Below are 134,885 nucleotides of genomic sequence, written 5' to 3' on the forward strand. Positions count from 1 at the left end.
ATCAAAGTATACTGTTTTGAATTTTTGTACAGTTAGTGTTCAGGCACTGAACTTTGACAGATCTCTTCATCATTCACTTTATCCTATAGAAGAAGCAGACCCCATCTCTCTTCTGGATATATTCTCCATGTTCTACTCTAAGCTTAATGCCACCACTAGTCACAGCTCCACCACAGTGTGCAGACACCTTCCACAAACCAAGCAACAGAAAAGCCTAGGCTCACAGATTTGTGTATCTGCTCCAGCCTTTTTTCTCTAAGAGGAAATTGGTCTGAGCATCTTCCTAAGTTCAAGAAGCAGGTCTTGTCCTTCACAAGGGACAAAGCCTCTGGCTGTCATCAAGCCCGACTTTCTTCTCACATCACTTTGCAGTCTTCTGCTATTCTTGTCTTCAAACCCTAACACTAGGACCAAACAGAACCTCAATGACAGCCTGAGCATAACTTGCAGCATTATTCACCTTTTTTTTTTCTTTTTTTTTTTTTTTTTTTTTTGCTTTTAGGGGTATTGTTTTGTGTAGGCTCCATGGGATATCAGATTATGGTTATCCCCTCTGCAGAATGCTAAAGGTGCTTGGCTGTGCTTTGTGCCAGGGCTGTCCCTCACCCACTCAGCTCTGGAGGAGGCAGCCCTCACCATGGTTTCAGGATCCAGTGGGTGAGAAGCATCTGGTTATCTTCAGGAGCAAGGATTTTTAATTTCTTTCTCAGAAGATTTTGTGGCAAATTTTGGTTTCTGTGAGGGTTATAAAATAAATCTCGCAAAGACCAGAAGTTTTTCATGCATTTGGTAGGATTTGGCACCACTAGGACTGTGGCTAATGGTGATAACTGAGGAGTTTTGTTGCCTGCAACTTTGACTGGGCTTGTGGTCTGTCATTCAGATGAGAGCTTGGGCTTTATTTGGTGTTTGAATCAAGAAAACCAAAGCTTTCAACCCCCCCCCCACTGTAGACCTCAGTCTGCAGGAGGCTGAGCGAGGAAGGAGGCTGGGATGACTTGTGACAAAAGCCTTTTCTCACCTTTCAGTCTGAGTGCTGTGATGTAGCTCAGGGTACATCTAATGTACCTTCTGTAAGCTGATCACAAATTTAGGGTTGAACCCCATGGGGAAAGAGGACCACACCTGCAATCCCCATAGCTGCTGATGTACTCGAAAATCCAATAACAAACTCAGCCTGTTTGCTCTGGTCTGTAGCAACTGAGAGGTTATGAAAGAGGCTTCCTTCAATTACAGCCCATCTTTTCTCTCTTTTCTCACATGTAATTCTTTGCCTGGATGGATTTAAGGGCAGGGTGCTGGAAAATCAATAGCCTCAGGAACTAAAGTCATTGTTGGCATTTATATAAACTCCAGTCTAGAGAAGGAAAGGAGCTGAAAGTATTAGTCAAGGTTTTTGTTCTTTTCCTTTCTTGCTCTTCCTCAGTGTGTTACTCAGGCCAGGTTAGGATTTCTTCTAACTGGAAGTTCAGAAGCCTGCATCTCTGGGAAGGCAGGTTGCTCCTGAGTGGGGCTGGCCAGGGGAAGATTCCCCATTCTACTTGTGGGAATCAGAATCCTTTGTCTGCTGGAGTAACAACTGGTTCCCTCCTTATTTATTCCAGGTAAATGTTGGAGTTATTTACATCTTTTCCTGGAGTTAGGTATACCTGGAAACATTGCACAACACCTAAGCCCTCTCTATGACCTCTTTAAAGCAACTTCTGTACCAAGGCAAAGCTAATTGGCTGTGCTGCTCAGCCTGTTAGAAAATAACAAAGCAAAGCTGCTCCTGTTGATGCTAAGATTCAGAAAGTATGCCTTGAAACTGTTTTCCAGGAAAGGTTTCATTTTTCCTTCTTAAGAAGTATTTATGACAGGAGTTAAATTTGTAAAAAGAAAAATGCTTTTCTTGGGCAGAGCTATATTCATTCAGTGTCTTAGAAAAGTAGTTTCAGTGGAAGACACTTAGGTAACACTCCAGTTTGGCTGGCTAGTTTCCTAAACAGTCAGCTTAATTTCTTGATCATAATGGTAAAATTATAAACTTTGCCATAACTACATAAGGAACAGGCAAGATTCAGTCTCTTTGGATTTTAAAACAGCTGTAAGAGAGTAACATTCCTTATGTTTAACAGCTTTTAGGGATACCCCTGTTTTAATGGCTGCATCATTAAAGAGCGTATATTTTAGGTGAAAATGCCAAACTCTGAAATTCTCTCAGAATGTCCTATTTGTCCTCTGTTTATAGCATTTTTATGGCATATGTTAATAATTCATGGAAAAAAAAAATAATTATGGTTAAAATTCTACTACTTCCTGCATAAAAGCAGTTTATTGACCTACCTAAAGCCTTTTCTTTCTATTTTTTTTATTAGCTTACCCATGTGTTCTGTTGGAAGTTGAGGTTCAGAAATTCCTGATGCAAAGCATAACTTCTTTTTTGTACAACCTGAAGTGCTCTGAGTCCACTGAAAATTTAGGAAGGAGAAAACAGAAATAACAAACTAACAGTGTATTGTTTCTCAGGAGCACAAAATATGCCTGGACCAGCAAGTCAGGTAGTACACAGTAGAGTAAGTTTTGCTATCAGTTATGTTTTGGGACTATTTCCACTATGCAGAGGCTTGCCAGGAGGAAAAAAAAAAAGGATGAATAGTGACTGAATTCTGTCAGGAGATGTGTTCTCAATGACACTTTACATCCAGAAATGCACAAATACTTCATATGCTTCAGTTCTTGCAGTACTACCTGCACCTAAAGATGGAGAAATGGAGGAATCAGAGGCATTGCCTCAAGTGCCCTGCTCTGAATTCCAGTTTCTGTTCACCCCTCCAAAAGTCAAAAAGGCAAATGGAGAAGACAGCTTGTAGGCACACAAACAATGTCCTGGTTTTGACAACTGCCACGTGCTGCCAGACACTCAGCCTGGTGCATTTTCAACCATCTGACGTGCGTGACACAATGCCAGTTCTGCAGTCCTGCCCCTCTAGTTATAGCACCACTCCCTGGAGCTTTAGAAGTAATTTGTTTTGTTTTTGTGACAACACATGCAGACAAAAGTACCAGAAATGTCAGTGATTTTTCTGATCACTTTTTGGGGTTTCTTTTCTCTTCTTTGCTCTTGTCTGCTCTTTAAAAAAGAACAGTTTAAGGGCTCACTGTATGATATTGGAGCCTAAGTAAAATATGTTGGTTTTTTTCCCTTGAAAACTTCTAATTCTACTTCCACATTATCATGCAGCTCTGTGTTTGAATCTAGCTGCAATAAACAAGAACTTACTGTAAAGCCATCAATATTCTACTCAAACTGGGCCTGGAGGAAGAAAAGGGCCTGATGAGTCATTAACATCCACATTGCCAGCAGAATTTATACTGTCTGATGATCCATCTTCTGCAGTCTGTGCTCAGCATTGTTGTATTTCTTATCCTGCCTTCCATTTCCCATGTTATTGAAGCCTTTCTTGGAAGAGGCCCAGCTTTCCCCCAGGAAGTCAGCTTTGTGGTACCAGATACACCAACACAGCCTTCAGAGTATTGTGGACTCATTCCAAATGTAATGAAGCTTCTTTCACTGTTGCATTTATAACAGATACTGAGGGATTTTGGTTAACAAGGACCCTGCTGGCCATGCTGGCTGTAAACTGCTCACACCTGGAGAATAAATAAAAACATTGTGGCCTCCTCAGCCTATAGGTACAGCTGGTTGTTTTCATCAATTCAGCATCTCCCATTAAAAAAAAAAAATCACACACAGTGCCCCAGGGAATTCAGTTTCATTTGTAAATCTGGGGATTAGCCCACTGTAAATACACCAGACACAGCAGTCAAGCTAAATGTTGAAAGGCGATGCTGTACCATTACTGCATTAATTCACCAAGCTCATCAGGATTTTAATCACCAGATCCAGGTGGCTTTTCAGAACCATGGGATTATTGAAGCACAGTGGGATTCCTTATATCTATTTCCACTTTGTTCAGGAAACAAATATTTTGCAGCAACAATAGATTTGTTTCCTACAGCTGTCAAATGTTGACAGCAATACATACTAATGTCTCTGAGGAGGAGCTATTCCTCCTATCTGGAGTGCAAAGGGCATCTCAACTGAAGCCTGCAGTTCAGCAAGGCTGAGAAGCAGATTCTGACATTAAGAAATTAAAAAATAACTCCTGTTTCTCACAGCCTGGATAAAACCACCTTAGCTCACTTTCTACCTCCCTTTACTTTGAATGTGCCAGCTGAAGTGGCTCAGGTTAGCACAGGGACATGAGGAGAGGCACAGGGACAACAGGAACACGTCCGTGTGCTCAGCTGCTCCTGGGTGCTGCCCAGTGCCTCAGCTCTGCTGCATCTGATGGCAAGTAGGCACCATCAGGCTGAGGAGGAGGACTGAGAGCATGGAATATGCTCTGGGATGTCAGCACCATACAGTGGCTTGTCCAAGCCCTGGACTACAGGACCAAGGGGGGAAAGAAAGGTAAGGCACACTAATTTAAGGCCATGGAAGTAGGCAGGGTGCAGCTGTGGTCAAATGATAAATGACAACACAAAATTTTGCCTAGTCCTCTTTAGATTCAAATAATCAATTAACTTGCCTTAACTAATTTAGCATTATGGATTCCTCATCCTTGAAGTTGTTCACAAATAGACTACAGAAGGCTCCGGACAACATCACCTAAGTCATGCTGCCCCAGAGACTCCTTCCATCTTAAATTATTTCATAAGCCAGTAGCTCAGGAAAATAAGTAGCTAGCAAGCAAAACTACTCAAAACATTTGTAAGGAGACATTGTTTTGGTCTCTATGGTAATAAATACTGATGTGAACCCTGAAAGGTGAGAGTCCTCCTAGTGCCAGAAAGGAGATGTCAATTAGCAGCACCATAAAAAGGACAGCTTCTCAGTGCAGCATTTTAACAAGATGTACCCTGTACATTATTTTTGACTGAGAGAATAAGCTTTTCTTCACATTGTTCTGTGTATATATTTTATGACGCTTCATTGCGATGCAATACTGGATACTATTACATTAGATTAATTAAATGTAAATTAGTTTTTAGCAATACAATAGCAAATGAGTGGTCTTAGCATTTGAATTTGCTGGAAAACTCTTTTCTTAGAGAGAAAGCAAAAGCTTTACTGAGTCAAATTAATCAATAGATGTAAACTGACTAAACTTTTTCACTTGCTTTGACAAAAAAGGTCATATTATCTTGCTGTGCTGCTGAGGACAGTTCACAGCTCTGCTACAGTCTAGTAGGATCAACCTCCAGGGGATTCCTGAAGTGCTTTACTGTTAAGTGTCAAAGGCTGTATTATAAACCTTCAACCTTCCATCTGCTCCCACTTCTTTTAGTGTATGTGTGTACCTTTAGTCTTGGGGTGCTTGTAGAGTTGAAATTCTTTATTGGCTAAGCAGAGGGGAAAATCACTGCAAGTTGATTGCACAGCCATGGGCTAAGCTGGCAAGCTGCACTGCTGGACACACTGACTTCGGGCACTGACAGGAAGGAACAGGACCTGGGTACAGGGCCTATTGCTGCTTCTGAAACTCAGACAAGCCAAGTATCTTTGTACATAAGAAAAGTATTTTTTCCACCTAAGACATTTGCACTTCTGCTTTAGTATAGTACATCTCTTTGGCAGTTTCTCATGTCAACAAGAGAAACTCATGCCTGACGTGCCTTAAAACAACAAAAAACTTCCCACACTTCCTCCCCTGCTTGGTTCCTGGTATTAAAGTATTCAGTTTGAAAAAAATTTAATATCCAGAAATCTCATCTCTTTCTTTATTGCTTTTTTTTTTCTCTGCCCTGGAATACATCAAATGTTTGGAGTTTCTTTAGAAGTAGAGAAGCTGAAAATTTTTTATTTTATTTCTCTCTTCTGTCACCAAGAATGTCTTCCCCACCCATTAATTATAACCTCAGAATTGCCATCATAGGCTTTAAAATGCAAAGCAAAATCAGTTCGAGCTGTGCTCAAAATCTTCCTCTGATCCTCAGCATCTCAGAGTTTCCAAGCAGAGATGGCTGTAGTGTGAGAGGACACAGGTGAGCAGTGACAGTGTGGCCCTTGCATATTAGGGGAATGAGAAGCCAAAAGGCAGCAATGACAGCTCAGCTTCCAGAAACACTGATGGGAAGCTGTGGCAGCCAGGAAGCATCCTGGCTCAGACATCCAAGCACTGTAGAATGCTTTTGAGTTATAGTATAGAACTATTCATATTGTTCCAGCTGTAGCTTTAAATGCCATGCTTGTTCCTTCCTGCTTTCCTATGCCATGTGGAAGGCCCTCAGACTCACTTTGCATCTTTTTCATTGAAAGATCTGTGGGGCAGCAGCAGCTTCTCAAACTCCCAAAAACCAAGGCAGAGAAAGACAGAGGGCTAGGAGAGGAATAAGTGGTGCATAATCATCGCAGTAAAAATATCTAAAAGAAAACAAAAGTTGCTTTAAAAATATTTGGCCAGTTGTTTGTTTGTTTGTTTGTTTGTTTGTTTTTAATTAATGGGAATTGAGATCCTGCTCTTATTTCTGTCTCACTCTAGGCCCTCCAAGCATTGAAGAAACCACCACGGTGCTCGTGCCAGTGCTGCACACACCTGTTTCTAGAGCAAGGTGAGATAGAGAAAGGTAACACTCTGTTTATGCTCTGACACCTGCCAGCACTCTCATTTTATGTCACTTTATACCACTTTAGAAAATCCTTCACTGCAAATTAATTTCTGTAGAAGAGAAATCCATTCTGTCTGTTTCACAGCTAGGCACAACCTGCCACAAAAACACAGGAGTTTAGAAATATGTGAGACCAGCTCCAAGTCACTCCTTGTATAGAATGGGTTGAAATGAAAAAGAAATACTTCACTCATCGTATTCCACTGGTCTTTTTACTGGTATGAGAAGATGAATTAAAATATCAAGCTTATTTTAGATTTGTGTTTATGCTAAAAAAAAATTGCCAGTCTATTAACAATGAAGAGTTTGCTGTTTTCAGTCAAAATACTGATATAAAAAAAGGAAGGAAGAACACACAGAGGGAAAACTTCACAGAAAATTGGACACTCAATCAGGAACATTTCAAAGAGTCATATTACTCTTAGGCATGTTGATAAGACAAGGTTTGTAGGCAGACTTGACCTTCTTACTGAATGAAGTGGCTTAGCTGGAAAATAAATGAGGTTTTTGACATCTAGACCTTCTTCTCTGAAGAGCCTGGAGATTTGAGCGTTATTTAATTTGTTGATATCTGTTATTTTAAGAGATTTCTGTTGGACAGGCCTTCAAACTGCCTCCTCTACTTAAGAGGCCTCAGCTTGAACATTCAGAAACTCAGTTGAAAAACTGAGTTGTGGAAGATGTAAAATAGGCACAGTCAAATGGATTAGACATCCAAATGGTTAAGCTAAATTGTATCTTCTTTGATTTCACGGTCCTTATTAACTTCTGATGGAGCTCGGCAAATATATCCGAGGGCACGGTGTGGGTTTTGAAGTGTAAATTGGCCCCTCCCTATCCTAGTTTAAACCTCTAGTGTATCAATTTGCAAAACCTTAGAGTAATTTTTTGACACTGCTGTTGTAATGTATTCCACAAATTGAATCCATAGTGGCTGTGTTACTACCACTCCTACTAACCAGCTAAACACTCAGCCTCCCCAACACTTGCCTGGAGAATTCAACCCTGCCATCGTCCCGCTGGAGATGGCTCTGATTCCTTTGAAGTTCAGCAAAAAAAACTTCAGAAATTCAACCTGAATTTCAGTGGAATCTGTGAAAGGTGAGATCAAAAACATCTAGAAAAATCCCTTGTGCCAAAGGGACTAAAAAAGCAACGGAGTGTTGCTTTTGTAATTGCCACTTAATTAGACATGTAATGATTTAATGCCTGGAGAGTTTGAAGGAATGATGTAGCAAATACATAGGCAAGCATACACCTTCTTTGCTCTCTTCTGCTAGAACTGCTTGCTCTGACAGTATTTCTGAGCAGCTGAAGGATTAATGATCATTAGTCTAGATCACTGAAAGATGGCCACATACCTTTCAGTGTGATAATAGTGTAGGCACACATCCAGCAAAGCACGAATCCAGCAGCCAGCTCCACATGTCCTTGGAGCAGCAGGACTTGCAGTGCAGGGGGACATTTGGGGCATTTGGGGGACTGAAGGGAATACAAAGTATTGTGTGGAGCACAGGAGCATTTTGATGTCCTTCAATAAAAGCATAAAATACTTTCTGACACGTACAGGATGGGTCAAGGTGGGGTTAGTCTTGTTTCTCAAAAAGATGTCCTGTTACATTTTGTTCTCATAAAAACAACTTTCAAAACCCACAGGTTTTTCAGAATGCAAACTGTCGCTCATGCTTTCCTTGCTTGTGTTTTTCAGACTGAAACGGTGTCTGGTCTTACTTTTTCTTTCCTGAATGAAATCCAGAATAATCTGGTATGAGTATGTCCATAATATCTGAGGGGGGAAAAAAAAATCACAAAAACATGCTCAGTGACCTCCTGATCAACTTTTAGTGAAAACTAGCAGAAAAAAAGGTGAGAGACACAGGGACATGGATGCCTTCCTTGCTCCAGGACTTGGGAAGCAAGGTTGGGTTATAAAATGCTGAAAGCCTCACGGGCAGCATCTCTGCTGAGGCTGGTGTCAGCACACAGCAAGCCCCTGAGGCTGGAGCAGAGTAAGGAAGAAGCCAGTCTGCCTGGCTGCTTTTGTCTCCTTGCAACCTAATTGCATGGAAATTGTTTTGGGAACACACAGCTGCCGTTACACATGGCGCTGGCCCATATTTGAAAGCAGACAGAAATGCCTGTTTAACCAACCCCAGGATTTCTGCGTGGCTGCAGGAAGATGTTCTTTTTCTAACACAAGCCCCTGGCAGTTTATCAATCCACAGCAGCCATCTGTTTCAATAAGGACCATTTGCACCCAACCCAAGGACAGGTGGGACCCTAAATCTGCATGGCAAAGATAATATTTCCTCTCTGTCTCCCAAGACAAAGACCTGTCAAGTGACACCTCTGCTGTCAGCAGCTTTTTAATGAGCAGCAGTGATTGCTGGAGGTGTTTGGGAGCCCAGTTAACATCTGGCCTCTTCTGTCCCCAAACCAGCAGTTTTGCTCACCAGCAGCATTTTGCTCTTTGGCATTACCTGCTTCCTTCTCCATTTGTCTGTGCTGGCCCCACCCCAAAAACACTCTCACTGCATCAGCAGTGTGCTGCCTGAGGTGCCTGGCACTCAACAGCCCCATGACATCCTGCAGCCCGTCCGTGGGCATGCTGCGCCCATCCACCCCTCTGCCCCTGTCTGGGAGGCACACCTGGCCCTTGGCATGCCTTGCTCTGGTTCATCCTTTCAGGAAGAGCTTACTGAGCTCACACCACTTTCTTTGTGTCTGTTTGTACTTTGCTTGTTTTGAATTATCCCCATCATCTTCCCACCAAGGCACTTTGGTGACAGTGCCTTTTTCCCATAGCTCATCTGGGTAAAAGTGGGGAAGAAAACCAACTGGGATCGCGCTGGTGAAAAAGTGGCCCTGATTTTCTCCAGCCTGCTAAGCCCACTGTGACTCAAGAGAGACAGAGCTGGCTGCATGCAAATTTAATTGTGAGGCTTTTAAATGGATTTAAATGGGTTTAGCTGTTCCAAAGCAGCTTTCATATGTGTCTCTCAGCTGCAGAGTGTTTAGACCTCCATGGAGAATTTGACTTCTCACAAACTAGCTTTGTAGGTTAGTTTATGCAAGGATCTAGGCATTTTGGGAGTTAAAGAAGATTTAAAACATTATTGGCTGCAAAGCAAAAGGACCTGGTTGTTAGCCCAGGGCAGAGGCAATAGCTGATCCATATGATAAGAATGGTTTATTCAAAATTAGATCTGTCACACTTAAGGCTTACCAGAAAAAGTGCTTTCCCTGATCGCATCATAAATTCAAAGTCATCCTTTGCTCTGGGAAAAAGACTGTGCATAGAAATTTAGTACCTTTTACATGGAGGCAGAGAACAATTAGATCACAGCCTGTCTCAAGATATTAAACCAGTTCAGTGCCTGAAAATTTTCAGTAATGCCAAGACCCGCAGGGAAAATGCCCTTCTTGAATTGCAGCCACCACTTAAGATGTGCACTTGCTGTTCAGCCCTTATAAATTGAAGTTTCACACTGGCTGCTCCATTTTCTCCCCAGGATAGCATCTCACTGGATTTACCTGAGAGGATCAGGTTATCTGTGTATAACTGCAACAGCTTTTTTCATACCAAGCTTGCTACTTACAGCCACACGGAGCCTGGTGGCTGGGCTGACCTTTGGTACATTCGTTATTGTTCACGACTGAGGCAGACCTATAATTGTGCCTGATGCCTTGCAAACATAAACACATCGTTACTGTAACAAGGAAGGACCGTATCAGTTTAAAAAGTGCTGTGCCAGGATAATAGTTGGAACAAGGCTAATGAGCTATTCAGCCGTGATCAGGGAGAAGTGTAAGGATGTGGGGGAGTTTATTGATCTCAGCCTGGCAGAGCTCAAACTAATGCCTCTCTCACCTGGTATCGTGAACAATAAGAGCTCATTCAACACTTGAAACAGCAATCATGGAGTTGAAATAACAGAGCGCTAAACACCAGGCATTTTCCGCCTCTGTTATTCTTCCTACAATAAAACCTGGTTTTGCATGAAGGAGGCTGCATGAGAAGTGAAAACATTGTGGACAGAAACAGTGATGCCAAGAGATGCACTTTGCACTGCTTTTACAGCTGAGCAAATTGGTCAGAGATGGGCAAGAGGAAGAGGCTCAGTAGAAAACCTCTCCAAAAGGAGGTGCTGAATCCAGGTGATTTAGCCTACCACAGCCCACAGTAGTTGAAGAGTTGAATCTATTTTGAACTTTTTTATATTTGGAATAATCTTGATGTAAAGAACTGCTTGGTGCAACTGGTACTCCTTTGTTCTTCCTTGTTCTTCTTTATCTGGAGCAGAACAATGTTTCCTGTTATGAGGCCTTTTCATCTTCTATCGAGAGCTCTAAGTATTTGTGGAGCTTACCTCAGGTTTCAGAAACATGCAGTTTTTCTCTGAATGTTGAACAAACTGTAGTGTACAATTGCCTACAAATTGCCATCAGATGGATGTTGATTACAGTAAATAAGAACTGAAAAGATTATACAGAAGGAACTTGAAAGCAACTAAAATGAAAAGCTCATTTATGTTTTCTCAGCCTGCCTTCAGTTGCTTTGTTGAGTATACACTACATTTTATACCCTGATTGAAATTCAAATTACTTTCTGCGTGGGAAGGTCTATTGAGAACTAAGGATACCCTTGATCTGCAGATTTGGGGACCTTGTATTTAAAATGTGGTATTTAGCCAAAAGGCAGGTTGTCCAGCCAAGCAGCCTGACCTGAGCAAACAAAGGGAAAGTACTTCACTGAAGGGAAACCTTCACCACAGGGTTTGGGCAGAGCGAGACCCTTGCCCCCACCCCATCTGTCCCTTCACAAAAATCTCTGCTAGAGCTGCTGGAATGGACTAGGCAGGCACTGCAGCAAGAGGGTCTGAGGGAAAGGCACAAGAAATTAGCCCCGTGTGTAACTCAGCAGGTCACCCACCTGCAATTAACCCTTTTAGAGCACTGCCACCCCAGCACAGCAGGGCCTGCCTATGAACCAAGAGCTGTTCATACTTTTTTTTTTCCCCAGTAGCTTACTGTGAAATTGCAGTGACATGGTATGAGGGAAAAAAAAGGGCTGGTGTCACTGGTGAAAGAAATGAGATGCATCTTCAAATGAGAATGAAATTTTATGTTTCCAAAGGAGAGCAAGCAAGACATAAAAAAAATCAATGGCTCCCACCACTTGATCCCACTTCAGCAGTGAGGGATGTCTGGAGTAAATGGATGCTCTTTAATATTTTCAGTGCCATATATGAAAGAAGAGAAAGCCCAGTAGCTCTTTGCTCCATGTCCAAATTAATAGCAAGGAAAAAGTCAAGTTCTTCCTGGCTTCTGAAGAAGGGTCTGGAGCACATGTCTGTTGAAGAGCTTCTGAGGGAATTGGGGTTGTTTGGACTGGAGAAAAGGAAGCTGAGGGGAGACCTTATCACTATCTACAACTACCTGAAAGGAGGTTGTATCCAGGTATTCCCAAACAACAGGTGATAGGAGGAGAAGAAACAGCCTCAAACTGTGCCAGGGAGTGGGGGATGTAGATTGGATATTGCAAAAATATCACCTCTGAAAGGGTTGTCAAGCACTGGGACATGCTGCCCAGGGAGGGGTTAAGTCACCAGTCTTGGAGGTATTTAAAAGATGTGTAGTTGTGGGACCTGGGGACATGGCTTAGTGTTGGACTTGGCAGTGCTGGGTTAACAGCTGGACTTGATAAACTTAAAGGTCTTTTCCAACCTAAAAAATTCAATAATTCGTTATTTTTGTTTCCATAACATGTTGGCAGTGTTCTCCTTCTGATACAGACTGAATTATAAAAACCAACCAACACCAACATTTTTCACAGGTGCTTGTCTAATTGTCTTCCTGTCTCTAGAAAACACTTCCAGCTAAACCTACACTGCAGATGCAGAAGCAACACTATGATTAGTACGTTGGTGAGAGACCCAATCTGCTTAATTCAATACTTTTCATTTGCTGAAAAAAAAGTATTTTTTTCCACTTTCACTCTTTGATTTTAAATGGTTGATGCAATAAATTAGCAGTAATTAGACTCTGTAGGTTTGCATTCTTCAGCAGTCCCTAATTAGCCATGCAGCACACACTGCACCACCAGCCTGGTCCCTGAGTGCTGTGGGAGATCTCTCTTCTGGGGCATGCTGCACCCTTACTCCATGGGCTGCTGTGCTTCCCTTCAGGAAGAGAACACACCACAGACACTGCCTGTCCAGAGCTCCAACAGGATTTACATTTGTGTCCTTTGTCCCTGACGAGGAGCTGGAGCTTTCCAGCTATGGCAGCACCTCCTGGGGCCCTGCTCTTCTTCTACCTCCTCCTCCTCCTCATTCACAGCTGTCTCCAGACACCTTGGTGGTGAACAAAAATACCAAAAATGTGAGCAAATGTAAAACTGTAGCAGACATCCTTGAGCAAAAAGGCCTCTGAAAGCTGTAGATGTGACTTGACAATTGTTAATTCTCTGTACTGAAAACTCCAATTTAAAGTGAAGGGTTTAAAAACAGCTTTTGGTTACAATTTTCAGGTTGGTCTGAGCCATCTTTTTCCTTTTAGGTCATGAAAAGGCAAGAGTAATCTGATGAATATGAGTAACCCTGATCCAGACTCCAGTAGCAGTGAACCAGTTAACAAAGCTGGAGACGTCCAAGGTGCTTGATTATAGATGTTCCTGTCCTTTTTCTGAAAGTGAATAGAAGATCTTCATGTATATGAATTATGGACTTTTTTTTTTGTATGATCACCTTCCTATGGTGCCCTGGAAACCTGCAGCTTGTGAAGAAGTGACTTTTGTCCCATAGGTAAGAAGATAATTTTTCTGTCTCAGTTGTGGTTATGATTCCTTCCCTGCTACTCCTGCTGTCAGTGTCCTCTTCCAGCATACCTGGGTGTTCCAAACTCCTGCTCAGTACTTGCCCTTCTCTCTTGGGCACTTCTGCTGTTAAAGGGCAGTAGAGGTTGTACAACCCAGCATTAATGCTACTGCAAGTACTGGGCAGCTGCTGCTGGTCCTCACCAGAGCCAAGGCTAGAGAAAAAGCAGTGCTGTAGCTTGGGCCTCCGTTGTGCCATCACGTGCCATGCAGAGGATGAAGGGATGCAGTGACACAAGGGGCTCGGGCAGCTGAAAGCCCCAGGCCTGCAGTGTGCAGAGGAACAGGGATAACACAACCAGACAGCTCTGTCCTGGGAAATGCAACCTCAGGTTCATGTTCCAGCAATGCCTTGGCATAGTGCACTGAAGAAAGGTGGCAGAAATATCTGATATAAAAGCAGGCTGATTCTGAGCACAGGGAGAACGAGCAAACACAGGGGAAGCTTTGCAAAGAAGGACAATAGGACGGATAGGAGCACTCCTTGAGTCATAGATGTGACCACCCATGTAGCAAGATGTACAAGTAGAGATGATTTCAACCCAGATGGACAGAGCTGTGCAGCAGTGCTTTCTTGTGCTGCATCAGTGAGCTGGCAAGGCATCAGCTGGAGTCAGTCTGTGATAGCAAGGCCAACCAGACCACCCCTGGCTGCAGCAGCCATCACAGTCTCATAAAAGGGCTCTTTCCACAATTTTTGCTGAAGGCGATCAGCCTGTAATGACAATAATTATGTCATCTGAGTATTGCTTTGTGAATTTAACAGTTTTCAGGCATGAGGAAGAAAGATCCACCTATTCTGCAGGGTCTGTGAGAAAGCTAGTGTGCTTCGGAAGAGGTATGTATTTTATGCAAATAAATGACATATTCAAAACTTAAGAGTCCCATAAAATATTCCTGATGTGGGATGACTGATGGGAAAGCTTTAAGATCTCATAATCCCCAGGTTAGAGCACAGATCTGCATTTTAACGACAAGTCTTCAGAAAGTAGTATCTGGAAATGTCCTCCAAGTTTTGAAAACCTTAATTGGTAACAAGTGACAGAAGAAGAAGAAATGGCCTCAGGTTGTGCAAGGAAGGTTTAGATTGGACATTAGGAAAAATTTCTTCACTGAAGGGGTGGTCAGGCATTGGAAAGGCTGCCCAGGGAAGTGGTTGAGTCACCATCCCCAGAGATATCTAGAAGACATTTAGATGTGGCACTTGGGGACATGATTTAGTGGTGGACTTGGCAGTGCTGGGTTAATGCTTGGATTCAATAATTTTAGAGCTCCTTTCTAAGCTTAGCAATTCTATGGTTCTGTGGTCAGTGAGCTGTTAGCTCACCCAGGATTTTTCAGATATGGATTTCTTAATATATATTTTTTGCTAGCACTGCTATCCCACACCATTGTTCTTGTCGCTGCTTTGAGGAAATACAGATGAGACTATTTCAGCCTGAAGGTTTAATTTTTCTCCTGCAAAGTTTTAGGCGTTAAGACCAAATGGTCTTCATGTTTGAGTCTCAAAAGCCCAGTGCACACTGTGGTTATGGTATGACTACATCTTTGCAACACATTCCTGGAGTGTCCAGGGAAAAGAGCTATTTCCCAGCTGGGAGGGTGGCATGGCATTGGGACTGATCTAACTGGGGAGTAACAAACCCATGGTGATGGGCAGTGCCCCCAAAATTCTCAAAAGCAAGCACAGCTGAATTTTCTTACTGGGGTAGATAAAAGCTTTGCACCCAAACCTGGGGTCTTGGCCCCATATCTCTGCTTCCTTAACATCACAGCCAGTCATGTGTGCTCTTCCCAGGAAAAAGAGAGACATTCCTTGGCTCCTAAGATGAGGCATTCCAACACCCTCAGCTGCCACAGCCTCCTCAGGGCTGCCACCAAGATGGTTTTCTTTACAATAGGAGCCACTGAATTAGTAACAGCAGGAGTCCTGTCAGAGCAAACTCTTTTAATTGATATGTTTACAGCACAGTAATGATGGCAGTAAGGCAGAAATAATCTCACCTATCCTTGACTAATTCGATCATCTGTAGCCTTTAGAAAACTGACCCAACTGATCTAATCATGCTGTGGGAGTAGACTAATGACCCATCAGAGGTTTCTGCATCTCTTTTCCCCACACTCCCAGTTTCTAGCACAGATGCTGGATGTGGCTCTTTGTTCCTGTTCATGGCATCTCCTCTCCACTTGCCAGGACAGAAGGCATCTCTGCTCTACTTGCTGGATACACGAGACTCCGGCATGTCTCCTCTCCAGCCTTTGAACCTTACACAACTTCCAGAGTCACAACAATTATTTACCTGGAAGAATAGACTGCATGGTTGGAGATCTCCAATAGCACAATTTCTTTGAGGAAATTCCAAGCATTTTCTCTGCCCTTAGTATCATCTGCTCACAAAAAGATTTGGGAGCACTCCTGGCAAAATGCATTTTCCTTTCACATTCAAGATAGAAACATAGTGAATATTTACAAAAATATGACTGCTGTGTCTTTAGATTGCATTATGCTCATAACAACTGAAAAAGCTTCCCTTCTTGAATACACACTCTTTATGATAGTTGCACGTGCTACCCTGCTGTACAATTGTGTGATCATTGGGCAAGCCTTGCATAGATTTTCTAATATATAAAATAGGCCAGGGGGAAAAAAGTCCAAAAGAATACATTTACACTGTGTCCCAGTAACTTAATCGTGCTTGCAATATTTTCCTTGCAATGCCTGAAGCAATGGTTTGGTGTAACAGAGTGTGTGTGTTCAAAGATCTCCTTTGAAGTTGTTAAATATGTCCTCAAAATGTATCAATTGAATTGTGAAAAGCCTGATCGGCTTTTACTGTCAATAGGATCTCTTCATTTTATCAGTACTCACATTGGGTCCAATTTCTTATTATTATCAAATAAATAGGCTGAATTAATGAATGATGAAATAACACATTTTGTTTTAGATCTCTGCATTAAAGCAAAAAGCCCTCAACATCAGTCCAGAGCAGAGACTGAAACAAAACTGAGACAGTATAATGAGGGTTTGTGTTAATGGACGAATATATATCTTATTTTATGTTCATGTTCTAGGCTGATAGGACACAAACCATCTCTGTGACTGAACAAAGGAGCCATAAGATGAAATTTGTTTACATGCTGTGCTGGACCTGCCTCATGCTCAGTTAAGCTGAAGTGCTCAGAGCAGTCTGTGTCTGTAAGCACACACCTCCCTGTGTGCTCTGATGGGTGATATCCATTAGTTAAAAATAATCTTACTATTCTTAAAGTATCTTTTGCTTTAAAAGAAAATGGATGATAAATAGCAGCAGCATCACTTCTGCTTGGTCTCCCATGCACTGGCTGTGCTGCTCAAAATGGCACAAACCCCAGTGATGACACAGTGTAAGTTGAGTGATCTTAAAATTTCTGGCTTTTGTTGGTGTTTCCACGTAATACCAACAACCAGAAGGACTTACTAACAAAAGTGTGTGCACATACCTGTGAATTCCACTGACAACTGTTTCATTTCTGTGAATCATTAAAAAATCCTGGATGTTTATCCCATGTTTCATTCTGTATTTGGAAATACAGAAGCTGCCTGTATTCCATTAGGATGTCACTAGTAACTCCTAAGGAAGTTAAGAAAATTGAGGGAAAACATTAAAGTCAGTAGATATAATCAATTCCTAAAAGAATTTGTTGAGAAGGTTTTTCAGTATGAAGAGAGCAGAAGTTTCAGATGCTGTGGAAGGGTGATAATATAGTGCCAATAGTTTTAAAAATACTACCATTGTGAATAATGCAATGCAATATATATATAGCAGCCTGCCACAAGTCCTAGGAAAAGTAATAATTAAAAATAAAAATGGAAAATCACTTCTGATATATTTGTTCAGTTAATTTCAGTTATCAGGTTATAACTGTGGTAGTAATTGTGGCGTGATTGCAGATGAATGCATCTTTCCAAGTGGAAAATAAAAGATATAAAGAGCTTCCTTAATCTAACAGTAAAAAAAAAAAATCAAAACCGTAAAAGCCCCTTCCTGGAATGCAAATCCAGGAGAAATCCAATCAGCAATTAGGATCATATTCTTACCACCAAGTGCACTTAGTGGGACAAGCTGCTTACAGAAATGAAGAAATCTCTTGTTGTTTTCCAGAGAAAGCTGGATGCATTTGTAGGAAAGCAGGGCAAGAACCCACAGTGCATGTTGGCCATGCAAAATGAGTGTGACTGAATGGGGCAGGGAGACAGAGCCAGTGACAGCAGCCCTGTCACACCACACTGCTGGGCATGGGCAAGACCCCTCCACTCTATGGAGAGAGGAAAATCACTGTTCCCTAGAGTCCAATCTGCTGCCTTTCAGCATAGATACTTTTGTCCAGGTGGTGGCTGAAATGGAAATGCTTTGAGATGTCTGACAAGTGCTATTTTGGTGGTCTGCAGCCTACTTCAGACAAACAATTTTCCTTTTTTGGGGGGCTGTGCACCCAAAGGCAGGACATGGACATCCTGGTACTCCTGTCATCTACAACTACCCACATGCCGGATTTGTGTACCTCAGCTGTCCGTGCAAACCTGAACTGGTTTTGTCTGAGTGATCCTTCCAGCATGTCCGTGGCACAGGACTGAATGCACTGAGTGTTCTGGGCTTGTTTTCACCTGGTTATGGCCCATTTTCTGTGATTGTCCTGGGGTTTCATTTAATGCAGTGCATCTGAAACCTGGGCAATGCCTACGATTCTCTGCTCCCCTCTCCAGTGCGTAATACTTGCTGGCTTCGATCTCTTGCGGCAGGTTTTAAATCTGCTACAATGTGTTGGGAATGGCTCCTGTAAGTGTCCTTTTTATCCATCCATTACCTGTGTGCAAGCTGGATTGTGTCTCAGTTCAGCACCCCTACAAAGCCAGTGCTTGCATGCAGTAACTGCAGCATGCCATTGCCACTGCTGTTTCAGCCTGCGAGAAAACACTGCGTTTCCAACCTGCCTTTCAGCTCTGGCTCTTCAAAATGTGATGATTTGGGTTTTTTGCTTGTTTAGTTCTGGTTTTGTCATCCCACTTTGAACAGGCAGCTATGTACTGGAGGGAAGAGGGAAAGCACAACTTGCAATCTGTAGCCCCTGAGTGCCCAATGGTGCCTTACCCCAGAGTCCAGGGGTCCCTCCCATGGCAAATAAGCTGTGGTGATTTCTTCTGCTCAGTTTGCTCCTTCCCAAACCAACCATGAGACTTTCCATACTCAGCACCAGGTATATGGCAAGCCAGGAGCCACGCTGCCTTGGCTAGCTCTCATCCACAGGGGATTTGAGCACTTGTTTTGTAGAGTGAAATGAGGACAAAAGAAAGCAAAGGAGCCCTGAGCAGCCCAGCTCTGGGCAGGGGAGCTGAAGGAAAGGGTTTGTGCTGCAGAAACCTGAACTCTCAAAGCAGTGAGGATCATGCTGTTTATTCTCAGGATGTAATTTAAACTCCTTCATTTGTGCAAACTAGGGTAGAGAGAATTATATTTGTTTGTATTAAAGATTGGAAATGCAGAGGACTGTGTGGCTGTACCCTGTCCATTTTGCTGCCATAATCTGGATGCCTTTAAGGGCCCCAGAGACCACCAAGTACTTGGGTTCTTGGGCACAACTAGAATGCCATTTTAAATGATAGATGGCACAAAGGGGCTCTGCAGGGACGCTCAGCAGGGAGGTGGTTAGTCTGCAACATGGGGCAGTGCTGGAGGGCCTCAGCCAGCTCAGGAATTGCTGTGGCTCATGAGACACTCAGCTTCCCTGAAGGAAGACGAAGAACTTGTCCCAAGACCAGCTCAGTGATTTCGTTCCTGTAAGTAAGAGCTTTGCACCATATTAAGCCATTTCTGGATAAATCTGGATTGAGATTGGGTGTCCCAGCCAGAGGGAAGGGTCTTCTACCTCCATGAAGCCTACTGGGAAGCCTACTGGCCCCCAACATGGTCAAAACCACAGTGTGCTGGCAGGGAAAGGAGATGTCCATCAGAGCTGGGTTCAGGGAAAGGAGATACTCCAAGCACTCCAGGATGCTCTCTTGTGTCACTGGGGCAAAGTTGAACCAAGAGGGGCAGGTGCTGGGGTCCCTCCCCTGAGGCTTTCACTGTTTCTAACCTTGCTCTGGTAACTCCTCTTCCTTTTCCCCACTAAATGCTCAGGCCTCATCACTGCCTGAGGTGGAGCAGGACCCTGCAGCTGTGTGCCACACAACTTGTCCCAGGCAGAGCCTTTTCACTGAAGGCAGCAGGGAGAGGGTTTTTCCTGGGCCAGGAAGGAGCTTGGTGTCCCTGCATGCACTCACAGATGGGACAAAGCACAGCTCTGCCTGAGCCACAACACGGGGTAGGCTGAGGAAAAAGAAGATATCCATGGAAACAAACTTCATGGACAAATGTAAAGTTCTGGAAGGGGGGGGAATAGCCAAAAACAAACAAAAAACCCAAAACCAACCCAGTTTCCATATTGATATTTACCCTCAGGGATATGACACTTGGGATTTCCATGCTGGATCATGGGACTTTAGCAGGAGGATTTCCCTGCTGGAGACTGAGTCAGAAATTAGCTGACATTTCCTGCTAGCATCAAGAAAGGCCTTTGCAATGGAGAACTTCACTATCAGAGCTTTTTAAAGTCTGTCCTATTACTTTTCAGATTAAAAGAATGTTTGTAACAATTTACTTTCAATATCTGATCTTTCATAGCATAAATTAATGCCCATGCTTATTCCTAGTTTTACTTACACATCACATGGCTGAAGTTGAGTTATTCTGGCACAAGGATTCAGCACTGATGAGGTGGCATGTTGCCACTTCCAGGAACTTTAGTCCTGTTTTGTGCAGGCTGGGGAACACAAAAACACACAGTCCTGGAAATTTAGTGGATTTTCCTGACTAGCAAGCTCAGCTGTCCTCTGTCCCTAAGGTTTAGTGCACCTCTCAAATTGTATGCTATGACACCTCACAGCTGGTCACTGCCCCAGTAACACACCTAAGGACTCTTGAATGCAAGCATGAACAATTTAAAAATAATATGTTTAAAAGACATGGCATGAATTTGTTGTGATTTACTGTAAAAAAAGTGAAAGAAGTTTTTATTTTTTCCTCTGTACTAGTGAGCATTTAAAAAACATGTTCTCCTAGACCTATAGATGTCCAAGCTGTTTCAAAAGTTAAAAATCCCATTTAAACAAAACAAATCAACACCAATATCATAAAAATATTGAAGTGAATTAGGTTCTTAATCTGAAAATTGAAAACAAAAAGTCCTACTCTCTGATGACCACAGAATGGGAGCAAAACACAAAACACAAGGTAGAGGCATTCCACCATGGCAATCCCATAAGAACTCTGCCTCCAAAGGGTGTGAACTGGAGAATCCCTTTTCCCATGGGTCAGCAAATGTCCTAGGACAGAAGTACCAGCTGGAGAAATGGGATGGGAGTGCTGTGGCTTTACAGCATGGAAGAAAGCTTGCTTTAAATTAATGTCATAGTGATCTTGGGTAACACCCCTGACTGGAACAAGGCAGGCCAGGGTTTTCCCATGGCTGCTCTCTCACCTGACCCCAGTGAGGTCACTTGGCAATTGCAGACTCTTCCCTGAGATCTCAGAGGTCCCAGCGTCCCAGCTAATGACCCCCACAGTGTGTGAGGGTGCTGTGCTTCCCAGTATATGCTGGACAGCAGCCTTAGAGGGCACACCACAGTATTTGTCAGGAATGCTTTCAGCCAGGTGAGGAAATCCTCCCACTTCTCGGACCAGTACTCAATAAATAGAGGCTAGGAGGGAGGGAGGGAGAGAGGAGAAGTGTCTGACTAAGAGTAGAACTTCCAGGGCCAGATAAAGTTGCTTCAAAATTTACTTTAAATAAGATATTAAATTAAAATGCTGTTTTAAGAACAACCAGGCCAGATTAGTATCAAATCCCATCATAATGCCAAAAAACTGTAGGAGGGTTCTGTTAAACAGCAAATAGCAGCAGGAAATGTACCTTTCTGGGCACAGCAGGGAGGAAGAGGAACTGATCAATAGGGGACTAATGAAAGTACCAAACAACTGAATTGCCTCTGGCATTGCAAACGACATGTAGATGAGTATACACATAAACTCAATTTACAAGGTCAGAAGAGGACTCATGCAGCCTGCAAAGAAGTAGCATCAGATCACGCTTAAGAGATTAACAATATTGTAGCTGAACAAAGCCACCCAGCTGGAAAAACTTACAGAGATTGCATGTTTGTTTCTTGGTATTTTCAGCATTTTTCTGAAGGAAGAGAGACGTTTACAAAAAAAGAAAGGTATGAGCAGCTTTTCCTCAAAGGAAGGCTTCTGCTTCAGATTTTAATTTCAAAGTAATAACTAATGCCAAACAAATATTATGGGATTTTTAGGACTTGCTAATTTTTGCTTTTTCATGTTCTATTCTCTGTTTCATAAATGGTGCTACAACTGAAACTGCTGCATAGTTGAGTTAAACTGTTCCCAAAGTAGTTTCAGCCCAAATGGAAGCAGTAAATCCAAGTAATCATAAGGAAGACTTTGTTCTAACCCAGGCACAAGGTTAAGGTGCTTTTTCAGTTGTGTATCTAAACACCTACTGTTATCTCTAAGTGGATTTGCCTACTTACCGCTGGCAGTTGAGATAACTGGAGGCATGAGACTGTTGCATTTGCTTTGAATTTACTTTAAATATTAAGATGACAGATTCTGTGAACTGAAGTTCAAGAATTTGTACTCTTGCAAATGAGTTTTGTGCTGTGGACTGTGTCTGAATATACAAGAAATTTTTTTTCTGGATACATCTGTTTGTCATTGTGAAAAACATAATCCTAAAAGTAACTTTTCAGGTAGGTTTGTCCTGATGTAGCATAAAATCAAGTCAATAAATCTACATTGGTAGAAGCCAAAGATATTCTCTAGTGCTGAGTTTTACATTTGAAAATGAAGACTTAAATTGGATTCATGAATCTGTTGTTCTTGCCACATCCCTCAGAAGGCTGATGGGGCCTTGAGTCTTTCAAGCCTGCTTTCCATAGTGCTAAAATCACAGGCAGCATTGCCAGCACACTTAGCAGGTTTGGGCTCAAGCCATGGGTTGAACAGGGTTCTGTTTCCATCACCAGCAGAAGGGAAAGTGCTGTAACAGACTCCTTGCAAGGACAAAATAACTTGCACATTAAAGAAATGGAATCTCTGAAGAGAAAATCAGTCTGGTATTAGATGCTTAATATTTAGTCTATTTTATAAAATATCATTACTGCAACTGAGTTTTAGAGATCACTGTAACTAAGATATGAAGGTTACACAAGAATGAAAACATTTCCTGCTTGAAAACTGCAATATAAGTCCAGATGGTGCAAAATGGCTTTAGCATTACAGAAAATTGAAAGCATCTTTCTTTTTCAAGGCCAGAAACAAAGTTTCTTATATAAAATATTATTACCTTCAGCATGCAGTCTTATTCTTTCCATTAAATTATTTCTCTCTCAGAACCTTATTTCCTACCCCTCAAACTGATCAAATCTAAATACAGTAAAGAGAAAAGAACTGTTCTGAATACTTGGAAGATCTCCCATCACCCCCTTCCTACAATGAACGGCTGTCTGGGTTTGTGCCATAATTTCACCTGCATGAGCCTTGGCAGAGTATGAAAGGAGACGGCCATGCAATTTTACCTCCACTAGGATCTCTATTTTCTCCCCTGAGGTGAGCCCATTCTTGGGAGCATTCATTAGCCAAATTGTTCGTCTGAAAGAGAAGAAGGACCCTTTTTCTTTTCAGTTGTGAGGTTTTGTATGGTCCAAGTTTCTTCTGGTAACTGGAATTGAAAAGTAGGCTGTTGCACATGAACTCAACTCTTTGAGATCTTCATATAGGAAAATCAACTTATCCATGCTGGTTTTGTTACACTTGTATTGATAAAGGATCTAGCACAGTTTTCACAGTATATTTTGGCATAAGGACCACTAAAATCTGTCAGCTGAAATCTCTACAGTCCACTAAGGTCACTGGCAGTAGATGCTTGTTCTCACTACTCCCTGTCATGACATTAGGAGCAGCATGGCAAATCCAAAAGTCCTGGGATTGAAAGCAACAGATGCAGATGAAAGATGCTGCTCATCTGCACATGGATGAGGTGCTAAGTCTGCACTGCTGTTCCTCCAAAATGAAGCGATGCAGCAAAACAGACATGGTGAAGTCTGGCTACCAGAACATGAGTAATCTCTGCATGACTCAGTTCTAGGATGGTTTGAAATGACCACACTGTACCCCATTGCTTAAAATTAGTTCAGATCACAAGGACTTGAAAGTGGTAAGTGTGGCATCAATATTTAATGAAACCCCTGAGGAAATTTTGAGAATTACGAGGAGACACTGAGCAGATTAATGGGAAAACATCAGAAAATAGATAAATATGTCATATATGGAATGAACCAACATGGCTTTTAGAGTAAAAGCTATTTGAGCTATTTGAAGATACCAAAAAACATACAATTAAGGATGAGCTAATAATTTTAAAAATGTCTCTTCTCAAAGTGCATTAAGGAAACTAAGCAATTATGATTATAAAATTAGTAGAGTAATAGGAAATGTAGAATTCCATAAATGTTCATAAGTGATCATGAAAATAATGTGAAGACTTAGAAGACACTTTTTGCTGATAATATTGAGTTAACCACAGTAGTCAAAGCTAAGTTTACCAAGATCTGTAAAAATATTTTGTGAGAATATCAATAAATAATGCAATAGGTGAATAAATCCAGTAGTGATAAATACAAATCAATGCAAAACTTCCTCAATTACACATTCACAATAATGTGTAATTCTGTAAATGAGTTACTGCTACCCAGGAAAAAGTTCTTGCAATCATTGTGAGTATTTCTATTTCTCTGAAAATTTCACCTTAGTTCAGGGCAGTGATAAAAAAGTTAAACTGAATGTTTTGAATTATTAGCAAAGAAATAGGAAATAGAAAATAAAAGATCATCATGCCAGAGTAAATATGACTCTGGAATGATAACAATTCTTCACAATAGTCACATCAGTCCAGAAGGTTTGTCCTAGGGCACAAGAGGTGGCAGGCACATCAATGGCCAGAAAGGATAAAAATAATAAATATATAACAATTCCCATATAAGAAAAAAACACAGTCTCAAATAGAAGTGAAATAGCAAGTGGGTTTTTTGAGTTAGTAAGGAACTCTAAATTCAGCTAAGGTGAAAGGAATGAGGATAATTCCCTGTGCCAGTGGTGGGAAGGATACTGCTGAAGCATGAAAATCCCCTTGGGCTTTAAAAGAGCGATCTGCACATATTATCACCTTCAGTAGGCTCTTGTGAATTTACCAAACCTACAATTATATTTCTGTAGGTAATCCAATCTCAGGTTGATAACAATGCTTTTCCTGTGTATAATCAAATGAATAGTACAGCAATTTTCCAAAGCCCAAGGAGTAAGGGTAACAAAGGTCATATGTTTTGCAAACTGGACAAATGAAACATTTATTAAATTTCATATTTTAAAAGACAGAAAGGGCTTTGCAGTTGGAGCTTTCCTAAAGTGGCTGTGGTTTTGGTATCAACCCACAGTGGATTTCCTGTCATGCATTCATCCCCCAAGCCATGTAAAGATTTTCCACTAACAAGGTCCTTCTGCAGTAGGTTCCACAGGTCGATTATCTGCTGTATGCCAAACCCTTCTTCTGTTTGTGTCCTACCAGCTTCCTCTGATGTCCCTTATTGCAACACAATATTTTGAAAGGATCCAGGCTGTTGAAACACCGAGTAATAACACAGACCCAGCCTGCTGGCATGTCTTCAAGAAGAACCATAATTTAATAGAAGATAAATTGGAAAGGAACATAACAGAAAAGCAATATGCATGATACATTCTCTGCAGGTAGCAGCTTTGGTGCACTAAGAAGAACCAGACTTTCTCCTAGCTCTGGCAATGCTACTCCACCCCCAAACCCCAAAGTGGAAAAACAAAAGTGTATTTTCAATTGTAATTATCATTCAGGCAACATTTTGTCCCAATCTAATAGCATACTAAAAAGGTTTTCTTTCAAAACAAGTCTTTATTTTCTGCAATCACAATCTATCATGCATTATATGTTTGGTCCAATGTATTGTATTTGACTCTCTGGTCTAGTTGAAATACATTTGCCCTGGGAGGATGTAAATTACCCAGATTGCCTGCCTGTGAGAAGGTGATCTTACTCAAGGCACCACATCTATGCCAGGCACAGCCACATGGCTGTTCTTCAGCTGGAGGCCATGGTGCCTCAGCTGAGGCAAATTATCCCAGGGGGTGAGGATTTGCAATGTCCTGTCTGAAAAACACAGCTGCCCACCAACCTCTTTCTGGGAACATCTCCCTGACCTTGGCAGCCAAACATTTCTGATTTGGCTCAGCAATAAAAGGACAGCTGTCAGTCTGAGTATCAAAGAGCTTTGGGGAAGGCGTGCCACAGGATACTAAGAGCCATAGTGTAGTATGAGCCTGGCCATTTCCTGTGCCCACTGTGGGTACAGATTTGTGGCCTAGCAGGGCATAAGAGCACCCCAAACCACTCTGCATTCTGCAGCCTAGTTCTGCTTCTGTGAGAGCTGAGACTACACCAAATAGCACTCAAAGTATTATTGTGAAATAGGACTGAGTTTGTCTTCTGCTCATTAATTCACTTACAACTTCAACTGTCTTTTATTATCATCTTATGTCTCTGCTCTTTGGAAATAATTTTCATTTTTGCTAATCAGGCTAGCAATCACAGCCTCCAGTTCCAGATGCACAAAGGGACTCACAAAGTCCCTTAAGGGTTGATTGCTGGAAACTGTGAGGATGTGGAAGGGAAAGAAACACTCAGCTGAAGCAGCCACTGCTCCTAGAAATGGGAACGTGGCTCTTTGTGCTAGCTCAGTTCTTACAGTCACATGAGTAAAGCAGAGAGGGGAAATTTCTCTTTTAAAGTAATATGTTAATGCATGTAAACTACAGCTTGACATGTGTAATACCTGTTAAGATAGGAGACAGGTTTGCTATTCTCACTTGGCTCTGAAATCACAGAATACTCTGAGTTGGAAGGGGCCCATAAGGGAAACAGTCAAAAACAGACAAAAATGGTTGAGTTTCTCTAATGTTTTGTTTGTCATAAAAACTTGGCTGAATATCCTTGCATAATTTTTTGCATGATTTTTGATCCCATAAAAAGCAACACTATGACTTGTGGAATGAAACTGTAAGTATGCTTGCAGGTTTATTTTGCCATTATTTAACTGTGTTTATCCCAGAGGCTCAGAACAAGGGTTCTAAAGCTATTCAGTACTGGCCTTAGTATAATTTCATTTCTGTTAATGCAAATGTGACACCCTGGTTATATTTTTCCCATAGATTGCTGGAGGAATTTATCTCACTTGGGTAGCAAGGGCATTTTCAGTTTTTAAACACACTCTAAAGCAGTCTGATTAGAAACAGGGCTATTTTAGACATCATGCCAGCAGCCCACTCTATAAACAACTGCTTAATAAACATTTGCTGGTTCAGTTTTGGAATTCTACTTCTCTCTCTATCCTTTCAATGGAGAAATCTGGATGATGAAAGACCCTCATGATGATAATTTTGGTTTGAAAACAGATTCTCTAGATCTGGCGTCTCCTAACCCTGGTTTGCTCAGCTGCTGGATGTGCTGCCTGAGCCTCTTTTTCTCTCCAATAAAACACCTTATGATGTTCACACAAATGAGCAGAACTCTTCTTGTCATGTAACTTACACGGCATGGACTTCTGCAGCAGCAGAACAAAGTGCATGCAAGTGCTTTGTGCATAATCTGGTGCGTCTGCCTGTACAATTAATAAAACTACATCCACTCTGATTTCTTTTGAAAGCTTCTTAATATATATTTGTGTGATTTCCAGGCTAAGTGTTGGTAGGATTATGAAGTTTCTTTATCATGGGGAGAATTTGATACAGATGCTGCAACATGTTCACACCAGACTGTGCTAGGTCTAGGCTGGGCTTGTGTTTATTCTTAAACTGGCCTTACACAAACATCCAGATCTAAATAACATGGTTAGTGAAGGATGAATTTCACAAAACAGCCAAACTGAGCATTCCCATGTGGCATAGTCCCCACCAAAGGAGCACTGAAGGATGACCTCCAAGTAAACCAGAGGAAGAGGACTACATGCAATATGAAGATTTTATCTGTGTGTTCGTTCAGTGGCCATTGCCATACGGTTCCATTTGATTTTGTCCGTAGGCTTCCTGTGCCTCTGTGACTAATCCTCTGGGGCCAGCTGTGGCTGAAGCAAACTTCTCTGTTTTTTCTCTGGAGTGAGGAAAGGAGACAGGGTGAGGAAAATGTCCAATATTTTGGCAGAGCCAAGTGCACTGAGATTACATTTAAGAATAATGATTAACAAATGTTAGCTAACGCTACTCTGAAACCTCCTTAATCTAATTCTTGCAAGGACCAGTGTGAATCTGGAATACAAATAGTAACATTAATCTATCCATGCATAAGCTAATGTAGTATTTAGATGGAAATGTCTAATGGTGTGGAGAACAGCCCACATGACAGATGTGGATGTGGTGAAGCACGTTGTGGCTCCTCCAGCCTGGGAGTCTCATGTTGACAGCTGCCCTGTGCAGCTCTGATGGAGGCTGGATGAAGGATGTGAGATGGGGTGGCAGGAGGTCAGCAATGCTAGAATTGCTGGCTCACACAGCGTGCGCCAGCACTGGTGGAGGGGGTGGCAGATGACAGTTCAGCACCATGGAGACTTTGGTCCAGGGAACTGTGGAGATTCACCCCTCTCTCCTTGTTCATGGCTGCCTGACTAGCAGAGAGACTTTGGGGTGGGGAGCATGTTAAAGCTCAGTTCAGTAGTTTGTAAAATCCCATTTTTTAATATGTTGCATAATAAACAGGCACTTTATGCTCTTGAGTCGTGCATGTCCAGTTTGTGGAGTCTCCTCATGCCTGGTTGAAGATGCTCAAACAAACTGAGCTGAAAGAGAGACCATAACACATTTTGAGGTAGAATCTGTTCATGCTCACTTTCCCAGCCCAACTTTCCATGTGCTGGTGGTATAGGTTGCTCCCTTGGTTTGGTAGAGCACTTTGCTCTACCCAGAGATCAGGCTTCTCATACACAGTGTTTTAGCCTCTCTTCATAACCCTGGTGACTTCACTGACTACAGAGAAGCTTTTTCTTCCCTTTGGTCCTATGGCCTCCAGCCTCTGTTACTCCATCATGGTCCCTAGTGTAAATTATGAATGTATGTAAGTTATTAATTCATGTAGATGATCCAGAAATGATACAGCAGTAAAAACCCAGAGACTTAATACATAATTATGAAGTAGCATCTCTGCAGTCATGACAGACGAAAAGCGGTCTTTCAAGAGTCTGAGGTTACAGGATAACAACAAGACAAAACAAGACAAATTGATCTGTGGGTTCTCTTTACTCATCTTTTCTCCATCTATATCCATCACTAAATCCAGTGATGTTCCATAATGGGTTTTGTCCATGTTATTTTCAAAGCATATATCACCCTTATATACTGAAAGTGCAAAAACTGTCTAGTATATAAATAATAAAGTTAATTTTCAGTCTCTCAGAAAATGCATTGCTTCATTTTAATTTTTATAATCTTAAGGTACAAATTAAGTGGGTGTTCTCTGTATTTCAGTGCCTTTCCTGTATCTCTAAAAATAATTACTACGTCTACAAGGAAAGTTATAGAATAAATATGCAACAGGCAGGTCACTGGCAGTGTTAGTTCGATGAGCAATGAATCTATTTTTCTATATTTTCTACATCTACCACTAAAAGCAGTTTCAGTTATGTTTCCTTGATTAACATAATTTTTTGTTTAAGTGTGGTGGAACTATACACATTAGACTAGCTCCTGCATTGGAAGTTTTACTGGGATGGATGGATGGATGGATGGATGGATGGATGCATGGATGGATGGATGGATGGATGGATGGATGGATGGATAACACCTGGACAAACTAAAAAATTAATCTGTTTTTTTCTTTTTGCTCCTCCACTTTTGAAACACCTTTGCAGAATTATTAATTTAGGATGTTGCTTTAGCCATTCTCAACATATTCCCTTTGTTAGCAATCATTCTACAAACAATAGATCCATCCCAGTACAGTGATACATTTAATTTCAGAACACAATGGTAAAGAAGGTTTTAATTTATCAAGTTATCATATTTACTTGATTCTGCCTGGTTTTGCCGTGGACTCTTTTTGGTAATTAACCTAAATAATTTGCTGAGGTTTGTATTCCAATTTTCTGTACTTAGTAAGAACAAGGTTTGATGCTGCAGCCATCACTTGGAGCCACTGGCAAACATTCAGTCATCCATTTGTTTCTGGAGGGGAGAGGTTTGTTGTCCCCTCTGCTCTTCTGGCTGGCAGCAGGAATACCTCAGAATTTAATATAATTTGCAATTAATTTCCTGTAGCTCTCTGCACATTCAAGGATTTGACTACTTATTCCACTTTGGCAGAAGTTCGATAAAGTAAGTGGTGCTTTAGCTTCATGAAAACTGTGTCAAGTCATGGTCGTGTAATAATTTAATTTGTGAAAACCTTTTGAAATTTTGATTCTTCTGTAGATTTTCACCTAGTGACAAGGGGTAACCTCTGAAAGTTATGAAGGTTCAGAGGATCTACACAGTGATAAATGGAGTTTAAAATGCACACTTTGTTGCTTTGTTTCTTCCTGCTCTTCTAGAAATCATCTCTCTGAGCTCTGCCTTGACTTTACCTTGACTTAGCCTCTATCCTGCAGTATTTCTTATAACTCTTTGCTTCAGTGCTCTGCTAGAGTGGCATTTCTGTGGTGAGCTAGAAAGTTCGTTCAGAAGACATCGTTATGCACGAGGAGTTAGGCCCCGCCCTCTCCATGGCATTAGCCAATCACAGCTGTACCAAAGTTACTTAAGCTGGCGTTTGCCGAGCAATAAACGCATTTCACCGTCGACTGTATCAGTGTAGCGAGTGATTTGTCCGGCGACTGGGATTGTAAAAGTGTGTGTGTGTGTTCGCCGTGGCCCACTCTAACCAGGTCGCCACTTGCCTTCGTTTTCCCCCAACGAAGGCAACATAGTAGTGCCGAAACCCGGGATCGCCCCCAGGTGTTCGGGTGAGGGAATAGCCCCCGATACACGCGGCTGAGGGCGGTCCGGGTGACGGGACTCGTGCTGGAAGAGGCAGCTGGATCTGACCCCGACGGTGAGGACGCTCACGTACCGCCAAGAAATGGATGCGCTTGGCAAGGTAGTTTCCCAATTGCATAGGCAATGTGGCATCCAATGCAAATCAAGGGATTTTGATTACGTAATCATGCAGTTGTTAAAATCGAGGGCGATAGACCGTACCACAGACACCCTGCATTCAGGGTGCTGGAGGGAGTGTACTAACGCCTGCGCTAACAACGTGATTGTCTCCAGCTCTGGTAAACGTTTGGAGAGCTGGGGAGGAGTTGTGAAGGCTCTGGAGAGAGCGCTAACAGAGCAAGAAACTTGGCGAGCAGCCCGAGACTGTTTAAAATTCACACCTAAAGTAGGAGTGGCTGCCGCGACTCAAACTGCGATCGGCGATAGCGCGCCGCTTGAAACTGACAACTACTCACGGCCCCAGTCCGCTAATTCGACCTCTAAAGTAACCACTAAGCTATCGCCAGATGATGAAAGTGTTTCCAAGTTTCGAAACAATTCTAACAAAGCGGACTCTGACGAAATTTTAAAAAGACCACTCCCTTATGCGCCCCAAGATGGCGCCGAGCCTGAGGGCGAGGGGCGGGGCCAAGAGCTTCCACCCGCCTCACGCACGCGCAGTAACGAACATGGGGGGAGGGGCGCGGACAACGAAAGGGAGGAGAGCCCAAGAGCCAACCAGGGAGCTCACCCCAAGATACTCCCCTCAGAGGAGGAGAACTCCCCCAAAGAAGGACAGAGAAGGGGAGGGGGAAAAGGAAGGCGGAACTCGGACAAGAGTCACCGGTGGCCGGAAGCTCCCTATCACTCTACTTCCTCCGACTCGGATAGCGAGTCCGGGTGGGCCGAGCAAACATCATGGCACGAGCGGTGGGGAAAGCAAAGACACACAAAACAATACATATCCAGTACAGACTCGGAATCCGATTGTGATGGAAGCTATGCACCGGCCGTTCCCATCAAACATACCGGCTTACTCACACCGCGCGCAGACAAAAGGAGTCCACCGGACCCAGGAAGTGAAAGTCCCGGAGCGCCGAAATATTGTTAGCCATTCAGAGAACTTAAGGATGTTGCTTCCTTTAACATTATAGGTTTGAGGAACCAAATTGAGTGAATTAGTTTGGTGAAAAGCATTCCATTGTTGAATTAAAATTGTGTGGTTTTCTAAAATACTTATCCCTTACCACTTTTCAAAATTTAGTAAAGGTTGGGTTTTAAAATATAATAGGAAAAAACATTTTGCCTAGTCTAATATCTCAGCCCTGGCCAGGTGGGAATATTAGCTAAGCAAAGAACGTTTGCCATCGAAACCTTCTCAGTCTCTTTCAATTGTGGCCAGATTGGAATTGACTGACAAGAGGAGAAAATTATAAAGTTCAGATATTTCCGAGTTAAAATTGAAAACAAGTAATTTGGATGGGTTGATTCGGCCTTGTAAGGGCTAGAACCTTTTCCTTTGAAGGGAACGTGGAGAATCTTGTACCGAGAGGATTCTCCTGGGTTGTCATTTGAAAGGAAAGTTCTCAAACAATATTAAATACTAAGATGGGATTGTAAAATATCGGGAATCGTGGTTTTCACCAAACTAAGGGAATTCAAATGCATGTTTTCCTCTGTTGTGGTTTCAAAAAAAAAAAAAAAAAAAGGGGGAAGAAAGACAGGAGATTTGCTCCAAGGCATCTGGGCATCGAACCAGCTAGTCACAGAAGAACATCTAGCTCCCATCCACGCAGCAGTCCCTCCATCAGCTTCTTCTCGCGCCAGGACTGCGGGCGCTCCTCCTGGAGGGGCACCGGGTCCCCATCCAGCAGTCCAGGCGGGAGTGCGCCCACATATGCGAGAATTCCTCTGCCAGCGCCCTGGTGCATGGACTCAGCTGCAGGTAACAAGCAAGAGAAGACATGGCAGAAACAGCTGAAGAACATTCTGATATTCCAGCTGTTGTTCCTTTATCGGAGTATGAAGCAGCAGAACAGGAAAAGATGGAAGCCCAACGAGTGAAAGATGCTGAAGCAATGAGAGAACAAACCTCAGAGGAAGAGAGAGCAGAAAAGTTAGAGGAGACCCTGAGGATGGAGTAAGGATCTGAAGGGCTGGTACATGCAGTTGCTGTTACCGTTGTGGAAGAAGAAAGGGTGGTGAGCAGCATTGAGGAGAGATCACCATCATGGATATCTGCTGCTCTGACAGAGTGCATTGAGCAGGCAAGAGAAGAGGAAGAGAAAGAAATTCAGAAAGCAGCTGAACTGGGTGTTACTGTGGAGGATGCACTGCTAAGACAGTGCCAGAGACTAGAAAGAATGTAAGTGATGACACCACAGCAAGTGGACTGGAGCTAACCTCTGAAGCAGTGACTGCTCTGGAGACAGCAGAAGCTTCCTGCGCTAAAGAAACGATGGAAGCTAGTTGTAACGGGCAGAGGGTACACAGCAGTAAAAAAAAAAAATGATGATGTCATCAAGTGGTGCCCATTAAAATCCATAAAGCCCGTGCTGTCTAACAAAACCGATGAAACTAACGAGATCTCTGAGTTTCTTTTGACAGGCTTGCCACCGTGATCCATCTCATCAGCCTCGTGTTCCATCTTCGTGCTTCGGTGTTCTGTTGTTGCCAAACCTGCTTCATCGGCCAAGCAAACAAGTCGAAGACAAGTTCCAACGTCACGGCCAAACGCTCCGGCAATGAAATCAGTTCGATTCCCCTGTTTACCCAACAGCCCTAGTTTACCACCCATGTGTTCACCCTAGTGGGACCAGTTGCAGTTGTTGTACCCGTGTTAATGTTCGGTTCCCGTTTCATTGTTAGACTGGATAAGTTATAACCAAGTTGCGATTGCATTTAGACGTTTAAAATAGTTCGCGTGTTGTTACTAATATGCTTCACGAGTTGTTACTAACATCAGTTTAGCACAGCTGCGAAGGCTTAATCGGTCATGGAGAGGGGGGAAATGTGGTGAGCTAGAAAGTTCGTTCAGAAGACATCGTTATGCACGAGGAGTTAGGCCTCGCCCTCTCCATGGCGTTAGCCAATCACAGCTGTACCAAAGTTACTTAAGCCGGCGTTTGCCGAGAAATAAACGCATTTCACCGTCGACTGCATCAGTGTAGCGAGTGATTTGTCCGGCGACTGGGATTGTAAAAGTGTATGTGTGTGTGTTCGCCGTGGCCCACTCTAACCAGGTCGCCACTTGCCTTCGTTTCTCCCCCAACGAAGGCAACACATTTCACAGCCACATGCTCATTCAGCCTTCTTCTTTGGATGTATCTGGTTGGAAAATGTGACTGGGAAATGGGACATTTGCCTGTACAGTACAGCACAGTGACAAACACAAGTGTTCATTATTTCACTGACCAGATGCAGAGAACACTATTCTATTGCTTCACTGCATCCTCTATTCTTCTAAAGATTTGGACTTACAGTAATTTCATGAATACAAGCCACAGCAATTTGACAAAAATTTTGGTGGAAACCCGGAAGTGCAGCTAATACTCGGGGGCGGCTAAAATGTGAATAATTTTCTGACATTTACAACCCCAGACGTGCCAGCCAGGGCGCCGAGCCAAGCACCTGCCAGTAAAAGCTGGCATTCCGCAATTGTTACAAAGTGTTACTCTGTTGCCCTGGCTCCCTGCAGGTAGCACGGGGGGCGGGGAGAGAGGCAGGAGAACTCTCTTCTTCCCTCCTCTGCCGCAGCCCAGGGGAGAGACGGGGGGACCCTGCGCCGCCATTGCCGCGGCTCAGGGAGGAGGGGGGGGGCTCTGCCCCCACCCTCCGCCGCCGTGGCGGGAGCAGGGGGTGCTCCGTGCCCGGCCGGCGCTGCGGCGTGAGCGGGGCCGGGGCGAGTGAACCCAGAGCCGGCGGCCAGCCCCGAGCGGCCCCACTGAGCTGGGCCACCTGGCTCCGTCAGCAGCCCCTAGCGGGCCGAGCCTGCACAGCCTTAGTTGAGCCAGTAAACCCCGCCCTGCCGCGGTTCTGTTAGTATTTGGCAACTTTGTTGCACGCGGGTCCTCGCTGCAAACAACAGAGCGGCTTATATTCAGGTGCGGCTTATTTATGGACAAAGAACGAAATATTTGCCAACACCCAGAGATGCGGCTTATACTCAGTGCGGCTTGTATTCGTGAATTTACTGTACTATTTTTTTTTCACACTGTCAGCTACCTTTGAATTTTATCATTAGTTGCTGGTATTTCTTCTTTGCTTTTTTTTGCTGATATGTTTTGTTTTTCTGAGTTACAACTGAAATTAAAATCATATCAGCATGTTTTCTTCTTATCTTCTGAGTGTTTCAGTGCCTGAAGTTCTCTGTTCGGCTAAGAAAAGAAAAGAAAAAAGGAATTAAAGTAAAAAGTATTCTGGAACTGTAATGCTTTCTTTGAGTTTTAATTCAAATTGCAGTTTTGCTAAAAAAATCCCACCAGAATCTCTAGAGTCAATCTTGACCTCAAATCATCTCTGCCTTTCTTATCTGAAAGAAAAGCAACTTTTTTTTCAAATAAGCTTCTACTGAAATCCCCATGTGTAATTTTTTAATTATCTCCTCTTAACTACCCTAATTCTGCATTTTGGATTGCTTTAATCCTTAATCACCGTGAGCAGAAAGGTTTTTTTTTTCCCAGCAATGAGGAAAGTTCCTTCAAGAAACAGTTCCATGTCCCATTCTCTGCTAATGCATTTTTCATTCAAGAGTCACTAAACAAAGAACAGCAGTGGGACCAGAAACTACAAACCAGCAGTCTAACTCCAGTCTCTTGCTGCAGAATTATTTGCTTATCAATGCCAGAGTGCCCTTTTTGCTATGCCAGGAATGGCAGGCATATCACTTTTTGTTTTCCCTTGTACTGTTCTAATTATTGCTCCACTATGAGTGTGTTTTATTTCTCAGCCCAACCGTCTCTTGGGACTGATTTTCATTCAGTACAAATGTTCTCATTATAAAGGCTTAACATGAGGAGAATATAAATGAGAAGATGAGTGCATGCTAAGAAGTTGCCTATACAGAAACTATTGATCAAAGGAATAGCAGAGTAAAACACATGTCAGCATTAACGTGCTCTTACTTCCGTGGTTCAAACAGTTTCTTTTCCCAAAAGAATAGTGTGACTCCTTGTCTCTGAAACCAGGCCAGAAGAGACTTTGTTTAATTGAAATAAAAAGTGCAAACTATTTCTATAGAAGATTATGGTATGGCACTAAAGAGCTCTTTGAAAGCAAATGCACCTTCATCACTTTCAGAGATTACCCCATCACTGAAAAGTTCCAGAAGAATCAAATTTCCAAAAGGTTTTCACAAATTAAATTATTACATGACCATGACTTGACACAATTTTCATGAAGCTAAAATACCACTTATTTTATCCCACTGCTCACTAATCACAGAATTGACCCACTCGCCATGTCATTTCTGGGAGGGTGCCTCCCTTGGGAACTGCTTTTGCCCAGCGGTTCTGGGATGGATCAGATGGTTGTCACTGCCAGATGAAGGCTTCAGAGAACAGTCATGTAGGCCCTCCTTTGACCTCTAGCCCATTGAGGGAGACCAGAGGTGTCTCTGCAAAGACATCAGTCTCTGGGATTTCAGCAACAACTTCTCCCCTCCTCCAAAGGGATGGAAACAGCTGAAAGCCACAATAGCAGTTCAGTCCCTCATTTTTTCAGGATGAAACAATATACCACTAACAGCTGAACAGAGGCAGAGGGCATTCTCTGATTAGACATAATTTTGAAAAAGATTGTGCACAAAAGATTGTGTCTGAGGGCAAAAGCAAAGTAAAGCAACCCTCAGGTGTCTGGACACAAGGCTCCTCCTGAGGCAACCAGATTTCCTCCTGCCTTCCACTGGGCTGCAGCCAGCTCTGCAGGTAGTATTTCATCTGCAGTGAAAAAGTTTCAGTTTACACTTAATTTCACAAGCATATTCTTGGACATAACTGGAAAAAAATATAAAATGTGTGTTTTTACTAAATTTCAAGTTACGAGTTCCACTGAGGGCAGCAGCCCTGCTCTTCTATTTTTCCTGCTTGCTGACTACATAAATGTGTAGGATATCTCTCAAGACTTTTAAAAAGTCAGAATTCTAACAAGAATATGTGAGTCATGTCTAGACTGACATAAAAATGAAACAATATCATTCTTGTCACCAGAATGAAGCATGGCTCACACTCTGATCCATGACACGCTCACATGGTCTTTAGGCTAAAATAGCACACACAGAAGTGTGCAGTGTTATAATCAGAAACTTCTATAAATATATAACGTGAAGCCTCTTGAATCTTAACTTACAGACTGTATAACCTTGCCAAGAAGTAGTATTTTACCAAACAATTCAGCAGGACCATCAATAGACACAGAGCATTATCAAGTGTGGGTACCAACACCTGCATTTCTGGATACAGCATTCAAATCTGACCTTAAGCTCCAATCCATTTTAGCTTTAGGTCGCCTTCAGCGAACACAGAAACACCATTTAGCTTCATTCTCACAAAGGCCTTGATGCACATTCAGCTGGTGCATTACCCCTTAGCTACCAGACTGAGCATCCTTATGCCATGTGCACCTGTGCTTGGAGATGCAGGTTTCCACAACAGTCTCCCTCCCTTCATCAGAGAATTGGTGTCTGTTAGTCAGGACTCACATGGATTTACTGTCTCTCTGGTTACTCTGTCAACCCTTAAACAGCTTTGATGCACAGCCCAACCTTGTAGGGAATTTATGGCATGGGTTGCTCAGATATCCAATGCATGCCTTCCACAATTTTTTCAGTCTATGCCTGGACCAAGCCTAGATGTCAGGAAGTTTCTCAGTGGGTCATGGGCAGTTCCAACTAGATTAGTCCTGGAAGCTGAGATACTGCTTTTAAACCTCTCAGAGACAGCTCTACAATCAGCAGTGTAGAAATATCTGAGTTTCAGCAAACTGGAAAGTAGAACCAAAAACAAAACATGGTCAAACTTGCACCATCTGTTTTGAAATGCCAACACTTTCCTAGAATAACCTGTGCATCACTACCTTAAGATATTCCCCAGAAGAAGAGCTTATTTAAGAAACTAAATTGTTGTCTGAAAATGATTTGTAAGTGTGAGGAAGGCAACATATTTGTTCTGGTGGCTGCAGCTCTGAACCTCACACCTGCCTATATTAGGCTCAGTTTTTATATATCTACATTCTTCAGTGCTTATCTCACAGCTCCATACATGAGATTTATCCTTCAATTTGGCAGCCAGGCTTCACTGGCAGTGGGAAAAAAACTTTGAGATAGCAAGAAGGATTGTCATAAGAAAATGAATCTAGAAGCAATGGTTTTTCCCCCATATTGCTTTGAATTTTGAGTAAATTAACAGTTGTTCTTGTCAAAACCATAAGTAAAGGCTATTTTAAGAGAATGTGAATATTTTGGAAACAAAAGCCCTGTTGATTCTCCTGTCTCAAAACATCTGAAAATTAAAGATGGGTTTGGGCTGCTTAAACACAGGTATCCAGAGTCTTTTTAGAGGCTTTGGGGCGTCCACTATCCCACAGTTCCTGATTCAGTAGAATGTCTTCTTCATGGTTTGTGCCATATCTGGCAGACTCACTCCAGTACATCTCAGATAATGCCTAAGCTCAGGCCCTTAACTCTCCTAAACACACCTGCTATTCTTGATCCATAGGAACTGAATGAGCAAGCTCTCTAATAATGAGGTCACCTATCAAAGTGATAGGTGACATAAATTCAGAGATTAACTTCCAGTTTTACTTGAAACATGAGAACAATGACTGTTACAAGCTGAATGATATAAAAAGGCACTTAATCATGGAAATTAGTTGTTTAGAGGAATGGGAGATGACAATCCATGATTCAGATATAATACAATGAATTGTTTCCTGTTTTCACAGCTGTGTGTCTGGTTTTTTGTTTTTATGTGCAAGTTGGATTTAAATTGCTTGATAGCCTATAAAAAGCTACCTCCCAATGATCTCCAGGGATGATTTCAGATTCAGAGTTTTTTTCTTCAAAATCTATCATTATAGAGTATTTTGTGACTACTCCTTTAACTCACACTTCAAGAGTGAACATCTAGGAAGTTGTACCCAGTATTTATTTCTAAACCTGCCCTGCCCAGAACATAAATTAATCCCAAGAGCTTCGAAGTTTTTTCCTTGAAAACAATAATGACTTGGGCCTAGTTTATCTGCATGATTTCAGCAGCCAAGCTCCAGAGCAGTATGTTGGCACAACATCCTGTCATCAACTTAATGGTGTGATTCACTGGAGCACTTTTTCTCTCCTGTAACCCTGTTACTTGCAAGTACTTAATTTATTCAAGTCCCATTGGAAACAGGTGAAAACACACACAGAGTGCAAAGGAAAAATATTTTATTGTGAACATGGCACGTATAAGATGGGTTTTAGAATATATTGTTATATATCTAATGAGGAAAAAAAAAGCTCTGACGTGAGATAAATGAACAGTGCTTAAAACAAATGAAGAATATGCACACAGCTGTTCTAACAGCACAATTCTGATACCAATCACAACATATTATATAGCTTTTATGACAATGTCTATAAAAATTGCAAATATTGGAGCTACACCTGTATTGTCCATCATCCAAATCTTCAGTGAATCTTGCAGGTGTGTGGAGGGAACAATGAGAGCAAACTGACACCCCACCTCAGGCAGCAGAAGGTAGAGATGGAGGAACATCAAAAACAAAAGACAAAAACACTGTTCTACAAAAGTAAAAAGGCAAATATTATCCCAATGAATATTATTATTTGAATGAGAAATCTTAATTGCAGCATCCTGACTCCATTAAAGCCAACAAAAGTATGCCATTGAGATCAATGAGTGGAGTCTGAATTTCATACTGAAATTTAAAACATTCTTGCTTTAGTGTAAACATCAGCAGAAAGTAAATGTCAGCATCTATACAAGTATTCAAGTGCTGTTTAAAAAAACAATAAAAAACATACAATGCTAACCCAAAATGCCAGTACATATACAAAAGGCAGATAATTAAAAGAGGATTTTTTTTCCCAAATATACATTTTGAAGTATTTAAAATCACCAATTTTTTCATATTTGTACATCATTGTTAGGGAAGGAACGTATGAGAAAAAACTGAGTTATTTACAATGATAAAGGAAGGGCACAGTGTTTGCTCAGATCTATTAGAAACCAGTATTTTTCCACTTTGGAGTCATGACACATACCTGCACACTCAAACATGTTTCAATGCAGTGTTGAGAAGTGGCTATACTTCATCATTATGAAATATAATCCTTCTGGGCAAGTATCTCATGAGCCATTTACACTCATTCACATTTTCAGTTAAAAAAACCCAAACAAACCAACCTGAAAAATTTCTTGCTGCAATATTTTGTCTTTAAACAACCTGATGAGATTTTCCATCATGGCATTTTACAGTCATGCATTTGGAGACTCAGAGTCAATACAACTTTTCCATTTACTTTTAGAGTCATGCCTGTCTTCAAACAGTTCTTTGCTAATTTTTGTGCGGATCTCAGGACTCGTTAACAGCTCCTTTATCTGATTCAGTCTGGGTAGCAGGGCCTGCGTTTCTCTGCGTAAAGCTTCCTTTACTAAGTCTGCTTCATGGCTCTTTCCTAGAGGAAAACAACAATATAATACATTTTGTAACAACTAATGTGATTTAGAATCATTATTGTACAGAGATAAAGAGATCATATCGGGTTTGGACAGTAGTAAGTGCTCAGTGTTTCACCCATACTGATTTTTTATAAAAAGGTATTTAATCAAAAAATATAATTTACATCAACAAATGCTACCAAAATGTAAAGAACAGTACAGCATCACATTTAAGGGAAACTCCTGTCTTATTACATACTGTGTAATAGTATCTGTGATGAGTATCTGTAGTGGTAATTTTTAGCCTGGTATTGACTGCTGTTGACTAGGAAACAGCACGTGCTCTCACACGGAGCAAGCAGCCCTGCAGCGCTGCCAAAGCCTCGGGTGTAGGGCATCGCTTCCACTTATGGCAAGGCCTCATCCACAGCCATCCACGACAGTCCAAATGACAAATGCAAAATGTTCAGTTTCTCTTCAAAAGCAAGGAAGGGAGCCTTGGTATCAAGAGCAAGTGAAGATTGGAGCCACCTGTTTCACCACTCTTGTCTTTTTTCCACTGTCCATCGCTCCCAGCATTCGACAGATTTTCAGCAGTGCACACACTCACTAAACCAGTAGACAGTGTCCTTCAATTTGGAACAAACTTTTGATAAGAGACTCACAAAGCAGAGTGCCTAACACCAGCACCACTTTGCAAATTTCAGCAGGGAGCGGAACTTGGTTTTGTAGTCATTCTTTGTGGGATATTTGCTCCCAGGCTTTGTGCACAGTGCTCACTTGCTGTTATCATTGTCGCTCTCATTCTTGTTGCCGCTTGCTGCTTCCTCACTTTTTGCAGGGCTCCCATCAGTCTGCCTGCTTTTGTTTTGTGTTTCTTCTAAATATTGCTGCACGGCCTTCAGCACTGCATTCTCCACCAGCCTTTTGCTGAGGCTCATCAGCTCTGCATCATCTGGCTCTGCTGCTTGTTTTTCACCTATGCGTCACAACAGACAAGAGAAGGAATTCATTGCCATGCAAAGACAGTAGCTGCAATTGTATCAGGAGCCTCTGACTTGAGCTGGATTCTAACTTATTAGCTGCCTCTTCCTGATTGCAAAAAGTAATTTTTCCCCTCTTCAGGCTCCAAACCAAAAGTGATCCCCAAAGATGTGTACAGTGTATTAGATCAAGAATATTTTACTGCTCATGTTTTGTATAACACTCCACCAAAGCCACTGGCTATCATTATAAGCCATCATTCAGCTTAGAAGAGCAGTGCAAATTTAATTGTTTCCGCCAACATCTCCTGTGACATCTGAGCAAAGATCACAGAATCACAGAATATTCTGAGTTGGAAGAAGCCCATAAGGATCATCAAATCCAACTCTTAAGTAAATGGCCCTTAAAGGAATCAAACCTGCAACCTTGGCATTATCAGCCCCATGCTCTGAGCCAATCTCAGGGTCAAATATAGTATAAGGCATATTTACACTTTAGCAGCATTCCTAAATTTAGGTGACATCATTTTGTGATTTTGCTTAATAAATCTAAAATCTATCTATTCATTGCTTGTAATTCAGGAGCTTCTCACAGGAAAAATTACTAAAACACTCAAAGCACAGGTAACAAATATTTTTCTAAAAAAAGCATAAAACTTAGAAAAACCATATAGTCCCTCTCTGCCTCTCTTCTGTCTTCTATCTTAAAGCTCTGACATCAAAGGATTGCAAGATCCAGCAGTCCATTCTTAAATATCTGCTAATAAAAACAAGAAACTGACATCTCCCTGTTTTGCTAAAACTTTGTATGAACAACATATACAACAAACCAGCTGTATATGTAGTAAGGATTCTCATACATCATTACATATAATTTGAAATGGTACTTTTCCATGAAACACTTTCCTAATATACTATAAACCCGAATGCAGAATCCTCCTCTTATGAAGAATTTGTTCCAGGAAAAGCAAATTTTATTATCCAGGTCCAAATAGCCATTTGCTATTTCAGAGTCCCAGCTCTAGGTAAATAACTGTTTGCCTCCATCTATATTTAAAGGTCATACATTTCATGTCCTCTTCTGGCGTTTGATTCTGCAGCCAGTAATAAGAGGCTGCTTAGTCACATGCATCTGGTGAAAGAGATATTATTGTATGCTCTCAGCACAAAGCTTTGTACTGTTCAGTTACCTAAACTTTTCATTTTTCATAGATGTAAATTTATTACAGTTTGCCAGCACATTTAGATAATAGTTATGAAAGACTTTTATTAGTCTTCCTAGTGTACTGCACAAGCTGGGAGTGATTTCACTGATAAAGCATAATTCATATGGGGATTCAAGGAGGAGAGGGACGCAAACAAAACTCTTCATATTCAGAGGCAGTGCCTCTATTAGCTGTTAATCTGATCATTCTGCTCTGAAACAGCAGCTCTTCCAGTTCTGAGCTTCCACAGCACTGTTAGTACAGACAAGGAAGAACTGTGCTCTCCCCCTGAAGAATCATCCTATATCTTGGTAAATAATTTCTTTAAATTTCGGAGAAAGTGTAGATAAATATTCTAAAAATATTAAAAAGAATATCTAGGGGGATAGCTTTGGTTAAAACTAAATATAAGAATACACTATAAGAATGTATTATAGGAATGTAAATATAAGAATACATTAAGAACAGAATTATCATTTCCAAGGAGAAGTATTTCAGGCTACCATGCAACAGAGGGAGAGGGACTATTCCCAAAACCAAACAGCTACATACTCCACATTCTCTGACTCACTGCTTACCATAACTCTCTGCTATCTCTAAATCCTGGGTCTAAGTCTAACTTACAGACTCTTCTCTCTCAGGGCATCCAAGGTATTTATGAGCAACATCTCATCACAGCTTTTCTGAATTGATCCCACACACTCCTTTGAACGAAGCCCTTTGATTACTGATTTCCTTTGCTTCAAGTAAAGATGCTCAAAAATGTGTTGGTTGCCCCAGTCTATTTATTCACTAGAAAAAATAATTAAAATACTTAATGATTATTTAAAATAAAACTGGTTTCCAGTTGCAGAGCTTCTTGTTTTTCAGAATTGCTCATGGGTCATGGAAATCGTTACTCACACAGTGCTAATGATCTATCCATGCAACTCGGAACAAAATCAATGGGAAATAAGGTGCTCAGCCACTCTCACACTTGACCCTGTAGTGCTTAATATGCAGAATATGACTAATCAGTCACAGAGGCCTCCAGATTCCACACAACAGTAGTGATTATATTTACTCACAGTGTAATTTTAGTTGTAGTACATCATGTATTATGGTCTAAAAAAGGCCAGAACTCTTCTCCCATGAATACTTTCTGCAGAATAGTTCTCATTTACAGATATATGTATAAAATCCATATAGCTACTATTGTGTTTATTATTTCGAAATAAGCAGGTAGCTCACTTAGAAGTACTTTCTCAAGCATGAAAAATGTCACATTGCTTAAATGACCCTTCTATTTATATAGCTACAGAAGAATGGGTTAGTGGAGTGGGGTTTTTTTGTTTATTTTTAATATTTTGCGATATTCATGGCTCATCAAAAGTCTGGGGTCAAGACTGTAGCACCTCCTAAGAGAGCTCTGCACTCCCACTGGAAACATATCTGACTGACATGTGAATGCAAATACACGCACATCCTTGCATGAGGAATGTCCTTGGATTTATCTGTGCAGCCACCTTGGCAGACAGACACATGGGGCTCTATGATTCCCTGATGCTCTGTTTCTATTCTCATACTCCCAAAATAGCAGTTGTGGGAGTGTCTGCAATGCCACGGTTGGCTGGCAAGGTAGCTGGGTACCATTGTATCATTCCTATTCATGAATAAATGAAAATTTTTTAATAAAATGAAACAGGTCATGTAATAGAAATGAGTATTGATCATCTGCATTGACAATTTAACAGACATCTGTCCTATTTACATCTCTCCTTCAATGCTCTAGCTGCTGCTTGCCTGCTTTTTTGATGAATGCAACTCCTTTGCAGTAGGCAAATGCTTCTTTGAGTGGATTGTCTAATATTATTGGAATTATTGGAATTATTGGAATATGCGTAGAAATCATTTCAGATATGAATGTTTTAGATTCAAAAGGGAGGTTTAAAAATTCACACTTGCTCTGTTTGTAATCTCTATTCTGAAAAGGGAACAGATACAGCACAGCACTGTATTTGCATCAATATTGTGACACTGGTTTATTTCTGTGCCTGTGAATAAAAAAATCCGCTGTCTTCTTGTCAATATTGCTCAGAATAAAAATGAAAAAACCTTTCATTTTGTTTATCTCAGAATTCTCTTCTATAATTTTCAAAATATGAAAACCAATTCATACTTTGTGAATGTACCTCAATGCATTCATGCTGAGCAGTGGTTTTTTTATTACTAGAACTGAAGCATACCAGTTATCCCGAAATGACCATCATTTTTTACAAAGAGAACTATCAGCTCCATAGAATTATTCAAAAGAGGTTTTATGATCCTACATCCTACTGCTAGCAGTTATGGACATGAACCAGATGCCTGCAACCACAGCCAAGTTTGGATGCAAATTCAATGCTGTATCCTTCCACTGGACTAGGTTTACTCTCCAAGTCTACACCCCCCCTACACATTAGAAGATTGTAAGCTGAATTTTGAAATACATTTGTATTGGAACAAATGAGATATCATGGTCCTGGAGCAGCATTTTCATGGCCCTGACACAGCCTGTTTAGTGTATGCAGATATCTCAGATTTGGAGAGAGGCAGACAGTTTGAATCCTTCTATTGTTCATATGATTAGCCCATGGATTTTGATTTTTTTGTAACAGATTTAATTGAAGGAAGCAACAGGGGATCCCTTTTATAGGAAAAGCCGGTTTTACAACCTTTTATCAGCTATGCTCCAAGACAATATTCTGCAATCCTTCCCTTGTGGCCTCAACACACTGGGCTTTGTTTTTCCTTCCAACAACCTTTCTTGGCAACAAAACACTGATAACATGGGGAACATTATGGAAGAGACCCTTAGTATTTTGAATAGGTGACAGAGACCAGCTGAGACATTTTGGTGGCAGAGGCTCTGCTCTGCGACCTGGGGAGGGCTGTGGTAACAGACATGCCTCCATCTGCCTTTTGGGTTATTCTAGTAATTATTTCTAATACAGTTTTTACAAACTCCATGAACACAAACATTAGCACGCTCCCATATCTAATCAACACAGTAAGTACAGACAGGAAAGACACAACTCTGAACATTTCCTTGTTAATTAAGAAGGACTTGTATGAAAAGTCTTTTAAGTGGTCACTTAAGGAATTGACACAACTAAGGCACTGGGAGGAAGAGTGAAATTATAATCTCATTATGACATGAGGGTGATGACATTTCTGTTGCTGGATGCTCCCACCTCTGTGGGACATCTAACAAACTTCTTTAGATTTGCATATATTGCTCTGTGAATATAGGACTGTCTTACAAGGCAATACCAATCTCTGCTTCATCCTGAATACACGGTTTCTAGTTTGCTGGGAAGGTTTCTTTAAATTGGCACACCATGGATTAAACCTGATAAAGTTAGGAATTTCTACTACAGAGGAAATTAAGGGTGTTGCAGCTATTGAGGGAAAAGTGATGCTCTTGCCAGATTCAGTAATGACAGCAAGAGTAACCACAGGACAATTTGAGCTGCAGATTTGGCAAACATGGCAAAAGTTTGTTTTGTTTAACACAAACCCCTGTGAAGCCCTGATAAAAATTTTCTGACCACCTCTAAATGAAGATAGAGCATGTGATCTGCTAAACCTTCTCATCCCTATGCAAGCACTGAGGGATGTGATGCCACAAGCATGAGCCTCCAGAACAAACAAAATTTAAAAAGTTATGTAAGACTAGTTCTGGCATACAGGGAGTTCTGTTAAATATCTTGGGTTTATTTTTCTATTAAAAGAGCCTTGTTGACAGGGAAATTCCCCGACTCATTTAATGTAGTTTAATGCTTACATCGAACTAATTTACAAGAAGTCTAGTGGAACAGGCAGGAAAGATAGCAAAGTGGCAGAAGGAAACAAGATGCTGTGAGTTTTACTTGATTTTTCACACCAACAGTCCGGTAGAGGAAACAGGCCAAGCCACAGAAGTGGTTTTACATAGCCACAGTTAACAACCACTGTGCAAGATGGCAATGGGAGAATGAAAAGATTGAGGCAGGTTGTGACAGCAAACATCCAGACAACATTATTCACTCCCCTTCACCATTCACAGTGCTGCTGCCTGGTGCCAGCAGCTCCTGGGAACAGAGAATAGGGCAGCTTGGGTCAGCAGGCTGACCAAGAACAGCAGAAGAGTTGCTCTGCCTTCTAGGATGGTGCCAAGGGGGCAACCTCCTGCTGGTTTCAGAGCCTAGGAGAGAGAGATCAAGCTTCCCAGTTTTCCCAGGGAAAAGCTGAATTCTGGAATAGGACAGATACGTCAGCCCCTTGCCTTCAGTGGTCGTCCAGAAATAGCACTGAGAATGTAACACACTGGGGGTGACAGCATAAGCTGCTTCTCCATCAGTCTCGGTCACCAGTGACCACAGACAGAGCTGGATGGTCTTGAGGACAGAAAATCACCCTGCTAGGTCACCAAGCTGAGGGAGGTGTAGGCCCAAAAAACTCTGCAGCTAACCAAAAGGGTATATACAAAGATTTTAATTGCCACAGTCCAAATATTTCACCAAAACCTTGAAGTGCCTGCTTATGGACCTGTCCACCATGCAAATCAAATTTTTACTCAAAAGCATGACAAGGCAAGTAATTTAATAAACATTCACCTCTTGTTACTGTTTCCTTATCCTTCCCATAGTCAAGAGGAACTTCAGTTTTATGTCTTTAGGATATATGTGTTACTATACAGCTTCCAAAGGGATGCTATTTTGGCTGTGACTTTTTCCATGCTACTGTCAAGTGTACTAAAAAAAGCAATCTTTTTTGGACTAAGACAGATTGTTAAATGAGTGTTAATAAATGAATCCTAACAAGCTGAACCTGCCTTGTTGTTCATCTTGGGCTCAGAAAAAGGCTCCATATAAACTCATGTTATCACAGTCTCTCACACAATACATCTCTTCCCCAGGGGAAAGCAATTATGAATATATTTGTAAGTTGTAGACAGAAAAGTCAAATTTTAATCAATATGCATTTTTATTTCATTATTTCAGTTGTAGTAACATGAGTTGCAAAACATAGCTGCATACCGTTTGAACTGCAAAAGGAAGATGAAATCTTGCAAAAAAAAAAAGATATAATTGCAATTCAAGAGTATGATCAACACTGTTCATAAAATACTGTAATAATTTAAATTTGATTTAATAATTCTAATACTGTACAATTTTAATGAAAAAAACAACATTTGCAAGGTGCTTTTAACATCTCTGTAACCATACTTAATTAGACTCTGAATCTAATGGAAGAAAGTTAGAGTCCCCTCTCTCAGTATGATCATCTTGCATAGGTTTGAACTGGTTGCATAATTGTATCCAAAGGCAGTCAAAATAGATGGGTCTAATCCTTTTCACCCAGAATCTTCCTCTTGAAGGAACTGAATCCACTGTGTAAGCTTCTTAGACAAACCATGAAGTTACGTATTTTTGAACATATGAGTAGTATTGTAGCTGTCTTTCATTTCATGGGTCAAGTCTACAGAATCTGACCAAATTTTCTAACAACTTTGGGAAAACTATAACAAGATCTCCTTAAATCAATTTGAATTGCATTTAAAAACACCCCCTAACATTAATCATGGCCTTTCCTATCTGAACTCCCTTTATCTATCATAGATTTTGCCTTAAATAATGTATTTAATTTTGTTCCTTCTTCCCTCCCTTTTGTTTTCCACCTAACTTCCACTAAAAATGTGGTGGTTTTTTAAGAGCTGGAATTTGTTATCAGTTTTTAATCTGATATTGTGAGATGTAGCTGTATAAATGTTCACTGTTTTACAACACAAAGGTTTGTAAACATGAAGCTTACTTTTGATACTTGGAGAATACTAGTACATAGAAGTTTAGACCTCTCTTTAAATGCTCTGGCCTTGAATATGTAAAAATATTGTTTGGGATCTTCTTCAAGACAAGCTCTTCCTCAACTTTTATTGCTCTCTGAAAGTCCAAATATACCCCATTGCAAGAACACTGAATCACAGAATGATTTGGTTTGGAAGGGACCTTAAAATTCATCAAGTCCTACCCCTGATGCAATGGGCAGGGACATCTTTCACTAGACCAGCTTGCTCACAGCCTCATCCAACTTGGCATTGAACACTTCCAGGGACTGGGCATCCCAGCTTCTCTGGACTCACCACCCTCTTTCAGTTTAAATCCACTGTCCTATCACTACATAACCTTGCAAAAAGTCCCTCTTGATTTCCAAAGAAAAATATTTTGAAGACAAGATAAGCAACAAATTCAGGCGTGGTCATAATAAATTGCTCTGTGCATGGGAGTTTTGGTGACCTCAGGCATGAAACCAGAATAGCTGCAGAAAAAGAGTTACGAATGCTGAAGGTATGACTACAGCTCACTTAATCTAATTCACAGAAATTTAAAAATTGTTGCTAGAGCATGGCAGAACAAAACCTGTGGATGAAAAAAATCCTGAAATGTTACCATGCCATAAAACTAAATTTAATGCAATCAACCTTTCACATGAAAAAAACAGACTTTATAATATAGGACAAAAAAAAATTGAAAGAATATGAGAGGAGAGTACTATTTTTTCCCATCCTATGTTCTTCATGAATAGAGCAAATAACCTCATTTGCAGAACAAGTACCTAATAATCAAAATTAACATTATTCTTGAGTTCGCTTCACCACTAAAAATCAAGAATAATTGAGTCCTAATTACTGGTTTTAAACCACTGGGCCTTACTTCCATATCCTTCCTATACTAAATATCGAACACTTACAATAGCATTTTCTTAAAAAACCTATTTCCCTACCTAAGAGCAACACTTCTTTAATGAGAGTAAATCTCTACAGCTCTAACACTGCATTCTATCAAAATAATAACTCCCCCTCCCTTTCTTCCCCCAATTCCTTCTATTTCCTCAAACTCAGTGAGTCAGAGACTGTTCTAGCAACATTTCAGTGAAACCAATCAATCAGAAAAATATGTCTGCTATGCCAAAAACTGAACTAATCATCACAATTTTTACCAATTTACTCTGTACCATAACGGATTGCTCATTACCATGCCATAAAATTGATGGTTCTCATCTCTTTATTTCTCATACTTCACTGTATTTCTCTTTACTTTATTTCTCATCTCCTTTTTCCAGTCGCAAATTTTCTCTCTATCTACATAGTATACAGAGTTCCTCTTTAGCATAGCAATAATTCTAAATCTGTCCCATAACATCAGTAGAAAACTGCTTGTTTTTGCCAGCTGTTTTTTTGGGCTTTTATTTCTATCAGGTTAAACAGTTGTAATTTGGAGTTTCATCTATTTTCTTCATCCTCTTATTTTAAAGCAGTATTGTTCTCAGCCTTTCCTCAATTCCTCAGTAAAAGAATAAAGGGTGGACATTCATGCCATAACCAGTTTTTGCATTTCTTTTCATTCTGTTCAGAACCAACCGTGTGGTCAAAAGCTGGTACTTTAGTTTGCTTTGCCTTTATGCTTTCCATACAGAAAAGCTCTCCCATTTCTATATTGGCCTAGAGGGGCCAAGAAAAGTTTGTTAAAGATGAGGAGAAGGAAAGAAATGGGCAATGGTTCTCCTCAAGAGCAGATTATGTCATTCATGATATTGAGGTTTCCTGAGACAGGACAGCACATATAACATTGTTCAGCACAGTGCAGTGTGGTTTGAATTCCAAGAATGCAGGTGTGGCTATACACAGAGGGTTACTGTCTGGGGCATCAGAAGCAGTAACCTAGAGCTTTTGAGAAATGGCCTGTCCTCACAGCCTGGGTGCAGCACCACAGGCATCCACACATTCTGCTGCTGATGGAGAAGGTTAAACTTGGACAGACCTTACCACATATCATGTCTGTATTTAAAGTCTAATCCTATTTTCTTATTTTATGCCTTCTTTAAAGATTATGGTTAAAAAAAAGGCAAAGGCAATTCAAGGAATCTTTTAAAGTAAAACGATGCACTTCTTTTGGAATGGAATTATTATCATTATTCACTTATGCTGAAGCAAGGACTACAGGCAGCGACTCCATGATCTGGGCTGTATCACATGTGGCTCTTCCAAATGTTTCAGATTAACTGCAGCAGAGAACACATAGGCAATGTATGAAAAGGACACACATGTGGGGGTCAACATAAATTAACATTTATGGCATTAAATCAGAGGATCAACTGTGCTTCAAAACACAAAAACACTACAGTAAATTTTATTTTAAAAGAGAAAGGGAAACCCCAACTTTAGAAGGGGGCTCAATCCCCAGAACTCGCCTCATCACAGGTTAGTTTGCAGAACTGCAAGAGTAAACTCATCATTTTGTGCTGGAAAACCTCTCACATCGTATTAATGAGATGTATGTGAAAAGCTAAAGAGGATGTGAGAGAAAAAGAAAGGAAAACCTTTTTGACTGCATTAGGTGATGGATTTTAAGACCGAAAAAATGTACATTTGCTGATTGTACTCAGTCACAGTGATACAGAAAACATGGCTGAGTCTTAATACGGTTTTGTTCAATCTTTGTGCTTTGTAGCAAAATGAAAGATTGAATAAAATTTCATTTAAAAATTATTTCTAGGATTTGAAATAGAATAACACAATAATATACCATGGGGTAACACAATTTGCCTCTTAGCAAAAGGATACAATCTCTTTAGTGAGTGAAATGAAATCCACGCCCGAGGATTTTAACTCACAGGAAACTTAGCAAGTGCCCAACCCAAATTCACCTGAGATTGACAGACATTCAAAGGGATTAAGCCATCAGCAGAAAAGATAAAATTAATGGTGGATTTTGAGATTTGGGGATTGGGATCCAGAGGAAATACATAATACAAAGTGAACTTTCCCTACACCAATTTAGGACAACAATTCAGGCAGGGTCAAGAGCCTGATAAAAGTTCGGCTGTGCATGCCAACATCAGAATTACAAGTCTAAAAGTATGACTATTGTACAAGTTTGGCAGTGCCAAACTGGTCATTGGTACAGTGTATTTCTAGCTACTTAAGGCTCAAGGACAGCCTGCACCCAGTCCATTTTCCTATTAAGATAATATCCAACCTCATGCTCCACAGAATTATAGAATGGTTAGGGTTGGAAGAGACCTTCAAGATCATCTAGTTCTAATCCTTCTACCATGGTAAGGGACACCATCCTAACTTACACAGCATATACAACCATATACCCCAAATTTCTCTAATCCCCACTCTAAACTTAAGGAACCAGGACCACTCAAATTTTAGGAATGGAAAATGATCTGGCATAAAACATTATTAAACCATCAATAATCAGCATCAGTACGCCTTACTATGATACTTTTCAAGTAATCTTATTTTCCACTTTGTCTATAATAATTTCACAAATAATAACAGACCAATGTCATCCAAAGGATAATGCCTCACTCGACCAAGGACCTGTTGTTTGTCTTGCCTTCGTTGTTTATCTGCCTTAATCTCAAAATCTTGGTCACAACATTGCAAAATGTAGACTTTCTGCAGCCCAGCATCTGTCACTGACAGGAAGCTTTCCCTGAAATATATACAAAATGTTCTCTCTTGTTCTTATTTCACATGATGCAATAGAAGTAATCCCATGATATCTTAACAGTTGCTTAATCATGTTAACCAGTTCCTCCTCCTGCCTTCTGGCTTTGTAGCCTTTTTTTTCCCCCCCAAAACTAGCTAGTTCCTGCTCTCAGACCTCCCCAAGATGTAGCTCCGCAACTCCCCAGGCACTCTCTGAAGCACAGCCTGGGCTCCTACTTCACGTTTCAAGCTTTATATTCTTTTGGAAACACAGTACTTCCTCCAAACATCTATTTCCTCTGCTCCCTGAGCTTCTTAAGCTTCTAGGACAAAAGTTACACTGATCTTCTCAGGGCAGATTTAGCTAGCACTGCATGCATGCCATTTCTAAAGGTTATAAGGTCTGGTGGCACACAACCCTGCTGGAGGGGAAAAAAGAGAAGATTTGGGGAATTCTTTTTTCCTTCCCAGAAGTGAACCTTTTTCACAGGTGAAATCTGTTTTCACCTCTTTTTGAACGAGGACTGAATACAGTTTCCTGATCAATCAAGGTCAGTATAGAAATGTCAAAATTGAGAGTCTGACTATTAGTCCATATTCTAGTTTCTAGAGACCTTTAATGAAACAAAATAATTATTTTTTTCTTTCTTAAGTACATGGCATCTTTAATGGAGGCTGTGCAGACCAATTTTGTAATTTAAAAAAAAAATTCATTTTTAATGGTTTCTGGAATCAAGGCTAGAACATGCCTGTCTGCTTGCAGGAATATCACTCTCTTTGGCAAACAAAGTACTCCATTACCTAGCATTAAGCATCACAAATCAGATAGTACAAAGGGAAAAAAGCACATTTACCATATCAGGTTTGGAAGAGGTAGACAACGACCACATTTTGGTTGTGTAACAAATATTTCCCACTCTCCAGTGTGGCTATTCTATTTCTGTAATAGGTGTTTCACCCATATGCTACAATTTCTACACTGTAAGCAGCTCTACTCTAAACTCACAGGGATTAGGTTACAGTAGGACTTGTCATATAGCAAGACAACAGGTCGAAGCACATGAGTTTCTGAACTGAAGGGTAGCTGTTCACATATACTAACAGAGAATGGTATTTTATGTTTAGCATGTTGCACTTTCTATATTTGGCTGTAATATGGATTTACTTATGGATCACTTTCGAGCAGAGGAGGAAAATTCAGTTTGGGTTCCATGCTGACAAACACCTGTTCTCCCACTACCATGAAAAGCATCTCTGAAACCTGGTGTTTCGTGCAGAGGCACCTGCCTATGTTTACACAGGAGAGCTCTACAATGCCAGTACTTGTTGGCTGTAAGGCCAGTTAGCACAGAGCAACTCAGGTCCATCCCAACCAGCTTTGTGGGCCTCTGAAATGCTGTGGCTGCATCCACAATATCTGCTGGAAAGTACTTGGGCTGGTGCTAACTGCTAACCAGTGCCCAGGAGTTTTTGTAGCATGTTTGCCAGGCCCAGAGCTATGCCAGGGTGATGGCACAGGCAAGGCAGTCCCAGTGTCCAGGTGCAGCCCCAGACACATCAGCATGCAGTGCTCTGGAGTCCAAGGCATCCAGAGCAGTCACAGAGCTGGGCTGTGTCTGTAGGTAGCAAAGCTGAGAAGTACATTCAGCCAAGTTCTGCATTCGTGGAACAGTTACTTCTGTGGATTTCTCCTGGCAGAGGTTTTGAATCGTAACTCCAAAGCAGCCCAGCACAAAGAAAACAGAAGTATGAACGAAGAACAGCTTCAGAGAGTAATGCAGTAGTAGCTAGAGTAACATGTGTGCCAGAGGAGAGGATTTGCCTCCTGACTCCAGTAAAGCTGTGGGAACAACACAATTTCCATTTCCTCTTTTACTACAATGAAATCTGACTGCTGTAGTTCTGATTTAACCTGCAGAAGTAAGGAAATGGAAAGGCAAAATTCATAGCTCTAAACATTTAGATGTTCTAATGCTTTCTACTTTACCACTGCAAGGCAGGTCTTGCAGCACTTCAGAAAACCATGCTGCTCCTTCTACTGTTTGGTGTGTAAAGAGTAGCACAATTTGTATAGCGAATAGAGAGAGGCACTGTGCCAGAGCACACAAAAATCTCAGTAAACTGAGACAGGAGAGTATGCAATAATGAATGAGAGAAATAGTCCTGAGAGGACTTCCGTAATACAGAATAAGGTATTTGGATATTGTTCACTGGGAATACAGGGCAGCTTTTAATATTATCTGATAGCAATGACCTGTAATTTACCCTCTGAAAAGCAATACAAACATAATGCTGTAGCCTTTGTCTTATTTAAACATATCTAGAGTAAAGCAAACAGAGCTCCTTTGAGAACCAGTCTTCCTTTTGCTGTGGCAATGGTGTTATTAAAATAATCTTTAAATAATTTTAACAGCTTAAAAGACGAAATATCTCGTATCTAGGTGTGTATGGGGTGGATACCAAACATATTTTCCACTAATGAGCAATAATGTTTAACCTGCATACTTATAGAAGTATGAGAAATCCATTACACTTTCTCTTCTTAAGTGGAACATCTGCATACAGGACCATCAGGGAAATTACACTCTTCAATTCACCTGTGGCATATTTATGTACATTTACTTTTTCTTCTGGCCTTTATTTTCCCTTTTAAACCCAAAAAGAAAATGCAATGGCAGGAGACACATTGCTTGGAAAATCCAGTGTAAATGCAGACTTAAAAGTGATCTTATTTTCTTTCCAGTCTCACTCTCTCTTGAAGAATTCATGTTGGAAGTCTCCTGCAAGAGCCAAGGGAGCAGACTACCAGTCTGATTTTTAATGCCCAGGACCGTACAAACAGCATTTTACCCAGGCCCTTTCCTTGCTATGTATGTACTTAGAAAGAGGATTCCAGATGGAGCTGGCAATTTGTTGGCTTGCCATTTGAACCAATCTTTCTGATATTATTTATAGAAGGTCTGCTTTTAAATGGGCTGGTTGATATTCTCATCCATCTCACTGCAGCTCTGGACTCCAGGGGCTGCCAGTGGACTGTCACAGCCACAAGACTTGGCAGGCCAGGTCCTTGGTTGGTATAAATCAGCACTATTCCTGCTTACTGCTGCTAAGGGTTTCACTTGACATTTTCAGTACCGCTTGATTCATGCCCCAGTTAATCTGTTTCACTTTCATGGTTTTACTTGCATGTTTAGCAAAAATCCTTAAACACTGTTAGCTTGTTTCTAATTGAATATTCCAGCTGAAGCATCCTTTTAGACAGCTTTCAAGCATTGCAGTACTAAATGGTATATTACTGAAATTATTATTTTTAATTAATATAAAAATTATTAAAATTAACAATTCAGTTACTGGACATTGGAAATTTTTCTGAGATTTTACCACTACCAGAAAAATTACCTGAATAATTATTTTTATTACATAGAAATAAATTTTCTGGGCAAAACCAACATGCATTCTTATTTATGTTATATTGCAAATTGATAGACAATAGTTAACTCTCAGTTATTACCCATTTATAAAAGATGAAAAGCAATTAATCATTATAGTATATTTTAAAAGAGCTATTAATTTCTATTCAAGCTTTTTGTCTAACTTTATGCTGGAGATTTACAAAAACCTAATTGCATTTGAAAGATTTAGCCCCATTAGAAATTGCATTCACTATTCTTTGGTCTGTTTGGTTTTTTGAACCAAGAAGCAGCACAGTTTGGAATTTCAAATGCAACTTTCAGCTGTAATCTGCCACTGCAGCTGGTGGCCCACAGTAATGCCCAGGGCTATTTGAGTGTGATTGCAGCAGAATTTGCACATATTCCAGATCATCATAAAGCTTCTTCTTTCCGACTGCCAGTGGAGTGCTTGGATATATTGGAGGACAAGGAAATTACCTGTGGTGGATGGAATTTTAACTGATATCTATATAACCTAAGAAGTACAGGACTCAATTCTGCATCTATTGAAGCCTCCTGTCTCGCCAAACTTTTGTCAATCAATTTAACTGACGCAGCATCAATGTGCTCAGTAAGGAGCTTAAGAAAATATACTGTTCCTTTGGAATCTGCTGGTTTTATTCATATGTTTTTTTGAATGAAATACTATCCAGAAACAATGAATGAAATGTCTGGCTAATGTCATGGTTAGAAACTTCTCCACATAAGCAACTTTCCAGTGCATTACTTCTCTACATAGACTGTCTGATCTGGTAGCCAAGTGTACTAAAACGCTCTCTGACCATAAATTTTAAGATAGAGAGCAAAATCAAGAAAACTAATCACAGAAATAATTAATTGCATCAATGTGCAGTAAAATAAACATTTTACCATACATACAACAGCAGCAACACTGCACAGTACTCATAATCACCTGTTTTTTATTTCCACTCAGAACACCGCATCACCACAGTATAACTACTAATACATTCTTCATAACCACAACCCCCTCAACCAGCAGCCTCTGTCAGCCTGACAAGCATGCTGACTAGTTCCAGCAGTGGTGACCTTTGTATGGACTCACTGGGATCACAGACTTGCTTCCCATATCTGCAAAGAAGCCTTCAGCTGTAAACAAAACAGTTTTAATGTTGTCTCTCATCTTCGCTCAATGAAAAGTCCCACAAATAGAGTTATCCACTGCAGTACTAACAGGACTAAACAGTGATTACCTAAAAAATCCACAGATGGTTCATACAATGCCCTTCATAGAAGAAAAACTTGCATAAATTTTAAAATTTTCTTTCATGTCTCAACATTTCCAGAATGGCATTAACTAACAATAATTTCTTTGTCAATAAACTAATTTCTGAATTAAAGCTTTGCAGATCAGAAGAGGATGGGAAAGCACACAAATATGAAGATAACCTTCCTGTGAAATATAAGCAGGACCTTGGAGCTTGGCCAACCAATAAGAAGTACAGGACTTTATCCCGTGGAGCAGCAGCCATATGAGGCAATAGAACTGGGAGGGGTGGCAGAAGGGCAATACAGAGTCCATACACCTCTCAGAGCTTTGCCCTTCCAGCTCTTTTTGCTGCAGTTTCTGAAAAGCACTTGGTTACAACCAGGCAGGTCTTCCTTGTTTTCTCCATCTGAGCCCAGGGTAGGTACAGAGACACCATTTCACTGTCCTGAGACAGCTACACTTAGCAGGAAGAAGCATTTAACCTCACAGGATGTTTCTGCCTTTATTAAAGGAGGGCTTACATAAAACCTGCTCTGCTATGGATCAGTCTACACAGAACAGATCACCAGTACAGAGTGCACACAAGCAGGGATGGTGGCAGCAGTGGTTCTGTGGGATCTGCAACTTCTTCGGTCAGTACTTTTTAATCTAGAAGAGGATAGGGTTTTATGGTGATAAAACGATTATTGTATTGCTTATCTTAGTTTCTATCAACATTTATCAGTAAGAAGCCAGGTTAACCAGTACTGCACGTGATCAGATATTTCTCGCTACAACTCACTATGAAAGATGGCAGCTTGTAGCAACCTGCACAAACTACAGGCAGGATTATAAAGTGTGGTCAATTCTCACCTTGGTAGTCTTATCCACAGATCACACAACTCCTCCATCAGGGATTGAGGTTATAGTGAGGGTGAAAGCAAAAAACAGTTACATTACGTATATCCTTCTCTGTCAGTCACTAAACTGATATAAAAGATACTCCCTCCCAATGTTTGGGACCTAATACAGTTCCAGAGGTATTGACTGTAAAGTAATAGTAGCAGGTGAATGGAAGACAGAGCACTTGGCCTCAGTGTAGAAAATAAATACAATTTCAATAACATAGGAAGAATCTATGCAAATACTTCTGCACAATATGATGTGCCACCTCATAGCCAAAAAGGTACTTATTTTTCCACCCATGCAGAGTGATGGTTTGGCAATGAAGCTGAAGGTAAAACAGCCCTTGAACACTTCAGCTAATGGACAGTCTAGATACAACACACAGAGGCAAAGTGCCCACAAAAATATCCTAAATGGAAGCTGAAAGAAGATCTTAATCAGATATTTTCTCCCAGTGGCATCAGCGGAAGACAGGAAACAGTGTATTAAAATAAGAACGGCTGCACAGTTACCTGGGCAGTTCTCATCTTGCTACACAGTCACAATTCACTGGAGACTGGCTATCTGCTGACACACTTTTTATGGAAAGTGATCATTAAGTTCATTAAAGTTCCAACTCCATCAACATGGAGCCAATTTTAGTGACCTCATCACCATTTCAAAGTCTCTCAACAGGTTTTCTGAACTCTAGTACTTTTTTTTCTTTCTCATCCTCTCTTTTTGGGATCAAGAGAAGTGTTGGTACCTGTCCCCTCTAGCTAATCTTGGCCTGCGGCTTGCTACAGCTGAAATGAAATGAAATCTCTTCCTATATTCTCATGAGTTATTCTTCAAGTCCTTTAATACAAACAGATTAGTTCAGACTTTTCCTGAAGTTTCTCAGCATAGTGTATAATGGATCACTGTGGCCAAGAGTACTCCAAATAAGGCCTTCAGCCCCAGATACATCCTCATTTCATACAGAAGTGTATATTACATAAAGATGAGACTTTTAGTGGAATTTACAATGTTCAGTATTTTAGAACAGCTACAAATTAACCTCGGCATTTTTTAATTATGAACCACAGAACTCCCTGACTTTGTTTCATGTTTCCTTTCAGGAAAAGAAGCAGTTCTGTCATATCCCTAAATAAATTATAGAATAAACACTCCTGCTTTTTCCCGCCATCATTAACATAACCTCATCACAAAGCAATCACATTTGACTTGATCCATCTCCAGAATTTCTAGTTGCAATTTATTTTACACAAAATTTCCTGTCAGGAAGGTGGAAGGGAGCCCAACTTTTGCAGTGTGATAAATTATAGAGTAAGACAGTCTTCTGCATACTTGTGAAATAGTAAAAACATAGTCTATTTTTAAAAAAAATACAATTCTATGTTTCAAAATTCCTTATACCCAAATAAAATCTGGTATAAATATTAAATTCAGTAATTTAATTTCTTTCCACAGACCATATATGCTGGTAGGATTTAAATTTGGGCTTAGATATGTTTGTATCAAACACAAAGGGAGAAAAAAAATTAAATTCTACTTTTCAAATAAAGTCAAATGCCACCACTATAGATCAGACACAGAAGAAAATTCAGCAATATGTGTTTTTATCATGCAGGACTATTTTCTAAATGCAGTTATTAATTAAAAAACCCAACCAGCAATCCCAAATATGTTGGGACATTTTAATTTCAAGGAGAAATTGCCTAAGACATATGGAAACATCCAACACAATTTTAAAAACTTCCCAATTTTACAGTCGCCAGTATTTTTATATTCTTTACTTCAAGGTGACTATATCCTTCATTCTTGAAGCCACAAAAAGGCATCCACTTCTGATGGCTTTCTTAAATAGAATTTCTCTGATTTAAAAACCTGTCTTTCTATTATTCATCTCTTTGACACCTTGCAGTGAAAGTGAGCTTAACACTTTATTTTCTCTCCCAGATTTTTTTCACTAGTGTGATGATACTAAGTGTTCTCTTAGCAATCTAGCTGCATGACTGAGGGATTATTTTTGACAGCAGCTGTCAGACCCAAGAATGGACATACATGTAAGATACTCATGGTTCTACTGACATTAATGACAGTCTTGGCTGCCTTCAGGCCCTGGTTGGGCTTATTGCCTTGGTCACCAAACCTAATGCTGCAGGAGGATGGAGACTTGTTTAACTTTCAACTTTGACATGGTAAGTATTGAATACTTAGTTTTTGGTTTAGACTGCTAAATTTTCTTTCTTTTCTTCCCACAGAGAATGGAAACAATCTTAGCAATCTAATCACAGGCACTGTGAAGTTTTATGAGGAAAAAAGACAAACAACACCTAGTTGTTATTCAAAATGTCATTTCAAGGAATGCACCTTTCCTTCAAAATGTTTGTTTTTTAAATCCACATCATGCTCTTCTTTGTGTGTATCTTATGTGAACGTATGTGTAGGAGTGAAGAAATAACATCACACAGGGAGATTGGCAAGACAGAACATAAGCACTGGAGAATGAGTATAAATAGGACTCACCAACCTCAGCTGATAAGTGTGTTTTCACATTTCAAGAAGGAGGGAAAAGAATAGTGTGTTTGTAGTACCACAGCAGGTATCACTTTGAGCAAGTAAGAGTTAAAGCCTCACAAAACAGAAGTCAGAAGGACACAACCTGCAGGACAGGGAGCAATCAGTATTGGACAACCTGGCAAACGTTCAAGGCCTGTTTAAAAACAGGGATTGACTTACTATTTGTGGTAGGCAAACCTATCCTGTCTCTCATGACAGAAAGCCAGACAATGCAACTTTTGTACTACAGCTATGTAAACACAAAATAAATCATGATAACTTACACCAAACTGCAAGTTGACCAAGTCATTGATTTGTAGATGTAACTTTCTCTATTTTCAAAATCGATGTAAGACTTCAATAAGGTAGTTGTAGTCTGTTCACTGAACTTCACTTTACCCTCAAAAACCAATCCCTGATTTGATACAGCTGGGTAATTTTTGGTCAGGCCCAAAAAATCTGGACTGCATGTTGCTGGCCCAGGCTGTACGTCGGAACTTGCCAGCTTGCTCGCTTCCTCTGCACAGGCTACACAGCCCCAGGTCCTGTGCTTATTTACTCATTTCCACAACTATTTACCCACTTTATATTCAACATGCACTATGAGTATTAGCATCCAGTAATAAAATCATGGAATGGTTTGGGCTGGAAAGGGCTTAAAGATCATCTAGTTCCTGCCATGGGCAGGGACATCTTTCATTAGAGCAGGTTGTTCAAAGCCCCGCCCAAACTGGCCTTGATCCAGGAAAGGAGCATCCACAGTTATTCTGGGCAATGCCTCACCACCATCACAATAAGGAATTTCTTCTGATCTGATCTAAACCTATGCTCTTTCAGTGGAAGCCATTCCCTCTTGTTCTGGCACTATATGCCCTTGTAAAAGGTTTCTCTCCACCTTTCTTGCAGGCCCCTTCAGGAAGGTCACCATAAACTCACAGTAAAGATATCTCTTCTCCAGGCTGAACCCCAATTGTCTCAGCCTTTCCTCACAGGACAGGTGCTCCATCCCTTTAATCAACTTGGTGGCCTCCTCTGGACTCACTCCAGCAGGTCCACATCCTGCCTGTGTCTGAGACTCCAGAGCTGGGTGCAGGGTTCCAGGTGGAGTCTCACCAGAGAAGAGCAAAGGTGCAGAATTCCCTCCCTCACCCTGCTTGCCACACACTGCTCTGGATGCAGCCCAGGATACAACTGGATTTCTGGGCTGCCAGTGCACATCACTAGGTCATCCAGCGTCTCATCCACCAGCACCCCAAGTCCTTCTCAGCAGGGCTGCTCTCGTTCTGTTTATAGTAGCTATCAAACAACAAATTCTTCAATCTCATTAAATTAAAACATGCAAAAGTGTTCACATTGCTATCCTCTGCCCTTTTAGGTTGGGAATCACATTTTTTAGAATCCAAACAAGTTTCATATTCTATTTTGATCATATGACCAGCCTTATTTCACATCGGTAATTGTATCATATGGGAATTTTGTATGCATTCAATATTTAACAGCCTTTTAAAACAATTTCTGGCCAGTACAAAAAAGTCTCAGTTCCTCGGTTTTCTCTAAAGTAGCAAATGAGCTACCGCATATACAGCTATAATGAGGTGTAACAATGCTTATTTTGTAAAATGCTTTCTTTTATGTCAGATTAAAAAGTGTCGTGCTGTGAGGTTGAAACAAACAACTTTAGACTCAAAATGAAATTAGATGATTTCAAAAAGCAGTTAGGAATCATTTTAGACCATTTCCAAAATGGAAAAGCACTTACTGAGCACAGACATAAGCAAATCAATGCAAGTACAGGGTTATCATGCAGGCAATTCCTTAATGATCTCAGGAATATAAAGAATTAATTGTTAGACTAAACACTAGTCTTTATTTGAAATATATACTTTTTGAAAGTCTCCTCCTGGAGCACAGTGAGCCAAATTTTGAAACTCCAGCCAACTTCATTGGAACTTAACATGCTGAATTGCATGTCTGTATCCTTGTAGGAAGTGTTCTCATCCTTAGAGTGGATGTACATGACCATTCACTAAGACAACAGAAGGAACACATTGTGAAGGTCCTACAAAGTCTAAGTTTTAACAGTTTCTACTCATGCTTTACTTGTGCCTATGCCACCATCAGTGGTGAGGAGATACTTTTTTCCTCTCATTCATTGCAGAACACCCTAGATCTCTGCTACCCAGAGCACATTCTGGGAATTGATTCTACCAAGTGCAGCAGAAAACTGTTTACTAAGACAGCACTCAGTATAAAAAAATTGTATTGGTAGCATGGCTAATCTAATAAGATTCTTTACAAAAACCATATATATACCATAAAGTCTCTTGCCAGAAGATAGTACAGATATTAAAAATCTCTGTGGATTCAAGAAGAGACTGGAAAATATAATTAAACATTCACGATTATCAAGGATGCCACCCCGCTTCACCAAGTCCACAAATCTTGAACTGCTGCAGCATCAGAATTTTATTTTGAGGAAACACCTTCTTACACACCTGCCCTTTTCTAATGGTTTTGTTAGGCATGTGCTAGGGAGATCCTAACAGATCCTAAATCTGGTCCAGACAATCACTCTTACGATCTTAACATAACCATAGAACTCGGTTAAATGTTTTCCATGGCTATACCTAAATTTGAAGAGAATAGAAAGGGATGTGAAATACCTAACTGTGTGGGGATACAAGACGTAAGCAAGTGGCTGTTAAAACTTAATAATACAACTCAGCTTTCACTTGTCAGCACTTTGGTGTGTTTTAGCCATAAGCACCTATTAATTTCTGAGGTAAAATAGTTGATTTTTTTTAACAGTGCAGATTGCGTTGAAGCTAAATTCAATTCACACTTGATGTGAAATAGATCTAAATTCAAATTTTAAAAAGCACACCATGAAAGCACTGAGCTTTCACCTCACTCAACAAAAAGCTGTACTATGCAACGGTACCAGATAATGTAATTACAACACTTTTTGAAAATATGCTTTACATGAAATGAAAACATTTCCTTACTGCATAAGGAACAAACCTTCAGCAATTCAGTCTCTGGCTGAGCTCGCTTGAGGCACCTCAGCTGAAACAAAACTTATAGGAAAACCATAATGAAGTTCATAGATTTTCATTTTCAATACAACTGAAATGAGTCAAGTAGCATAGTGAGCTGCTGTTTACTGCACATGCTTGCACCTTTATATTGTACTTTTTGGTTCTCGTGTACAACAGTCACATGATTGTGATTTGCACCTGCATGTATCCTACCCAGGATAATTTCCTAATCAGGAAATTAACCTGGGTTAATTTCTAAACACAATTAGTTTAGAGGTCACCATGCTAATATGATAAGAAGAGGAAAAATGGATGAGACACATTCCCTTCTGCCTGTTTGTTGTGGCCAGCTTCAAACCGCCTCTCTGGCTGGGGCCATGCTAGATGCCCAGCACTGCTTCCTCCCAGCACACAGAGGGAGAAACAGATGTGGCACAAGAGAGGGAGGGAGGCCAGATGATAGGAAAGCAATTTCCCTTCTCTCCCTTTTCTTCAGTCAATGCTGAACGAAGAGAAAAACCAATCATGTTCACCATGCTCGTCCTATACTTCCTCTCTGTTTCCCTTTTTAAGATGGCTCAGTCATGTTACTCCCCCATGAACACTGGTAAAACAGTGCCACATCTACCTTTTTCTCCTCATTTCAGACACCACCTTCTTGCCTCACCCATAGCCACATCTCCTTGCTTCAGATTCTCCTCATCCTATAACTACCCATTTTTTCCTTTCCTCGTTCTCACCGGGTGAAGGAGTGCCACACCTTTCAGTTGCTACATGCCAAAAGCAGACATCTTTCAAAAGCCTTTGTGACTTTGCACACACATAATGACATCTCCTGAATGATTTTTTTGATTACACGTAGTTAGAGGCCATGCTGTGCTAAACGTTATATTTAGTGTATGTTCCAGTCACTCTCAAGAGCACATACAAAGAAAGCTGGTGCACAGCAGGTGATGTGAAAAGTTAAAAAGAAAAGTTAAAAAGCAGTGAAGTGAGGGGACTGAGAGAAGCAAGATACAGAATATAATGCTTTTTTCTTTCGCTTGTTTTCAGTCAACAGAGTAATTAAAAAAACTCAATTTGTATTTGTTGTCAGTCTTCACCAATTCATATATTAGCAGTGAGATGCACCATTTACTTGCTCTTCATATAAAGACATTCTGTACTGGCTGATGAAAACATAGTTTTGAAATATACAATGTTCCTAGTCATTTTCCCAGGGCAAAATTTGTAACACTTACCCTCATACCATGATCTGGGAAGAAAAAACATTTTAAAATAACTGCCAACTCATCTTCTTGAGGCTGTTTTCTAGATTCTTGCACTATTGGTAGACATTTATTGTTTAATAGATGGTATAAACTCTCACTTTATTTATGCCTGAGAAACAAGAATGGAATATAAACCAGATTAGAAAACTGGATTTTCTAGCCTACAGCTAATGAATTATGTGAATTTAGTTAAAACTGATTTCAGACACAATGTGACAGAAATTTGGCTGCATCTTCTAGAAGAAAGGTTGAAAGTATTTCACTGAGCAAGAAGTCGAGAGTAAATATTTTATTGTGTAACCAAATTTAGGACAAACATCATTTTCAGCACAGAATTTAACAGAAACAACATTCCAGTCAAATTAGCTAGCTGGACTCAGTACACCAAAGGATCAAGAGATCAGAAATGCTCACTCTGATTCAACTTACATTTACTCAACTGAAAGCAAAAGCAGACACTACCAGATCCATACATAAAGTATGGCTGTTCCCTCACTCGGTCACCTTAAAACTACACATCCAACCAACACCCAAATGGAAATCCTTTGTCATCTGTCAACATTGACATCTACAAAATCTCCATTCTTTCTATCTGCTGCTAAAGAGCTTTACCATTGACATGCACACGCTTACAACATCAAAACCTTCTCATCTCTCACTCTAAACTGTGCTTGCCAAAAAGGAAAATCAAAATACTTCGGCTTCCTTTGCTTGCAGAAACGGACTGCCAGAATGCTGATAAACAAAATTAGACCTGATTACTTATCTCTATCAGAAAGAAATCTTCATCTACTTAGTGGAAATACTGCTTAATTTGTCGCAACCCCTTCTCTGAAGAGCAATCAGTTCATTTCCAGAAGGAAGAACCCGGCAGGAATGCTCCCGCAGCTCCCTCCCCGCGGCAGTGCAGCCAGCGCCGCGCACAGCCGCGCACTTACTGATCTTCTCCTCCCCTCTGGAGAAGGGAAAGCAGCAGAGCTGGCCCATGGCACCGCCGCCTCAGCCTCTCCCTCGTCCTCCGCTTCCACCTTAAGCAAAACCTGCAAGTCGGGCGGCGGTCCGTGCAAAAACTGCTTATTCCTCCCGGGAAGCGAGCGGAGCCGGGGAGCGAGCGGCCCCGCCCCGCCCCGCCCCGCCCCCGGCACGGCACCGCCAGCCCCCGCCCAGCGCCGGCCCCAGCCCAAATCCTGACCCAAACCCCAGCGCCAGCCCCAGCCCAAATCCCAGCCCAAATGCTGACCCAAACCCCAGCGCCAGCCCCAGCCCAAATCCCAGCCCAAATCCCGACCCAAACCCCAGCGCCGGCCCCAGCCCAAATCCCGACCCAGACCCCAGCGCCAGCCTCAGCCCAAATCCCGACACAGACCCCAGCGCCAGCCCCAGCCCAAATCCCAGCCCAAATCCTGACCCAAACCCCAGCGCCGGCCCCAGCCCAAATCCTGACCCAAACCCCTGCCCCAGCCCACGGGGCCAGGGATCACTGGCATCCCGCGCCAGCCTCCCTGACATCCAATTTGCTTAAAGACAGATCTTCCCTTTCCCACGCTGACATTACGGGAGGGATGGGCGCTAGAAAAATAGAGGCACCAGTCTGGCCACCTTAAATACGGCACCGACCAGTGGGGCTGAGTGTCCCTGTCACCACTGCTCCCCTCCGCTCCACAGCCGTGTGCTGAGAAACGGAGAAAATACAGTTAAGGCCATATTACGTATATATATATATATTAGTATTTATAGTAGTTAATATGTAGGCTCTCTTTCTTTCTCCCCATAAGGAAAAATTAAGTTATAAGACCAAGGAAGAAAGCTGCTCAAGCAGCTGGAGGAGTGGCACAGCAGCCCTAGCCTGAGATGCTGAGAAATAAACTGGGATTATGGCTCTGGCTGTGGTGGGGATTTGCCACCGACTTCAGAAGGAATACAGCCGGCCACCTTCACTCCAGGTTACTAGTCCTCCTTTCTCAACACGGTGTGTATTACACCATCTGGGTGATGAAGGTCACCTGGAGAATGTAATAAACTTAGGATTTTCTAAGGTAATAAAATACTAACAAGATGCAACATTAGTTAGTGATTAAAGATAAAAAAGAATCAAAGGCAGTCCTACAAGGAGTATTAGTCCTAATATTACTCAACACAGTTTTTATTGACTTAAAAGTAAATAAATAATAAAACACCTAAGAGTGAAAGTTAGGCATACACAGTGAGAAAGGACAGTAAATGAGCACAGCCTGTATGGCTTTGGCAAACTGAATCTATTCCTCCAAAGTACGTCAATAAAAACAAATGAAAATACATACATTTTGTTAAAGTATTCTTCCACTCATCAGAACCAAAGCCACCCAGCTTTCTACTTATTTTGTCTTGTGGTTCCTTTAATTTAAAGGAATCACACACTGTTGGGGTGCTCACATGCTCTTGGCTATCAAAATCTTTGCAAGTAAGTCTTTGTGAATATCCCGCCTTTGCTGCAATTAGCTGTCAGCACAAGCTGTTCTGTTAAACAACAAGGAATGTACATGACATGTGGCTGAGAAGTAGCTCTCTTGTGTCCAATGAACTCATACTATAGACTGACCCATGGCCAGCCATTCATAATGGCAAGACTTCCTGATGCCATGTGGCTCTTAAACTCATATTGCAATTTTTGCTTCATTGTGGGAATTAAAACAATAGCTCTCTCTCCTATCAGGATGTGTATTTATGCCAACATGTAGATATTGAATATTTCAAGATTCCTATATCTGATTAGTTTACTAGAAATTTGCTAGCAACTTTTAATGTTGTAATGGGCAGACAACACACATATATACACATGAGCAAAACGTGATCCCACAGATCTTCTATCATTTGGCTAATAATGAAGGAAAGCACGTGTACATAGAAACACTGGGATTACAGACTAGAAAGTTTGCATGCTGTCCTGGAATAGCACTCCATTTTCTCCTCTTTAGCTGGTACAGTGCTGTGTTTTGGATTCAGGATGAGAATAATGTTGGTAACACACTGATGTTTTAGTTGTTGCTGAGCAGTGTTCACTCTAAGTCAGACACTTTTCAGTTTCCTATGCTCTGCCAGTGAGCAGGTGCACAAGAAGCTGGGAGGGAGTGCAGCCAGGACAGCTGACTTGAACTGGCCAAAGGAATATTGCACACTATAGAATGTTGTGCCCCGTGTATGAAGCAGGGGGAGCTGGCTGGAAGACACCAATAGCTGCTTGGGGACAGGCTGACAACCCATTTGCCAGTGGGTTTTATTATTCTCCTTTTGTATTACCATCATCATCATCATCATCATCATCACCAACTTTATTTCCATTATTCAACTGTTCCTATTTCAACCCACAGCTTTTACTTTTTTTCTGCTTCTTCTCCCCATTCCACCATGGGTGGGAGTGGACAGGGAGTGAGTGAGCAGCTGTATGGTGCTTAGTTGCCGGCTGGGGTTAAACCACAACACAATTTCCTCTCCAAGAGATCCAGGAAAACCACCATGTTTCATTGAGACATCATCCATATGCACTTTAAAACCAGCTTTTCATGAGTGCAGTCAATTTACTTTTGAAAGTAATTTTTTCTACATTCAGAAGGTAAAAATAAATCAGAAGAAACCAAATCCACAATTGCTCTCCATTAAAAGACCAAATCTTGTACACCTCCTCTGGTGATACCTGTAGGCACTGACACTTGAGCACCATTACAGGCAGCCTGTGACACCAATGGTTCTTAACTTCTGATATTAATCTCAAGGATGTTAAAGCATGCAAGTTTCTCCTCATCACATTGATGAAGTAACACATAAGGCTCAGATGACTTTTTATTATTCTTGTTTATATTATAAAGACTAATGCTTACATATGAGCCAAGAATCCAGTTACCACACAGGTGAAGGTATGAATTCTGCTACTATTAATCTGCACTTTTTAAATGTCCTAGTTCATATGACATGCTTTCCATAAAGCCAATAATTCAACCACTGCAGAAGTTCTTCACAGAAATGTCTTATACTTCACATTCAAACTACCATTTGATTCAAGAAATTACATGTTTGTTTTCCCAAAAGTAAGAATCTCAGACTGGAAAATCCTATGAATATTTCAAATTTTTTACAGAAATAAGTCAGCTTATCTCAGAAGAACAATTGTAATATATTTAACATATTTGTAAAGCATGGTTTCTCATAGAATTGGAATTGTCTTTAATAATGTAATATTCAAAAATGAAATGCATAAGCTTGTTAGGTGGTAATTTTTATTCTTTTCCATTACTACTCTGTAATTAACAATAACTATATCATCTATTGTTTAATGAATTATTATCTTCCAGTAGCAGAAATAAAAAATTAGGACAGTAGACAAGTTTTTAAAATAACTGTAACAATTTTTAAGATCTATATTCAATTAATTCCTTTCAGCTGTGTAGTTCCCTCACTTGAGGAGATGCTGTCAGCCTAACCCAGAGCAAAAAGAAAAGAACATGACCCATATTCCACAACATAAATAAATTAAACATGAATACTACAGGGCATAAGTGAAGAGAGTCATCTAACCACCAAGAAAGTATTTCTAAGAGTAAGCAGTATCTTCCATTCTGTTCAGGATCAAAAGAAGAAGACAGACATAATTTAAGGCAAACCTTCCAAATATTCTCAACCAAAAAAACTTAAAAAAAGAGAACAAACCCAAACAATCAAAAATGTTGAAGTAATAAAACAAACATTACCATATATTTTCTAGTTTTATGTAAGTATAATCTCCTTCTATATACACAGTTCACATCTAGGGAGTACCTTAATTAATAAAGAGCTCCCCGTGCTCTCATCTTTCAACAAGTATGTTTAACTAAGCAGTATTAAGAAGCACAAAGTCCTCTTGTACTTAAACCCAAGAATCCTTCTGTTAAAACATGCAATAACCACAGTTCTTGCTGATCACTTTCTAAGCAGTCCTGGGTTAGATGACAATAACCTATTAAGCAATTCTGGAATGGTCACAACTAGTGACAGACCTCTCTCATCCATCTGTAAGCCATCTTTTAGGCAAAACTAACAAAATACATAAGCACAAATGTGTATACAAAGAAGAAACAGAGGATTCAAGGACGGCCCTGGTCTTTTAACATTGGCCCCATCGTTCTACATGCATTCTAACTCCCAAGATGAAGGTAGGGACCATCAAGTCCATTGAAATCTCCAGAAGTGGACAAGGTCCATCTTAAATATTTTAAATATGATAGTCAGTAACAAAAGTGAGTCTGATCACCTTTTCAATGCTTTGCTAGTTCAAGGCCTGACATTTGTTCTGTTTGGACATTTCTTGAAATTTTGGGGAGATACACAAAGTACATTTTTGACAGAAGTTAAAGCAGAGCAGCAAAGCTTTCAGCTGTTTCAGGCACGTGTGGCTGGATAAAGAATTATAATAACTCTAGCCACATGAGGTGTAAACAGCCAAAGCATTATTAAAAATGAATAGGCCCCAAAAGATACTGGTATATATTTTGTTGGGAGGTAGAGAAGCTGAAGGACACCTTGGGATTGAAATGGAGGGGTAAAATTTTTCCAGGTAAGCAATGGTAAGGTACCATCCTTTATCAAGGATGGCTGTTCAGATTAGCCAAAACAAAGTGGTTGAAATAAAACCAGCAAACAGGACTACTGGCCTTCCCAAATAGAAATTATGGTTTTGAATCTTGGAAAGTCTCTCTTCTCACCACAGATAAAGACCAAGAGAAACTAAAATGTATTCATTTTAAGCAGAGGCAATTTCAGCCTTCTTAATGCTCCTGAATACTGTTCAGCTGATCAGAAGGAACCTAGCTTTTTTTAGATGATGCTTGTGGTGCAAATTATGTAAAAAGTGGGTGAGAGGGAAAAGCTGATCTGCATTTCAATTTAAAAGTATTTCTGCACCGAGAACCTAAGCTGTTCCCAAGCCTAGGCATAAAAACACACATACATACACACAGAATGCAAAAGACAGTATATCACTGTAAGTTTTTTTTTGGGAGCACCTACCAATCAGAATGACAGTCCCCATTTAGAAGATAAATCAGGGATAAACAAATGAGCTGTTGGACTTGCCAATACGCAAACATTTCCCTATTGTGTTTGACAGTGCAGACTATGCTCCCACTTCTTTCTGATACTTGGTTTGTAATGCATTGGATAATTCTAACAATTTTTTCAATTGCGTTTTTCTGAAAACACCTCCAATTCAATTTTTCTGGAGAAAAAGCTTAAATGACGACCCTAAATTAAATTTAATGTATTTTATTTTCTTTCAATAGCTTAAGAATAATGTAAGAAACATGCATTATATTTGAAAAAAAGGGGGAAAAAAAGAAGATAATGAGTTGGCAGTTGCATTATAAAGCAGGAGTGCATATTTTAGCTATGCTTTTTAAAACCACATTAAAATCCTCCAGGGAACTCTCACCACTAATATGTGTTTAACAACACTGCCTTCTAGAGAGAGAATCTTGCTCCTACTCACTGCAAATCACTATTCCTGTGAGTTCCATTTCCGGAACACACTGTACCTTTCAGGAAAGGCTGGGATACCAGCCACCAGTGAGCCTGCCTTCTATTTTAAGTGCAACCTGAGGGCAAGGCTCAAGACCAAATCTGCAAACTGTACAAGTTGTTACCCTCAGGAATGCATTCAGAGCCACGTTTAGAATAAGCCATACAGCACTTCTGGGTGTAAACCACAAACATATCACGGCACCCTTCTTTGCAGAGTGATGTCACCACCTATAGTATATACATCCCAATCTATTCCTGAAGTGATTTGGCCTCACTGATAGGACGTGTATGAGAGGGACCTTCATACTGGCTTGCCACTACAAGAATGCGTCCCCTTTGACATACAAGACTTGTAGATAAGTCCCATGACAATGACAATGTGAAAAACCAGGGCAAGGTACACCTCACTCTTCGGGGTCTGTAAACTGTTTACAAGCCTAAGCCTCTGAGACCTCCTAAGCATTCATTTCATTCAATATTCAGGTAGTTCCTGCTCTCTCTGTAGAAAAGAAAGATTAACGTATATATAAAAACATGAGGACCAGAAACTGAAGGATACATTTGTAATTGTGAGGGAAACACCCTTTAAAATCTTGACTCTCTTATCTTAATACAAATTTTTAAATGCCATGTGTCCAAAAAGCTGTAATAAAAGTCAAGAGAAAATTTTTGGTACTTACACACATTTCCTTCTGAAATAAGGTAAACTGAACAGCTGGGATAATAAGGCTTGAAAAGAATTCTGTTCCCAGTATGTGGTCTCTCAATTCTACAAAGAGGTCAGGAGCTACAGACAGCTATTATTGTCCAATGATGGTTTACTGAGAGTTAACCTGACTGTCAGGGCACAAAAGGAGAATATAAGGAGAATATAAAAGATTCCTCTCACTTTCAAATTATTTACCATAGCAAAATAATGATGAGTCTTTTCCCATGTATACAAAAAGAAAACAAGAGTAAGATGTGGCAGTGGCAAGGGTCTAATGACTATATTCTGACATCTTCATTGCTAAATTTTAATTTCCAACAAATTATCACTATGATGTTTGCCTCTTTTTATGAGGACTTTCATTTTTCCCCCAAATGTTGTTTTGAATATTTTATTTTTCTGATTACATGTAGTGTTTCTGAATTATTATTTTGAAGAACTGGAAAACCCTGCTACTAAGAAAAAGAAGTTAGAGACCTGTTCTTGTATATCCTTCCCTTGTTCCCCATTCAAACATGACTAATTTTTACATTTAAAATAAAATGCGTTATGCACACAGCACAGTGAGATATTTTTTGCAATGAACATATATTTTTGATCACATTGTGTCAAAATTTTCTTTCTGGAATGCTGAGTGTTGTGCATAGACTAGAAGAACATTTCTTGTTAAAAAAAATGTGAAATGAGTTTTCTACTAAGAACAAGACAATTGAATACATTTTTTTCGAAGGAAAAAAATTATAATTAATTGTGACTACTAATGTTTTTTCCTGTCAAAGACTATCAAAAAAGTCACTGAAATGTACTGACACTGTACCACAGTTTGGTGTATCCGATCTGCTACTGCCACTGACCCTTGTTTTATTGCTGATGTATTGCTCTTTTACCATTCTTTATTAAAATTATTCTTGACCTTGGAATACTTAAATACTAAATAACTCATTGAATGTGCCCAAAAATTTAGCTGGCATAAGGTTTCACAGGAAGGTCCTTATTGCAGCCCCCTTCTCACTCCAGTTGCAACACTCCTCAGTATTGCATCTTTTCCCTGATCTCCTGTATCTGGCGCTCCAGTGCCCATTTGCTAATTTTCTGAGAAATTGCAAAGTTCCTTTTCCTTGCTTGTTAAAACTGCTGGCAAGAATGCAAGTTAAGACAGAATTGATATTTAAGGTCATTCTTTCTGCAAAAGCTTTTATTTATTTTAGAAGTACTGATGGTACAACCACAGAAGGCTCTTAAATATGTAATTCTACAGTATGAAGAAAAATTAAATGTTTAATAGATAGATGACCTATGCTCTTTGGAATTCTAGAAATCAGTACTAACAGATTTTTTTTACTTTCTAGTAAGAACAAATACCCTGTATTTTACATCATTCTTCAACCTTTTTGCAATATTATTCCTGAATGCCAGTGAAAATGAGGTATTGGGTACTGTGAAAATTAGTACACAGCATTAAAGAACCAAAATGCCAATACTGGTTACTGTGCATTACAGCTATATTTTTAAGGATGTACCAAAGGCTTTTTATGATTGATGGAGGAAAAAAGGAAATCCATATACAACTTGCATTTACAAACCACAATTAATAAGGTTGCCATCAGCTAGATTGCACCTTAATATGGTTCACTGAAATCTGTGTGCCGCCGTTTGCTTTAGTAAACTGAACATGGAACACAACCAATCTCTTTGGTCAGATTATAAAGAAAATAAATATTCTGAAAGAAAAGGATGAATCCTTTCCTTTGAAATCACACATTTCACCTCAAAACCTTTCAGAAAAGGAATTTCTAGATTTGAATAAATCCTTAAATACAGCCTTTTCTTCCACAGCTAACATTCCCTCAAAAAAGATCAGCTGCAGTGGAAAGCAGACCTGAAAATGGAGCAGGGAGGAAGAAGGATGCTCTGACCAGTGATCAGGTTCAGTCCTGATCAATCCTCAATTTCAAGAGCTTGCACATACATACAAAATCGGCAAGAAGTCAGGCCACAGTCAATGCCTAGAGAATTCTAGTTTCCTCCATGCCAATGAGATGAGAAAGCAGCTTAGTCTGCCAAGCAGTTAACTCTTCCCCCAGTGCCTGGGTTTTGGCCACTGGCAGCAGGCAAAATATTCCTGTCCCACACTTGCACTACACATCTGTGAGATTCCTCAGCAATATCATCTTTTTGGGCTATCTAAACCCATTCATCTCAGCAAAGGGCTTGCCACTTTGAGTTTTATATAGAAACTAACATGGATCCTTCAGACCACCCTTTTGTTAGAATTGTTTTGTCCAATTAGTGTGCAGCACCATGGTTTTCAGCTGACATGCACAATGTCACTTAAGGCAGTACATGCCAGGTTAAGCTAAATCTGTGTTCAGCTAAAACTGATAAACAAAGAACAATCTTTTGCAGACAACAGATGCACAAAACTGTTACACTCTTTTCTGAGTATACCAGTTAAATTAAAACTTGTTTCAGAAAAACTTTGCTCTTACTCCTTCCTAAAAAGACAGAAATTGGACAACGCAAAATATTTCAGGATCTAGCTCACATATTCTTGAATATTGTGAACAATCATTTACTGACTGTAATTTTAAAAAGCTGTTTCTTTCCTTTTGCATTTTTCTTATCACTGTTTAAATTTACACTATGAAAGAAAGGGGAAAAGAGCATGGAATTTGAAATGTTCATCTCAAAAACAGGCACAAAAAATGTATTTGTTATTAATATATCTTTGCAGTAGTGACAAATCTGCATTTATCACTTCCAGCTGACCCCTTAGCATATGGTCTACCAACACATCACAAACACACCAAAGGATTGAAGCTGGGTAACTGCTAGTGTAATTTCAACTAAAAGGCATTACACTGCCATGACTGCCTGTGTGTGCATCTACCAGATTTATCATCACAAAGAGAAGTGCCAGATAGACTCTGCTAAAGGATCAGGACAGGCAGTAACACTGACTCATTTCTTACGCTATTCTGCTCCAAGATTTTCTTAGGACCAAAGCAGAAAAGTCATTCTAAATGGAAAGAAAAGGAGAACTGGGAATGCCAGCCAGCTTTTGCTTTCTCACATGGCTGTGAACTAAACTCATTTTGGTTAGTCATACACAGATTCTTGTTATTCCTTTCATACGTTCTTCTCTAAACCCCCTAAGTAACAAAAAAACCCGAGTCTTGCCCTAAAGTTAATAGACACTTCATCTAGAACCCAGGCATTCTTTTGCTACAGTTCAACAGCCTCCTCATTTTGATTTAAACAAATAGTTCTGGCCTCCGTTTACAGATGAGATAGAATCTTGGAGTTCACTAAAATAATGCAGATGTAATTATAGGACTTACCCAAGAGACTCAGACATTAACAGAATATGCTTACAGATTTAAAATTAAAATATACGTATTTTTAAAGAAATTGATAAGTTTCTTTGTAGGTCACATAAGATTACTGACAATAATTAATCTGACTGTTATCATGCTTGGAAGAAGTAAAACATTAAGTAAGAACAAGTGAAGCGAAGATTATGCATTGTGATTTTCTATCACATCTCTATAAAAAGATATAGAAGTGATATCTATGTAATATAAAATTTGGAACACTGAAAGTGCATAATCTCAAAGTCCTAGAAAACTGTGGAGTCAAAAGTGATCTAACAGCTAAGAGTGATTTTCTGAAAGGTTCTCAAAAAAAAGCCGGTTGGGACTACACATCGAAGACTTTAGTGTATCTTCACCTAGAAATACATTTATTGCCTTCCAATCTCAGTATTTAAGATTTATAAATATGAAGGAAGTGTGCTCTGGAATTTTAGTTTCATATATGAACACCTATTACCTATTTGTACAAAAACTGTGCCATTTTGAGAAAAATATTTTCATTCTCGAAAAAGAATTTAAGAACTGGGAGATTGAGATCCTTATATTAACTGAGCAAAATGCAATTAGTTGAGTGGGCATTCCTACATATTTCTATACTCCAAGGACACAGTTGTATTTACAAAGGTCATAAAAAAGGGAATGTGATTCTGCATTTGGTCTGTGAACAAGAGGATACAATATCAACTAAGTGAAATAACAAATTCTTTGTCTTTACCTCAATGTATTGAAAAGTATTGCTTTACAAAATGTACTTGTGTAAGCAGGCACTGGATGAAGTAAAACAGTTTATTTCGTTTGTTCTCATTCTGTTAATTTCCGTAAAATTTCTGTGTACTGTTCAACTCCTTGAGAAGGGAAAGAGTCATTTGTTTTTGTCCTTAACAATCATAAATATTTTTGGAGAGAAGAGAAATCACTGGTAAAACCTCCAGTATCTGTTCTGATTTTAAAATTGCTATTTCATACTAACTGATAAAATAGGATTTATCTATGCATTTTAATTATGATGTTAAACATGAATTTAAGTGCTAATGAGCCTTTTACATAAGAATGCAAAAGCTAACATAGCTTGAAAAACGAGCTCACATACAAAAGATAGCAAGATACAACAGTCCAAAAAGATACTCCTTTAAATGGACAGTCATGTATGAGCGTCTCTGAACTGTTTCCAAAGAAAAGGAATATTTCAATGAAACATGTACTGACAATATATGAGAAAATCAACATCTGGGCTGCAGTCAATCCAAAGCCTTTCACAAAGGCATCTACTCTGCAACTGGTAGGAAGCAGCTTGGATATATGTCAAGGCACCATACAAGTCCCATAGACAAAGACTGTCTAAACCCACACGTATTCAGTGCTTTTCTGCTGTGCTTTTTACAATCTCCTCCATGTGAATTAATATCACCCACCACTGGGGCTGAATTGATTACAAGCATTTCAGCAAGAAACGAACTGCTTAAAGGCAGTGTTTTGCATCACAGTAAACATGCATGCATGTGACTGTATGCAAACATGCAAACAGACAGGGACATAAATATAACATGTATGTATGTATGTATGTAAGTATGTATGTATGTATGTATGAATGAATCCTATATGTTGGTAATTTGTTTCTAATGAATACCAAAAAAAGAAGCACCAAACAGACCATTTAGCCAGGAGTGATAAGTCTGCATGCAAAAACTGAATAAACCACACATATTCTTCTGCTGTCCAGTAACAGAAATTGTCATGTTCAGAACTGGCGCAGTCTGAACAGCTTAGGCTTAGGATTCTGAAACTGGACACTCCCTTTTCTAAATCAGCCACAAGATTAAAAGTTCAGTGAGCATTTTAGCATTGTGCTTGTGACCTCTGTAAGACTAGACACTCCAGGAAATAATCACAGGATTACAGAGTCTGATTTGGGGCAAGGGTGGGGCTCATTCTTTGGCTCTGTGATGTCTGAATTCTCTGCTGCTCTGATGAAGCTCCTTGAAGAACACTGATGCATCATTCAGCTTCCATGTTTAGCTGCCACTTGTGGCTTTGCTAGTCTTTGGGGGCTTGAATTTCCCCAAGGTGAGAGAAGAAAAAGGTCCCATTGTCCAGTTTCATTTGCAAGCCAACTACGTATGTAAAAAGTATTTCTTCCTTAAAATAAAAAGTGAAACCTGATTTAAGTACCCATGTATTATAATCAGAGGTTTTGGATCCCAGCTGGGTGAGATGCCTAACTCAAAAATCAAAGTAAGACAAAGAGGTGTTGATGCCTGGCTTATTCAATGCAGCATTCAGTTCAGCCTTTCTTGACTCTACTCTGAAATACTGGACTCCACAAAACTGGAAATGGAGGCATCTCATTCTGGGGCCAAATTCCTACAAAAAGTATTAATTTATATTCATCCTTTTTTTTTTGACTTGTAAATTTTATTTATACACAAGGATATATAACAACCCCCTCCTTTAATACAAAACAAAAGGTCTTTTCAAGATAATACACCTATGAAATACACTAGATAACATGCATTCAGTACATGTTATATTTCACAGTGCAAGAGACTGTGGGCAGCATTGTGGACTAAAATTTGTTTGGGAAAACAGCCCTTAAAAGACAGTCTGATGATCTGTAGATTTCTAATTGTAATTGGCCTACTAGCACAAAGTTACTAATATAGTTGCACTGACAGATCATTACACTTGAATTTACTAAAATGTAAATTTACGTTGAAAAAAATGTATGAATGTGACAAAACACAAACCCTTACAGATTCTTACACTATATTAAATAAACCATAAAGAAAAAGTATTCAAATAAAAATTCAACAGTCAGAATAGCTACTGCTACAGAAAAGAAATTTAAAAGGTATATGCAGCTGACTAATTCCATGTATTTGAGCAGTGCAACTCATTTAGACAAGATTCCTCTTCTAAACAAAAGGGATGCTAAACCGTTCCTATATCAAATAACAAATATATCAAATAACTAAAAAAAAAATTTTGTACTCAGCTATTGCATTCTACTTTATAATTCTCACCTTTAAAATCTACTAGCACAAACCAACATTGTCCCAAAGTAATTTTCTTTTCCTTAGAATCTTATTAGGTGAGCCTCACCACCACTGGTCCTGTACTACTTAAGTTCCAAACAGAGAAAGAAAAAAAGGACTGAAAGTGAGTGGGGACTTTAAATAGGAACGTGCAGATAAACAGTAAGAAAGAACTAAATCTTGAAAACCTTAGTCCTTGTTCCTCATAGCACCCAAATAAATGTAACATCATTGTGCAAGTTAGTGGTATAAGCTAATAAAAGGCACCATGATACAGAGAAGTAAAAACACAGATTACTCTTTGTCTGGGAAATATTTGTGATAATTCTCAAATAACTAGGGCATTAGAGTTTACACATCTGTATTTCAAATTACAGATTCTGGTTTGCTCTGAAATACATAGGGTTTTATGCCCATATAGGAAGAGTTGCACTATAACATTTTAAACTCTATTTGGAGACACAGCATACCTTTATGTGTTTTGTGTTCTTAGAATTAAGAAAAGCTATCCCAAGACTAGAGATAACCACTAAGTACATTCAGACCAGTCCAGGTAATGAATTATGAATAAAGTTAAACCAGATATTCTGCATATTTCTGGGAATTAAAAAAAAAAAAAAAGAGAAGCTCTGACTAGTAAACTGCAAGACAACTGGAAGACGGAAATAGCGTAATCATAATCTGGATTGTGGATGATACGTTGAGATATTGTATACATCAGGAAAGGAAACTACAATGTATAGAAATCTGCATTTACCAATAATAAAGATTACAAAGAATTCAACATAATCATCTGAAAGAGTACACCCCATGAAAAATAATGATTGTTTTTACTTGCTTTCTTGTGAAAATAAAATTTCTAATATTAAAGACACACTAACAAATCTCCTCTTCTTCCCGAGGTAGTGCAACAACCTAATCAAGTGATGAAAAATTTTAACACCAATGTGTTTTCAGTCTGCAATATGATAGGAATGGGGAAGAAAAACTATAGAGCTTGCCTGCATTTGAAAGATAAGACAGATTAACACTGCCTGGGAACTTTAAAGTACTAAGAGCTGTTTCGGAATAATTCCATATGTGAACACTCTTATTTTGGAATAAGAGAGTGCTTTGTTCCTGTTCAGCTTGACCCACTTTCCAAAAGCATTTAATTAGGAGCATTTATATGTGTAAAAAAGGCTTTTGTTTGTTCTCTTGATTAAAACAATAAAGTTCAGTATCTAAAGTTTCTGATTCAAAACATCTTAAACATTACAAAAAAAAAAAGCTGTGGTAGCCTAGGTATTAAAATTCAATAGTGGCATTTTCACTGCTTCTCTAAATAAATGATTTAAAAGGCAAAAGGTTTTTCAAACAGTCTTCAGTCAGCAATTACTTTCTGCTGTAATCCCTAGGCTGTGGATCGCTACTCAGAATTCTGTAAAACAAACCTGCTGTTTGCAAAACATGAAGTAACAGCAGAGGTTTTTAAAAGTATGTGTCAAAGTGTCAACTGTAATGTCTTGGAACTTCAGAAAGTAAACTATTTACCTAAAGTAAAACCATGCAGCCTAGAGAGGACACTCTTGCTTTACCAATAGCTGATCCAAATCAAGGTGAATAGAAATCTGTGCTGCCAGCTCAGACTCTCAAACTCAGCATTTTGGCAACCACATATGCCTGGATATTTGCTTAGAATGCAAGCAGTGTGAACCCACGCTATCTCAGAAAACAAAGAGTAGGCATGTTTAGAAAGTTAAAAAATTGGAAGCCTACCTTCAGATGTCTGGAAGTGTGTCTGGTAAGTATGAGTATGTTTGCATGTTCAACCTACATCTGGGCACCATGGCTTTGGCCATGTAAATGTCCTGAGCTGGTGATGCTGGTACAGAAATTACTACATAGCTGAACATTATAGCATCAGCTTAGTGGTGGCACCCACACCTGAGAAGCAGGAAGAACAGCTGCATTTAGCATTGTCATCTCCACATGACCCCAAGTGCCCCCTGTCATTTCCACAGGACAACAGAGCAAGTAAATCAAACACTAGAGTAACACCACATAGTTTATGCCATGGGTGGCTAGCACATTTAATCCTGCAATGGAACAGGTAAGGAATTGCCTCTAGCATGAAAGGCAGTGTAAAAACCCCACATCCTCTGGTACATGTGGGGTAGAGGGATTTTGTGCAATGCTGGATTGTCCCTGGTTGGATGGTTGACAAATAAGGGTCCACACGCAGACTCAGACATACTCCACTAAGAAGAAATAAAAACTCTTCACATGTGTAATATAAAAACAAGCTTGTGAATTGCATGTTGCATCCTCCCAGAAAGGGAGTGCTTGAGTGCCATCTCATACATCTCATACATACTCTTTATGCTGCTTGAGTGACATCTCCAACCTTTTGCACCTAATGTATCTGCCTAACTGTCCTATAAACAGAGAAGAGGTTCAGGTCTCTTAGCTGTCATCAAATATTAATGCAGATTTTAAGTATCTTCATTTAAAAAATAGAAGATCACATACTATGTATTCAGCAGGTACTGTGACAACCCTCTGTGTTGTGTTTAAGAACAGATTAAAACCAAGTAACTTGGCAGGCTACTGTTGAAACAATGATGTCATGTTTTAGTTTGTGGTTGATGTAATCTCGATCTTACATTCTACTGCTTCCATGAGAAACAGCACATTGTGGCTTTCTTGGAAACAAGAAATGACACTACAAGCCACTTAACAATGCTTCTTTAAAATCTGTCACATTTTATCTTGAAATTATTTTCACTAAAAGAACCTACTTTTACAAATACTAGGGCTCTCAAAAATATTTTATGCACAGTCTTGAATAAGAAAACTATTGTTTCTATCCTAGAAACATTTGTTTCGATTAATTGCTGAGTAGTGTTGTGAAAGAGAATGCAAGTTGTGGTATTACTCAAAAACAAGCCCTTTTCCCCAACAGCTATATTTTTATGTTAGCATTTGTCATAATCCCTGAGGTACAGACCTCTATTAATCTGCAACCATATCTTATTTTAGAATACCTCGTAAGGATTAGGTAGGAAGCCCACAGACTCTCTGTGGACCCATGCAGCACACTGGGTAAAAGCTCTACACTAACTAGAAACAACTAAAAAATGGTGACATTTGAACAGTGGAAAACTGGTCGTACTTTCATTCCAGGTCCTTCTAACTACTCAAAAAGACTCCTCAGAAACTGCAGGAAGAGTTAAATTTGATTATGGTAAATCAAACATACCTTTTATTTTATGTCAACACTATACAAGTAATATGTATCAACAAAAGCACCTTGCTAGCTAGGAAAATTTTAAGAATATAAATGAATTATCTTCTACTGATCCATTCAATGAAAGATTATTATATATTTACTGATTCATTCAATATTACATATTTAGTTTACTCCACACCACCTAAGTGGTCTGTTTACTCTTTTGCAATTAAGGTATATTGGTATCAATGCTTTAGGTATTTTCAATGTATTTTTAATATATTAAATTTAGAAATAAATTAGTCGTTTGAACACCAAAGTCTGCTGAGGAAAATATCTTTAAAGCATAAATACTTAAGACACTACAATCCTGCTGGATGTTATTAAATTGTATTTTTATAACACACCCTGCTATGCTGTGAAAAATCAATTCTGCCTTCTTCATATACTCAACTAAACTTTCAGTTATGAATCACAGTCTTACGTCACATAGGATTTTGTGCTCTCCTGTTAGATTACTTCATCAGTTTTATCCCACTGTTTGCACATATTTTTGAAAACCATTTTGGAAAATCTTATTTTGACTTACTTTCAACTACTGATGACAGTTCTGGCATAAAAACACATCACTACTTCAAATATTTTTTGTTTAAAAACAAAGGGAAATAGTCTTTCGAACAGAATTGCATTATGATATTTTAAAAAGAGCATAGCAAAAATTATCTCATACAATAAAGTAAATCTCATAATCAAATACAAAAAATAAATCTCATTATCACAGAAAGTGATGAGGTTTTTTGCTTGTTTTCAGTACTAGGAGATAAATGATTGAATTCTAAACATCATGTTCCTTTCTTTGAAGCTCCCTGTCACTGTCTCATGAAAAGCTTGTCATACATTTGCCAACATTAAAGCTCAAACATTAGAATTTGCCTCAGAACAATGAAATATTGTTCTGAAATAAAAACTTCAATTTTCAAACCATATTGGTTACCTCCCTCTCAATAAGCCTCTTCTCCTTATCCAGACACAGTAAGTGTCCATACAGCTTTTAGGTCATGACTGGTATTACAAATCTAATATAAAAATGCTATCTCATTATGAAAAATGCGATACTAATGATCAGTGTTTCAATAGTAGAAAATTACCAAATACAGAAGCAACTGCCCGGTGTAGCAATACAAGATGAGATACATTGCTAGAGCCCATCCATCAAATTCTAATGCAGGAGTAGTGAAAATGAATCAATAGGGCACCACTCTGTTGTCATTAGGAAATTGAAAAATATTTGATATGTGTAAGAAACCCCTGGATTGCAACTTTCTAGCTGGTGTCAATAAAGAGCCTGGCTTCTAGGTTAATAACCAATATGTGAATTTTTCTCTGCCATGCTTGAAAGAACCATTTTTATAAGTCAATATTCTACCACATGACTCAGCTGAGAAACAGCACTTTAGGGAAAGACTTAACTCATAAGCACATAATACCTGTTGCTTTTTATTTAGGCAAATACTTATTAAGCACACTGCATGTACAAGTCTGCAGCAGTTCTGGATAAACTCAACACAAACGGTGATTTAATTACTAATGTCAAATATTAAGAAAAAACCCTGGGAAACCACCCAAGACATTTTTATCCAGAAGCACTATGACTATCATATAATTAATTAAAATTTGGGACAAGTGCCACAGATATGCAAAAATCTCAAAAACAGTTATTCACAACCTAATAGGGTGGAGAAAATAGAAGCTAGGCTACAAATAGACTAGCAAAGAAAGAAAATTAAGAAGTGAAAGAAACAAACCTAAGCGTATTTTGAAATTACAAGAAGAAAGAAGGGCATCTAACAGGTAAAACTACAGAATGTATCACTATTTTAAAAAAGTGATTCATTTTCATGCAATTAAGAAGGAAGGTGAAAAGAAATCAACCCATAATATGTGTAATCTTGCTGGGTGTAGAATCTGGACAATTAAAGCAGCATTTAACTGTTTACCATTGTTACTCCCAATTTGAGAAAATGCTCAATTGCCATATAAATGAAATCAACCACATTGAGGTCAAACTACCAGTAAACAGAGAAGCAGGAGAGCATCTACAGGAGACAAATGGTAATCTTTAATTTAAGATAGTGCCACTATAAAAAGCTTTCAGACAACCTGGCAATACTTCATATTGCATACTGTATTTGAAATGTCTTTGATGATGAAGGTGAAATGCTTCTGTATTTTTTGCTTGACACTGTAAGTGCACTTTTATCAAGAGCAAACTGAGGGATGTTGACGATCCATCCAACTATCAATTGGTTTCCAATTCCTTTATTTCAGTCTTCTGTTTCTTCTCAGTATTATTCAGAGTTCATAGAGTGACATTATAATATCTATTTTTTGTTTCAGTTACAGATGAGTCTTTATCCTGTTCTTTCTTCTGTAATTCTTTCTTCCCCGTTGGTATTCCCAAACCTATTGCTGACAAACTTATCTTCAGTCTGGAGGCTCATATACAAGTTACCATCAGAAGCATATTATTCTTTGTTTGAGACATGGGTGTTGAGCAGCTGCCTGGCTAGCATCACACAATGTAGTGTGGAAGTATAAACTGCACCCCAAAAGCCTAATCAAGCTTATTAAAGCAACAAAAATGTAACTTAAGTGATTTAAATAGCCTAATACCAGCAACTGGCAAGAATTATTTTTCATTGTAACATGTTCTGTGCACATTGTTATTGATCTCCCCCAGAAATTTCGATTGCAAATATAATGCACCTTTTTGCCATTTAGTTAAAAACTTGTATCTTGATATATATACACATATATGGAATTAGCAAGTCAGCTAATTAACAAATACTAGCAACTGCTCAAGCCGTGTATCTTATACTCACAGCTTGGCTATCCTAGACACTTTTAAAGTCCTTTTTAGACCTGTCTTAGACACTCCTTTTAGTATCAGAAGAACAACTTTCTGCAGGTGTCTCCCATCTCAGAGAGACTGCAGAATGACCTTGGTGACAAGGTCAGACTGGACACCAAATCTGTATGTAGATCCACTGAAAAGCAAATTGATCTACTAATGTTCTGCTACTTAAAAAGGCATCTCTGAGGTATTACTTGAGCACGAAGAAGCAGTACCTTTTACCATATTATTATGCTTTTATGCAGACAAACCAGATGTTCGTAGTCTGATATTTTGCTTTCCATATTGCTGCTGCGAGATTGCAAAGATTAAGGGGGACTGTAAGAGTACTTTAACCTCCGCATTCCAGAAATATGAATTTTGCCTGTGCAGAAAGTAACAGTAATCTACCAGGTGGTTTCCACCAAGAGATAGATTTCTTGAAGTTTCTCTGCCTCAGAGATAGCACAGGGGAAGTCTGATGTATAAGCTTCTTACAAGCCACTCAGAAGAAACATCACAGAAAACAGCTTGGCATGTGATAACTTTCTTTAATGTGTATATAATCTCATTTTACATTATAATACTACAAACCAATTTTCTTTAAAACAAGACTACAAAAATTTTCATTAGTGGATCCTGAAAATATTTGAGATACTTAATGCTAAAGGTATGTTCAACAAGATTTACATAATGCTTCTTCTGACAGTCAGAGGATCTATTGAACATCTTTACTATGATATCAAAAACTGATTCAGGTGTAGGAGTATATACTGAAAAGCTTAACTCATTCCAGCATTCACCCATCTTCTTTGGGATTTGAGGTGACATACAACAGCTGCCATGAGGTGGGTGGTCCAAAGAAGGATGTTTCCTTGCTGTTTTGTTTGCTTTAAACAGCAAAATGATTTCTACTTTGAAGATTAAGCTTTAACATTACCTTCACTATCACACCAATTTTTAACTCCTGAACACATACCCTGTGGGACTAGCACACAGCTAAAGCTTCTGGTGCAGATGTAGGCTCTGCTAAAGTCAGTGGATGTAACAGTGGATGTTAGTGCTCCATAACATTCTGTCAAAGCCTGATTACCCATGGTGCATACTGATGCAGTTCAGCAAGTATTGTACTTCTGCCTTTTATTCATATCAATCTCTTTTGGTTACTCTATTTTTTAAACACACCTTTAAATAAATGTGCAGCTGATATGTGCTGTGACACTAGCCAAAGAATCATAGCATACACTGATTTTGAAGGGACCCATCAGGATCATTGATTTCCAACTCCTGGTCCTGCACAGAACAGCCCAAGAGTGGTACCATGTGCCTGAGAGCATTGTCCAAATGCTTCCTGAACTCTGTCAGGCTTGGTGCTGTGACCCCTTCCCTGGGCAGCCTGTTCCAGTGCCCAGCCACCCTCTGGGTGAAGAACCTTTCCCTGGTATCCTACCTAAACTTCCCTTACCTCAGCTTCAGGCCATTCCCTCGGGTCGTGTCACTGGTCACCAGAGTGAAGAGATCAGTGTCTGCCCCTCTGCTTCCCCTCACAAGGAGGTTGTAACTGCAGTGAGGTCTCCCCTCAATCTCCTCTTCTCCAGGCTGAACACACCCGGTGCTTCACCTGCTCCCCGTACGGCTGCCCCTCAAGGCCCTTCACCATCTTTGCTGCCCTCCTTTGAACACTCTCTAACAGTTCAGTATCTTTTTTTTGGGTGACATTGTGTCACCCAGACCTGCCCTCAGCACTGGAGGTGAGACTGCCCCAGCTCAGAGCAGAGCAGAACCATCCCCTCCCTTGCCCAGCTGTGATGCTGTGCCTGATGCCCCCCAGGACATGCTTGGCCATCCTGGCTGTCAGGATGTGGTAGTAAGCAAGTCTCCATTGTCAATGGATTTCTAACATTAATTCTGATCCCCTTTCAGATGTTTTCATCTTACTAAATGCAAAACACTCAACTCTGACTAAACTGTAGGTAACAAGTAAATTCTGTTTCTGTAATTTCTGTGTACTTCAGGGAAGAGATAAGTGCTTGTGTACATGTAGGAAGAACTAGACCTGGATACAGTGTTTTGTCTGTATTAAGTAGTTTTCAAATTTCACTATTTTTGATATATTAATAGAATTACATTAACTGCCTTATTTTAATGTCCTAGCTACCTATAATTACTGAAAACCCTATTCAAACCACATTTTAAAACACTACAAAATGAATTTTCCAAGTTCATTAAAATACAATTTCTCCTCCGAAATTAGAAAACAAGTCATTTAAACTCCATTCTAATACCGTGTTTTCTTTCACTTGTTGGCTTTAAATAAATCTATATTAACATGTACAAAACCAAGCAATTAAATGCACATATTTCACCAAGATGCATTTAAATCCATATAGAACTGAAAAAAAATGAGATAATAACAGTGCCCTTTCTTAATCTAATATCAGTGAAGAACATCCATTCTCTTTATGGCTAGAGAAAGTCAGATGTAGTGCTCATGTAAAAATAATTCAAAGCAGAGTTCTGCTTGGACTGTGAAAATGACACATAAATTCCTTATACATGGACATACTGGGACTGAGTTAAAGCAAAACAAGAATCTGATTCTTGCTTTGAATACTGGTTGATTGACTGCTGTTGTAAGCCATTTAATGGGATTCACGTTCAAAAGACTGCTGAAAGACTGACTCATTTTAACAATCTGAGATGTCAGTAAGAAGGCAAGCTCAAGAAGACAGATTTAAACAAATGTTTGGGAAAAACATATCTACCAAATATACTACTAAGCAGATTTTTTTTTTATAATGAGTTATATACCAAATTCCTTAATCACATTCCAGAATCGTCTGAAGAATATTTGTAAATAGCAGAGCCTCAATTTCACCCAAATTAAAAATTTTATACCATCTTAAATGATCTTGTAATTTCTCTTTCTCTGAAGCATTTGGATGCATATAAATAATATTGAAATGCACAAACATGTACAGAGGATATTTTATATGTATAGTTATATACACAAAGATAAACATAACTATTGACACATAATACAAGGTAATAAATATGATAAGATAGATATATAGATGTATAAATAGATATGTACAAATGTATTTCATTTTGATTTTGACTGATCTAGGTTTTGCAATAGTTTTGCTACTTCCCATAATTTTTTCCTCTGTACTGCTTTGAATTTTTTTATAACGATTTAGCTAAGCTAAATTAAGGTGACCCTAAACACAAACAAAACATTAACAGCAACTAGAATTTGTGAAGTGCCCGGCATATTTAAAGTACTGTTTAAGTATTTAATTAAAAGTCCTCAGAACAATCCTCAACACCAGTAAGCACTTCCAGCAGCAATACTGCAGCACAAATAAGTCACCACAAGGGAGAAACCAAATCATCACCAAAGCCCTACATGTAGTCCTGAAACCAGCACTAACTTCTAACAGTGGTATTTCTCTTCAGACAAAGCAGGAAGACACAACTGTGATTTCTAGCACTGTAATAATCTAGCAAGGTGTCTGTATAATGTTTAAAGTCTTATGGTATTCTGAAGAGTTATTACCAAATCTGTGGTACCACTGAAATTCTCTCTGCACATGAATGTAGTCCAGGTAAGGTCACATCTCTGCCAAACCAGAGACATTTCACGTAGCTTTAATCATCTATATCTACTGTGTCTAATCTGACTTAGTCACACAGCCTGTCTTAAAAGTCAACAGAGAGATGAGCAGCTCTGGGGAGTGATACATCTCACTTATCTCAAACACTCATTTTAGGATGAGAAATGGAACGGGATTCTGGAAATGGATAATTGAACATAAACTTTAGCTGTCAGTGAGAACCACTGCACAGAGTTCCTGCAAAGCCAAGGCTGAGGAAGAGATTTCTGTCAGACTTCATGGATCTTACAAGAATTGCCTAACACACACTCCAGAAAAAATGGCTTTTTGCACATATAACTCAGAGACGCAACTGAGCAGAAGAAAATCAAGATGTACTTACCAAAAACAATAGAGGATTCACAGTAGTAGTAACCATTTGGTTGCTTTTTTTTCAACATGGAGCAAAGATCAAAGCGGTGCAAGATCTCATCTCCAAAATAATGGTTTTTGAAATCTTCATACAGACTAGAGTCAATTTTTTTCACCTTTAAAAAGCAACATAAAATTCAATTAGGCATTCTACTTGGAGATTAAATTTTCATATTTAATTTCTATAGTTTTCATTTTAACAATAAGTACAGTTAGTATGAAAAACTACTTGAAGATGCAAAAAGAATACAGAAATAATAATGTGCCAAATCTTCCATTTTAGGGAAGCACTGTCTACTGCAAAAGTTAACAATAAAATAAAACTGTCATTAGTCCTCCTTTCTACCATTTCCTTTTCAGTCCTGTAGGAAACAAATAGACAGACAAAATGCTACAACTACTTTAACTTCCAATAGTTTGCAACAGTGTTCATGGAATGTGCAACTGGAAATAATTCTTTATGTCATTGCTGGGCATGCTGCTACAAGGAAGAATCAAAAATGATCATCAAGGGCAGTTTTCTGAGTCATTAAAATCAGCACACAGGAAAAAATGGTTGTATTTTACAACTTAGCACTAGACTTTTTTATCTCAGTAAACCTAAAAATTTACTGGGATTTATAATATTGGAATCATTGTGCAGTTTTGCATATATGAAGTGGAACATAACATTCTATCAGGCTTTTTTCAGAAAACTCATGTCAGTAGTTATTTTAAGAGTTTAGAGGTCCTCATTCCATTGCATCACCAATAAAAATATATGATCTGTGTAGAAGATCTCCCCCTGCACACCCCCCATGCATTTGCACAGTCAACCTGCCAATATCCTGGAGCCTCCGCTGTACATCCCCAACAGCTGCAAAGCCCCGGTTTGCCCGTGGTTTCTTAGCAGTTCATCAGTGCGAAAAGTAAAGTCTACTTTAGCGAAGGTCAAATGTAATTTAATTTCCTTAATCTCTGAAATGATGACATCTAGTGGTGGATGCTTTTCATTTCAGGGAATTGAAATTTGGGAGTCTCTTCACAGTAATTACTTTAAATTTTATGTTCTGTGGCTAGACTAGTCATTATGTTCTAAGGTTATTCTGACATTTAATCATCATTCCTTGCTTTTTGCCTGACAGTTCTTGGAAATACAGTTAGACATCAATTAGAAATAAAAAAAGACATTTTCAGGAGCCAGGAGAACTCTTGTCAAAATGTGAAGCCTTGAATACTTCTAGAATGAAATGAAGAAAAGAGAAACATCACAACTTCATGTTCCAATAAAAAAATAACATTCTCAAGAAGTCGGAATGTTGCTTGTCAAAGACAGGTTGGTAAGGTATGAATCAAATATTGAAGGCTCGGGAATTGAGTTGTGCTTGTGATGCACTACTGAAAGGTATTTGGAAAAGCAGCCATGGGAAAACCACGATATTTTTAGTAACTGGAACAATTTCTGAAGTGCTGCTTGCAGTGAGATGTGAAAGGATGAAACGATGCAGGTGCACGGGAAGGTCATGGCTCATTTCTTAAATGAAAGAGTCTGGAGTAGTAGAGATGCAAGAGAAAAGTTGTTACCACATGGGAATAGTACAGATGTTGACAATAATCTATAATGGGGGAGGGTGAGAAACAAGAGTACTTGAGAGGCCACTTTGAAGGGTTTGGTGCTGAAGAGGAGGAGGAAGACATCTGCCTCTCGAGGAAGCACTGGAATTGATGATGACTCTAAAGGACATGGCCGTGCAATGTGGGCCTGCAGAGGCACGGCATGAGGAGCTCTTGCAGGACTGCTAGACCACCAGGGAGAATGCCTTTGGCAGCCCTGCAATGTCTGGCTTTTCTCCCCGTGTCTCTGGGAAGTGCAGCCCGCTATCCCGGCAGCTGAACCCCATGCAGTCCCCGTGGCTACTGCCCCAGCCGGCCTTGGGACCAGGGGCAGGAAGGCTCCAGGGGTGCCAGCGCAGGGAGCACAGACGCGAGCAGCTCCGGGCCCCTGCCAGACCCCACAGCCCAGCACAGCGCTGAGGACTCCATCCACGCGGGGCCCGCAGCCGCCCGCGGGTCCCCCACAGCCACCTCAGGGCCGCTGTGGGCTGAGGGGCGGCTTGGCTCCGCACGGGCCCTCCCCACGGAGCGCCGAGCTCCTCACGGAGAGGAAGGGAAAAGGCACAGCACAAGGCTCTCGGGCTGCAGGGAGGCCCAGCAGCTCAGACGGTGAGGAGGTGAGTAGCGAGCGAAGAAGTGGGAGGGGATTGGAAGGGAGGCGCTGACAGGAATTGCTATGTCCGATGCATTGTGTGCTTGCACAGAAACTGGTGCTGTGTGATGGTGCAGCATAAATAAGGGGCTGCGACCCTGCAATGATGGCCAGGCTATGGGGTTGCGCTGCTGAGGGGAGCCATGGTCAGCGCAGGTGTGTCACGAACCTCTGAGGGAGGATGATTTTGTACATGGACATACAGGTCTGTGCACGTTACTGCATTTATGGGTAGTTGGGGGTAGATAGATACTTTAGAAAAAAAATTAAGTACACAAAGAAAAACTGTAAAACTAATGCTGGTAGTTAGCTCTGTTACACCTTTCTTGAAAGCTGACGGTAGCTGTGTCTTTTCGCTTGAACACTTATAGTTAATTCCTGGTAGCATCTTAGATTCTCTAGGGTTGGAAGAGTGAGTGTTAACCTCCTTGTTGTCAATTGAAGTTACTTCTCAGGACGTTTTGGATGAGTTATGAATAAAAATACCTCTTGCCAACAGAATGAGTGCCACATCAGCCACAAGCTGTGCCTTGCCACCGCCGCTTGGGCCTGAGCAAGAGGAGCAGGAGGGCTCAGAGACACATATGTCTGTTTTGTGGTATGCAGGGCAGCTGGCAATTACTTACTATGATACAGAAGATTGCTCAGTCTACTTCATGCCTGAGACACCTGATAACGAAGACCTCAAGCTACTGCAAAAAGTAATTGAGGAACTTAACCCTCAATGCTTAGTGACCAGTGCAAAACAGGACCAGAATATTGCCAAATTCCTGACCAACCTAACAGCTACTGCTGGTGATAAAGACATAGGAAAACCAGAAATTGTCCTGTTTCCTAACACTGATTTTGGTCTAGAAGTCAGCAAGCAACGGATTCTGTCTAGGCAATTTCCATTTATCCCATCTCATATGACTGCCACGGAGAAAATTCTCTATTTGTCCTCAATCATCCCCTTCGAGAGTCCACTCATGATAAGAGCCTTAGGGGGCCTCCTTAAGTTTCTAGACAGAAGAAGGGTTGGAGTTGAACTTGAAGACAGCAGTATAGCTGTTCCTATTTTGGCCTTTAAAAAATTTGTGCTGTTAGATACTGTGAATATGGACCAAGACACTTACTGTGTCCTGCAGATATTTAAAAGTGATATCCATCCTTCTGTGTACAAGCTATCCAGTGGACTAAAAGAAGGATTTAGCTTATATGGAATTTTAAACCGTTGCAGATGCAAATGGGGAGAAAAACTGCTGAGGTTGTGGCTCACACGACCCACCCGGAACCAGACAGAGCTGAACAAGCGGCTGGATGTTATCAACTTCTTCCTGCTGGCTCAGAACTATGAAACAGTCGTCACTCTTCAAAACTGCCTCAAGAACATTAAAAATGTGCCTCTTATTTTAAAGAGGATGACTCTTTCCAATACAAAAGTTAGTGACTGGCAAGCACTGTATAAGACAGCGTACAATGCAGTGTGCCTTAGAGACACATGTCGTTCTCTGCCCAACACTATTGAACTTTTTCAGACTATTTCACGTGTCTTCACTGATGATCTGCACTACATTGCTAACCTAATCAGCAAAGTGGTAGATTTTGAAGGCAGCCTCTCAGAGAACCGCTTCACTGTTAGACCCAATGTAGATGCCACGATTGATGAGAAGAAACGAAAGCTGATGGGACTGTCAGACTTCCTTACAGAAGTGGCACGAAAAGAACTGGAGACTTTGGACAATCATATTCCCTCCTGTTCTGTGATCTACATTCCTTTGATTGGGTTCCTTCTCTCCATTCCACGCCTACCAAATATGGTGGATAAGACTGACTTTGAAATTGAAGGTTTGGACTTCATGTTCTTGTCAGAGGATAAACTGCACTACAGAAGTGCCCGGACCAAGGAGCTAGACAGCCTGCTGGGTGACTTGCACTGTGAGATCAGAGACCAAGAAACACTCATCATGCACCAGCTGCAGACAAGAATCTTGGAGAAGTCTGAAGTGCTTAACAGTGTGATTGAGTACACGGCACACCTGGATGTGCTGCTAGCCTTGGCAGTGATCGCCCGGGAGAACGCCTACTGCCGACCTCGCTTCACTCACCGCCACGGCTTCCACATCAAGGACGGAAGACATCCACTCATGGAACTATGTGCAAAGACTTTCGTGGCCAATCCTGCAGACAGTGGCGAGGCTACCAGACGAATAAAGATCATCACAGGGCCCAACTCTTCTGGAAAGAGTGTTTACTTAAAGCAAGTAGGTCTTATAGTGTTCATGGCTCTAATTGGCAGTTATGTCCCTGCAGCAGAGGCAGAGATTGGAGTAATTGATGGGATTTACACAAGAATCCACAGCAGAGAGTCAGTTTCTGTAGGGCTCTCCACATTCATGATTGATCTTAACCAGGTTGCCAAGGCTGTAAACAATGCCACAGAGAGGTCCCTGGTACTTATTGATGAGTTTGGTAAAGGGACCAACACACTGGATGGCCTGGCCCTTCTGGCTGCTGTCCTGAGGTACTGGATCAGACAAGGACCACAGTGTCCACAGGTCTTTGTCTCTACTAATTTTCACAGTTTAATGCAGCTAGAACTCCTGCCTGACACACCTCTTCTGGAGTACCTGACCATGGAGGCCCATCAGGATGGAGAGGAGTTGATATTTTTCTATCAGATCAAAGAGGGCGTGTCCACCGTTAGTCATGCTGCCCATATTGCTGCATTAGCAGGAATGCCAACCAAAATTATTGAAAGAGGAGTGGAAGTATCAGAACTGATTCGCAACGGAAAACCTATCAAACATCTTGATCATCCTTCAAAAGGTGACAGGATGGAAAAATGCAAGTCTCTTGTGGAAAAGTTTCTTTCCATAGACCTAGATGATCCCCAAGTAGACTTGGAAGAGTTCCTGTCTAAAGAGGTGTTGCCTTCTGCAGCCTCAGTCCTGTAGCAAGGGTCTGTGTAAATGCATAGACTGCATCATACCTACTATGGAGAGTCCGGGACTTCAAAGAATGATCACTATGACATAACACCTCACAGGACATTTAGCTTGTAACAAACTGTTCGTAGTTATGTCCTTCCTTCTTCTTTAAACCAAGTACTTATGTATCCCTGCAATATGGTATAACATGTGAGTGTACGAAGAGGAAGAATTTTAAGAACCTCTTCCAGCTGTTGGGTCACCCAGTTGGTGCATTTTTGGTCCCTGTTGTTGGAATCTCAGATTAAAAAAATGTACTGTAGAAGAATCACAACACATTTCTATTGTTCTTAGAAAACTATTAAAGGAAAGTGTTTATTGTTTCTTATTGTGCCAAAGCAATGGTTTCAGCCATTTTAGGATTAGCATCAAAGATTCCAAATAAATACACATCTCAACAACATTTATCACAATACAAACCACTGACATAGAGGCAGATAAGTGGCAATGCAGAGTGATTTAATGGCTCTGTAGCTTTTCTTATACCGGCTTTTCTGTCCGAATGCCAGAGATCCTAGGAGTTACTACAAATGCTGGTGGTAAGATTCAGTGGAGACTGGTAAATAGAAGTACCTTGGTTTTACTGAAAACTGTTCTCTTCTTTAAGGTCCTGTACAATACAGTTGTATCATACATATTATGTGTCTATGCCACATGGGTATAAATAAAGGCAAAATTACAAATCTAGGAATGTAAGAGAGAAGTTCACATTTTCTATTCTATTTTCAATTATTAACATTTGAGGATTAATACCACAAAGGGAGGATTCCCTTTCACTTATCTTGTCATGCAGAGGATCTTTAGCGAACACAGTATTTTATGTATGCATATGCAAGAAATATTCATAAACAAATTAATGACTCAAGAGACGTATCTAAATATTACCAGAGAAATAACCTTTCCTGCAGCCAGGCAAGTGCCTGAGATTCCTCATGTAAATAAGACAGAGGAGACATTAGATAGCTTATTGTCTGCCAAAACTTGCTCTAACCACTTACATTATGGCAAATAGAAGACATAATACATCTGTCATCTATATGTCATTTCAAGAAGCCAAAAATATTAAAGTCACATAAACTGAGAGAAAATCTGCCTTAAAAATATTAAATGCCTTCATGATTACCAGTATTAAACATGTTATGTGGTGTATCTGGCTAAAGACAGCAAAAAGACTAATACCATTATACATCAAAAAGATCTGAAATTGGAGACACTGCTTTGGGTTTGTTTCAGTGTGGAATTTTCTCCTTGACGATGAAGGAAACTATTATTATTACCAAATAAGTAGCTCATGTTATTCTGTATGAAACTGGAAAGTGACTGAAGTTTAACATAATTTCCATTAAAAAATACAATAATAAATTACTGAATTGTGCATCTAACACTATTTCCAGTGCAATCATAATAATACTGTCAGTGTAATATCTGGTTTCATGCTGATATTACTATTGAAGTGAATGACAACAGTAAATCTGGCCTTGAACAATACTTGGAAGTGTTGCAAATACAAACATTTTTATCAATAATATATTATCTTAACTAACTATGCATGCAGCATCTTAAAGATGCACCATACAAAAGATTCATAATTTATAATTTTGGCACTTTTTTGTTGTCAAACACTGTCTAGGCTAGGGATATACTCTGATAGGGATGTACTAATTAAGCAGATGCCATTAAAGCAATTTAGCTGTCAGTCATCTTTTACTTATGAAATTAATTTCCCAGTATTGGCAGTTCTGGCAGTACTAGGTATCAAAGGACCTTCAGACATCATACAGCATTTATCAAGTGCCTCACAAGACATCCTGAAATAAACAGGAATCTGGACAAATGGAAAATACAGGGCTTGTGACTGACCAGTGGCAATTTAGGAGGTGAGTGAGGGAAGCAGGAACAGAAACGTTATCTTCAAATGCAGAACTCCAGTTGCTTCTTCTTTTGTGCTTCATTAGGTTCTTTGCATGGAAGATAATGATACTAACCCTGTATTCTTATCATTCAAATAATCCTGGAAATATCTGAACACGTGCAAGTAAATTATATTCCTTTGTCTCCCTTCCAAAAGGACATCTAGGGGCACACTGTACCTCCTGGTTTTGGGTAAGTTTTCAGTGGCACATCTAATCTGAGAAATGTCCATCTAAGCATGAAGAACTAGTTGGTCCCACTTATGAGTAGGTAAGCAAGTCCTTTAGTCTGAGAAGGTGGAGGGGGTACAGTAAACCAGATAGCTCTTTTCTAATCCACTTTATTTCATACTTTCATCCTTTATTAATATGTTTCCAAGTTTTTTTGATTTACCATTGTTAGCTTAATGATGTGCCTTCAAAGTTAAAACCTGGTTTCTTGAGATCTTTACTAGTTCTGAATTCTCAAACTCTTTGCTTTCTAAATATAATTTTTAACTTTTTGAAAGTTAAAATCTCTTCAGAATAAATGCATTTCAAAATGCCTGAAGTTACATTAAGGTTTAAAAAACAGACTTTTTTTCCCCCCCATAATATAACTTTGGTGGAATTTAAATCGAGAGGAGGGTGACTTAACAGAATATTGTTTCAAATAAGGCAGCTTATATTTAGAAAATAAATTAAAATACTTATAAAGCTATGGCTGAGAACTATACTTAACTACTTCAGTGCTATTTGCTCTTTTATGAGCTTGCTCATGTAACCTTTGTCCACTTCCCTTTTCTTGCTTTTCATATTGTTGTATGATCTGAAAATGCAATTAGACATCATATTAAAATGTACTGCAAAATAATTATTCCTTTTATGATACACATTTTTATTTACTGTATTCTGTAAATGCATGAAACTATCTAACTAAATGCAGGAACACAATGAAAGAAAAAATTATAGTAAAGACTGATGTTTATACCGGACACTAAATTGACATGTATAGATTTTAAATACACAGTATCTTTCTATACAGTAGATCATATGCATTATCCAGCATTATGGAGGGCTCAGGAAGATAATTTGGAATGACATTGACCTGGTTCTGTCAGCAAGAGTGAATATCAGAACACAGAAAGGATGTATCCTGGCTAATATTTCATGGAAGTAGATAAATGTAAATGAAACAACCAACCAAACAAAATACAGTAAAAATACAGAATAGCAAAAACCTCACCCTGATTGTCTCAGATGTTTCAACCAGTTAAATCTGATATTCTAGAAGATCTGTGCATTTTTTAAATTAGTATTTTAAAAACCCATCTGACATTCCAAGCAAAAGCTTCTGGGAGTTTACAAATTTGATGTCTATCATATACCACCTGCATCCTGTGGAGTCCTTATTTCTATAAGTCCTTATTTCTATTTACAGCAAGTATGCATATCCTCAAATTTTCTTCATGTATCTCAAATCTCATTACCTTCTTTCTACTGATTTCAAAATACTAATTAATTGAAACGTGCCCCTTCAGAATTTTAAGAGATATTTCTAATTAAACTTTAAAGTATTTTTTTAATGCCCACTATTAAGGAAAAATCAACTTAAAAGATTAGTTTTATGTACTCTAATTCTTATTTAAAATATTTTTTCTAAAAATTATTCTCCTAGCCAATGTTAAAGAACCACATAAAATATTCTATACAATGTCAGTAAAAAAATGTATGAACTTATACCTTGTGTTAAATAATACAGTACTACATTTAAATTAGTATGAAGTAAAAAATAGGTATACTAGTATTGCTTCTGTATATTTTGCTTCTATATATTTTAATCCCAGTGTTATCCTATTTTCATGTATTTGTGTATTTTGTCAATATACTAATAAATAGGCAAGAAATAACTGCCTGCAAGAGAAAATATAAAAATTATATTATATTAATTTATTAATATATTTTTTCCTCGTTACTCTGAAATTCACCAAAGCATATTCAGAAAGGGAACTAACAGCCTGCCTACTATGTATAATCCAAACAGAAATTCCACAGCTTATTTGCTAATTTTATCCTATTCAGTAAGAAAACTCAGCAAACAAACTGTATGCATACAATTTACCCCTTCTATCCTCTGGTCTTGCCTAATTTCCCAACAGAAAACAGACCATGATACTACTGAGAATATCAAGAGTGGTAAATTACAGCACAGGACTCTTTATATGGTAGATACTTTGATTATTTCTTTAAAAACCAAGTATTAAAGTCTTACCTCTTCAGCTGGTTCCAAAGTAGTGAATATGATGCTACAGCACAAACAACACTGTCCTTCTCCAAATTAAACTTTCTAGATTGCTGCTGAGCTATGTGAAATGTGAGCTCACCTGCTTACGTAGCTCTGTTGATTTTGACAACTTCATGAAAGTCAGATGTGGTTTAAAAGATCTTTCTTCTCCTGCCATGATCCCCTTTTCTTGAAATATCTTTGTCATAGTCTCTGACAGGAGGAGAAAAGCGTATAAATACAAAGATATTACATAATATTATGCTTAAAATGTGCTTTGAAATGCAATTTTAGTCATGGCTCCTTCACTTGAAAGAAACAAGATAAGTACTAAAAGGCAGGGAGATTTCTACTCAATTTTGAAGATACATATTATTCTTCAGAGGTATATATTATTTCATGTGAAAATGGACATAATATTTCATGTGAAATATTTGAAGTTATTAGTTAAATAATAACAATTAGAAAGCTGTTCATGCAGTCCGATTTTGCTATCAAAAAAGAAACTCAACTTCAGCACTGTTGAGGAGTCACTCTCACTGGAAGTGTGGGAAACTTCAGGAGAACTCTGAGTATGTAACAGAATTCTCAGTTTTAAAACAATGTTCTGTGGTGAATTCTATTATTGTTATTTGGGCAATCTCCCACTCAGACCAGAGGAGATTTGGAAGTGAAAGCTCTAAGTTTTGGCACTGGATTTACATGCCAGCATTAGAGAACATATCAGGCATGCTGATGATTTTTGCTTGCGTTTTAAAGCGTCACTGTTGCCTAATTTCCTACTTTTATCTGTTTATAGTCCAGGCCAAAACAACTCTACAACACTGACCTGGTTTACTACTTCGCAACTAATCTGCCCAATGTAATGTTTAATTTCTTGGAAATAAATTTCAGTGTAACTTTTGAATTACGTTCCATGTTTTCTTTTTAAATACTTTAAACATTAAAAATTTCTGTTTGAATAAAGGTTTAGATAAAAATAAAAAGAAAAAAACCCTGTGGTAAAAAAATACTGGCAAATAGAGTATTTTTATTGCTGAAAAACTGCAAAACCTTAAGCTTTTTTTTTCTTTGCAAGTACAACTTCCAATTTTTCACTAAGTGTAGGTCTAGCTCACTCATACAATCAAACTAAAATCAAAATAGGGGAAAAATTATCATCCTATCACATAAATTTAATCATCCCCTAACAAAACAATGTATGTTCATTTAATTATTTTTTTTTTGCTTGATATTCAACAGTCCTTTTTCGGACATCTGGAAGAAACAGCATCACCTTGGGAAGCAAACAACACAAGTACACCTGACCTGCTTGTTTTATTTTAAATTTTGTCCATGGGAAACATTTCTAAATTTACACTGAATCCCCACTAAGCTTTCTGGCTCCTGTATCTATTCTCTAAACAGTACAATTTGGGGACCCACTGACACTGATGTTCCAGCAAAGAGTAAATCTTACCAGACCCAGGTTTATGCTACCATGTGATGTTCTGACTCAGTCTTGTGCACAGCAGTTTTTTTTTTTCCCCTGTGAAAACTCCAGGTTTTTTTCTGCCGTCGCATCTTAGGCCATGCAATCTTATCTCACACTGTGCAATTAGGATCTCTGCTGATGAAGATTTGCACCTCTCCAGGTGTCCCCTCCTAATTCTGGTAAGAGCTTAGTATCAGAGCAGAGGTTTGCCTCTGATCATGGGACTGGAAACCCAGGGATCTCAGCAGGGCAGACCAATCACACAGTGCTGTGACTGTGTGGGCATTGTGTGGGACAGCTGGGCACCTGCACTTTGCCCTGCTGAACAGAACCACTGGCCTGCCTGTCTTCATTTTGTGTGAAATAGCTTTGTTCAGTATCTGTTAGATTATCTGTTTATGTTTCCAAAATCCTCTTTCATACCTGGCAATTCCAATCGAAAAGAAACAATGAAAAGCTGGGTCAGAGGAGAAAAGCGTGCAGAGAGAGACTGCAGTTTTAAACTTAACGAATTTACATGTGTGTAGGTGTGTCTTACATGTTCTCACAGGCATCAGACTTCTCACAAAGCTGTCATGCCAAAGACATATTAAACATCACAGGCTCAAGACACTGGGCTTGCTGGGACTACAGATAGCCCCAGTTTTGTACAATTTGACATGTACAGAAAAATGTTACAGTTTACTGGTTAAGGGAACTTGTGAACATAATTAACACAGTGTTTCCTTCTTCAAAAATAATGAAAATAGAAAATCTGAGTAAGTGGAGGGGAAAAAAATGAAATAAAGATAAATGTTTTCCTGAGAGTGCAGGAAGGTTACAAGATAATGTAATGCTATTTATATCCATGAAGCTCTTTGAAGAAGTGGCTACAAGAAGGGATTTAACAGAAACTGGAAAGGACAAATGGATGCTGTGGGCAAGAGAAAGTTCTAGGCTTGTGAAACAGCACAAAAGTGGATTTGTCAACTGGCAAATACACAAAAGTTAAAGTTTATGATGGGGATTACCTAAACTGAAAGAAATTAGAGGCCAGTGATGAGAAAAATAGACAGACAATGCCCAGGGGTCTTGACAAATGAGTATCCTCCATCTTTCCTCCAGACATTATCATTACTACTTAGACTGAAAAATCAAACAAAATCGATGTTTTCCTTTATTAGCCTCAGGCTGACTGATGTTTGCAGCTTCAAAGTATACCCTAGAAATGTTAAAGCTATTTTTACAAGCTCAATGACTTCCTGGAACAAATTTTTGGACAGCTTTCAGACTGCCTTTCATGCAGTTTGAAGTACTCTGTAATATCATTTTGTACCTCATTTTTATAATGTCAAAATTACTGAATGTCATCTGCCTCTTACACTGGATGCAGCTGAATCCATTAGACAACTCTTTCCCTATAATTAGAATGGAAATTTGATATATGAAACTTACTCAGAACCACTTTACATGGGAAAACCAAAAATTCAACAGCTAGATCAATACAGAACAGTTCATAGTAAAATTGTATATTGAGCCATACTCCATAATACAAATGGCCATCTTCTTTCCCAAGAATTCTTTAGATACAGGAACCTGCTACATATGTATGTTTAATTCCAGACTATTAATTTCTGCTTGTTTCAGAACCATGTTCCTTCAATTAAAAGGTTTGTAATTTAGAAACAGTATTTTTCTATTGATTTTTTTTTTACTTCACACTTGGAAATGAAGAAAGCTGAGCACAGATAACACGATAGTTGTAATGGTAAGTTAAGCCATGCTAAAATTATTAAGTTCTTAGGGTTTTTTAAGAGATGGGCGATGGGCCAAAAGGTAAGCCAGAACTATTTCCCAATAGTTTCTCCACTGCTCCTTGGTTGTGTATTAGACAGGCTTTTCTACAGTGAGCTGTCACTGTCCCAGACCACTGCCATGTATCAGTGAGCTGTACTGTTATTTCAAGCACTCATCAGGAATATGCGTGGGTTGTTCTGTTTCTCTCCATCACCACACACACATACATAAGAACATTGAGCTTGTTCATACAGTAGGATCCATGGAGCAGCTGGTCCAGGCAATCCCCACTTTGTGCACGTCAGTACCTAAGGTAAGCCTTATAAGACAGTGACAATGTGAAGGCCAAGTTCTAAACTGAAAAATCATAGCTAGAACTTCATAATAAAACTGGTTTCTTATAGTGGCTTTAATCCATTCTCATACTTCCTAAAAGTTTGTTATGATCACAAAAAGAAGTGGGTAAGAGTACCTTCTTTTAAACCACAATAAGCATATTGCTTCATTTTAGTGAGCTATTTATCAGAGCTATAGTAATTCAGTGTTTGGCAGCACAATATGAAAAAGAACGTAGATTAAAATCTAAAAGCATTTGCTGTCCCTGTTTTCAGTTGATTTCAGAGAATCATACTTCCAGCCCCACCTAACTAAACAGCAGCAATTTGGACTGCCTTTTTGTTCACTTTGTACAAATCAGTTGTTTGAATGGAAAATTATAGTACCTTTGAGTTTCCAATTTTTTCATCCTGTGAAATAACCTAAGAACAACTGACAAGAGGCAAAATTCATTTATCATAGCTTCAGTCATCTGTAACTAAAATGAACTAAATTAACTGAATTAAACTATTTCCCTAGGCTGCCTGAAGGAAAGGCAATGCAATTCATTCTCAAATGGATGCTAAATGTGTGGTTTCACAATTTTTAAAGAAGCTCATAAACCATCATCCTTGTCAGAATACACTGTTCCTCTCCAGCCCTATGCCTGCTACTGCTCCTATCTTTTCTGCCAACAGTTATATTGTATTACACAGTAAATTTCATAGGAAAGCTGAATAGGCTAAAAATTAGCTGGCAAAGGTAAAAATGTTAATTTTACCACAGCTGAATTCTCCATGAGGCTGCACAAAGGGGTCAGATTGCTTTGGTATGGTGGCAAAGTAAGTTTATGCTTGAGTAAAGCTGTAACGCATCTAGAGAAGATGAGCAATGTGCCTCGCTTTCCGTTTCTCTCACTCCCTACTGTGGACTGTTAGGAAATCAATTCAGAGAGATTAGACTAAATGTCATTTATAGACAACTAAAGTTCAAGAAAATTACTAAGTTAGTTGTACTCCATGTCAGCCTAACTGTGGTACTACAGTGCAGTCCTCACTGTATTAAAATATTTAAGCAAACAAATCAACATTTCTTAAAAACAAAGGACCAAAAGCAAATGAAATATTTGTATGTTCAAACAGAAGAGTAACTTTTCTGTTCATGAAATACAAGCTCCCTCTCATGGTCAGACCATAACACGCACCATTAAGCCATAAAATCAACATCTGCAAACCCAGTAGGTAAAAAACAGGATCCACTTACTTTTATCAGCTTCAGTATTGTAAATACTATAATATACTTATCAAAGTAAAGATAAAAACCACGCAATTCATTACTTTTCCAAATTAACTTACTACTTGTGCTGGTTTTGGCTGGGTAATCTTCTTCATAGTACCTAGTCTAGGGTTATTTTTTGGATTTATGCTGAACAGAGGTTTTCTCTGCTTGAGTGCATGGCTTTTGCTTTCCCTATTAAACTGTCTTTATGTCAACCCACAAGTTTTCTCACTTTTACTCTTCTGATTCTCTCCCCCAGATGGCCTGAGAAGAGTGAGCGAGGACTGAGCCCCAGCTGTGCAGGACTGAGCTGCCAGCTGGGACTAAACCACAACAGTCCTTTAAATATTCTGCGGTGCAGCAAAGTATAAGAAAGTTTTTCAAAAAGTCCTGTAATTGTATATGTCACTGTAAGTGCACAATTTCTAAAAAGAGTTTGACAAAAAGTTATTAAAATACTCCTCAAACCTCTGTCAGAACAGCTTAGCACTATTCCTGGTAGATAATTAAATAATGCTAATGTCTTTTAAAGGACTTTTGGGAAGTAACTAGCAAATCAGAACAAACAGAAGATTCACATTAGCTCTGCTTTTCCTGGACTTCTGTCTCTTCTCTCTCAAACCTACTTTTACACTGGTATTAGCAGACATACAATGATCACGTTCAGATATTATCAAACAATTTTCTATATAATTTATGGAACTAAATAATCTCCTACCATTTAGAAGCTTTTTAAACTTTTTTAATCTACTTTCTATTGCCTATGTTATCAATATTTCTCCTTCATTCACGTACAACACAAAATAACATGAAATCAAAATTCACCTTAGAACATAGCATAAGTCATACATAATCTTGAATTAGCGAAGCAGTGATTCTTTAATAAATTCAGCTGAGGTCTTTGTAAAAGGTCAAACCAGCTGCACTTCAGAAATGAACCTAATTAATTGCTAGAGAAAACACTGTATTAACAAAGACTTTGTCAATTTTTCCCTTTGTACTGGACTGCAACTAGGTAGTATGACAGCAGCAGTCTTTGCTACTCTGCAAAATGTCCAATATGGGTTATTGCTCTATTAAAAATGGTGTGACCTCACATTCCTCAGAGCACAAAAGATAATTCATCAATACAGAAAAACTCTTTAAAAGAGTCTTTCCAAGGAATAGTTGGAATTGCTGGGATAGTTTTAAAGGACACCAATGAATTACAGACAGTACTGTTCTTTGAGAAATTTTATTTAATATCTGTAAACAACATAGTTTAAGTATAGACTCATAGGCGGATAAAAATGGGACCAAAACAAGGTAGCATGGAGTCTTTACATCCCATTTACAAATCTGCACTGTACTAAATAAAAAGTTATCAGAGAACGGTACTGTCTGTAACTAACATCCTTTTGAAACATGCAAAGTAGACTAGGAAATTATTTATGCAGCATTTACAGTTGTTAAAAGTAAATTAATATTGACTAAATTAGCATCAACGTATCTTTGTGCTCCATTCTCATTTAGGTTGTTGAGAAATCTTTAAAACACTTAAACTAGATTGACAAGTTGTACCTGCTATTTCCTTAAGTAGTGTTGTATGATCATTTTCTGCCAAATTCACAAATCCAACTTGATTTCTGAAGTGATCAATTCCTTGAAAAGACAAATCCACTCTTTTTCCTTTCAGGAGATCGTCTACAAAAATCTTGCTGTCTGAAAGAGCACCAACTGCTCTATCAAGAGGAAAGAAAATACTAATGTCAAATATATTTCTGCTGTTAATATTGCTACTAATCATTATATCAATAAATGTAACAAATATTTTTTAGTATCAGTTTATTATCTACTATGATACTTTTGCACTACTTCCTATCAATACAGTTGTTGTTATTACTATTATTACCACCACCTTTTGCTAAAGGTGAAGTGGTTCATACACTGTGCTGTAAAACCGTACAAATAAGACAGACTTAGCAGTGGGTCTAATTCCTCAAGTCCTCAAGGTATCCAGATACTAACATGACAGTGCCCCTATTACTTTGTGCATCCCATTTAAATAAGATGATTATTCAGAAGTATTTAGTTTTCCATTCTTAAATTAATTCCCCCCCCAATATATCAGTTGAAGTAAGATTCTTCTTCAGTCAAGGTTACTACAGTGTCAGTTAAATTATAAACAGATGTGACATTATATATATAATGACAAAATTGTATGGAAATTACAATTAAGCTCATGGAGAACTGCTGTTAAAAGAGGTACTATCTCAATTTGCATTCACTTTCTGTAAAAGCTACAAGACATGCACACAATAACTGCAATAACAGGGTACAAATCCTGTTTTTTTAATAATCATCTTAATTAGCCACATCAAGTGTATGTACAGTTACATGAAATAATTTTGACCTGCACTAAAAGTGATTCAAATTCTGAACAAAAACCAATAAACATTCTTGGTGTTTGCGAAAAGATCTCTCACATCTCACAGTTTTAATTCTATTCAATGAACCTGAATTTAATCTTTTCCTCAAATTGATACACTAGATGGCAGTAATAGGTTAAAAATACTCAAAAGATGTATTTTTACTTTTTCTGTTCTAGCTGAATGAAAGCAATCACCATGATTTCTACAGAAGGTTGAATGATTTCATTGAAGCCTACAATTCCAAGAATCTCTGCACATTCCCATTGTGTTTAACAATGGTGTGAACTGTGCATTAACTGGAACCTAGGCCAAGTTAAGGAACACATGAAGGTTGATTACATGACAAAAAATCCTTCATTGATAGACCCCTCCTGCGGCCTTTTTAGAGGGCTTTAATCTATAAGCTAGAAGTACAGTAATTTCACGAATACAAGTCACACCACTTTGACTAAAATTTTGCTCCCACACCGGAAATGCGGCTAACACTCAGGAACGGCTAATATGTGAATAATTTTCTGACATTTCCACCCCCAGAAGTGGAAACCGAGGTGCCGAGTCGAGCAACCTGCCAGTAAAAGCCGGCATTTCGCGATTGTTACAAATTGTTACTCTGTTGCGCCGCGGGTGGAGCTGGCTCCCTGCAGGCAGCACGGGGCAGGGAGAAGCGGGGGAGCTCTCTCCTTCCCTCCTCTGCCGCAGCCCGGAGGAGAGATGGGGGGGCCCCGCGCCGCCATCCCCGCAGCCCATGGGGTAAGCAGGGGGCTCCTGCCCCTGCCTGCCGCGGCAGGAGCAGGCAGGTTCCGCCTCTGCCTGCCGCCGCGGGTGCTGGCGGGCTCCGTCCCTGCCTGCCACCACAGGGCAGCACCGGGGTGGGGCGAGTGAGCCCAGCGGCAGTGGTGGCGGGCCCCGAGCGGTCCCACCGAGCTGGGCCCTCTGGCCCCGTCGGCAGCCCCGAGCGGGCCGAGCCTGCACAGCCTTGCCGTGGTTCTGTTACTATTTGGCAACTTTGTTGCACGCAGGTCCTTGCTGCAAACGACAGAGCGGCTTATACTCAGGTGCAGCTTATTTATGGACAGAGAACAAAATGTTTGCCAACACCCAGAGATGCAGCTTATAGTCCATGCGGCTTGTATTCGTGAAATTACTGTACTTCAGCTCCTTTATTTTAAACACCAATGTCATTACTTGTTCCTTGTAAAAGATATATTACTTTAACTGTAGTCTCTATCACTTATTTACCCACTTATCACTGTTAGACAAGCCTGTTCCTGTGTCTTCCCTATGTGCTGTACTTCTAGACCTTTCAAAAACACCATCTAATACTGGTTCTACCTGTCAGATTACTTCACAAAAAAGCAGGTATAGATTTATTTACCAACATGAACCTAAAAATTAGTCCAAAACAAGTACAGATATTTCAAATACACTCAGTCAAACTAAGTTAAAGCTTGCAGAGGGCTTTTAAGTATGGATTCATTAATGTATCTAAAATCCATCTCTGGATTTTTTACATGTGAAAACTAGTCCGCAGAATGTCCATGGCAGGCTCTGTTCCTCAGCTCAACTAAGATTTGTATTTCCATACTGTAGGATCTGCTGCAGAACTCACTGACCAGCCTAAGTCTGCCTGATGAGTTCTATGAAAGGTTAATCCACACAGCACAGTGTGCTTTCGGTTTAGCACTGTGGCACTGAAGATCTAGTTCTGCTTTTTCTTTTATTTATAATCTTGCAAACTCTAAAATATTTAGAAAAATAATTGTCATCTCACTCTAGCTATCTTGCCTTTTGTATTCTATCAACCACTTAAAATGTCTAACAATTGCTTTGTAAGAATAATGCACAAGGACAAACATTTCCACTGAAGTCAATAGCTAAAAACACAACAATGGTGTTTTTTATTCCATACCAAATAGTATTTACAATGCCAACTAGTAATTACACTCAGTGCAACTAATCCACAGAGATACCCTAAAAGTTTTCAAGCACTTTGATCTAAAGTCAAAAAGGAAATTAAAAAAAAAAAAAAGCAGCATATTCTAAGTGAACATAAGCTAGAATTATAGAAGCAGTGTCTGCTTTCTTTCTATATTGTTGTAATGTAAATACTGTAGCACTTAAAATTCACAAAGTTTCCTTTTGGAAATTTCTGAGTTTTAATTTTGATCACTTGTTAGAAAAACCAATCTCACAAAAAAATGCAAACTCAATTCCATCAGTTCTGTTATTTGTAATGCAAAGGTGAGGTTTCACAGTCTTTGACAGAAAACTGGCAAGAAAACCTTGACACGATAATCTCATAATTAGGCATTTACTGTGAAGGCAGGCATCCTGATTTCTAGCACCTGATCCTATGACTATGCATACAGTTAGCATAGAGTAGAACTTCTTGGCTTGAAGGGAGTGCTGTCATGACTCTTGATTGCTTTCTTTCTTTCTAATTTCAAAATCTCACATTCTTGATTTCATACAGTCCTACAAAAAGAGATGTATAGTGTATTCATGAAGGCTAGACCACAGTCAATCAGTTAGAAAACTCACATGGGAATTGCAGGTCTGGAATCCTTTCGAAAGAGCGGCCTAGAATACAGATCTTCCATTTTCATGGTGAAAGCTGTATGTACTAAAATACCATACAAAGGGCTTTGTGCTGAATTGAATGTTATGTTTAGTACATTCTTATCACGCATTTGACTTCAAATAGCATTCAACACATTTCATTTCTGTATAGACAGAGGCACTATTGTGCAAACACAGTTGAAAAACTGTAGATATCTACTAAGTAACTTAATGGATCCAAACCTAAGGATCTGTGAACTCTCAGATGCCCAGTTGACTAGCTGCACTTTCTTTAAGTTACACACATTACACACAGGTTCTTTTGCCAGCCTGGATCTTGCTTTCTTTCCATTAACCTGATATCAAAAATTGGTGAAGCAAAAAATAGGCAAATTCAGCACTTTACTCTTTGAGATCTCACAGAAGATTAAACAAAAAAACATCAGTTATGAATTTGTTTTTAAAAATCTCATTTAAAAGAACATGCAGTCTAGAATACCTGAGGATAGCTGAGCTAGAAACCTATAGGAGGCATCTGGCCAGGGAAGGGGTGAATCTCTGAGGAAGCTGCTGCTGACTAGAGGACACTTCTGAATGCCTGGACTGTAGAGTTCTGGTGGGAGAGGTAGAGAAGAACTCTGTAAGTCAGTGCTTTGGAGGCATTCAGACAGTGAAAGCTGAGAAGGGGCTCACAGATTAGCAGAATATCCTGAATTTGAGAATATTTGTTTTAGTATATAGTTTTGGACTCTTAAAAATAGTCATGAAGAGGCACATGTGCTTTAAGGTATTATCCCATGCTCCTTTTTTAAGAAGTTTGTACTTCAAACCTTAAAAAAAAATCTCACATGAACAGCTGGTGGTTGTTCTCACCAATTTTCAGGTGCAATCACAGTTTACTCATTAACCAGGCACGTGGAGAGGGGAAGGAATCTACCAGATCTAGTATCCTTTGCTTGCCTTTTTATTATTCTCTGTTCCTGGCTGTTTCTCTTCCCTTAGCTCAGACTGTTGAAGATGCTGACAAATTTGCATCTTCACAGGACAGGTAGGAGTACAGAGATCTCAAGGATATAGCATTCAAAGAAAACAAGTGTGTAAATCAAGGCAACTGATTTAGACATGCTGATTATTCATTATTTTTAGGTGTGTCAAATGCTTTCAGCCAAAGTACTTCTACTTATTAGAAGCATGCCCTTGACTACCAAATAGTTCCTACATTCTACCTTGGATTCTCACTTTCTTACGAACAATCTGCACTTCAACAGATTTTCAATTCCCCTGTCCCCTATATCAAAACATTGTTTTAAAATAATTACTTAAGCAAACATGAGCTCTGTGTGTGCAAGTTCAGCACACAGCAGGAAAAACACAAGGGAAAAACACATGCTTTGTTCACAACTTATGACATACCATAAGTTAGGAAAATGGCTAATATTACGATTAGTATTTTAAAACAACATTAATTAAACGTCCAATAACTCTAGTAAATTAGGGCTGTGTATGGCACAAAAAAGTGTCAGTTAACCTTGCTAGTCTCTTTATGAACACATCAAGCAAAAATACTAATATATACTTAATTTACACTCAATACCTACATGCGAATTTCTTCTTCACTGGATAAATGCATCACTAACATGGTGACATGCAGTGAGCCAGAGCGAACCATTGCTTTGGAAAGCCTTTGATCCTTTTGTATTATTGCATCTTGGACAGCCTGAATACTGCCAGTAATCTGGGAAGAAAGACACAGAAACAATAGTTAGCCACTACAACAATTACTGTATCCCATCATGCAAGTGAACAAGAAAGCACACAAACTAAAAACAAACGTTTATGTAAAAACCATTCTAACAGAAAAAAGTTTTATCCTCTGACAAAGCTGTGCTAATTGACCTGAGTGAACCCAAAATGGAGTGATCAATAAATCACTGGACTCTCCCCATCACATCTTAACAGGAGATTCCTTCCATAAGTATCATAGATTCCTGAAGCAGATTAAGATCATCCAGTTTTACACTGCCAGTAATACCACAAAAAGCTTCTTCAAGGAATTTTTCTGCCCACTCTGCTAAACGTCTATCTTGCTATGCACAAGTAAGTGACTGGAAAAAATTGATCTTTGCAAGACTGGGCACACAGAATATTCAGTAAATAATTCTTAGAGATATCCGATTTGCAATTCTGATTATCTCATCCAATAGACAGATAAAATGTACATATACCCTTCAAATGTATTTAGACAAATTTCCTTCCAACAGGTATAGAGTTCTAACTTCATCCATCTTTCTATTTAAAAATACTGGAATTACATTTTTTTATTGAAAGTTATTTATATGGTTATACATGCTCTATAAATTGTAACCAAAATGGTTACAGTGCTTGACATTATACTAGCTGTATTGTAGCAGTTTAAAAAACAAAACACCAAAAACCTGCAACAATTCTTGAGTATGTTAGTGAAAATTAAATCGAGTGCAATAAACCTGACCACTGACAAAATTAATTACTTCTTAAAGCACAGTGAACAAAGACATTACAGACAAATCATCTTTGGTGTATAAAGTCTAAAAGAAGCATTCTGAAAACTCCAGTCTCTCTTTTTTGCTGTTTGTTTACTTGAAATTCAGTGGTGCATATTTCACAAATGAAGTGTACAGACTTGACTTTTATAAGATAAGCACAAGTGGCTCTTAGGTATAAAAAAAGCATTGATATAGTTCAGTGACTCTGTTAAGGCACACATATATTCCCCCACAATCTAATGGGATTTTTCTGACTGAATTTATTTAGATGAGTTTTGCCATGCAGAAGTTTTACCTAATGAGCCATAGATATCTAGTAGAGTCATATAACTAAATTGCAACTCAAAGTAACCAATGCTAGCGAGGACAAAAGGTAAAAGCTACTTGCCAGAAGAGGTAATATGGCATTTACAAAACCACAAATGTCTTAAGTAGTGTAGGACAGATGAAGAAAATTCCACCAACATTTTATCATAAATCATGTTGTAATAAGACCATCTACCTTCATATGTCAGAACTGACCTTATCCTGGATAAATAACAGTTTCATTGTTTCAGATACAGGAGGAATTTAACCCATATTTAAGCAAAGAACTGGTAAATGTGATACCCACTAATTACAATGCATTGATTGAATAATTATGTAGGTTTATAACCTAAAGCAAAACAAAGAAACGAAAAGCAAATAAGTGTGATACTAATTACAATTTCATTCAATTTTCAACTACTGCTTCTAAATTTAATTTGCACCTGTTAGTTGGCAAAGGAAAAAAATATAAATGTAAGCCCTTCAGAGTACAGAAGACAGAAGTGGAACTGTGTTTAACTACTTTTGCATGAGTAATAATGCCAAGTTCAATATAAACTCAAAATTAATGGATCAACACTTTTAATTTCTGAAGATTTAAAACAATTAAAATGAAAACAAGGAAACTGTTAATTTTCCAAGAGGAACAGTGGATTAAATGTTTCAGAAATATCCTTTATTACAAAATATCCTCTGTGTAAGGCTTAAATTACCAATAAAATACAAAGAAATAATAATAATGCTTAAAATACTTCACTGGAATAAAATCAGATCTTCAAAAAAATAAAGGTCTCTCATTACCAACTTAAATACTACCAGCGATTACCAGATTCACTCCAGATATTAAGAAACCAGGTGTCTAAATTGGCTAATATTGCCTACAAAAATTCCAACTTGTATTTTCTACTTTCAGAACAACTCTACCTCTAAGGCAAATATAAAAAAAGCTTTCTAGCAAAGTCCTGGAATTCCCGATTGCTCTGAAATTGAATTTAAAGAGTTTTTTCTTTACCTCTATAAATGATATGACTAAATAATCACATATAAAAAAACCAAGGATACTTAAGACCTTCCCAGTCAACCCTTGAGCATAGTAACAATCGTCAGCAGAATTCTCAGTTATCAGATTATATAACCCTTACATTATTCTTGCACTTATTAAATTGTGGAATCTGTTCAACAGATCTGGAAGATATTTTAGAATAAGATGTCACAAAGGATATTCTACAATATTTCTATCAGACTATCCTGGATCTTATAAAACCAGCCTTTACAATCTCTTCTTCACATATTACATTTTGAAGAATCAAAGACAGCAGTGTCATTTTCAAATCTCTTTTATTCTCATTTCATATTTTCTTAATCTTCTTTTACTTTTTCAGAAAGCTGATAACACAGATGTAGGATGAGTTAAAATTCATCTGAGATACTTTCTGGTATTAAAAAACCCCCACGAACTAAATGCAAATGGTATTAAACTGCTGAATTCAACTTGTTAAACATAAGGCACCTACTTCCCTTGTTTCAGACATGAAAGATATCAAAGATGTACCAGAGACAACCTGCAGCATGCAAGAAATAATTTTAATTTACTGCCTAAATGAGGCAATTCATATAATTGTAAGAAAATACATTTTCTTAAAGAGCTCTTTGCATTTCCTGAATCCATGTGAGCATCATCTTACTAAAACAGTTATTTGAATTTTAAATGAGCCATTTTACTGGAAAATGCCAAACTACAAACTGCCAAGTTAAAACAGTAACCCATCCAAATATCAATCTGTATCTGTAAAGAAATCTAAAAATATTGCTAGAGTTTTTATTATTAAATAGGAATGTCTCTCTTCCTTATTCTACGTGAACAACAAAACAGGCAATATGGTAACACTATAGAGGGGTAATTTCATCCAGCTTCAGTGAAATCCACAAGACCGACAAAAATGTAGGCATTTTTCCTCCAGTCTTTTTTAGAAAAGCAATTTTATTCACAAAAATGTTACGTAACATAGCATTACTCATTGAATAGACTGCTAATGTTTCTCTAAAAATACCTGAAAAAAATTGTTTTGCATAATATCAAACACCGTTCTTCTCATAAACACATGCAGCTGTTGAAGTAATTCTGGTTATACCAAATTAGCATAACAAAGAATATCACCTTTGGATTAGTAATTGGAAGAGAAATGAAGTAATTTGGCTGATATTGTTTATTCTTTTTCTTCTTTCTCTCCATGTCTTCTTCAATTTCCCTTCCAGTAGTCTGCTTTCTTTTCTTCTTAATACTTAGTTCAGAAGTTGCATGCACTGAAGAGGGGAAAAAAAAAGTTACTTCCAGCACACAGACATTTAAACAAAGATACTCTAATTATCACACCAACAGAAGCTGGACTTCAGTCAACTGACTGGAACATGTCTTCCCACTCACCTGCTCTGCATGCTCTGAACTGTCTGACTGTGATCCAGCTGTGACCTGAATTAATGTAGCCATACAAATGAAGCACCACACCTGAACTAACAGCTACACCTCTAAGCAAGGTTCATAAGCTGCTCACACAGACAGACACATGGCTTCCAAACCACTGAGACTCCCATAGTCAATGTATGCAAATTGTCCACACTTGAACATGGACATGACTGTAGAGCAGAAGGGCCAATATTAAACTTCCAAAATCCCACACATTCTGCATTTTGAAATATAAAACGCAGTAATACGTAGGATTATTAAAGCAAAAAATTGTAGTAGACTACAACCTATAGCACAGGAACCAAACCCAGTCCAGAAGAAAACATCATACCAGCCAGATCTGCTCTCTACCACCTCCTTTCCCAGAGACACCTTCTGATATAGTGAAAGAAATGTGCCTGTTCTCAGTTCTTCCTTTGCACACGACTGTTTTTCTCTCAGGTCACTTCCTTGAGCCTTTACAGACCCTCTCCCACCACATGGCCTGATACACACCCATAAGCTGACCATGCTGCAGAAATCCAGTGCCCAATTAGAAGTGTACTTCCAGACTCATGCTGGGAATACACATATTGAAAGACAACTCAGAAAACCCATCACCTGAGAAGCTCATATACAGTAATGTGAATTGACATGTCTTTATTCTGTGACTCATTGCTCCACAGGATAACAAAAGGGTGAATTCTTAATATGCTCAATTACTGCAGGACTGAATACTAATAAGAGAGGCTCTGGACTGTAACCTGTTTGCAGGGAGACTGCTCCATGTACATGGCCCATGTGTCCATGCCAACAGGTAGGACCAAGAACTGAGTGCATGATGTGTCTATGCTTTCATGTTACTTCTTTTTAATGTACTTACTAGCACATTCATCTTCAATATCTGTGTCCACAAATGGCATTTCTGACATTAGAGAGTCTACTGAATCAGCAGCACATGGCTCTTCTCTGTGTTGTGTTTTTTCCTTATTCTCTTCAAAGATTTTCTTTTGCTGTACATTTTCCAGCCCATCTGTAATATTTTTAGAGTAGGTGGGTCTTAGTTTTTTATATAAATAGCTAAGAGACATTATACATAAGCAACATATCAAGTAAACATTTCATTAATTATCAGCAAATATTGAAATATAACCCCACAAGAATCCTGTTCTCCTTTGTCAACAGATCAGTAAAAATATCTCAACATTTTATGTGAAATAGCAAATAGACTTCTGCTTTCTATATTTTAATAACCTCTGGTCTTGTTTGGTTCCAAGTAAATGAAATTACTGCAAAAAAACCCAAACTTATAACTGAGCAAAAAAAAGAATACCCTTCAGACATCACAAAGTTCGTTTTAGATAATGATAATGACATATGAAATTCAGTGTAGACAAATATTGGCAAATTAATCCACTGTAAACACACTGAAAATGAGGCATGAAGAAGCAGGAGGGGAATCCTAACATTGCACTTATAACAAAGGGTTCTAAGCTGACTCTATCATTCAGGAATGAGATGATTACTATTCCTGCATCTCCCACTCAGTATAGCATGTTTTAGACAGGAATAATCTGAATTTCTCATTCTAAAACTTGATTTTTAGTATTTAAGCTAAAGAGGGAAATCAGTGTAAATGAAAATAGATCTTGCATGTTCAAAGATATACATAAAGTTCTACATCAGAGTAATACCACAATAACAGAATATTTTCAGTTAGGACAGAATAATGTCCACTAACAAGTTTTTTAAAAGGTCTTTTTCCCTGAGAGCACTAACTGAGCATGAGTCATTTCCTTATGTCTACTTCACGCTCCTCTACCAGTAAACTCTAATACTGGCACATTAAGTTATACCTTAAAAAAAGAGCAAGCAAAGTCTTCTCTAGCAGCAAACAATGAGCATATAATCAGGCATCCAGCAATACACTTTTGGGACAACTCCACAATGGGATTACTGTAGTGGAAGGAGGCGTATGTTAGAATTGCAGTTTATCCCAGGACAGCTCATTACTACAGACAACACACTTTCAGAGTCCCTCTCATGACCAGTGCAGATGGCCCAAATCTGGCCTAAGAGGAAAATTCAGCAGCAAAAGCGTACGCTATGTTCTTGAGGCATGCAAGGTTACACATGTATAAAATCCGTATTACGGACCCAGTGTGGGTGATTATCACCCTGTGGAATTTTTTTTACACATATCACCTTATGCTAGGGAAGATAAATAAAACAACAACATGATTAAATGCTAATTCACTCCAGGCTAAAGCAGGGAGGCATAAATCACTCAGCGGTTGTAGTCTGACACCTAACTTTGTCCCCCCAGGCTATTCAAAGGAAACAAAGTATTTAGCTTTGTTACTTGTTCCCCCTGCAGACACTTAAGAACTATGCATAACAAACAGATGCGAAAGCAATAATAACATTATTACTTAACATTTAGATTAAAGCTTACACGAAACAGACTGTTTCTGGTATCCACAAGCATACAGAAAACAACCCTGGATCCAAGGATATCTCAAAGACAAGACAGAGGTCCATTAAACTGACAGACAAGTAGGTCAGGCTGGGGGAGAAAAACCTCAAAATTCAGCAGTGCAGAATCATCATCAGCTGGGAGCAAAAGGGGTTTCTCAAGGTAGCATCAGCTACAGAACAAGGACTCACATAAATCTGAGAGGTGTATATTGCAGATTACAGATTTTCTTTGTCAGCTCAAAAAGCAATATACTCATGCCACTTTGCAAAATGCTGCCTGTTCACAACAGTAAAGGCACAGCTAAAGTAATTAACAATGCACCTTCGGTAAATTGAACTGAGCAGGCACTGTGTCTAGATTCTACAGCTTGTGCCTCTACCAAAAGAAAAAAAATTCCCTCACTTTTTTGGAAATACTAATTAAAGAAATCAGCAACAAAATTCAAGAGTTGCATTCTAGTCACTAAAACAACATGAAAACAAGATTTTTCAAAATAATTGACATAATGTTGATAATCTGAAACCTACAGTACAAAACCAGGTTCCATAGGAACTCCTTGACCATCAAGCACTTACAGGATAAGCTCTGTTTCTTAATCGCATGCTTAATTATTTGCCCAAATTTCATATATGAGTAGTTGTATTCATCATTCCTTTACTTGTACTTAGGTGACTGCTGATCTTCACCAGCATTTGTCATCTGTTCCAGCAGAAAAAAAAAATAAATCATTATACACCTACCTCATGGAGACCACAAAAATAAGGAGCAATAAAACATATTGTGCTCTGATCCCAGCTGCCTTCTCTACATACTCAGATTATTGTTTCAGATAGAATAATATTCTATTATTTAACATATAAGTATCACAGATCACAGTGAGACTTGATCTTCAGGCACTGTTCCCTGTTCATTACGTTTATGTGTGTAATAGATTTATCACAGAATCAATTAGGTTGGGAAAGACCTCTGAGATCATCAAGTCTAACTTATGACTGAACACCACACTGTCAGCAAGACCATGGCACTAAGTGCCATGTCCAGTCTTTCCTTTAGTAGACATGACTTCAACACCTCTCTGGACAGTCCATTCCAATATCTGACCAGTCTTTACATGAAGAATTTATTCCGAATGTCCAGCATAAACCTCTCCTGGTGCAGCTTAACTCTGTGTTCTCTTGTCCTGCTGCTGGTTGCCTGGAAGAGGCCAATCCCCACCTGGGGAGGCTACAGCCTCCTTCCAGGTAGTTGTAGAGAGAGATAAGATCCCCCTGAGCCTCCTACTCCAGGCTAAACACCCTCAGCTCCCTCAGCTGCTCCTTGTCAGACTTTTGCTCCAGACCCTTCACCAGCACCATTGCCCTTCTCTGGACATGCTCCAGGACCTCAATGTCCTTCCTGAATTGAGGGGCCCTGAACTGCACACAGGAGTTGAGGTGTGACCTCATCATTGGCGTGGTCAAATACATCGGAATAATCACTGCCCTGGTCCTGCTGGTCACACTACAGCTGATACCATTGGATGCCATTGGCCTTCTTGGCCACCTGGGCAAACTGCTGGCTCATGTTTTGTTGACTATCAAAACCAGTACCCCCAGGTCCTTTTCCATTTCCCAGCCGTTCTGTCCCCAGCCTGTACTGCTGTGGGGGATTGTTGTGATAATCACAACAAAGGTGATACAACCTCTTTTTTCCCCACCAAGTTCCAGTGAAAGCTTCCTGCTCAGCCAGGCTAGTCTTCTCCCCTACCAGCTTGTCTTTCAGCACACAAGCGACTTCAGGATTTCTTTCTTTCCATATATCCAGCCTTCCTGGGTCCCTTTGTTTTTAAGGGCTGCTTCCCAAGGGACTCTCTAAATCAGTGTCCTGAATAGGCCAAAGTCTGTCCTCTGAAAGTCCCAGGTAGAGGTTTTGTTGATGCCCCTCCTCACTTCACCAGGTACTGAAAATTCTTATAGCATTGTGGTCGCTCTGCCCAAGGCAGCCTCTGACCACCATATCTCTCACCAGCCCTTCTCTATTTCTAAAGAGCAGATCTAGCAGGACACCGTCCCTGCAGGTTCCCTCACCAACTGTGGCAAGAAGTTATCGTCCAAATAAGACTCCAGGAACCTCCTAGACTGACTCCTTTCCACTGTGCTGGGTTTCCAGCAGACACTGGCAGGTTAAAGTCTCCAACAAGAACAAGGTCCGGTGATTACGAAACATCATCCAGCTGCCTACGTGATATTCCATCTGCCTCTTCATCCTGGTTGGATGCTCTGTAATACACTCCCACCAGGATATCTAGCTTACCAGCCTTCACCCCTTGGCACTCAACCTTATCATCACTATCCTCAGGCTCTCTGCAGTCAAAACATTCCCTGAGGTTCAGAGACACCCCACTGTCTCTTCTTCCTTCCCTGACCCCTCTGAAGAGCTTGTGGCCACCTGCTGCAGCACTCCAGTCATGACAGTCACCACATATCCCCGACGGTGCCTATGTCACGGCTTTCCTGCTGCCTCCAGTTCCTCCTGTTTGTTACCTGTACTGCAGGCACTGGGGTAGATGCGCTTCAGCTGGGCTACCGCATGCACCCTCATCCCTAGTGAGCCTGGTCTCACCCGCTTTGTCCTTCAAACCTTCTCAATTAACTCTCACAACTCATTGTCCAGAATACTTTTGCCTCTGTTAGACAGGCGAACATCCTCGGCAGGCCTGGTGCCACGCAAATCCCCCCAAATCCCATCTTTAAGCCACATGTTGATCACATGGGTCTTCCTGTTCCTTCTAGCATTCATCCCTAATACCAAAGAAATTGAGGAAAACACCATCTGTGCTCCTGTCCCTTCAACAAGATAACCCAGTGCCTTGAAGTCCTGTTTGATTACCCTGGTACCTCTCTCGTCAACCTCGTCACTGCCAACCTGGACAGCCAGCAGTGGGTAGTAACCAGTGGGCAGAATTAGCTCAGGGAGTCTCTTGGTAATATGTTTTACTTGAGCCACAGGAAGTCATCAGACTTTCCTGTGGAATGGGTCCAACCAGTCTACAGCACCTTCAGCTCCTCTCAGAAGCAAATAATCCACTATAGCTACCTGTATTTGTGATCTGCCTGGTTAACTGCATTGCTATGGAAGACTCTGCAGATAAACCTTCTTCCCCACTGTTGTCTGCCTGGCCCTCAAGATCCAGGGCCTCCATCTATTCCATACAGGCACCTGGGGAGGTAAGGGATGCCCAGAGAGGATTCTTCTACCTCTCTGAGCAGCGACCCTTTTCCATTCTCCTGGCAAGAGGGTTGGGGCTCCTTGACTCTAGCTGAGCTTTCACCTGCTGCTTTCTCTTCACATTTTAAATAACAAATGCATCCTTCAAAGACAGTTTAACTGAGAGCTACTGTAGAAGTAGATGGTCTTGGTGTGGATGCATTTTGAACCTCTAGAGCCAGCACTACAGTTTACATAGCTAAGGAAATAATATAATAATAATAATAATAATAATAATAAAAAAAATAATAATACAGTTTATTGTGGGGAAAAAGTGGTGGGATTAGCATTCAGCCAGGTCAGATACACAGTTAGGGAACTAAAAAGAAAAGGAGTAGTAGTAAACTTAGGGGGAAAAAAGGTAGATCTAACGTCCAGTCAGGTCGGACGCATACACTGTAGGCAAGCCTCGGGTCTGAGCGGGGCAGGCAGGGAAGCGCCGGAGCCCTATCAACAAGAGCCCACAATTAAGTTGAGAAGTTTTCCCCTGCGCCCCAGCGTCCTCCCGCAGCCCAGGGGGAGGCGGGCGCGGGGCCTTACCAGCGCCTGCCCTCTGCCCCCGCCCCGCACCGCTGCCCGCGCCTCTCACCGTGCTCCGGGACCGCGCCGGCCGCGCTCCGGGCATCGCCCCCGGCCCGCTCCGCTCCCTCCGCCGGCCGCAGCGCCATGGGCACGGTCCGCCGGCCGAGCACGGCTCGGGTCGCCGCCGAGCACAGCGCGGGGAAGACCCGCTGCAGCAGCGGCCGCATGCCCGGCCGGGGCGAGCAGCGCTGACCGCCGGGAAGCTGCGGGGCCGTAGCGGGTCTGGCGGAGCCTCCGCGCCCCTCGGGGAAGCAGCGCGGGACCGGGGCCGTGCGGCCGTGGAACTACAGCTCCCGGCACGCTCCACGGCGGGCACGGCGGGAGGCGGGGCCGGCCCTCAGCGAGCGGCGCGGCCTGCAGCCCGGGATCCGCCATTGCCGCGCGGCTTTTACTCGGTGTCTCAACCAAAAGTGGCTCCCCCAGCGCTCGTCCCAATGGGGGGCTGCAGCCAGGGGGAGTGATGTCCCTCAAAATAATCGGCTGTAGCTTAGGGCGGCAAAGCGATAATTAACAGTCGTAGCAGCGGTCTGGGGGAGAATAGCCAGTCTTGCTCTGGATGTGCTCTGCTTTACGCAGCCCCGGGCACTCTGACCGCCGGCACTAAGGGCTCTGCTCTGGCTGTGCAATCTCGTGTTGAGAATGGCCTCAAGGGGGATAAATTACATGGAGAATAGAAATGTTCAGTTTCCCTGAAGTTACTGAGTAGATCTTAAAAACTGACTGGCAAAGAATGACAAAAGGATGTAAAGGTATGCACACAGGATTATGAAAGTGGCTGGAACCAGTGGAGAAACAGATAAAAAGGGCTGTGTATGGGAGAGGCTGTTTGTGTGAGGGAAGGAAGGGGAGATGGTCTTTTCCTGCTTTAATAAAGACTTGGTGCCTCTTGGAAGCCAAATCCCGTCAGGGTGTTTGATGGGAGAAGCCAAGCTAAATGCCACCTGGTGCTTTTGCTTATTGGCTTATCCATGTAAACCAGATCTGAGGGAGCAGGTGATACATATGCACATAAAGGCTCCTACTTTCGTTTTTAAATACAGTAGGGATGGTGTCACAACTCATCAGTGGAGGAGTGATATTAGTTGTAAATGCTCATCAGGCTGAGCTCTTGTGTTTTTAACTTTGGCAACCAGCCCATTGTTGAGCCTCTAGCTGTTGGCTAACAAGCCCTTAAATTCTTACATTTCCACAAACATGGTGGCTGACTAGTCCTTAATTTTATACCATACACTTCATTACATTCTCAACTTGCAAAGCAAACTTCTCAAAGGTGCTGGCCCGGAAGCCACAACACTTGCCACAAGCTCCCTACACCCACAACAAAGTTCAATATGGGAGGTAGAATATGATAGCTTTGTTTTGTCCAGGCAAAGCAAAGGGGAAGAGAAATAAAGAAAGAAAAGGGAGAGAGTTACAAAGAATCTCACCAATCCTCTGATTCTGCAGTGGTCGTGCTGTGTTGGAGAGTCTGGAGCTGGGGTCATGCGAAAGAGTGTGAGAGGGCCTGACCCGCTTTCTTTTATAGATAACCTGGTGCAAGCCTCTTACATAAACCAGATCTTTTGCCCCGTTTTGTTCACGTGTGCACAGCCAGCCCTTGGAGCCCTCCCACTGGACGTGAGTGGGGACAAGGGGCACTGAGCACAGTTGTCAAGGTGGAGCAGGAAGTTGGGTCAGAACAGTGCCATCCCAACTCTACGTCTTTAGATCACACCTTTCCCATTGTAACAGGCACAGTGTTTGAAACAAAACAATCCTTGTTTGGTTCTCCATAGATGGCAAAAGCAAATAAATAAAATAGGATGGTTGGAGGATACACCATGGCTACTGGAGGTTAAGAAGCTGATTGAAAGAAGAGTGGAGAATGAGGTCAGTCCAAGAGAAGCTTTAGGATGAGGCTGCTGGCAGTTTTTATTCACATTTCATTTGAATATCAACTATCATTAGAAGACTAAATGCATAAGTGGTCACATCTTCCTAGCCTGTTTCCATTGTTAAGTATAGTACTTCCATAAAACTTTGATTCTAGAGAGTTATAGATCAAATACTGGAAGAAGATATTTTTGGAATTAGGTGTCTTTCAATAAATATGAATTTAAAAAGCAATTTGGATCTGAAACTGCTCCAAATCAATTCATTAAGTTTTTTGCAGTGAGAAAATTTCAGGAAAAAACACTTCTATTTGTAAAATTGACAGGGGAGTCCAACACAATATTTAAATTAAGGTAGTATTTAATAGTGCTCTTTACAAATGAAAATGCAGTGCATTTTTATGGAGCTAAAATTGTCAGTAACCAGCACCCACTAGCCTTGCATTAAAATAATGCCTGTAGATGTATTCTTTGGTCACACGGCTTGCCTGAATATACTACCTACAGGATGAGAGAAAGTGAGAAATGGAAAGTATCTTAGCTAGAGCTGGCAGCAGTTCCCATGAATTGTCCCTATAAGTCACAGAAGTGGTGTTGGAGGGAAATGTTCGATTGAGCACTAGAAAGATAAAGTAAAAAGTTGTGATTTTTCTGCCTGCCTAAAAACCACACAAGTTTCACAGAGGTCACTGACCTGCTGGCTGGCAGAAACTGCTTTTCATTGCTGCTTAGGTTTGGGCTAAAGCCAGCAGTTTTATCAATTTTCTGTGGCCTTGCCTTTATTAAAGAAAGTTTCTGATTAACCTCTCAGCAGTACAGTTGTCCCTTCAAAGGAGAAAAAAAATCACATTATGACAGCTGAGTGACGCTAGCAGAAAGAGGAAGCAGGGTCAGCTCTGTGGTTGTATTTGCTTACACAACTGTACTGCCAATGCCTGTTAGCCTCTCACCTACCTTTCCTTCTTTTAGTCCACCCACTAATTTCAGGCAAATTCTGTAGAATGTTAAAGGATTCAGAGGTATGATATTCCCACACCTTTGCTGAAAGTTGGTGATTTGGGAGAAAAGAAAGACCCATTTAGCTCCCAAATGAGGGAAAGAAGAAACAATGCTGTATGTCTGTTTTTCCAAGAGTGGCTGTCCATGAGTATTGGCCACCTCATTACAATATAGGAATGGCACATATTATATCTTATCTTAGTCAAGCAAGAGATACGGGGGAGCTATGAGCTATGAGTATTTGGGACATGACTCACTGAGGGAAGTTAGGTAGTAAAAAGCAGGAACGGGGTGTGTTACAGGGAGCCTAGAGGAGATACTGGGAAATTGTGTAGGACGTTGGAGGGAGTTGAAGGTATTGTAATGAGGGCATGGAAGCTGTAGGGGAAGCTTGGGTTGTTGTGATAAGAAGGGAGGACATAACTGATACAAAACAAGTCTTATTACCGTTGCTGCTGATGCAGTGTCTTGTTTTCTGACAAGCAAAGAAGAATAACAGACCGTGACCTGATAGTAATAAGAGATTTGCCAGAGAAACAAAGAAAATGGAAAATGAGAGGTAGAGGAGTACCTAGGATAAGGTAATTTAATGCAAAGGTCAAAAAACAAGTAGTCTGGAGTCTCTACAATAAGTGGTATAAAAGGAAGAAGTGCATGAAGATTCTATCAGATGTAGTTAATAAATAGAAACTGCACTTGAGTGACATCTGACATGAAAAAGTAATGTAAATGGATATCTTCATGATCTGTTGATCACAAGCAGTTCATTTACATTTCAGAAGGAGGGAACAGAACAGTGGAAAGCAGCTGAAAAATTAATTGATTACCAAGAGCAGCAAGTTCTTCACTTGCTACCCTCTGGATTGCGACCTGTTGTGAGGGACGTGGGCTAAAGATCAGCATAGACAAACAAATGCTGTAAATGTCAGTGTAGTATTTCAGACACTTGAGATTCCTGTACAATTTTAGAGGAATGACATCTGTTGGCTGGAGAGAGGATTCACCTAACAAAGTGGGGCAAGAATGTCTTTGCCAACTGTCTTGCCACCCTCATAAGGATGGCTTTAAACTAGATTGTTGAAGGATGGAGAAGCAGTCCCATCAGACCTAAGCTGGAAGAGAACTGGAAGAGCTAGAAGCTGGTGTGCTGACAGAGAGGTAGTGGTAGATAATGGAAAAGCAGGTGCAGGACAGCATGATGGCAGAGATTGCCTGGTATTTAGGGGGACCTCAATAGGCTGGAAAAGTGGAACAGCAGATGTTTGCTATATAAAATTCAACAAAGACAATTGCAAAACCTTGCATCTAGGACCTGATGGGTTTTGGCAAAGATGGCTGGGTGCACATCTTCACTAACTTAAAGGTCCATGACATATTTTACCAACTTGGACTCTTCGCTGGGTATTTTTTTTAGGTGTAATCTCTAGCCTGAGCTCCTATAGTCTTTGCTCCCTGAGTACAGCATTTATTAAAGCAAATTTATTGCTTTACCCATTTGCCCTGCAAACTCTATCTCAATGTCTAGTTTTAATATTTCCTCTTACAAGTACTTCCAGCAGCAGACATAGAATATGCTTTCCTAATCTATGCTTTTTCTGATCTAATCTTCCTTTCACTTTTCAGCACAGAAAATCCACCAGAAATCATCTAGGTAAATCCTCATGCTCCAGCAGAGTTATGGTGTCCTTTTCTAGTCAACAAAACCAGCCTTCCCTACTTTTGCTCCATCGTCAAGTTGAAAGAAGCTATTAATTTCTTTAGTTTTGTCTCAGAAGTACAAATTCCATCACTGTGATATACATCACTGCATTTTCCAAAATGTAGGGTAATTAGAATATAAATTATATAATGGAATATTTCTAGTAGTTCATGTTTTGTAATGTGAATAGATAGCTTTCTTTTTACTAAATATTTATATACATGCAAACAAAACTATAAAATAGAAAATAACTGTCAGTGATTTTGATTACCACATTCTTGGCAAGTATAATGTGCATTTAAGCAAAAAGTTGCCTGTGCTGGAGACCATTAAGTATGCCAGTCTGCAAGGTGAAGACAACATTCAGTTTGATAGGAAACCTTCACACACCTGCAATACGAAAGACTGTACACTGAAATAAAAGCAGATTTCACTTTTTAGAATTTCAGTAAACCCACTTCGCTTTTTTAGCTCTAGAGGTCAAGTTAGGTTTGATCTAGAATTTCCAGTTTCTTGGAGCTGCTCATTTTTCCTGACTGAAAAAGAACTTTGCAAAAAGCATGTGCAGGGAAAAAGTGGATGGAAAGTCTTTAAGTGACAGAAGACACTGCTTGCAATTAAAAAGTTTCAGTGAATATGGCCAGCTACATGCAGAAATCATGCAGCTGAGACACTAACTAGATCCTGCATTCCTTGAGCAAAAGACTCTTTACTGGGAGTCTTAAGCAAATAAAGAATGCAGTTTTGAATCCAGAATTCATATTATTCCAGATGTGAGTGGGGGAAATACATATTCACTTATTAAACTGAAAAATCATGATTCTATGCTGCCTGTCTGTTCTGTTTTTTGCTGTCCTCTCTCCTCTTGTACTTCTGTCCGTCTCTCCCTTCAGCCACAAGCTTATTTTTTAGCTCTGTCTTCCTACCTTCTCAAGCTTCAGGTATGGCACAAACACACTGTGTTTGTGACCCCTTTGCAGGCTTTGTGTGTGGCCTTGCACCTATTTCCTTCTTTCATCCGTGGATTTTCTGTCAAGTTAGGATGTCTGGGGAATACAGGCAGTATCTTTCCTGCATGTTTGCAGAGCCCATTGCTCAATTAAGAAAAAACAAATCTGTGCTTCTTATTGCCAGAATCTATTAGAATTCTTCCCAAAGTTGAGCTCGGCATTCTTCTCTCTTCATGCATTTTTGGTGTGTACCTGCTGTTTTTCTAAGAGGAGCCCAGACATTAGTTCACAAGCACTACCAGAGCTTCTAACAGTTGCTCATTTAGCCTAAGGTGTGAGTGTACGTGCTTTGGGACTCTGCACCAGTCAATAAAGACAGAGGCTTATGTTAACTGCAATTCATACAAGTAAACAGTTGTTCTAGAGATGCTTTACTCCCTCCATGAAAAACCAGGATTAGACACAACCTCTAATCTACATGGTGGTTGGAAGGCTGAAGTTGGGTGAAATGGATCAAGGCCCAAATTTTGTTATCACCTGGTTTAGAATTAGGAAAAAATATTTGTGTTTTAGCCCAATACTTGCTTTGGCAAAGCCTTTTGAAGCCCAGGTAATTAAATTCAACATTTGCTCTCTAACTGGAAACACTTGAGTCAAAACAGTCTTTCTTGATTGTTATGCTAACCCTCATCAGAATGGAAGAACCTGCTGATGGCTATGGCTAATGCTGCAAAGCTCAAGTGCTCAGAAAACTTCACGCAGTGTAGGTTTTGTGATCCTGCCAAGTTAGAGCCTACCTAGGAAGAAATAATTAAGCGGTGTTGTTTTATGTTTCACATGAATTTTGAAATTGATTTACCCCTGGTGTTGCTGGCTATAACCGTGAAAAAAATCCCACACACCTCTCACATAAGCAGCCTCTTAAGAGATCTGTTTATGTTTAACCTAAAGTCTAAAGCAGAAAAACAGTGATGCTCAAAATACCTTTCCTACGAGATATTCAGGGAAAGAGTAACTTATTGTTTGAAGAAGAAAAGCGCCCCTGACCTCCAGAGAAACAAGAGATCTCAATTCTAACATTGGTTTAGCTACCACTCACACTTTGAGCAATGTGATGTGGCATCCAGTTTTTGTCACTGAAATCTCTTAACAGGTATTGGATCCATCTGTATGTGTGGCTCTGAGGCTATTCGCCACCTCTTTGCTGATGGTGGAGTTTCCTGATCCACTTCTTGAGGCTCAAGGTTTTAATTTATAAAATCACAAGGATGAACCAGTTCAAAGCTCCCTTTTTTACAATCGTGATTTTAACCTAGATCAAAGACATTAACTCATGTCCACATTGTAGTATGACCATGAATGAAAAAAAACCCAAATACAATTAAAGAAAAACACATTCTGACTATTGGGGAAAGAGACATTTGAATTCTTCAGCTTATAACACTGCTGTTTCTTTAATAGATTATATCATACAGTTCTTACTGCAGACTTTTGATGAGCCATTTTCAATTCACATTCATACTCTGCCACTAGATGAGTTGCAGTAACTGAAAGCAGGAAATAATTTGCATTTTCAGTAGTACTTTCAGTCCAGGTTAGAACAATGCTTTAAGCAGTCCTATTAAAAGAACCAAGTTTGGGTCATTTTGTCAGGCATCCAGTCTGTCTCTATAAGCCAACATGTCACCATTATCATGTGTCTGTGATAGTGGACTAACAGCTGTTTAATATAGCTAGTATAAAGTAAGGAGATGAAGGGGAAGAACATCTCCCCAGGGCTCCAGAAGAGCTGTAGTTCATTTAGTCTGATCAAAGCAGCTGCTTGGTCTTACCACAAGAACTTGTACCCATGTAGGGAAGAAAAGAAAAAGGTGTTATTTGGTGTTATTTTTATTCGCTTTCTGAATGGTTTTCATTTTAAGAGAGCTGGACTTGGTTATATGTAAGAGAATCAGTCTGCAGCTTAAAAGTCATGAAAGCTCACACAACAGTGTTGCTTTGAAACATTGAAAAGAAGGAGCTCAGGCACACATTAAAATGAACTCTATCAAAAACTCTGGTTTTGGTGGGCATCCAGGGAATCAGTGAATTTTTTTGACATGTAACTCATACTCAGTTCAAAGTATTCATTATGAGATATACTCACATTGAGTTTTGACCAAATGCTATAATTCTGCATGTAACATAGCATGATGGGGTGACTTAACTGCGCTCTTTCTAATTTGCACAGATTCCCAAAAACATCATCATGGTTTTGAGCAAACATATAAGCATCAAAATTGAAAATAACAAGCAGATTGAAAATAGTAGACAAATAATACTATGGGACATGTAAATGTCTTTCTGCTATCTCCTGGCAAACTGGTATCTACAATCCTAAGAGTGACCTTCCTCCCAGCATAGCTCTCTAAGACAGGTAAGGTGCATGAAGACTTTCCAAAAGGGTGAAAACATACCCAGAAAAAGGTTGCTTTTTGCTTTTGCAACAGTTGGGAAGTCAATAATAAGATCCCTCACTTGAGGTACATTCTTGAAAGAACTGATGCTTTCCTGAAGTGATGTAGTATGGCAAGGACCCATTCCCTTAACTGATAAGGAGAAGGACCAGCCAAAAAACAAGGGGGGGAAAAAAGAAAACTGAATTGGTGCAGGATATGTTGAGCTGCACTTGTGTCAAATCTTTGTGTGGGTTTACAGCAGGCTTTACCAAACACATACTGTATTTTCAGGACTCCAGAGACTCATGGGAAGTACCACTAATGACAGTTGACTTGTAATATCTATGTAATTATAATGATAATTGGAGAGATTTCAGAGCAAGGGAGTGTGACTAGTAGAGTTCACTGACTTCTCACGGGATCTGGCAACCTAAGAGGCCTTTGTGCCTTTGAAAATAACTCTGTATGTACTTGCTTTTGTAGATGTTATGTCTTGCATTCAGCTCTAGCCTCAGTCAATATTCTGTTTACATTTGCTGTCTAAGTTCTTCTAAAATTGCATGTTCTACAGTCCACTGTCTGTCTTACAGTTGAATCTCTTTTCACTCCAGTCTCAAATGACACAAGGCCCATAATTGTTCTTTGTGGTTAGTTGACATCTTTCAAATCAGGGTCAAATTTCTGCCATTGAAATCTTGTCTCACTTGATTTTTATGATAACATTGACTCATGATTATCCCACGTTTCCGCATTGCCTTTGGAGGATTTGTTTTATTCCTGAACACCATTGTGTATACCATTAATTTCTTACTATCTTTCGCCTAATGAGCAAGTTGCCATCTTTATCAAATTTACTCTCAGATTTTTCTCTCCTTCATATTTTTCAAATTAAGATCTCAGCCTGACTTTGACCATCTACTTGTGGATGTCTGGCTTTCAGCCTATGTGCAACATCATTAAGCATGGTTCGTACTCGTCCTCGCTCTCCATATTCACCAGGAGGCACAGCTCCTGTCACTTAGTCTTTATCACTTAAGTGTTATGCTTGTCTAAAACCTTTCAAAGCTCTTCTCTCAATCTGTCACATGTTAGACAGAAGTTAACTTTTTACCTAAGATAGAGTCCTATAAATGTAAATTGCAATGCTTGCTATTGAAATTCTTGTCCAGATCTTCACCTTATGTCTCACATACTGGAACATTTTTTTTTTTTTTTTTTTTTTTTCTGTGGCCTTGAAAAATGCAATTGAATTCTTCTGTACAATAATTTAGAAAGTCTTTGGAAAGATAATTTTTTTCTACAATTTCAACTTTTGCAATGTAGCCTATCTTTAATTCCTCCTCAACTTCTGCATTTTAGCACAGAACTTAGAGGTCTTGACTTTTATTCTTTATGGTTAATGCCCGCCTTTATTATCTTGTGCTTAATACTGAGAAGGTTGATTTCTTTCTCTGAAAGGTTTGTAACTCAAACAGGAGCTATTACTTGTGCCTACATAGCTCAAGAGAAGCAGAGTCCAGATCTTAACAACTGGCCTTGGGTGCTGGGACCTGGATGTCTGTGTTTACTGTGGCTGTACATCTGGATGAATATATTGGGGTTCTTAGCCAAGCAAACAGCCCAAAGAGAATACTGCACTAATTAATTTGTTCTGTTCCCAGCGTGAATTTAAGTCATTCAGAAGCAGCTCAGATATCTGTGGACAATGTTGTGTTAACAACATTGTGCAGACATGGAATCTGTATTTTTTTCCTGCACTCCTTCTTCTGTTTGGAAAAATACTGCTGTTAGCACCAGCAAAACTACTTTGTCGTTCTCCTTTAAACTGTTGTTTACTATGATATTGCCAGAAAAAAATCCCAAACAACAACAGCAATAATCCTTACAACTGCTGAACTAATAATGCACTAAGACAATCTTCTAAGCCGTTTAATGCTTGTCATATGGCTCCCTGGTATATACGCCAGTCTGTCTATCTCAGGTGGAGTGTCTCTGCTTTACAACTAAAGAAATCACCACCACAAAAATCTGTATAATGAGAACTGGACAAGGTAACTTCTTGTTTGTGTGATAAGTATCAAGCCTTGACAAAAGAGCTGGTACCCTTTGTAAACCTTCATTTTAAAATCTCATTTTAAATTACTAGTAGATAATTACAGAAAAAAAACATAAGAATTCCAGTAAATCATATGTCATAAAAGACCTATCTTCTTGTAAATACCTATTCCTGAATGTTCTATAGCATTATCACTTGAAAAGTTTACTGTCCCCCAGGTATATTTCATAAAGTTGATTTCTGAGTGATTAATGCATCCAACACTCTTGAAAATGGTCCAGTTTAATTGCATGAGATGACATTTATGTTGATAGAAATCTAGAATGTAAAGCTGTAATAAAGCTTTACTAGAAGGAATAGTCTAGAGAATTTTTATAAAGTAGTTTTTATTTTATTTAAATCTGCTTTTTTGAAAGTGGCATTTTTATGTTCTTTCTCTAATTTACACCGTAAAAAGGGGAATGTGTATATTGCGTCTCTACAGTGAGAACAATAGAATAGTTAATAAGTCCGTTGCAGACAAAGGGGGTATATGCTTACTGTGATTATGCTGTATACAGATTTTGCAGTTACTACACGAGCACTGGCACACTGGAAGGAGACTGTAGCTTTTGGAGTACCAGGGCAATTTCTGCCAGAAGTACTCTCCTCTTAGGAGCAGAAAAAAATACTCTTGCAGTTGTGTTCCTGCTTTCACTCATAGACTGTACCTTCCTAGCAATGAGTTAAAGTTTAAAACAAATACATTTAACTGAGTTAGCTTATTACAGTGTCTTGACTACATTGATACTTTTGGGTGTAAACTGAAAATAAAGTATTTAAATTGTTTGGAAAATGTATATTTCCTTACCAAAAACTATCTTGTAGTTCATTTTCATTGGCCTTGTTATGAAGTGTTTATTGTGTGGCTTGTTCTATGCTCCTTACTCAGGGGAAAGGAATCTTTGCCAGAATTAGGGCTTCATAAGGAGGTCCTGTACATTGCAAACCAGACATGGAACATTATTAGGAACTGTCTGAACCCTTCACAGAGGCTGACAATTCTCTCTCCTTACATATTCTGCCAGCACCTGAGTTTTTTAGGTATGTGAAACGTGTCTTTAGTACTGCCAAACTTTGTGCCCCTGTCTGCCTTGTTAGTGCCAATTTGATGGAAAATGAGTCACAGTCTGAACTAATTGACAATAGCTTAAAAAAAAATCACATCATAAAATTTTAAATACTCTCATAAAATATTTCCCTAAACTATGCATGCAAATGTAGATGCAGTAGAATTGAAAGTTATTTTAATTCTAAATAATTTCTGAAAAGATTGGGATGGTTAAGTTAATTTTATCTTTTGGTCCTTTAATAATTTTTTCCGTAGTTATGATTGGAATTTGTAATGGCAGGGGAGATTCAAGTGACAGGCAACGTTTCACAGGTTTTATAGCTCTCCTAGAACAGAGTTGCAACTATTGGAGTTTATTCAGTGCCACAATGTTGAATTCATGGGATATTTTACTCCTGATGTCGGTAGGGCCTGGATTCTTGCCCTTGTGCTGTGGCTGCCCAAGATGAAATTCTATCCACTCTGCAGTAAAAGACAAACTTGCTGTATCTTCAGTCAGAACAGAGTTTCACACTTTAGGAATAACTAAAAATTATTCCACTTTGGTAGCAGATATGATTTAAGATCATCTCCCAGCTCCTTTCCCTACTGCAGTAGTGCACATTTGCCCCTCCACTATTGAAGTGGAAGAAATGAGAATGAGAATGTTGAAAAAACTTAGATTAACAATACCTTAAAAATTTAATTCTGTGGGTTTTTTAATGTGTGTCATTTTAACATTTTATCCTAGAGTCCAGAGACAGCTCTGTCCACACATCTTCTTTGTGCATACAAAGTACAATGTAGATTTGATCACATTGGGAGCAGTAAACAGAGCTCATCAACTTGGCTTGAGCTGGCTTTGCTGCCAAAAGCAGTGCTACACAGTTCCCCAGCCTTCATGTGTATAATAAGTAACTTGTACACAAAGGGAAAAGATGCCATGTTCTTTTCATGATACATTGAGAAATGAAATTTTGGAGGAAAAGATGATGTTTGTTGGGTTTTCTTCCTTACTGCGCTCTTTGCATATAACGAAAAACATAACCAAAGGTCAGAGAACTGTGGTCAAAAGAATATAAAATATAAAAACATATATTAGAAGTGATTTGGTAGCCTAGTTTCCTTAGGCAAATGCTACTGCTGTCAGCCATTACCCTTTATCATTTGAAGTCAGTGACCAATTTCAGCCATATGTGCAAGAGGATAGTCATCTTAAAGACAATTAATGCCTTACAAACTTTTTAAAAAAACCCTATAGTTGGCAAGAAGAGAAAGGAAAATATTTCTTTAGCAGAGGGAAAGGTTCTCAGCTGTGCTACTGCCCTTCCTCCAGGTTAACTGCAGTTCATGCTGTCTTTTGTCTGAGGCAGGTGCCACAGAAGATCACTGCACTGGTGAAGGAGACCGAAAGGCATAAATCTTTAACAAACCAGACTCTATTAGTTGTGCTGCTCAGCCAAATGTGTTTTTTCCTCATAAGCAGCTACAGCACTTTTGTGACATGAGTAGAAACACCACTAGCTCAGGATTCTCTGGCAAGGCAAAGAAACTGATTTTCATTGTGAGATAAAAATAAAACCGTTTAAAAAGAAGTAAAGAAATAACTTCCTAAACAGCTTGGAGGAAACAGGAGAAAAGACCTCCCTTTTTTTCTGCTTTCCTCTTTGCCGGATACAGGGCTTACAATACCCCGGAGCGTAACACCTACAAATGAGTGGAATCTGCTAACCCATTTTTAATTACCACCTTTATCTGCACTTCTGGAAAACAAACAAATTAAAAAGCCTACAGCTGAGCTTGCACAGGGAAAACCTAGGTGTTCACAGGACTGAATTCCCCACACTTCTTGTGCACTGTTTCTCTTTTCTTCATTCTGACTTTTGAATCTGCCCTGATGCCCTCATCTGACACAGCAACTACATCAGGGAGAGAGAAAACAGGATAGGCTTTCACTTTTGTCTGGCAGCACAAGCTTGCATTCTGTGCTTCGGAGGTTTTCAGAGGCTCTTTATTCCATGTAATGTTCCTGGAGTGGAGAAGCGTATCTTTTGTTCTTCCTTATAAAGGGATATTTTTATACACAAAGATATACAGTACACTGAATTACAAGAGTTTTTATGTATTGGATTGTGAGGCTTTAGCACAGAAATTTCTGATGATTCTTTAATTCCATCTTACCCAAAGCATGTAACTTCAAAACCTTTAAAGCAAAGATGAATCAAAGCCTCAGAAACCATCCAACACTAATTGTAGTGACATCAAAACCAAAATGAGACTCTTAATTTAACTAGGTTTCACTCCTAGCATGCTAAACATGCAGCCTGCTTATATGTGCTAAGCTGCATTATCTCTGTATACATATGTATGGCTTTATATACTTGCAAGTAATTAAAAGGAGGGAGGACAGACGTACGTCTTCCCTGCAAATGGAAATAATTCTTTTACGTTAAAGCATATCTCTTGTTGTTTTAAACGTAGCTTGCACATTTTTGCTGTGACATTCTGTACGTCCAAAGTGACGAAGCCTGTATAGGTCTTCTGATTCCTTTAATATAGTTTCCATATTAGATAGCCAGATGGTGGAGAGCGATAATACTCTGCACTAATCACTTAGGAAGTCTACAGAGTGGTGCTTTGAGATTTAGACCCACAGCCACTGCTATCACTCCTTTGATGGAAAGCCGCAGATACTATTCCAACCAATTGAATGTTTTTAAATATATCAACACTGAATGAATTATCTAAACAGGAAAAAGACTGACAAATACCATTCAGTGCTAATGAAGAGAGGGTTTTGTCCAAAGGAAATAATTGCGTTCACAAGGATCAGAGACCAACGTGGCATTATGCAATAGTATTTATACACATCTAAAAAAAATATTTTTGCATTTTTTATAGCCATCACAAATAGAAGAGACTTGCATTGCTAAGTTACTTTCCCCCCAAAAGAGAAAAAAGCCTAGGAGCAGAATCATTATCTCAATGATTTCCTCAGTGTTTGATTTTTAATTCCACACTGATCTTCTGTTCTGCAAATTGTAGGGTTTTGTAATTCCAACAGATCAATTAGCAAAAACCTTTTTACCTACAGTAATAGTCATTTATGTACAGGAATATCTTTTTGCCTGTGTTTCTACCTTGAAAATGCTTGGTTTCTTTTCTGAATGATGCATTGTTAGTCTGTGGGCGCATTTTACAGGAACGAAATGTCAGATGTGCCCATTCCTAGTGCCATAGATTTTTCATAAAAAAATAGCTTACTGAGATTTCTACATAAAAAAGGGAAAATATTTCTGTGCAAATTTTACTTTTATTGTTAAGCATTTCATAAAAACCCACACTGCAAGCTCTACTCCAGGCTGGCAATCTCTGGAAAAAGAGACTGAGGCAGCACTGATCAGCACTCAAATATGATAAGCAAGCAGACTAAACATGTAAACAAGTCCTGTGCTGAATGCTTTGTTTTGGTAGCACCAATTGTCATTTCAGTAGAGGAACAAACAACTCACTTCAGGCTATCTGGTTTATTAATTGTAGAACACTTTAAACAGTAAAAAGAAAACATAAAATGTTAGCCTAAAAGGTTTGTAAGATATTTCTCAGAACTGGGCTGTTCTAGTAACAATTTTCAAAGAGCAGCAATGTTTTACTCCAGCCATAGGGTAAAATAAGCATCTTTACCATCCTGATATTTGTACAACATTGTAATAACATTGCAAAAATGATGGACTTTATAGAAGTTTCCTCCCATCTATCCAGTGTTATTTTTTCAGTGCTACTGAACAAATATTTACTCAACATTTCTGAAAATCAAACTCTTTAATACCTGAGAACAGAAGACTGAAGATGTCATTATTTTAGAAATATTTATGCTTCTTCTTAATTCAGTGTGTATTTTTTCTCTTATTAAGCTTGGTAAAAGAATACATTAATGTTTTGGATTACACTATTAAATTGTTAATTTTAATCAGATTTTTCTCTCCTATCCTAAATCCCCTACTCTGTATTAGAGTATGTACCACTGTAGGTTCATTAATTACATTACCATGCAATGTGGTATTTCACGATGCTGCCCAGTCAGCCTGAAGCCAGAAAGCTTGATTTTAACCTTGAATGACTTCATGAAGTTATTCTTCATGTGCACTAAAAAACAAACACTGGATCACAAATTATATAAAACCAGTACTCAACACATACTACTGTTACAGCATGCAGTTGTGAAATGTACATGGGAAATAAACAAAGCATTAAGGAATGTCTTTAAAATGAGGATGGAGCCGGCACACAGAGAGGAAGAACATGTAAACAAGTGGTGGAAAAGAACAGATGTGTGTTGTTTAGACACACAGGCAACTTGCCCGAGGGAAGTTTGGATTATTGAGCTAACATGGCAAAGATACATAGTCTGTTCACATTTAAATCATAAGAGGGTTTGTGCATGTTGTGTGAAGAATGCTCCCACTACTTCTCTAAAGTAGGTGGTTTCTTTGTGTATGCCGGAGTCACACATAAAGCAAATTTGCAGTTCAGTTTCCCTAGAAGTTTCCTTGGAAATGCTGGTAAATGCTGCATCTAGTATAGAATTCAACAGAGATGCAAGTTACAGAAGCCTCTCCAAGACTGCTGCACGAAGTCAACCAAAAAAAAAAGCTTCAATAAGGATGATAGCTTCAGGCATTAATGGTTTTGATTCCATAGATACAGCATGCCCGTATGAAACCTTTGCATTTTTCAAAGAGTAGATAATACAGTTC

The 134,885-nt window shown here is 39.5% G+C and overlaps 2 protein-coding genes across 2 annotated transcripts; one reads left to right on the plus strand and one right to left on the minus strand.

Annotated features, from left to right (window-relative positions):
- Positions 1-39,110: 39,110 nt before the first annotated feature.
- On the minus strand, positions 39,111-119,192 carry AKAP7 (A-kinase anchoring protein 7). Its single transcript, XM_033054656.2, has 8 exons — positions 119,033-119,192; positions 113,602-113,751; positions 112,434-112,579; positions 109,043-109,179; positions 104,035-104,195; positions 97,732-97,844; positions 88,216-88,360; positions 39,111-41,343 (listed from the first exon to the last, which is right to left on the minus strand). Exons 1-8 carry the CDS (start codon positions 119,190-119,192, stop codon positions 41,141-41,143), a joined length of 1,215 nt encoding a protein of 404 aa, XP_032910547.1. The 3' UTR covers positions 39,111-41,140.
- On the plus strand, positions 90,984-93,425 carry MSH5 (mutS homolog 5). The gene has a single exon (XM_033054655.2). It carries the CDS (start codon positions 90,990-90,992, stop codon positions 93,423-93,425), a length of 2,436 nt encoding a protein of 811 aa, XP_032910546.1. The 5' UTR covers positions 90,984-90,989.
- Positions 119,193-134,885: the final 15,693 nt, after the last annotated feature.

Source organism: Catharus ustulatus, chromosome 3 (genome assembly GCF_009819885.2).
Source record: "Catharus ustulatus isolate bCatUst1 chromosome 3, bCatUst1.pri.v2, whole genome shotgun sequence".
Lineage (NCBI taxonomy): Eukaryota > Metazoa > Chordata > Aves > Passeriformes > Turdidae > Catharus > Catharus ustulatus.

What these genes read in the sequence shown, in the direction of transcription:
- MSH5 (XM_033054655.2), top strand. Translation starts at nt 90,990, where the DNA reads ATGAGTGCCACATCAGCCACAAGCTGTGCCTTGCCACCGCCGCTTGGG.
- AKAP7 (XM_033054656.2), bottom strand. Translation starts at nt 119,192, where the DNA reads ATGCGGCCGCTGCTGCAGCGGGTCTTCCCCGCGCTGTGCTCGGCGGCG. An exon ending in CGGCGCGGTCCCGGAGCACG is followed by an intron (nt 113,752 to 119,032) that starts GTGAGAGGCGCG and finishes AAAATATTACAG; the next exon opens with ATGGGCTGGAAAATGTACAG. An exon ending in ACTACTTAAGGAAATAGCAG is followed by an intron (nt 97,845 to 104,034) that starts GTACAACTTGTC and finishes TCCTCCTGTCAG; the next exon opens with AGACTATGACAAAGATATTT.